At 36.2% G+C, this 144,179-nt stretch overlaps 1 long non-coding RNA gene across 2 annotated transcripts; it reads right to left on the reverse strand.

Moving 5' to 3' along the window:
• Positions 1–44,955: 44,955 nt before the first annotated feature.
• Positions 44,956–96,281, reverse strand: LOC149157227 (uncharacterized). 2 transcript variants are annotated; one of them, XR_016261984.1, is made up of 4 exons: positions 95,200–96,281; positions 95,029–95,098; positions 93,491–94,177; positions 44,956–45,388 (listed from the first exon to the last, which is right to left on the reverse strand). It is a non-coding gene; the product is annotated as an uncharacterized LOC149157227 (long non-coding RNA). The 2 variants fall into 2 exon arrangements; XR_016261983.1 differs by lacking the exon at positions 44,956–45,388 and adding an exon at positions 92,689–93,055.
• Positions 96,282–144,179: the final 47,898 nt, after the last annotated feature.

Consider the following 144,179-nt stretch of genomic DNA (forward strand, 5'->3'; position numbering starts at 1 on the left):
CCATAATCCAAGGGATCCAAAGTCCCTAAACATGTTGTTCCTACCCCTAGAGGAACAAGGCTAACAAACCACAGCAATTCACAGTAGTTCTCCACCAGAAACTGCTCAAAAACAAGTCAATTCAGGATCAATTCAGAGGCTCCACTAGCTGTCTGTGCTGAAATGCAGAGATTACACTGGCTAGGTGCACTGCAACGCAGGTATAAGCACTACCAGGGTGCGGTCAACGGGAAGTGACAAATGGCAAGTTCATTCAACGAGGTGGAAAGACCCTGGAAGCTTCGAGAATCTTCTCCAATGACACTTGCCTCAAGGAATTCGACTAGTGATGAGTAAGAGGCTCTTAGTCTCCAAGTGGAAGCAAGAACTGACAAAGGGAGAGGACACTAGTCAGATCTCAAGCTGACTCATCCTCTCTCCAAACATCTATATATGGATCTCTCCTCCATGAGATCTAGGGGCTGGAATTTTGTTATTGCAAAGAATTGCTGTTGGTTTGAGATTGGAATCATTGGGTGCTTAGTGCTTTGAAGGAAGGTGAAGATAGGAATTTCATTTGCTGGGAAGGAGACGCTGGATTGGAGCCCTCTGGGTTGTATCTCTTCCTGAACCTTGTTATTCATCAATAAAGCTATCTTGGTTTCTCCTATATACTGATGTATCTTTGATGTATGATTGCATTAGTATGTTTAGTTTATTTCTAATCCTGAACTAGTTATGAATATGAATCTATGTCTTTGTGTAGTGTTCTCTTCTTGTGATCTTGCAGGAACCTGTTGAAGTTGGGCGAGCGAGAAGGCAAGTGGCTGGGAACTCTCAAAGAGAAGAGAAACTGGATCGAGGGACAAACAGAAGACACCGGTTAGTCCATCCATCTCTCTTCATTCTTAATTCATAAAGGAAGAATACTAGAATAGTTGTTTCTGTTTTTTTCTAAGGCACTGTCACACCTTAGGTGGATAGGATCGTCCTGCATAGGCATTTTTCCCCACAACAATATGTCTGTTTCATAGCCACACTTGAACCAGGATGATTTGAACGTAGAACCTCCTCGCACATAACACTTAATTTTTATGGCCATAACCAATTGAGCTAGTCTCAAGGGGATAAATGTGTCCGCTACTAATTATTATTCAACTCCCATTTTTATTTCCTCCATGGTTGCTAATATTTCGCCATCACTGTTTTCTTTGACATAGAGCTCATATAGTTTTATATTCTCCACATTCACTACCATGTAAATGTGCATATAAAAATGTAGACTATTTATATGAACTATCACCTACCTACTCCAACACCTCAAACATAACATATTATAAATACTTCATCCTTTACTAGGACCCTCTAAACTTTGCTTGCTCAAATGCATATAGACTTCGTCTTTTATCTTGAACCACTTTTTCTTGATTTTATGTTCCATTCATACCAAGTGTTATAATTTTCATAGGATTTATTTAATGTCTCATATATTCACAAATGGATATTTGTAATGTACCCCAAATTCAAACACCAAAAGTAAACTCTTTTTTGTTTTACTATAACAAAGTTCTTGTTAGATTGGTATCATGAAAAACTGTATTAAATAACTTCATCCTTTTATATTTATAGTTCAAGCTATGGCATGTTTGTTTACTCTAATTTCATAAGGTTACTTCATGGTTAATTTTTCCACCTTATGCGAATATGAATTTTAGTTTAGTGTCTTCTCTTAATTTTGTTAAGGACAATACTCATAATTATGTAAAAAGATAAGACTCAAAAACAAAAATGTGGATTCATCACCATACTGTTGGAAATAATACTGAGAGGGGGGGTGAATTAGTATTATCAGATCAATAAAACCTTTTCAATTTCATACTCAGAAACATATACGCGACTTCAGTTAAGTGAACCCGCGTGTACACGCGACTGTGTCTAAAGCAACTAGCGTATATGAAGATATCTTATGATTCAGTTAATCTTATCTTCAGTAAATGCATCAGAACATTATTAAGCAATTTAGCAGTAAACAGGTGCAGTATAACAGAACAGAACATCACACAAGAGCCACACACATGAACACCATGATATAAGGTGGAAACCCAATGTGGGTGAAAACCACCTGCTGCGGCACCAGAGTTCAGGAGATGGAGATGAAGATGAAGTTGGCCAACTTCACTGCGGCACCAGAGTTCAGGGCACCGGAACTCTGCAACCTCATTTCTGAAGAAACCACCACGACTCTCTATGGTTTTAACATCCCCAGATTTAACACTACTCTGTCCTTTCTGAGATTGGACTCCGATGGAAATCTGAGAATGTATAATTACTCGCCCGATATCGAATTGAATACCTGGGATATTACATACCAGCGATTTGGCTGTTGGCGAGGAGTGCCTCAGTGTGGTCTTCCGAGGAAATGTGGAGGATTTGGGGTTTGTGAGAAGGGTCAATGCGTGGCCTGTCCTCAAATCGATGGCTTGAAAGGCTGGTCTACTAGCTGCTCGCTCCCTTCCCTTCCAAACTGCAAAGATACTTCTTTAAAAGAGATATCACAAGAGATACATGACATAGAGACGAAATATCTAGACCAAGACTTATGAAAGCCACCAACAACATCATGATATAAGCATCAGCCTGCAATACCATTCCTAAACAGTAAGATGTATCACTTATCTTCATAGACTTTATCAACAACTTCTAACCATAATGCCAACAATGCATTATTTGAAGAATATTCTCCCCTGAGTGTGAGCCAACCATGTCTGAACCATTTCCTGAGTCTGTTCTGCTGCCCTTTCTCCATATAACCATCTGTTCTGCTGCCCTTTCTCCATATACGCGACTTTGCAGCATGTAACTCGCGTATATACGCGACTTGTCTTCATTATCTCAGCGTATGCAGGATGGAATACTGAATCTCATCACTTTCAGATTCCCCTGTGTCTGTTATGTCAGCTGACTGAGTTGTCCCACACCTTTCTGTCTCTGTCTTCTTCAATTCCTGCAACTGTGATGATGTATGGTCCCCTTGTCTTGAATTTTGAAATCTGCTTCTGCATTCCCTTGCTTTATGCCCATAGTTGTTGCATGTATAACACCTTATATTTTTCATGTTCCTTCTATCACAATCAATTGCTTTGTGTCCATATGCATTACAGGCAAAGCAATACCCTCTGAAATACCTGGGATGAGATGATCTTTCTTGAACCATTCTACTTCTGCATCTGGCTGCAACATGTCCAAGATTATGACATACATAACATTCGACTTTATTCAGCGGAGGAGATAATCGTCTATCACGTCCATAGTTAGGAGTAAAGGATCTTCCTTGAGGAATTTCTTTTCTTGGTTGTTCCTTGAGCATTTCAGATTTCTCATTAGAGTTTCTTGTCTCACCTTGTGAACTAGATTCACCTTCAACATATTCATGAAAACCAAGACCAGTCTTGATAGCAGGAGATCTTTGACTATTAAGAATATCATCCAAGTGCTGTTCATGCTCCCCTTGACTGTAGGCAAGATCTGCAAAAGATGTTCTTCAAGAAGAACATGACTCTATACATCATAAAAGACCTTCCTATCACCAAAGACTCATACATACATCCATTTCTCAACTAAGTGAGGATATACAAAAAAAATGACTCATCCACCCAACCAAGTGGGGATACATCAATATTGACTCATCCACCTAACCATGATAATACATGAACATTTCATCATTCATCCCAGGCATAGTGGGGAAACCAACAAAGGCCGTTACATGACCTTGACACCATAAAAGAGACAAGAGAGATACATGACATAGAGACAACAGATCTAGACCAAGACTTAGGAAAGACATCAGCAGCATCTGATAAACATCTTGTTAGATCAGCAACTAGAATTTCTTTCTGAGCTCCTTCTCCTGAAACCAACAACCAAAAACATCTGAATGCCAACAATGCTTTATGAGACTTTTGAGCTGCTCCCCCTGAACCTGTGCCTGTTGCACTCCCTGAAACTGTGCCTGAATAATTCTGACATTCCTATTGCTGTTCAGAACTTCAGAGTTTTCCCTTGTTGTTCAGAACTTTATATACGCGTTTTCTCCTGTATAAAAAAGCGTATGTACGCGGATATTCTTTCTGCAACAAGCGTCCAGCATACACGCGACTTTCCCACCATGAATCCGCGTGTATACGCTCATATTACTTCCGTAACCTGCGTATACCAACTTTTCTGTAGAACAAACAAATTTCAACAACAGGATGAAGCATTAACTACTCCCAGCTTTTGTCTGAGATATTCAAAAGTTTCCCTGGGCAGTGGTTTTGTGAGAATATCAGCAACTTGCTCCTTAGAAGGAACATACTCCAACTTGACCTTCTGTTCAAGCACTTGTTCCCGAAGAAAATGGTACTTGATTGGTATGTGCTTGGTCTTTGAGTGCATGACTGGATTCTTTGAAATGCTGATTGCACTTGTATTATCACATAAGATAGAGACAGGTGGAGTGCAAGTGATTTGAAAGTCCTGCAAGGTCTGCATCATCCAAAGAAGTTGTGTACAACAAGATGCTGCAGCTACATATTCTGCTTTAGCTGTAGATAAGGCAATCGAACTTTGTTTCTTGCTGAACCAAGATACTAATCTGGAACCCATGAAGAAAGCACCTCCACTTGTGCTTTTCCTATCATCCACACTTCCAGCCCAATCTGCATCTGTGTAAGCATGAAGAGTGAGATCAGTATTTCTAGGATACCATAAGCCATAGTTTTGGGTCCCTTGAAGATATTTGAAGATTCTTTTGACTGCCTGAAGATGAGTTTCCTTTGGGTTGGCTTGAAATCTTCCAACCATTCCTACTGCATGTGTAATATCTGGTCGAGTACCTGTCAAATAAAGCAAACTCCCAATCATGGATCTATAAGTGGGTTGGTGGACTGCTGCTGATTCATCATTTGCACTGAGGCTGCATCCTGTAACCATGGGTGTACATACTGGTTTTGACTCTTCCATGCCATACTTCTTCAAGATCTGCTTGAGGTATTTGGTTTGAGACAAGAAGATACCTCCTTCATTTTGTTGGATTTGCAATCCAAGAAAATATGTCAATTCTCCAAGAAGTGACATTTCGAATTCTTTCTGCATAACCAAGGCAAAGTTTTGACTCATAGTCTCTTCATTGCTGCCAAAAATAATATCATCTACATAAACAACAAGAATTAGCAATTTGTTATTTTCAACTTTTATATAGAGATTGCTATTTGCTGATCCTTTTGAAAAGCCTTGTTGGTGAAGATATTTGTCCAACCGATAGTACCAAGCCCTTGGAGCTTGTTTGAGCCCATAGAGAGCCTTTTTCAATCTGCATACAAGGTTTGGATCATTCCCAAGAATGAACCCATCTGGCTGCTCAATATATACTTCTTCTTCTAAGTCTCCATTCAGGAAGGCTGATTTCACGTCCATTTGAAATACCTTGAAGTTTTGAAAGCTTGAGAGAGCAAGGAACATTCGGATGGCCTCTAGTCTTGCCACAGGAGCAAAGGTCTCTTCAAAGTCTATTCCTTCTTGCTGTGCATACCCTTTACAAACAAGTCTGGCCTTGTTTCTAATTACTTCTCCATTTTCATTTAACTTATTCTTGAAGACCCATTTTGTTCCTATTACATTCTTATCTTTTGGTCTAGGAACTAATTCCCAAGTGTTGTTCCTTTCGATTTGCTCAAGTTCTTCATCCATTGCTTTGACCCAACATTCATCTTTGCATGCTTCTTTCACATTTTGTGGTTCAATGGAGGAGAGTAGAGCCAAGTAGCTTGAAGCTTCTGCAAGTGTCCTTCTTGTTTGTACTCCTGCTTCTTTCTGCCCCACAATCTGAGTTTCTGGATGATTCTTTTGGACATATCTGGATGGAGTCTTCTCTTCTATTCTTGTCTGCTCCTCTGGTTCTTCTTGAGATTCTTCTTCTTCTTGAGGTTCTTCTTCTTCATCATTTCGCCTTTGAGAGTAACCTTCATCTTCTTCATGATGAACTTGCCTAGGAATATATCCCTTCTCATCAACCACTATATCAATACTGTCAACAATTCTGCCAAGTCTTTTATTGTAGCACTTGTATGCTTTGCTATGTGGAGAATAACCAAGAAGAATGCCCTCATCTGCTCTAGGTTCAAGTTTGCCAAGTTGCTCATCAGTATTCTTAATATAACATTTGCTCCCAAAGATTTTGAAATGCTTCACGGAAGGAGTTTTACCACTCCAAAGCTCATGAGGTGTTTGAGTGCTGTTTACTCGAACATTTGTTTTGTTAAGAATGATAACAGCAGCATGTGCGGCTTCTCCCCAGAAGGTTGCAGGAGTACCTGATTCATCGAGCATAGCACGAGCCATTTGTTGGATAGTTCTGTTCATTCTTTCCACAACCCCATTTTGCTGAGGAGTTCTAGCTGTAGAGAATTCTCTTCTTATCCCATGTTCATCGCAGAAATCAAAAAATTCATTTGATGTGAACTCCCCACCTCTGTCAGATCTGAGGCACTTGATTTTGTGTCCTGATTCATTTTCAGCCAATGCTTTGAAGGATTTGAATTTTTCGAATGCTTCATCTTTGTGCTTCATAAGCCCTAACCAAACAAACCTTGAGAAATCATCAATGAATAATATCAGATATTCTTCCCTCGAGGTGTCCTTTTCCTAAATGGACCACATACATCTGTATGGACTAGCTCAAGAGGCAAGCTAGCTGATCCTTCCTTCTCTGGAAAGTTAGTTCTGGTCTGCTTTCCAAACTGACAAGATTTGCATATGGTGTTGTCTGGAATTTTGATATCTGGAAGATCGCGAACTGCCTGATATTTGCATGCTTTCCTTATTTGTGAGAAGCTTAGATGTCCCAACCTTCGATGCCATAACCAGTGCTCTTCATCCTTGCTAAGATAGCATTGTTGTTGTCCTTCTTCAAATATGTACAGATTATTTGGAGTTCTTTATGCTTGTCTCTTCCTTTGCCATCTCGAGCAAGAAGTCTTCCGTAGATTCCCTGCTCCAGAGATTCAGCTTTTCAGACGATTTATTGATGATGGTTGCATGGTCTGGAATGGCTCCAGAGAGAGATTGGTCCAATTCTTGGATTGCTACCAGTCCATTTATCCTGAGCACATCCGCATTACTTCTTGCATTTCATCATCCAGCATCAACATTCTGGACATAGTGCTTTTCAAAGGTGATGACTTTCACACCTCTGGAAAGCTTTCCACCAGATGCTTCCAGAAACCACTGAATGCATACCAGTATATTCCATTTACTTCCTGGCACCCCAAACACCAGAAAGTTGCATTCGTGGTTAATGAGCTGCAGAGATATCTTCTTCGAGAGAGCACCGAGCCGGGTTTCCTTGAACTCAGACGGGCTTTCTACAGCAGGCTTCGGTCGAGGGGCTATCCACCGGATTTCCTCCAGGCATGTTTTGCCAAGGTCCATTGGGATCAAAGGGTTGCTCTATTGCAGCGGGTCTATGCGCGAGGTCCTCTTCACTCTCTTGGCCTCAAAAGGGCCCCCTTGGTGTTGAAGCTGGACTATTGTGAAGCCACTCGTGCTTTGAACCTTGGGGGTTCCCTAAACCCTAAACTGCATGGAGAATTCCAGCGTCACCCTTTGCTTCAGCATATTCCCAGGCCCTTGATTTGTTGGCGGAATCCGCGCAAGATCGGCACCTTCTACATGAGCAGTTCCGACCCCCGGCCTTGATTTTCTACAGGAGCAGTGCATTCTTCTTCCAGGAGCAGTACATGTTTTTTCAGATTTTTTGCATAAGCAGAGCTATTTTTTAGCTATTTTTTAGCTACTTGTTACGTATCTGCGTATACGCGAGTTAGTCACTGCAAAGTCGCGTGTATACGCTAGTCAGACTCTGCGAAGTCGCGTATCTGTTTATTCATATTTTTTAATATTTAAAATATTTTTTTTAAATATTTTAATATTAAAAAATTATTAAAAAACTCCATGTACATGCACTTGCCCTGTCCGCTTTTGCTATATAAGGACAGCAAGTAGCTCATTCTCTTTGTATCACTGATGAGTCCCATTGAGGACGAAACTAGTTTGATGTTAATACAGAGTTTCTGTTCTACTTATGTATTTTGCATAATCGCTTGTCCTTAAGCATTTTTTATTCAGTTTTGTATCGGTTCATCTGTCTCGGTTATCTTTGGGCGTCTTTTCGTTACGGCTTCCGCCTTACTATCCTTTCTGCTGAATCTCAGATCCAAGTTACGTATCTGCGTATACGCGAGTTCGTCACTGCAAAGTCGCGTGTATACGCTAGTCAGACACTGCAAAGTCGCGTATCTGTTTTTTCAGATTTTTTCGCGTATCTGCAAAGTCACGTATCTGTCTCGGTTTTCTTTGGGTGTATTTTCGTTACGGTTTCCGCCTTACTCTCTTTTCTGCTTTAAGCCGGTGAGTAGCATAACGTTCCTGAGCGATCCAGAAGCCGAGAATGGGTTTCGTCAGGAGATGGAGATGAAGTTGGCCAACTTCACTGCGGCACCAGAGTTCAGGGCACCGGAACTCTGCAACCTCATTTCTGAAGAAACCACCACGACTCTCTATGGTTTTAACATCCCCAGATTTAACACTACTCTGTCCTTTCTGAGATTGGACTCCGATGGAGATCTGAGAATGTATACTTACTCGCCCGATATCGAATTGAATACCTGGGATATTACATACCAGCGATTTGGCTGTTGGCGAGGAGTGCCTCAGTGTGGTCTTCCGAGGAAATGTGGAGGATTTGGGGTTTGTGAGAAGGGTCAATGCGTGGCCTGCCCTCAAATCGATGGCTTGAAAGGCTGGTCTACTAGCTGCTCGCCCCCTTCCCTTCCAAACTGCAAAGATGCTTCTTTAAAAGAGATATCACAAGAGATACATGACATAGAGACGAAATATCTAGACCAAGACTTATGAAAGCCACCAACAGCATCATGATATAAGCATCAGCCTGCAATACCATTCCTAAACAGTAAGATGTATCACTTATCTTCATAGACTTTATCAACAACTTCTAACCATAATGCCAACAATGCATTATTTGAAGAATATTCTCCCCCTGAGTGTGAGCCAACCATGTCTGAACCATTTCCTGAGTCTGTTCTGCTGCCCTTTCTCCATATAACCATCTGTTCTGCTGCCCTTTCTCCATATACGCGACTTTGCAGCATGTAACTCGCGTATATACGCGACTTGTCTTCATTATCTCAGCGTATGCAGGATGGAATACTGAATCTCATCACTTTCAGATTCCCCTGTGTCTGTTATGTCAGCTGACTGAGTTGTCCCACACCTTTCTGTCTCTGTCTTCTTCAATTCCTGCAACTGTGATGATGTATGGTCCCCTTGTCTTGAATTTTGAAATCTGCTTCTGCATTCCCTTGCTTTATGCCCATAGTTGTTGCATGTATAACACCTTATATTTTTCATGTTCCTTCTATCACAATCAATTGCTTTGTGTCCATATGCATTACAGGCAAAGCAATACCCTCTGAAATACCTGGGATGAGATGATCTTTCTTGAACCATTCTACTTCTGCATCTGGCTGCAACATGTCCAAGATTATGACATACATAACATTCAACTTTATTCAGCGGAGGAGATAATCGTCTATCACGTCCATAGTTAGGAGTAAAGGATCTTCCTTGAGGAATTTCTTTTCTTGGTTGTTCCTTGAGCATTTCAGATTTCTCATTAGAGTTTCTTGTCTCACCTTGTGAACTAGATTCACCTTCAACATATTCATGAAAACCAAGACCAGTCTTGATAGCAGGAGATCTTTGACTATTAAGAATATCATCCAAGACTTTAGAACTTTCTTGAAATCGTAAAAGCTTATCCTTTTCTTCTAGTTTACCTTTCAAGATATTTACCTCAACTTGATGTTGTTCTTCCTTTTTCAGATACTGCTTCCTTAGGTCTTCTTCAACTTTTCTCCCTTCTTCTACTTGTCGCTTTAGTTTGATCACTTCATGTTCTTGATCTTCAAGATCTTCTTTTAGAGAGAGGATCTTTGATTCAAGTCTCTGAATAGTTGTGCTCTGATCTTTTGCTATATCCTGCAATTTCTCCCTTACCCTGGTTTCTGTTTCCAATAGTTCTTTTAATTTGGCAGCTTCTTCAGTTTCTGCATTCTTCTCTTCATGTGCCATGAGGCTTTTAATATCCTCGCTATCATTGGATGAAGCATTCTTCTTCTTGTGCGCCATGAGACTTCTAATATCTTTACTATCATTAAATGAACTTTTAATATGGGAATAATAGCTTCTACCATCTTCTTCATATATCCTTTCTTTGTTATGAGGACATCTAGCAGCATAGTGACCAACTCTACCACATAGAAAACATTTGAAAGGCAGCTTATCTTTGAACCGTCCAGTTCCCCGTTCAAGATTCTTGACAAAATTTACCTCATCTTCTTCCTCTGACACTTCGAATGCGGCCTCTGGTGGTACCTCTAGTCGCATTTCAAAAGCAGTTAAGATCCCGTGAAGCTGTGACATGGTAATTTTTCGCACATTCTCCTTTTCTTCTATGGCAGATACTTTAGAATCAAATTTAGTAGACAAAGATCTCAAAACCTTTTGAACTAAGACAACTTCCTCAAATTCTTCACCCAGATCCCTCATACAATTCACAATCTCATCCATACGCAGGAAATAATTAGCTACGCTTTCATTACTTCGCATCTTAAGAGTTTCATACCGGATTCTGAGAGTTTGAAGCTTCGCTATTTTTACCTGATCATCTCCTTCGTAGCTTGTAACGATTTTGTCCCATATTTCCTTAGCTGATTTGAGATGCATGATCTTCATAAATTCTGATTGAGTCAAAGTACTCAATAGGACATTAACTACTTTGGCATTGAGCTCATATTGCTTTTTCTCTGCTGGATCTGTAGGAGTTGCTGATGGGAATTTGTATCCTCCTTCTATGAGTCCCCAAACTTCTGCTCCAAGAGACTGTAGATATGCAGTGGTTCTTATCTTCCAGTGAGTAAAATTGTTCCCGTCAAAGACTGGTGGCCTGATGTGTGCCTCTCTTTCTGGATTAGCCATTTTGATGGATCTTTTCCTTCAAGCGATCAAGCTTCCTCTGAAGGACCTGCTCCGATACCAATTGTTGGAAATAATACTGAGAGGGGGGGTGAATTAGTATTATCAGATCAATAAAACCTTTTCAATTTCATACTCAGAAACATATACGCGACTTCAGTTAAGTGAACCTGCGTGTACACGCGACTTGGGCTTAACAAACCTGCGTGTATGAACTTCCTTGACAAGCTGTACTAGGATCTGTCTTCTGAGTAAGTTGCCATCACCTGAACCAATCTTCTGAGTATCTGTACCAACCTCTGAGTGAGTTGCCATCAAGGACAACACTTGAATCATAATGCCAACACATACCACCATACCATTTCTTACATTATGGTTTAGTCCTTGTATATATCCATTGGGACTATTTATTTACTATGTGGTTATATTGAACCCAAGGTCGCTTGATTAGAAATGTCTAAAACAATATTTTGAACCCATGAACTTACATTTTAAATTTAATATAACTTGTGATTGCATTATCCTTTGACCTTATACTTTGACACTACTGCGCATTCCCCACGCAACATTGTGTCATATGAAATTTGCCTATGTGGTTCCTCCTATAGGGCTTGACCTTCAACCATCCACGTGAAGTGTTAGCAAGGGACATATCAGATCACTTGGAGTGATATGGTGTGGAATGTTATAGTCCTAATTGGGTAAGGTAACCTAACTCTCTATTGATTCATTTTTCATGTTTAATTTGCTATTGACTTCTCTACAATTATGGGTGAAATTTTGGATTCTGTGGTTCCTCTAATAATACTAATTCAATGCATTATACCCTATTCAACTTTTCAGAGACTATTTATTAAGTAGTTTTGTCACTTTGCAAGGGTTGTTTTGGCTTCGTGCTCTAGGAATGCTTGATGGTGTAAGTACTAGTAAGCAAACATAATTCATTTAGTATTTGTTTTCCTTTCCAATAACTAGACTATAGAATATTTCTTATAAGTTTTAGTCTATTTTGTAGTTGTGGAAGGTTGCATGGGAAAAATTGTTGAATAACTTTGATAGTTTGACATTTATTTTAGGGTTTTCACCTCTCCAACATTTTTTATTCCTTGGTATATTTTCTTATATCAAAAGTTTTTCAAGAGATTCTATCCGACTCAAGGCTTCTTGGTATCGCTAAGCATATTTCCTCCTAAGGGTATCATTGTAGGTCATTAAAAGGATTTCATCTGTTTTAATTTTTCATCTTATTTTGTTTTGCAATTCTTCTCTACTCGTCACTTGAAATTCGTTGGAAGGCTCTAGGTTTTCCAAACATTTCTAGGTTTATTACTCATTTTCCTAGGGTTCCTTTCTAAGAACTCATTTTCATGGTTTTTCTTTAAAAGATAGATTCAATTTCCAATCCCCTATAAGTTTGAATTAGAATCCTTCTAGCCAAATATAATTTCGTTGATACTAGTTGTTTTGGGGGATTTCTTGTTTCCCTAATTTTACTAACAAACTCTTGTAGGTAATAGTTTGTTTTTGAATTTTTATTCCTCTGATTCATTTTTTTCATTCTTACTCCATCATTATTAGGGTGAACCCCCTACGTTTCTTAATTTTCTAGGGTGATAATATCATATATTTATGGTCACAAAAACCTTTCTTCATTGTTAGCATGTTTTTATTCATTTTCTAGAGGATGCCTTATGGCTACCTCTACGAAAACACGACCTCGAAATTTCCCTGAGACATAACTAATAACTTGATTCACTCTTTTCTAGTTCACACTCAATTTTTATTTATGAAGAAGGGTTTATTATTAAAAACCTTCTCCTTGGTACCCTCTTGATGGTAAATCTCTTCCAACAGATGTTGGAGGTCATGATGGTCAAGGATAATCTCACCAAGTAATAACAAGGAGTAAATTTATTAACTCACTTTTACGGACTGTAAAAATTTAGTATGGCCTACTAATAGAAGCTTCATCCTTGATTTTATTCCACGTTATACTTACTTATGTTTCAAGTTAACAATAATTTAACATATTGTTGTACTTACTCAAAGTGCATTCAAGGTAATAAGATGCCTGTTAAATTTTTTTCTTTCTTCTATAGGATTTGTCTAGTCTAGAGATTATCACTCGCATATTACAACCATAGCCATAGTTCAGTATATATTGATGTTTTCTTATATAATAGCTTTTAAAGTCAAACTATTGACACTTAGCCCCACTAATGTATGCAAGGGTCTTTATATTGTGTCATTAATATTCATTTTTGATATATATATATATATATATATATATATATATATATATATATATATATATATATATATATATATATATATATATATATATATATATATATATATAGATATATATATATATATATTGTACTTACATTGAGTTTCCTCATATTCAACATGTCATGTTACTTGTATTTTATATCACTTACAAACTTTCTTTGACTAACTCAATTGTGTTAATTGGGTAGCTTAGGGACAATTTCTCTTCTTTGGACATCCTTCCTCATCAGGAGATGACCCTCATTTCTGTTGGAAAACTTTAATTTCGTCAAGGAAAAATATATTTTTGATATGAAAACCCACATGTGTAAAAAAGTACAGGTAGACCTAAAGGACAAATTGGGTCTCCAAATAAGAATATAAATACAAGACAAGTAAACATCATTTACACATCACATCACAAGCATCTTCTTCTCTCTTTTCTTTGGATTGGTTCAGAGAGGTCTGCAATTGAGAGGCCTAAGCCCACTCATGCAAAGGGAAAGAGAAAATTTTGAAATTTTGTGTTCTCTTTGATTGGATTACCATTGACCAACTTGGGCGTGAAGTTTTGACCTACTTTTTTTTTTTTCTGAATTAAGACTAAATCTATTAAGGAAAGAAATATGGTACAAACAGAGCTTTCAAAGAAGCGAATCTAAGGAGCAAGGGAGCCAGAAATGATATGATATCAACCTCGGTCCCAAAAACAACCATGGCACAAGAAGAAGAAAATAGAGAGGAACAGAAAGAACGAGCTGGTCTAGGGAGTCTACCCAGCATGGGCAGAATCTTCCAATCTACATTTTTTTCCTTTCTTTTTGCTGACTTTGACCCAACCAGATGGATCTGGCTGGACCGAAACTATTTTCAGACTGATCTGAGCTAAAGGAGGAGACTCCTTGTCTGAATCAGAAGGCGAAGACTCATGAGGATGTTTTTGCGAGAACAGAGGCGCAGAAGGATCCATGGCACGAGCTGAGGGCGGGTCCTTCGGTTGCTCCAAATTCTCTTCGTCCACTTCCAAGTCCTCCTCATCAGAGCTAGAGGACTCTATGTCATCCATAGGGGGTCTGTCACAAGGTTTCCAACTCTTGGATTTCGATTTGCGAGTGAAAATCTTCTTTTTGTCGAGGAACGTTGCACATGTGTTCTGGAGATGCCCTGTCTGATGGAAATGGCGACACTTGAAGGCTGTATTCTCATAATCCAAAGTTTGTGTCCAATGGAAGTCCCCAACTTTGAGGATGATCTGATCTGGTAGCCCTTTACTGATGTCTATTTCTGCACAAATTCTGCCATAGGTGTATATTCCTTTCTCCCCCCTTGAGGTATCTATTGCCCGGAAGCAGCCAAGGGTGTCTCCGATTCCTTGAAAGACAACAAAATGCCATAGATGTGCAGGGAGATTTGGAAGCCTGACCCAGATAGGAAGCTTGGATATGACTGCAGTGGAGGGGTCAAAGTCTGGGAACCATGGGGAGAGGAAAAGTCCAGCTGATCCCCAGAACCAGGGGCCCCCCGTTAAGGCTTTCTGTTAATCTTCGTTGAAGGCAATGACGACAATAAAGAATCCTTCTGAGTAGAAGAAGACTTTGCAATTGTTGGTCCAATTAGAATGGATCCACTGGTATAGATCAGTAGTGCGGGGCCATAGGCCATTAAATCTGTAGATGAGGGCTATTTCTGCAAATCTCTGGTATTGATCATCCAAAGATGTATGAGTGATTTCAATGGCAGGGGTTTCCTCCATTTTGTCCACCAAGAAGGGTTTGGGAGCCTCGACAGATTGGGCAGGCTTCTTGGCAGGCTGTGCATGTACTGCATCTTTGTAGGAGAAACCTTTGGAGGCAGAGGATTGCCCGACTGCCCCTCCCCTTAGTCAAAGTGATAGGATCACTGTGGCATTTCTTTCAATATTATAAAGGGAAAGAGGCAGATTGTTATCAAGCTTCTTACCAACAAAGAGGAGCCGCAGAAGGGAGGAAGGGATCCCCAACCTCAGTTCGAGAATCTTTGAGAGATGGCGCACTGTGAAAGACGGCTGGACTTCTAGGAGCAGGGTTTTGCTAGTCAGAAGAATTATCTGAATATGGAAACTCACTTGCTGGAAATGAGTAAGATCTCGGCTGCCTGAATGAGGAATCGAGGTTGAAATATTCAGATCCCAGATGCTCCTTCTAGGCAGATCTAGGAAGCTTGGAAAGTTCTGAAAATGAGATGCAGAGTATCGACTATTCCGGGGAGGCAGAGCATGGATTTTGTTAACCCTGGTTGGGTTTACTTCTTCTTCTGAGTGGATCTGATGCGAAATGCTGGATAATCTTCGGCATCTGTGTCTGACGACCACCACAGCCTCGGCCTTTCCTGTGGCTTTCGATTTCCCCTGTTGTTAAATCTTCGCAGCGCGAGCAATATCGGGGCCATTCCTGTGGCCTTTCCTATTATGGCGCCATTGGAGGGAGCAGGGGCTCGGCTTCAGACACCCCATTCCCAGAACCCTAGCACCAGAAACCCTACTCGATGCATTTCGTTCCGCCATCGCTTCAGGGATTCGTGATCGATCAACAAGAAAAAATTGAGTTTTGACCTACTTTGAATTGAAAAGTTTTGAGCTTTTAAGGCCAAGTTTTTATGTGGGGGAACCAAGATTCTCTAGGCACTTTTGATTATTGTTGACTATTGAATCTGACCACTAAAATATGAAGTTCGACTACATAAAATATCTCTCTCTTTTCACCAGGATCGACTGAGTTGTTTGAGAATATTTTGAATTCATTTTTACCAACATCCAAGGCCACATTTTTGTGCAGTTGACCAAGGTATTTTGGATAAGTTCATCTATTGACTTGTGGACTACTTAGGGACTATTTGAATGTTGATTCATTGTGACAAAATTTCAGAGTTTGAATTGTTGGTGAGATTTGAATTTGAGGCTGATCTATTGGATATTGGTTTGTTGATATCTTGGATAGTCAAATATTTGACTTTGACTATGTTTTATGAATTAAATCATTTTATCTTTCTACTGAACATTCTATGACAATCTAATCAGAAGAATAATTTCAAAGGTTTTTCCCACTTGTGGGTTTTTTCCTTGGTCTTTAGCCAAATTTGACATCTCTTATTATTACTCTAGATTGTATTCTATTGTACATTCCATTTATTGTTCTATATATAATTTCTATTTATCATTGGAAGATTAAATTAGATTCTTAATTGAAAAAAATATTGGGTTAGAGTGATTGTAATATCATAGAACAATGGAAAGTTAACATGGTGTGAGAGATAAGGTTAAGATAACCCCAATGAATCAAGCCTCAAGAGAAATAATGTTTGGGAAAAACTAAATGAGCCTATTTGACTTGGTTAAGATGTCTACCTCTTTCTTCAAGTATAGTGAGAAGTTGGATGATTTGTCTAACCTAGCTTCTTGGAAGGTTGGGTTGGAAATCCTACTGGGTGATAATGATCATTTGGAATATGTACTAGAAGGAAAAGTACTTGAGCCTACAGATAATGCTTATGCTGGATCAAGGCCAAATATAAGAATTGTGAGCTTAAATCTAAGAAAATTCTTATTGATACATTAAAATATCATTTTCTTACTTATGCTAGAAAGATGAAGAAGTTTAAGGATTTCTATGATAAGCATGTTGGGATGTATGAGGTCAACAATTTGAATCACATCCTCTCCTTGAAAAATCAATTTAGGGACATGAAGATGAACAAGGGAGAATCTATGCAGTCTTATGTCATGAGTATATCCCAACTAAGGGATAAATTTCAATCTTCAGGTTAGCCTATATCTGACAGAATTGGTGTTTTTCACTTTGGAAGGTCTTCCTCCTATTTGGGAAAATTTCATTACTAATATTAGCAATAATGACAAGTTCACGACATTTGATGAACTCATTGGAAAGTGTACTCAAGAAGAAACCATCATGATCTCTAGAGGGATGATTCAAAGGCATGAAGAAGGAGAGACATCTACATTTGCTACAAAATACAAGACGAGAAAAGGAAGAGGGAGACCATCTAGTTCAGGAAATCCTGCTCATGAATCAAGGGACTCTAATAGAATATTAAGGGATAGTGAAAGCTACAGTTGTCACAAGTATGGTCATAGTTCCCGAGACTATCGAAATAAGAGACACTGCAATGTCCAATTACAACAACAATCATGGCTTCAACAAAATAAATTTCAACATTAGAACAGAAGGAGATGATAGAAGAAAAAGAGATGCCCCTGATGATTGAGAAGAAGTCTATCATCATCAAAAGAGGTCAAGGAACTTGAGGTATGAAAATGATGTTGCTGCTAGTAAACCTGAAGATATTTTTATTTCCACTCTTTTTATCTCTTCTCCTGTAGATTCTTGTGACAATTGTTTGGTAGATAGTGGGGTTCCTAGACATTTATTTGGGTATAAGAAAGTCCTCTCCAATATTGTTGAGGGGGATTATAGTTTAAAGATAACCCTTAGGGACAAATCTACATATCTTGTGAAGGGCTTTGATTATATTAAATTTCATTTGGACTTTGGTGAATCCATTCGTATTCATGATGTAATGTATGTTTTAGGACTTAAGAAGGACGTAGTATTAATATCTACCTTGGAAGATAAAGGGATGAGAGTTTCCTTCATAAAAGGAAATGTCATCACCTTACCATTGGAATATCTCATAAGAGATTATTTGACCTTGTGATATAGAATTGAGGGAATCTATAGATTCAATGGAAGACCACTGCAATCATTGGTTTGTGATTCCAATCATCAAAATGAGTTATGGCACCGAAGATTGGCACACCTACATTCTAAAGCCCTACCTAAAATTTACCTAATTCGTTTATGGGATTCCTAATTGTTGACACCGGATCACTGGGATTCCATGAATATATGTAAAATAGTGTAAATAGAAAATCAGGAGAATATGAATATGAAATACACTGGGAGATGAAGCCCAAGAATCTCTCCGTTGATATATATATATATATGATCAAGCTTAATGGAAACACATAATTCATTTGAGGAGTGACCTCCTGGTCGGACACTAATATTCCATCTAGTTATGACGGTGTATGTCGGGGATGTGTTAGTGGAAATAAGACAAGGGGACCATTGCCTCCAGTAAGAATAATATTAACACTATTCTATAAGTCATCCACTCAGATCTATGTGGACCCATGCTTGCGCACTACCTTGGTGGCTTCCTCTATTATATCATATTTAATGATGACATCACGAGGAAAACATGGATATTTTATTTGAAGAATAAGGACTAATCATTTTACATGTGCACAGAAATCAAGGTGTTGATAAAGAATCAAATAGGGAAGATAATAAAAAAATTAGGTTTGACAGTGGTGGATAATATACATCAAATGAGTTTGTTGACTTTTGCAAGGAGGCTAGAATCAAGAAAGGGACTATTGTACCATATAATCATGAGAAAAATGGTGTCGATGAAAGAAATAATAGTTTTATCATGGAAGATGCCTAAGCCACGTTACATGATCAAAAAATTTCGAATTTCCTTTGAGGAGAAGCCAAAAATACAACAATCTATGTTCAAAATAGGGTTCAACATCAAGCCCTGAATAAAAAAACTCTTGAAGAAGTGTTTATAGGTGTGAAGCATGATATTGGTAATCTAAGGATATTTGGCTGACCCATGCATTTCATGTGTATAAGGACAAAAGGAACAAGTTGGAATCCACCAAAAAGAAAGGTACATTCGTTGGATATTGTGAAAATTCTAAAGACTTTCAAATATATATATATATATATATATATATATATGGTCAAAGGAAAATCGAGTTTAGTAGGAATGTAACCTTTGATGAAGATGTTTCCCTTAGAAAAGAAAGGTACCTTCCTCCGCCTCCTCCTATTGATAAGAAATACGATGAAATGGATCTATTAGAAGGTCCTTCTATGCCAAAATTTGAGAAAGATATTGTTGATGATCCCATAGATTCTATGGACCCCTTGAATCCCCTCCAAGTGATCCCACTACCAAGAAGAGGCCTCTTTGGCTTCATGATACATTATAGGATGTCAAGATACATGTTCCTGCAAAAGGAACCTTTAGCAAACCAAGAAGCCATGTTGGTACCAGTGTTACATTATAGCTACGAGCTCCATCATATAGGTTGAGCCTCCCACATTTGAAGTAGTGAAAGATAATGTTTGGAAGGATGCCCTGACTGGAGAGTGTGAGTCTATTATGAATAATGATTAATAGTATGGTTTTCCAAGACCTAAAGGAAAGTCTATTGTGACCTTAAAATGACTATACAAGATCAAACATGGAGTTGATGAAATAATTGCAAAGTATAAAGCAAGGTTCATAGCTAGAGGTTTATCCCAGAAAGATGGACAAGACTATGATGACATATTTTCATTGCTTTCATGATACAACACTATCCATTCTATTGTTTCCATTGTTTCTAGTCAAGGATGGATGCTTCACCAAATGGATGTCAAGGTTTCATTTCTTCATGGAAAGATACATGAATAAGTATATTTTGAACATCATCAAGGATTTGAAGTGGAGGATAAAAGGACTCATGTTTGTAGGTTGAATAAATCTCTATATTGATTGAATCAATACCCATGAGCCTGGTATGTCCACATTGAAAGTTACCTGGTGAAGCTTGGATTCATAAGAAACAGTGGTAACCTGAACCTCCACTTCAAAGTGGTCCAATGTATTCCTTTGATTCTATTTTTATATTTTGACAATTTATTCTTAATAGGTAGTGATTCTATGATGCTCAATTGTAAGAGGGAGTTGGCCTTTGAGTTTGAAGTGAAGGATCTTGATTTGATGCATTAATTCATGCGATTATAAGTGTGGAAAATTCCTAGTGATATTTTCTTTTCTCAAGGAAAATATCTCATGAAAATATTGGAAATATTTGCAATGATAGAATGAAATTCCCTGGAAACTTTGACGGAAATGAACTTCAAGAATTTATGTGGAGATGTTATTGGACTTGATTTAGTGAACCCATATAAGTATCGACAGTTGATTGGGGCATTGATTTTCCTTATGAAAATTCATCAATACATATATTTTGTAGTTAACTTGTTGAGTTGATTCATGATTGAGCCTCTTCATGCACACTCATTTGCTACTAAGCGCATGTTGATATATTTACATGGGACAACCAATGCTAGTCTAAGATATACTTTTGGGGATGTGTGGCTACATGGATACAATGATGTTGACTGGGAAAAAAATTTTATTGATTGGAAGAGAAAATTACGGTGATTATTTAGTTTGGGTTCTGCCATGATATCTTGGATGAGTAGGAATCGGAAGTGTGTAGATTTGAGTGTGGAAGAGGCAGAGTATACGTTTGCTAGCATTCTAGTTTCATAGTAGTTTGGTTGAGGAAGCTCCTTGAAGACCTGTTTGAGCAAGTCTTGGATATGACAATGATATATTAGAAAAAAATAGTGGGATCTGATTAGAAAATAATGGCACAGTCCATGACAAATCCAAGCATATTGAGATCAAATATCACTATATTCGAGATATGGTGCAGAGAGGAACAATGGGACTTCATCACATTTCGATTTAAGAGCAGATAGTAGATATACTCACCAAGGATTTCCTAAAAGGGAAGTTCTTGGTCTTCAGAGAGCATATTCGACTGATGGATGTGACCCTCCTAGGTAAGCGTCTTGGTTGATTGAGGAAACTAAGTTATTTTATTCCCCCTATTTGAGTTCATAGGGAGAATAATTGAGTTGAAGATCTCTTGGGTTAAGGGAAATCTAGACAATAGGATAGTCCATGATCCTTACTTGGTGAGTTGTTAGTGCCTATTCTTGAGAAATAGCATAGTCTATGATTCTTACCTTCCATGGTAAGTTTTATCCTTCCCATTGTCTCTCTTTGGTCTTGATAGGACATACCCTAGCAGGTATACTACTCACATGTTGGGCTTGTTGGGATTTTTTCCCACCCATTTAGCTAATGGGTGCTACCTACTTTAGTCAGACGTGATCCCTACGATTTATGGTAAGTAGTATCCCACTCAAGCTATGGAATGAAAGTGTTCTACCACTAACTCTTGAGGGTTAAGTTGGGAAGATCAATAGGCAATGGAATAGAGTGTGATCCTTACCTCGAGTAAGTGGTATCATGCCTATTGTCATAGGCCAATAGGACAAAGTGTGATCCTTAACTCATGGTATGTCATATATTTCCTATTATCCTTAGATAAAGAGTGGTAGTTTGAGCTCCCATATGATGTCAAATTCTTCTTCTTTTGGATTTGAGAGTGTTCAAAAAAGATGAGCAGAGATGCACAGAGATGATTAGAGATGAAATTTGACTTGATGATGACGGTACATTTGAGATATGATATATGTTGCAGTGATAAATTTCTACCTAGCTAAGAGGGAGCATTAATTTGGTAGATCAAGGAAAAATTCCCTCCTTTGGACCCTCTTTTCCATTCGAAACAATTGATTTTTTCAAGGAAAAATATATTTTTCATATGAAAACATGTGTATAAAAGTTTAGCTCGACCTAAAGAGAAAATTGGGTCTCTAAGGAAGCATATAAATATAGGACAAGTAAACCTCATTCAGAATCACATCACAATCATCTTCTTATCTCTTATCTTTGGATTGTTTCATACAGGTATGTAATTGAGAGGTTTGAGCTCATACATGCAAAGGGAAAGAGGCAATTCTGAAATTTTGCATTGAATCTCTAATTTGGTGACCATTTACCAAGTTTGTCCTCAGTTTTAACCTCATTTGACTTGTAAATTTTTTATCTTATGAGGTTGAGTTTTTATGTGGAGTAGCCAAGATATTATAGGAACTTTTAAATACTGTTGAACATTGACTTTGACCTTTGAAATTTAATGTTTGACAATAGAAATTACCTCTCTCCTTTGACTAGGTTTGACCAAGTTTTTTGGGACTATTTTAACTTTGCTTTGACTAGCATTGAAGATTGCATATTTTCGCAGTTATCTGAGGTCTTTTGGAGGAGGATGATTGTTGAGTTGTGGACTGGTTAGGGCATCTTGATTTCTAATTGACTATGACATAATTTCATAATTAAATTGTTGACCATATTTGACTTTGAGACTCATTTATTGGATATTGGTTGGTTGATCTCTTCGATAGTCAAAGAGTTGACTCTGACTCTTTTGCTAATTAATTGAATCATTATATGTTTCTATTGAACATTTTATGAAAATCAAATAAGAAGGAGAATTTGGAAGGGTTTTCCACCTTGTGAGGTTTTTCCTTTGTCTTTGACAAAATTTGGTGTCACTTGTTATTGCTCCTGATTGTCTTCTATTGTACATTACACTTTTAGTATTCTATCTATAATTTCTATCTAGCATTGGAAGATTAAATTTGATTGTTAATTGAAGAAAATATAGGGAAAAAGTAATTGTAATAACATCAAACATTGGAAAAATAATAGATTATAGCTATTTTTAACATAATTGTGGACTTGGTATTTTTCTAAGTTTTATACTCTTTGACTTCCATAAGTACATTGGTTTAATTTCCAGAAAGTAATTTAAATACAATTATTTTCAACTGCTCGTAGAACTTAATTCTTTCTTTCTGTTGAGTATGCCTTACTTTGTTGTAACCATCGTTCCTTAAGTATTGGGTCTATTTTCATACTTGGTTATTTAATTTTTCTTATATAGATTCTTATCTTTTCTCTCATACAAATCACCTAGTCATAATTATTACCTACTCCATTTCATTTTGTGGGCTACACGAATTATAAATTGTGGATTGTTTATGCTTGTCATTTATAAGATACTTCCTATGATTAACTTTACTAATTAATAATTCATTGATAGTAGTAAAAATATCACATGTGATTCTCTATTTTGATTAATTTTCCAGGAACACTTAGTTCAGTTTAAATCTTAGAACCTTCTTTTCAACATCTCATAATTAATACCAATTTATTAGAATACAAGTATTTTTTAACTTCACCAATAAAAATATTTCATGAAATTGTATTCAAATTTTCTCTATAATATTACATAACTATGCTTTGTCCTTTACCTAATCATCATATTATTATTCTAATATAGTATAACAAAAGGAAACTTATATTGTTCTTACTAATTAGTATACAAACATATGAAAAGTTCCACCTAACCTCTAGTGCATGCTAGTTATTCTCCATTGTAATATACGAGGTTTCCTCCGCCACGACTCCCCCATTGACTTGTTTGGTGAAGATAGTGGGGCTAAAAATCCAAAACTACATTTGTTATTAAGGTTTCCACTTCCATCCAAATAGCCTTCCTTGACCCTCCTTACTTTTTAGGTGTAACGTATTGAAAGTGAGTATGTAACTCCATTGTGTATAGGCATAACCCCCTTTATTTCCAATAATCTAATTAAGAATATGCGAAACAAACACACATTTTTATTGACGAGTTGCACATATTGTTGTTTCACCGAGTGGGTGAGCTTGCCTATTTATATTGATATCTAGATCAATATTTATATTTATAAGTACAGACCCCTATTTTCATTAATCTATTCTACACATATACTATATACCCTTTTGTCTAATCATTATGCTGACATTCATATGGTAAAACTAATTAATTATAACATTTATTTAGTCCAATTTATTTATTAAAAAATTCACATGCAATCCTACATATCTTTAGATTACCTATTCATAAGGATAGATATACCCATCCTAGGTATCACACAACCATCTTAAAAAATAAAAATTATGAACAAATAGACTATAAAATATGTTTGATAAAATGCCATCTTAATTACTAATTTAAAACCTTGGAAATGAAGTAGAGAACAACACATTCCATCTACACAACATGTTGTGCTCCCAACAACTACCCTCAAGCTCAGGCTTCCTCCTTCGTAGTTTTCTGAACTTTCCTCAATTGTTTTAACTTACTAGTATTTATTATTTATCTTCCCTTTAGATGTTGCATAGTAGTGTCCTCCTTTTAAGGTCAACCCACATTTTTTCTTTACCAAGTATTTTCGAAATGAGGAAAAAATCTTTTTTTTTTTTTCCTTCATAAGCATGTCTTTCTATCCATATATTCTTATTCTTATATTTTCACCCAACGTAAAATTTCTCTCTAACTATGCTTATTTTCCACCTAGCATGACATTTCCCCATAATTATAGTTTTCCTAGTGGCAGTCTTTCTCCTAGGAATTTTTGGAGAATTTGGGACGGTTACAATTCTGGCCTCTATCATTTTCCTCTTTTACATTCATTACCTAGAATTAACCATTTTAATATTTTTTCGAGATAGGAAGCAGACGAGTTTACTCAAGGATTCTTCCCCATATTATTCCAAGAGAAAAGAAACAATTTTTATTATTTTAAAATTTATGTACACAAATCAATCATCATAGTCTTGGTCCCACAACACAAATTTCTAATTCAATATTTTCAAGTAAATTTAAAATAATAAAGTATACAAATATAATGGTAGTAGGGATTTTACATCTTCCTCCCTTAGATTAAACATTGTCCTCATTTTTCCTTACACTTACATCACTTTTGGGAAAGTGCAAGAAATGCCTCCCACATTTTGTCTTCTATTTCCCAAGTAGCCTCCTCAAGGTTGAATTGATTCCATGGCACTTTAACTTAGGTGATGACTCAATTCTAGAGTGAAGTTTATCTCTTATCTAAAATTTGTAGAGGTTCGAGCTAGAACTCACCTTCCAGTTCAACCTACACCACATTCCAATCAATAACATGAGTAGGATCATGAGCATATTTCTTCATAAGTGATACATGATATATATTATGTACATTAATGTGGTTTGTTAATGCTAGATTGTTGGCCACTAGTCCTACTATAGCTAGTACATCCAATGACCCATAAAAGATGAGTGCTAATTAAGCACAACTTTCGAATTAGAATGTCCTCTTAGTGGGTCTCCTTTTAATCCAAACATGTTCACTGACATTATATTCTTTGCGATTTCTTTTCTGATCTGCATTTAACTGTTATGTTTGTCTTGATTTGTCTTTGGATTCCACCTTACCTGACTGATTTCTTCCATCTCTTTCAAGGGATTAAGTCCCAAAAGCAATGTGTATTCTGGTTTACTCTAGCTCAATGGATTATAGAATTTTCATCCGTAAAGGATTTCAAAGTGACTCATTTTAGGATATGCTTGATAACTAATGTTACAGGAAAATTAAACTAGATGTAAGTATCCTTCCCAGTTGGTGGGTTCATCCATCACGTACATGTAAGGCATATCTTTTGTAATTTGGTTAGCTCTTTCAATCCATACATCCGCTTTTTAATGGTAGGTAGTGTTGAAAATCAGTTGTGTACTCATCCCTACGAAAAGTTCTTTGTAGTAAATTGGAAGTTAATTTTGCATCCTTGCGAGATATTACAATTTTTGGTACCCCGTGTAGTCTAAAAATATCTTTTGTAAATTTTCAACTATTTGAACACCTTTATTTGTTGATTGAACATGTATAAAGTGGAACTCTTTGCACATTTTATCCATTAGAACCATGATTAAATCATATTGTCTTCTAGTTCTAGGTAACCCTGTAATAAAATATAAGGAGATGATTTCCCATTTCCATTCAGGAATGGGAAAGGTGTTCAATAATCTAGGAGGATGATGGTGATCCATTTTAACGTTTGGCATTTCAAACACTTTTCAAAATGTTCAACTACCTCGCCTTTCATTCCTCTCTAGCAAAATCCATTACTAACTATTGTAATAACTTTTTGGTATCCTAGATGAGTTGAAAAAAGATTTTTATGATGCTCATCTAGGATCAATTCCTTGAGTTTGGGCATATTAGGAATGTAAATTCTATTTTTGAATGTTAATGGATAATCCTTTTTTATTTCATGTTCTAACTCTTCTATTTAGCCATCTTAACTTATCAATTATTCCTATATTTTTTATATATTTGATCCTCTAAATTTTTTATCTATTTTAACACAACTTACAAAAATTCCACAAACCTAAATTTAGACTTCCACTTAAAGCATCTACAACTTTAATTTGTTTTCCGTTTACAATTTTGACTTCAAAATCAAACTCACTTTGGAATGCCATCCATCTCTCCTGCCTTATATTTAGATATGGATATATTAAAAAATACTTTAAGGTGATAACGTGAGTTATTAATGTAAATTTATTTCCTAACAAATAATAACACCACATTTTTAAAGCAAGCAACACAAAAACCAACTCTCAATCATACATAGCATAATTATTTTCATGATATTTCAATTTTATAGAATCATAGGCTATCACATGGTTATCTTGCATCACCACCCCACCTACCCTTTCTAGGAAAACATATCTAAAAATTTTGTAGTACTTATTCGAATTAGAAATTTTAAGTATATGAGCTACAATTAATAGATATTTCAACCATTCAAAACTTTCTTGGCACTTTTAATTCTAGACAAATTTGACTCCTTTTTTCTATAGTGATGTAATAAGTAAGGCTATCTTAGAGAATCGTTCAATGAGCCTACACTAATAACCTATAATCCCCATAAAATATCCAATTTATGTTACATATTTAGGGACATGCCACTTAATGATTTATTTCACCATTTTAGGGTCTATTGCAATTCCTTCTTTTGAAATTACATGTCCGAAATATTGAACTTGATCTTGATAGAACTCACCCTTACTGAATTTTCCATAAAGCTAATGTTCTCTAAGTACTTGTAAAACTACTTTTAGGTGTCTTTGATGTTCCTGAGGCATTTTGGAATAAACCAAGATGTCATCAATGAAAATCAACACAAAATTATCCAAAGAATGACCGAAAGCATTGTTCATTAGACACATGAATGTGTTTGAAGCATTTGTGAGGCAAAATAGAAGCACAATAAACTCATGATGGTCAGAAAGAGTTCTAAAGGAACTTTTAGTTCTTTCATAATATTTAATTATCAATTGACGATTACCATATCTTAAATCTATCTAGGAAAAGATAATGGCTCCCCTAACGTGATCAAACATTGTCATCTTATTTAGGTGACTATAATAAATACACATTATAAAAGTGTCATCTTTCCTCCTCACAAATAGTACTGGTGCTCCCCAATGTGAGATACTTGGCCTAATATATCCCCTTATCCAATTGTTCTTGTAGTTGCATTTAAAATTTAATCAACTATGGAATTACCCATTCTAGAGTGTGCCCTTGACAACACTATGGCCCCAGGTACCAATTCAATAGTAAAATCAATATCCATTTTTGGGGTAGCCTTATAATTTCATTTGGAAACATGTCCTTTACCTCCCATACCACCTTCAAATCATTCGAATTCCTTGCCTTCCTTTCGTGTGAGAAGTCTTCTACCCGTGCAAAAAATAATTTACAACCTTTTCTAGAACATCATTTAAGGTATAAGGTTGATAATTTCTTAGTATAAATTGGTCTCTGTATGCCTCTAATACTATATGCCTCTCCCTCATCTATAGCACAAGTGATAATCTTACCAAAACAATTAATAATCAATCTATCATTTTCTAGCCAGTTTGTTCCTACTAATATATCGTATGATCCTTGGGGTAATAATTTAATTTTGTTGTTTCTTTACATCCATTCAAATTAATAGGAAAGTATTTAACCAAGTTGGTAGTTTTTTATTTTTGTACTAGTTTCTAACTGCATGAGGAAAATTCTTTATATATTTCAATGTTCATCTTACTTTTGTATATAATTTGTGGGCTAGCATAGCTTAAAGTGGTCCTTGGATCTATTAAAAGGGACATAGGTTGGTTCAAGAGATTACCTTCTATGTCAATCATAGTAGATTAATGTTTAGCTTGACATTCTTCTAGGGCTGCATTGATTTTACAAATGTTTCTAGCCATGTCAATCAACACAAAGGCTTCTTAGCCATTGTGCAAGGGTTGAGTTAATTAGACATTGTATGAGAAATTTCGAATTGGGTTAGGCTCTTCATAGCCCCAACACTTCAATGGTTCCTTTTCTTTTCTGTAATATCCTTTACTGTGAAAAGCAAGTGTTTGAGATTGAGTCTTCTACTACTAATTATTATTCTTTTCAAATTTATGTTCTAGTGTTTTTAATATAATTTTTGAAGGATGAAAATTTAGGTTGTTCACTTCCTTGAATAAATATGTTCTTCTTCTTATTTGGGAAATATTTCAAATTTTCACTCATTTCATTAAATTTTTGGTAACAAATTCTAGCTTTCTTGATAACTTCATCCCTAGATTTTTGGTAGTCATATCCAATTTTCGCCTTCAGTGAAAGGGGAAGAAAACTAATAAAATGTTGAATTGTAGCTTTCTCCTCATGAATGTACAGTACATATAGTAGGAAATGGGTAAATGTTTCCACAAGTTCATCCATAATTATTTGACTAAGTTTTAGTTCATGAATTTCCCTCCATTTGTTTCCATAATATCTTTGTATTTAATACTTTTCTTTGAAATATTTTTGAAACTCTCGTCAACTTACAATTTTATCCTTTATATTATGAACAATCCTAATCTACTTTCACCACAAGGATGCTTTTCCTTCCAACTAATAAGTGTCTAGTTTACCTTTTATATTTCTAGGGTACTCATACACCTTAAAATATTTATTCATTTTCAGTAGCCATGCATTCTTTACTTTTTTTATTCACCATCAAAGATTGCATGTCTAATATTTTTTAACTCCACTTGTAGTTATAAATTTTGTTTTTTCCCTTTGCTAGGCATTGTTGGGAGTGTTTTGACTAAACTATGTTCATTTTTCTCTTCATCTCTAGGTCTAACAGCCTCTTGCATAATATCTATATTTTCTTGTTTGTAGGAATTCTCCCCATCCTCCTCCTCTATATTTGGCCTTATTTTTTTCATATTTTGCATACCAATTAAATAAAATATGATCCTTTCTTACTCAACACTAGCTTTCAGAAAATTTTCATTATTTCCTTTAATACTACTTAATTCTAGTTTCAACCCTTCCACTATATCTAACAGTGCCACCACATGAGGTGGCACTTCATCTTTTATCTTTATTGAGATTTATTCTTCTCCATCAAGAGGTCTTGTAAATAGTTTTTCCATCACTATTCCTTTCTTTGCTTCTTACTTTGTGTGAAAAAGATATTTATTTTGTTAAAATAAAGGTTTGATCTAGGTCATAGGCATGTTTCAAATATGGACTTCAACATTCTCACGCAAGTGTTCCACTCCCCATAGATGGTGATCAGGAGTGTAACAAGATACTTACCAAACAAAACGGTTATTCTTTCCTCCCAAGAAGGTAGGGAAATAATTAGGACAATGATGGAGGCTATTTCACATATGCTAGAACTTCCTTATAAAATAGGATAGTAAAGGTTGATTAAGGAATAAATTAAATAAAATTGTTACAATCTTTCCAGGGAGGCCCAATAGCAAATGATTGCTAGTTTTGTCAAAGGAGTAGTTCCTTCTTCTCATCGCCCTCCTTATCATATCACAACATTTGGTTCCATGTCTAATTTGAGGTTTTGGGTCTTGAGCTTGATATCTATATAATTGATATTATACTAGGTCTCTTGGTATCCTTGCATCATCTCCCTGCTAAGGCCTACACCCTATTTTATTTCACATAATTCTTGTTAGATGAAATTCAATCTCAAATGGTATAGTTTGGGAGGGAGTGTGTTTTTTCTTCCAAGTCTATCTAGTCCACGTGTTCATTCATCAACAATACTCCTACTTGGAGCCCTAAAACCCAGAATGGTAGATGAGAACAATTCCTTATTAACGGCTTGTGAGTGGCTACCATTGGTATGAAAGCCCGAAAATAACTAGGGTTTCTTTGGCTACATTTTCTCTTTTATATCAGTTTTGTATACTCTTTTTCATGGTCAACCAATGACCAAAGTCCTCACTTTCCTCAGGGAAAAGCTCTAAGTTGCCCCAACTACTACAGTTAGTGATTTGTACGTTTTCAATGACTACAGAGTCATCAAAATTTATGGGTTTAATGGTTAACAATACCAACTGCTAGTATTCTTGACTCCTTATATTTTTACATTGAAGTACATCTCGCATAGACTCGAAACTGAAGTACATTTTTCCTCAAGGAAAGAAGAAGTCAATTTCCACCTTCCTCATAAGGTGGGATCATTTTTGTGCGAATTCAAGGAATGTTTTGTAACTTGTGGCGAATATAATGGATGGATTTAACTTCCCACAAGATGGAGCATGGAAATATGGTCCACATAATATCATCAATGAATTGATGAAGGAAAACGATCGAAAAAACCACAAGAGCAATCTGAATCACATAGTAGAAGATTGTGTGAAAAAATCTACTTGGGAAGAAGTCAAATCCATCCTTCATCCATTTGGTTGGTACTTTTGTCACCTCTCTGAAAAGAAATGAGGCAATCCAGAACCTATTGAGGTTGTTGAGGGAGAGGATCCTAGCACAAACAGGGTTAGGATAGGGAAAGAAACAAGATATGAGGATGATGAAGATGACGAAGAGACAAAGTAACAAGCTCTTATATTATACAATAGTCAGTTGATTACTCCATCAAAACAAGAATTCACCTTGGATACCTTGCCCTCTTCCATGGCAGGATCAGCGAAAATTGAGTGAGGAGAGGTTTTTAGGCCTAACCAAGTGTCAATTATAGAAAAGTTCATGGAAATATCCGATGATTCCTCTAAGGAGAGGAATAGAGACATCAAAATAGAAGAGAATGAACCACTTCCTTCCATGCAGCTTAAAATCACAATGGATTGTGAAAAATACATTTTGAAGGTTGCAGTATCACAATCCAACGTGGAGACAACAAGTTCCATGATGGATTACCAATTGCATCAAATGTATTTACATGAGGATAATATTTTTTATGTTGACCTCATGGACTTGAACTTACAAGTGACCCACACAGTGCATAGACAGATGCACCAAACAAATGTTATAGCTAGATAGCTACAAGATCTCTATACTAAGGCCATCAATCAATTGAATTATGAGAGGATGTTCTGCGGGACCAAGAAGATGAGGATTAAAGACCTAGAGGATAAGGTCACACACCTGACCAATTACGCTAGGTACTTTAAGAAATATAAGGAAGTATTAGAGGAAAAAGACATGGATATATACTTAATGAAGCAACAACTCAATATTCTAGATGCAAATCCTATGTAAAAATTGAGCCAGTAGTAGTAGAAAAATAAAATCAATGTCTGAAGGTTAAGTTGCATGAAGCACTCACAACGAAAAAATAGATGAAGGGTCAAATTTTGCTATTGAAGGAACAACTCGAAGGGATGAAAGAGAAGATAAATGGGACAATACAATCCCAACAAATCTTGGATGTATTGATCGGGTACCTAAAATCTTTGATGGTGTTAGAAAATGTAAATAAGGTACAAGATCTTCTCTCAAGTGGAGAGCAAGAACTAAAAGCTAACGAAGAAGAGATTGACATCACTAAGATAGAGATGTAGTGAGCATCATAAAACAATGAATTGGAAATCCTAAAGAGGAAACCACCTACCAAATCCTCTTTCAAGTAAGTTAAAATAATGATTTGTGACAAGATCATGAAGTTAGTGGACAAGCATTCAGGTCACCTAGAGTTGGTTTAGGAAAATATAAAATTCGTGAGAGTGGCTCACAAGGAAATAAATGCACTTAAGGACATTATTGGAGAATCTCAACGAAGGGAAGATTTATCATAAATTTCCTTAACCATATGCCTAAAATGGAGGTAGTTAAAGTAAATGTCAATAGATCCCAATTGGTGGCTAGGGCTAACAAGATGAAGAGGAAGCATAATTTTTTTTTTAAAGGAAAAAGTAGTCATTATATTAAGAAACCTAGTTTGAAGAGCAGACAAGTTTATAGTGTAAGTCATATAATTCATATAATTCATTACATATATCCAAAATCTCCACAAATATACTATATTTTCTATCCCTTAATATGGACTTAACTATACTAAAGTGGTGGATTCCATATGTCATCCAAACTGTACTGCCAAAAAAACCATACTTGCATAACATAGGATGATAATAAGAAAAGGAAGACTATACATATTCCATGAATTCAGATTCCTAAACACCATTCTCTACATCTATTTCCTCTTCTGGACTAATTTCCTAAGCACTTGAAAGATCGTTATTGTTGACTTTGCAGTTGTTTTCGATGTCTCCATCAAGCATTGCATTTTCAATTTGCTCCACTTTATTGCCTGCGAGGTGATGCTTGTCAACTTTGCCTCTTTATACTTCCATCCTTGTATTATCCAACAATAATTCTACCATCTCCATTTCTAGTTGGATTTAGGCAAACTTAACTTAAATAATAAGCCTAGGCGATGAGCCATTAGTTCATTTTAGGCTCTCGCTTAAGTCAAAATCGTCTTTGCATGACGTGATATCAAGGTAATTATGAATAAAATTGCTCTTGCCATTTTTGAAAGAGCTAAGCCAAATTCCTCCTCACCATCCCTCATATTACACTCCATTATTTAGATAATAGACGAGAGACGAAGGAAAAATTGATAGACGTTGTTCTGTTATTCCCGTTCACAACAACTTTCCTTCCCCATATTACCTATATATATTATTTCCCCTTCCAATTATTCTTTTATGTTTTTCCATTATGCATTAAAGATGGCATCAATCTCCACAACACCATTTACAAGAGGCATAACAAGAATCAGAGTTACCTGACAAGAATCAATAAGGTTTACTCCTTCACACTGAGAATTGTTTTTCCTTGAATGAGGGTTCACACATTGTTTCTGCTCTAAATATATTGTTCACCTTAATCCATCTATCCACCATCCATATCAAGGTGGAGACGCCATCCCACTTTTGTTTTTTGTTGCAACTCTCCATGCTCTCCCATATCCTTTGCTTCCTTTAATTTACGATGATAGCATGATTATTACTAATGGATATCGATACCTGAGTTGAACACTTTATCCTTTGCATAATACACCTAACCATCATAAACATATTGATTAGACTTTGATGTATCATGGGATAATTTTAATTAAAATTATCCCATTGTCAAACCTTAGTACTCCTTGGTTTAACTGTGTGCCTTGGTTGGCCAAGGAATTTGCAGCCTCATTAAGGTTTCTTCTAATATGATAAAATTCGATCCAATCAAATTTATCCACCAACAAGTTCATTCAATGTAAGATTATGGATAAAAATTTATCATGATTCTTTTGACATTTTACCACCTAAGAGGAAGCATAAGTTGATAGCAATATTAGAAAAGCAAGCAATAGCAAAAAAGAGAGCAGTAGCACTCGTTAATGAAGTGAAAATATTTAAAGACAAATGTAAGTGTTATATAAAAGAAAAATCCCACCATTCTTTGATATGCACGAGGACTTATATTCCAAAGAATACCTTATGAAAAACCTAAATGATATAAATGAAGATATGAAAGGATTTGGGGAAGATAACCACCCATTACAGGGGAGGGACATTATACATTTGTATGAAGACTATTTTGAAATTGTGTTCATGTTGAAGAGTATATTTAAGGAATAAGGTAAGATAGATTATGTACTAGTGATGAATTTAGAAGGAACATTTTTGGTTGCACTATCGTGTTATATCCCCTTAGGCAAGGAATGGAAAAAAATGTTTGGATCTCTACAAGTTGGAAATTCAAAGTGGATATGCACCATTCTCATAGGTGGCATTGATAGAGGCAACTTCTAGCTCAAGGCCTACACCACAGTAGCACGCCGGACCTCAACTGTTGGCACTAGCATCAGCACGACCAATATTGTCAACATCCTAGGCAAGGTAGTTCCTAGTTTACTTATCGCCTAAGAAAAAGATAGAAGAAACTCATCACACAACAAATAGAGAAATATAATCCATTACAACAAAATTAAGAGGGGCCCACCCTAGAGATGGTAGATTATTCACGAAACTTCTAGAGGAAGTTTGTTATAAAATAATTGTCATTTTGTAAATATTCTTAGTGGTTTTCTTGATATAAATGGTGTTTTAGGGCTAGGGTCTTGGGTCTTGAGTTCCTATATATAGGCCTCATTTGGATGTAATTAGGAGAGAATTTTTTTGGTGTAGGGGAAGCCCTATCAATTTTTTCCCAGAATTTGTTGGCAGCTTTGAAGTTGTCTAAGGAGGAATTATGAAGTGAGTTTTGGGATGTTAATTCTTCTCAAGCAAGTGATTCTAAAAACCCACCTTGTATTTTGATTTTTTTACAACATTCATACAATTTTTAGGATTTTTCATGGGAAATTATATTCAATAAGCATGGTTTGTTATGATGTTGAAATGGGGTTGTTACTTAATGTAAATTATGTAATGAGTATGATTGCTTGGTTTAGTTTCTGCAAAAATTATCAACGTTTTTGAAGAGTATCTTGGCTATTCAATGAGTTTTACATTGGTTTTTAATCTAATTATAAAATTAAAAATAGTATGTTTTTTTGTGGCCGAATTCTTAATTGCTTAGTTACCCATATGATTGTAACATGTTTAAAGGAATTCTTAATCTTTCTTTTGAATATGTTAAGTTATGTTATATATTTTCCCCTTCTCCCAACCCATTTTAGTTCTTTATATGAAACCCAAAGCTCATGAATTCTCCAAATGAAAACTATTCGAAATCCTGCCGAATACAATTATTTTAATGGTTGATAGTTTTCCTTTATCCAAATTCTTAGAAAAAAATATTGTATTTTGTACTTTCTTGAAGAAACGCATGATGAATATTAAAATTCATCTCATGTTCATATTTTAAATGTGCAATAGATCTTAGTTGATTAAGAGTAATCTGCATTGCATTTCTACATAAACAAAGATTTATCAACAACGATTAAGAATTGGAATTAGATGGTTGAAAATGGTTCTTCAGTTTCCTTTATTTTATTGTGACAACTTTATGGAGAAAGTAAAGTGCATGATACCTAAATCTGGAATAAGCACAAAAAATAACAACAAAATTTAAGGAAAAATTATAGAGTCATTTTGCAAAAGGAAATTTACAGAAGACATGCATTAACCTATGATTTAAGGTGCTATAATTTTTTCATCATCTTTATTTTTTTGTTGAAGCTTGAAACCAAGAGGAAACATGCATAAACATTTAAACCTAAGGAGCAAATAGATACCTTCAACAAGAGTAAATAAACATAGATGATTTCATGCACAAAAATTCAATAGAGAAATCAAGCAACAATAACAAATTAAATGTAACTTAGTTGTTCCAAGGTTCTGCACTATAGCGTGATGTAATGTGACTTTGGGGCCCCAACAATATCATGTGAACTTTATCTATGTGGCTCTTCCTACATGATTTGATCATAAGCCCCCAATTGAAGTGTCAACAAGAGACGAACTAGATCACTAGGAGTGATCCAATGGCGGGGAAGCTTCTTGCACCATTTTGGTAGGGTAACCAAGGAAAGTTTTAAGCATACAAATTTGTTTTAAAGTATGGAAACCTTGGCGAATCTTACTAGTCACTAACATGGAAAGTATAAAATGTTTGAAGATGCTTCTGTAAAAATATTCAAATTTATAATGATTTTATATAGTGTTTGTAAAATTTTGGCAATTTTTAAGGTACAATAATTTTATACTATAAAATTTGGGCGAATCAGTTTTAGGAAAAAATGGAAATTGGAAAGTCTTTTTTGGAAAAACCATGGAAAATTAGCCCACCTATGAATATTAGCCCCTAAAAATTTCCATCTAGCAAGCCTACCTCTCTATTGATTCATTTGCTCTATTTTTTTTCTTGTAAACGTCTTTGAGATTAGGGGTGAGGGTTTTGACCTCATGTTGTATAGTTCCTCTAATAAAACTCTTTCATGCACTTTACCATATTGACCTTTTTGCAAACAATTTATCGGACAATTTGGTCACTTCCAAAGGGTTCTTTCTACTTCGTGCACTAGCAATTCTTGACGATATAGCTTTTGGTATGTGACTGTAACTAATTTAGTATTCTTTTTTCATTTCAAATTAGTAGAGTATACAATATTTTTTACAACTATTAGTGTGTCTCGTAGTTGTGACAGCTTCCATGGGAAAACCGATGAGCAAAATTTTCAACCTTTCAAGGTTTTCCCTTGTCGCACATTTATTATTCCTTAGTATACTTATTTATCTCAGAGTTCTTTTAAAGAGTCTAATTGACTCAATGTTCTCTAGTATGGCCATGCGAATGGTGGCTTAAAGGTATAATCATAGGTAATTAGAAGGTTTTCATGCATTTTAATGTGGCATCTGATTTTGTTTGGCACTTCTCCTATACTAAACACATGAAATTTTTTACAAGCTTCCATGTTGTCCCGGGATTTTTGGGTTGCTGACATATTTATTTGGGGTTCCTTGCCCAAAACTTCTCAATTTCTTGGTTTTTCTATAAAGAGGCAATTCAGATTCAAATACCCTCTAAGTCTTAAGTACAACACTTATGGCCCCAATTCGCATCAGTAACACTAGTGGTTTTGAGGGATTTCTTGTTTCCACTATTTTATTAAGAAATTGTCATAGTTAATAGTTAGTTTTGAGGGGGGAAGAAAATACTAGCCAACACAGTTGGGTTTATCTACCTTTTAACTCGTTTTTTTTCAATTGTAACTATAATTAAATTCAAATTCTATATAGTTGTAAGACATATCTAATTCCAATTTTTCACCATTAAATATGCTATTTATCTCCATTAACTTTTGTTTACTTTCAAAAAGTGTCATTTCTTAGTAACCATAAAATTTGTTAAAGTCATAGATATGTCCTTGGGGAGTATGTTTATGCATTTGCAATAATAGACCAGCCTCCATTAAAATCACACAAAATAAAAGGTAACATGCTCTACATATTGATCCTATAACTTAACTTTTTGATTGATTATCCTATGTGATCCATGATTCACATAATAATACTCTTAATCTAGGGTTATGTATTTCAATTCTTATCATCTTGAGTTTGTATCTTGTAAACCATATTTATCTTATTTATCACACCTATTGCAAATATTTGTGATTGCAATTGTTTCCTAATTTTTTCACAGATGAGTTAAAATGTCATTTATTTGTTATGAAACCGGCTCAAGAAAAAGATAGAAAAGATAGATCAATGCCTTAGAATTTAGCCTCTTCGAGGGGGCAACCTCCTTTACATTACATAAATGAACAATTCTTGGATGATACAAATGACAAGACCTCCTTTCTATATATAGGAGTCTAAAGGGTCATAATATAATCACAGCCGACATAACAATAATAATGTAAGGGCACAATAATAACAATAGTGGGCTTCTATGGGGACTACATGGGTACAACCATATAATAAGGGGGTTGTACTAATAACAATAAGTGTTTACACTAGTAGTATAGGGGCCTAACATGCCCCTCTCCTTGAAAAAGTGTTGTCCTCAACGCTTGAGTAGTTCTTGATGCTTCTATATAAAATTATTGTTCTTCCATGTGAAATATTCAACAGGTAAGTTCTTCCACTTGATGAGATGCTTTGAAATTTATCTATTTCATAGCTGTCAACTACTCCATTCTATAAATGCTTTAGGTTCTAATATGCTTTTTCCTTCCTTGTCAAGTTCTGGCAATATTGTTGGAACTGGGATATTCGGCAACTTTTGAATGAGTTCCCACCCTACTTCACCATTCTTCCATTCATACCTTCTTTTGTTTATCAAGTTTGGTTGGATAATTGTACCAACCTCTACCATTTCTGCAACCATATGTTTAATTTCACTCCTTTGGGCATATGGATATCTATAAGGCTTGACATTTGGAGGAACACATCCTGGAATAAAATGAATAGCATGATCATGATCATGAATATGTGGGAGACCTTTGGGAGTCTCAAAGACCTTGGAATGATTGTCCAAGACCTTTTGGAGATCTGTAGAAATACATGATTTCGATGTGTGAACAGTTAGCGAACATAATTGTGTAATTACGCCTCGTTGTTCTTTCTTTAGAAGCTTTGTCATTCTGTTAGAGTTGATTATCTTTCCTACTTTCTCTGTGATACCCCTTAATTCAACTTCCTTTCCTTCCAAAGAAAATTTCATAAAAAGTTCCTGAAAATTAAAAGCTATTGTACCCAAGGATTGTAGCCATTCGACTCCTAGTACAACATCAGGACCACCCATTGGAACGAAAAACATTGGGCTATTCAATAAATATTCTCCCATGGATAGCTTGCTATTATGGCACTTTCGAGAGCAATTTATGGTTCCTCCACTTACAACCGTCACTTGACACTCTCGTGTTGGATCTAGGAAGCAATTCAAGTCCTTGGCTATCTTACAATTAATAAAATTATGGGTACTACTTGAATCAATCAACACTATTACCTTTTTCTTCTTGATATGTCCTTCTATCTTCATAGTTTGAGGAGTGGTAATTTCGATGAATGCATTACAAGATATGGTCCAATTCATTTCTTCTTTCTCTGGGGTTGGTTCTTGGTGAGTATCCTTTTCTTTTGATGTTTCTTGATACTTTTCTTCGTGATATTTCATTGTTTGAACCTTCTTCTTCTTGATATGTCCTTCTATATTGAGAGTTTGGGGAGTGGTAATTTCTTCCAATGATTTACAAGATATGGTTGGATTCATTTCTTGATGCTTGAGGTGACCTTTCACTTATTGAACATTTTTCTTCTGGATATTTCCTTCTATATTGATAGTTTGAGGAGTGGTAATTCCAACCAATGCATTACAAGATATGGTTGGATTCATTTCTACTTTCTCGATATGATCTTTCACTTCTTGAACCTTTTTCTTCTTGATATGTGCTTCTATCTTGAGAGTTTGAGGAGTGGTAATTCTTGTCAATTCTTTACAAGATATGGTGAGATTCATTTCTTCTTTCTCTGGGGTTTGTTCCTGGCATATATCCTCTTCTTTTAATTTTTCCTGATCCTTTTCTTCCTCCTCTTCATACTCTATGTAAAATAATTTCTTCTCAGAACACTTATGACCTTTAGTGAATTTTCTATCACAATTGTAACAAATCACTTTTTCTCTTTTTTCTTCCAATTGTTGTCGTGTAACCCTTGTAGGTTGTGGAAGGCTAGGAGAAACAACACTTCCATCTTTATAGTTGTGAGGGGTAGACTTCCTTGTTGCCATAATTTTACTTTCCACTATGTAACAAAGCCCTTTTATTCTTTCCAATTGTTGTGGTGTTGCTCTAAAGAAGGTGTTGCTCTTTGTATCCTCATAATTTGTTATCATTTCCTCTGTGAAAATTGACCATGTAACAAGTTGTTTAGGAGAACAAAACCCTTTATACCATAAAAATTGATCCGGTTCTAAATATGAAGATGCAATACATACCTTTTGTAACAGTGGTACACCATGTAGATCAAAATATTGCTCCATCTGAAGTATCCAATTTACTGGATCCTTGCCATCAAACTTCCTCATATCGCCTTTCCTTGATTTTAGGAGCTCGATCTTGAAATGTCTATAACTCTGTAATTTCAGTTCCTCCAGTTCTGAAATTGTGACCTACAGTAGCCCTATGTGTCCTGTTTCCAATGCCACTAGTCTGATCCAAATTGGATTCTCCAAGGAAGAGTTATGCCAAATCTCCAATAGTGACCTCATTATAGACTAGTTGAGTATAGCGAACTTGTACGACATGCCACATGCCACTATTTCAACCTTTGGCTCTGAAAGATATATACAAGAGACTGCAGTCCGTTCTCTTTCTGTACCTTCTTACGAAATTTCAGTCTGATGCTCAGAGATAAAGTTATGGATATTTTCCCCAGGTCACCTGTTTGGAATGTAATTCACGAGTCTGCAAAAAGACCAACTTCCTGAGATCATATCTCCGCAAATATAGCGCGAAAATCTCTGGAATTTGGACCCGAGGTTCAATGTGATTTCATATCAAATGGTTTTTTTTCACTTCTGAAACACCACAGAAAAAAAAGTTATAGGGAAATGCCACGATGACCTATTTTGAGCAGTGAAATCCTAGAATCCAAAGCTCTAATACCAAATGTTGTGAAACCAGCTCAAGAAAAAGATAGGAAAGACAGATCAACGCCTTAGAATTTAGCCTCTTCGAGGGGGAAACCTCCTTTACATTACATAAATGAACAATTCTTGGATGATACAAATGACAAGACCTCCTTTCTATATATAGGAGTCTAAGGGGTCATAATATAATCAGAGACGACGTAACAATAATAATGTAAGGGCACAATAATAACAATAGTGGGCTTCTATGGGACACAATAATAAAAATAGTGGGCTTCTATGGGGACTACATGGGTACAACCATATAATAAGGGGGTTGTACCAATAACAATAAGGGGTTACACTAGTAGTATAGGGGCATAACATTATTTCTCTTGTTTTTTTCATATTCATTGATTCAATAATCCCCTTATTTAATTTTTTTAATTACTTTGCAGTATTCATCCTAATAACCATTATGATATTTTTAACTAATATTTTTTCATCTTGAAATCACCCCTTACTCACTTGTAACAATGTTTCTGTTAAAAGCCTACTTTTGTTTTGTCAACTAGATTTCTTCTATTATATCATCAAACTAGCGTAGAAATCTCAAAGCTTTTCTTTCTCAATATCATGGCATATTGTAAGGGAAACTTGCCTAGTGCCAATGGAGGGATCTTACCAATCTTTTCTCCATAAAAATAACCAAAATCATAGCTATAGTTTTAGCTATCCTATATCTAACATTTGTTTGGAACATTGAAAAAATGTTAGGTACAATCTGCTACATGCAACTGGCCATCTTTATATCTAAGAAAATAAAAAATATTTTCTCAATCCAAAAGATAAAACAAAGGAGATTTTAATGCTGCATTAGTTGGGGAGGTTACTAGTGTTGGATACTATGTGCCTGAGCTTGTTGGAGATTGATGCTTGCACTAGAGATGTCCCTTGATATGTGATAGATGGAAAGCTACACTAAGAAGGGAAGAGTTCATGGGGAATTGAACCCTTTACATTTCATTAAGGAATGTAATTATCTCGGTGTGGTGGTCATCTTTTTCTTTGAGGACTCGACCTAGTAGATTCCTCATTTTCTAGTGAAGGGTGATGGTGTTAAAATATTGTTTGCACCAACCCCTAGTGTGGCTAGGGTCACGGACACAACCAACTACTTGAGATTGAATTTCAATAAGCCTCACACTTAGTTGTGGACAAGGCTTCTCACTTTTTAATTTCTTCTTGAATATTCAGAGGAGTAGAAAAGTTGAAGATTGTATCATTGAGGTAGGCTTTGGATTGGGCTCTAGATCTACTCAAGAAGCCATGACCCCCATACTCTCATTGTGAGCACATCATTTTCCTTGGCATCATGTCCAAATGAGGATCTAACATAGAGCTCATAAAAACTAGAGAGTGGTGAGGGTCTCGGACCCGATGAGAGGTTAACCGAAATAGGGTAGAATGGAGTATGGAGAGTAGAGCCAAAAATAACCAAAGGAATTAACAATGGAGTATATGGATAGAGAAAATTAATGGGTGGTGTCTTTTGGAGTGGAAGGAGATGAAAAACATCTTAATTATATTAAGAAAATTGACTTCAATACGAACCCCCTATATTGTTGGTGGTGTGTTTTCTCCCATCATTGCTTAATAGTAGTTTTTCCCTCCATGCCATTGGAAAGCACATTCTCATCATATTCTCCCTTGAGATTGCACTAGAGCTATAGAATCATGTAATTTTTGTAGAATAAGGGCTATGGAGGCCAAAATCTATAGGTCCTATAACTTTTATCATTTAATTACCGGAAGACTAGGGTCCACAAGCGAAAAACCCACCTACATTATAGAGTAGATATATGTATAGCATAAAATGGAGAGTCAAGAACAGGTTGGGTAGGAAAATGTCGAGAATGTAGAGGTTCTAGTATTAATTTTCTTGCAAATTGAGGCTTGTAACATGTGCAAATACATGGTGGTAAATGGTCATGCAATCCCCCCCTTTAATGCTAAGAGAGGTGGTGGGGTGGCAATCCTTCACTCCCTAGTCCCAACCCCTCCACCATGCTCTCTTGTTTTTCCACATGCCTATCAAGGTTTTCTAAAGCCTACTTTTATAATTCAAGCATATGGGCCATTTCACAATCTTCCTTCATGTTTTTACTTATTGGTAAAAGACATATATGTTACCTATCACTGTAATGTCCTCTTTATGAGCGAAAATTGCAAAGTAATGCTTCCTTCTTATGTCATGTTTAGAAATTTATACAATCAATAGATGATGTCTTCCCTTTACAACCTTATTTTTTTGCAAATATTTTGTCCTTGAATTGAAATATCAAACCATAATTTCCTTTCCCACTAGTAAACTTTTAGAAATATCCTTTAGTAGCTATATATAAGCATCATAGAGAGATATGTTTTCTATTTTATATAGTGGTCGTTAAAATGGAGGAAAGGAATAATAGTTATGAAAATACTTTTCCTATATTGTATTCATTTAATTCATAAAAATAAAATATTATTGAGTTTAAATAGAAAACTCTTAAATTAGAACAATCCATGGCCTTCTTCCATTATCATCCCTAGGAATCCACAAAAACTATATATAAAACTATTGTATTTTATGTATAAATTTCCATTCAATTTGACTTTTAATGAAAGAGAAAGTGTTTACATATTTATCTAATGGTTTCCAAGATATAAACCCTATGAATTTTTAGCCTTGGAGCTATTATGAAAAAAATGACAATATACAATATTTTTTTTCTTAATAAGTGATATCATCTAGGTAATATCAAAGAAAATATAGCAATGTGGTCTAATAAGTTTCAATCCTCTAGAAAAAATTTACAATGTATACAATATATATCAAGACTACTTATGATCATTTAAAAATAATAATCAAATCTACCCATATATTTTGTAATTGCAATGTTTAATCACCTAGCCATTCACCATAAGCTTATGTTGAATTAGAAAAATGTATTTGGATGGACATTACTACACCTCAAGAACACAAATAATTTAAAATAAAATCTAGAATTCACATACATATTCTAATATGAAAATTTAGTTACTAGGTGTAAAATTAGATTCCATGAACAAACTATAATCTTATCACAAGACTTGTACAATTCCGAGCTACCCAAAAACCTATCTAGGGAAGACAAAGAAAGTCCTTGCTCAATTATGAAGATCTAATAAGCATGTTCTTCAAGGAAATGCATCTCCTCTTCTTCTCTTCATCAAGAAAATCTTAGGATTTCATTCAAAAACTCTAATCTCAAAATTTGCAAAGTATGGCACTATAACTTACTCTTCAACATATTGTTGGAATATAAAGAAACCCTATAAATTCTAAGAGATGGAAATATCAAGGACAATAGAAGACCCAAAAAAGATATGGGAAGTGCTGCATTACACTTGATCACATACCTAACATAAGATGGATAAGGATGGTAAGTGAGTGAAATACTTTCTCCTTTATCTATTTATATCAGAGGTGAAGGAGGAAAGTAATACATATGTGGGCTAGTGCACTTACAAGAAACAAATAATAAAATGTATCAACTCACATGTTAAGTGCTACACTACCACCCTACACATGTCAAGTTCTAAGGCTGTGTGGTCAACAAGCAATTCTCCAATTGAAATGTTGCTTCATAAAATGTTTCCAATGCTCCTACAACTTCCAAAAACGTGAGGAATCTTTATAAACCATGTAATCCTATGGCTCCTTTCACTCTACACAAATCATGTCACAAATTAGAAACTAGTGAGTGAACTAGGAGCCACCAACCATGAACGAGTATGTCTTGCTCTATCTAGATCATTATATCCTCCTCCAATATGTGTAATGTTCCTCATCCTAATAAAGTTTCTTTTCAAAAAGGAACTCTCTCCATGTGGCCATAGTGAAGGATGTCACCCAAGCTATTAAATGAACTATAATATCCTAGAGAAAAATGGGAAGAAATAACACAATTAAGTTCAAGAAACCACTAAGTAAAACATCTCTAGTATGCAAGTCCATCATGGACCATCTTCCATGCCCAATTCTATTGCAAACCACTCTTGAGTTGATCATACACCATGGACCCTAAATTTCATTAAGCACCACTCAAACATGGGGCAAACACTTTCAAGGTAACCCAAAAGATAAAATTGTCTCTTGATAAGGAAAATTCTTACAAGATCACTTGTTGTCTACCTCTACAAATATGCCATACCTACCAATTGTAAATTCATACATCTTATGGTCCTAGAATTAACCATTGTAACTTAGAAAGAAATTGTTTTCCATTCTATTACAACATGCAGATCCTCCAAAGAACATTAGCAACTTAAAAATACTAAAAAACATATCCCTCAATTATAAATGTGATATATAATATAATTCCTACTTATTTTTGGTGTGATGCTCTTTAAGTAAAGGGACTTATTCATAATTTTTATGAGTCTTTTAAATATAAGTGATTAAAAGATATTATCCCACTAAATGTTTCTTATAACTGGCTGAGAGATATTATCCCACTAATTGCTTCTTAGAATAGTGTGTGGTCAAGAGATTTGTTCCACCTAGCTGATTATGTAATCAAGTAGTTTCTCCATCTTCAAAACTCATTCCTATATTCCTTTTGTATCATTATTTGATGTGAAAGACACTTAGGTGTGCCTCTCAAAAATTAATTTGGTAACAGAGCTGAAGCGAGAGCTTTGGTGAGAGGTGTAGCCAGAGAGTTATGTTTGCAATGGGAGCTGCATTCCGGTAGCATAAAGGGAATGGTTTGGCATCTAGCCTATCAGAACGAGTTCTGATTCATATTGTGGAGCCAATAGCGATCTATTAGACAAATCTCTTTGAAGCCTCTGTGGCTTAATCTACTAAGGAGTGAAGCTTGTGTTTAGCATGTGTTACTCATGGTACATAGTTCTCCATTCTTTGCCGTGACGGAGGCCGCCACTCGCCAGATATACTTGATCAGGAGTATGCCGAAAAGAGAAGTTAGAACCAAGCATAAGTTCCCAGGCACAAACTTTGGAAGCTGGAAAAAAAAGCAGTGTCTGTTAATGCTTTTGGAACTGTTCGACTGTTTTAGTAATTTTACGTTTCAGAGGCTGCAATAAATGCGATTGTAGAAGATGTGGTTTTTTATGTCAAATTAAATTTTGGTTGTTTTTAACATGTAATATTTCTTTTAGGAGTAGTCTAATCAGGTGGAGGAATGGCAGGGGACACCAAAAGTGGCTGGAATTAACTAAAACAAATTCAAAAGATCTTGTAGACGTAGTGTTTGAATAGTGTTTTTGATGGTGGAAATGGATTCATCACCATCAAAAATGTCCAAAATACCTAAAATTTTGAAGTAAACTACTATAATTTGGATTTACATTGGATTTACAAAAATTCTAGCAGGATTTTCTCTAAATATGACTGGAATTTCCATAACTTTCTAGGCAAACATTGTTAGACTACACATTTTTTTTATTAAAGAAGGATTTGTTGAGAGTTTTGTTGTGGTTCGATGAAGGGTAGATTCTTTGTGCTGGCTATTGCAGTATAGCCAAAAGCGTTATGCTAATGTGGAGAGTACCATGTGGCGTAATTGTTGTGTGGATAACTGATGTCCAAGGTTGTGGATTGAATGCTGCGTGGGATGCCCCACACGGGTGCCTGCTGTGTGGGGCATGTGAGCATGTGAGCCCTGCAACACTGTGGTTGAGGAGTTACATGAAGCCTGTCCATTATAAATTTGGTGCGGTAGATGAGCTCTCAAGATAATCCAGTGAGAACGTTGGTTAGAGGAGGCACAAAATCCTCTGCGACCTGTGTCCTGACTGTTTGCATTTTCGTTTGTATCAAACCGCTGTGTGTGTGTTGGGCACTGACCTGACGTGTAACCAGTGGCTTTGTGGAGGACATAAAGCGTTTTTGAGCATGCAATTATTACTGAGCTGAGAGCCGTTGGAGCTATTGTTACATGTTGACGAGGCGCAAACCTTGTTGTGTGTTGAGTGCTAGAGGAAGCACTAATGTGAGGTGTATCAGCACTGTTTACTGCTTTGTGGGACCTGAGCTAATAAGGAAGTGCGCAAATAAAGTTTGGTGTGGCATATGGCACATTTCTATCAAGTTTCTTTGACCGTGGTTTTATTGACGACCAAGAGTATGAAGAACCAAAGAATATTCAATGGTATCCTGCAATTGAAGAGTTATTTAATTGTTCATGAGGAAGGTTGTATTCGGTTGAGTCACAAATATATTGTTGAAGATTTAGATGACTAAGAAGGCAATAAAGACAAATTTATTGTTGAAGATTTAGATGATTGAGAAGGTAACGAAGGATTAAGAACATAACAGAGAAAAAGAAACCAGAGTGGGTTTAAGGGAACTAATAATTCTTATTTAACCAAGTCATCATCTCACGTTTTCATCTCAATGTTTCAAGAACATAATAGAGAAAAAGAAACCAGAGTGGGTTTTTTAACCAAGTCATCATCTCACGTTTTCATCTCAATGTTTCAAGAACATAATAGAGAAAAAGAAACCAGAGTGGGTTTAAGGGAACTAATATTTCTTATTTAAGCAAGTGATCATCTCACATTTTCTTCATCTCAATGTTTCAAAATAAATTACTAAAGGCAAAATAGATCATATTATAGATATTTAGGACATAGAAATAGATAAAACCATGCATGGGCAGATATGGGAAGTAATGAGAGGAAAAATATTTCAAGTAAGAATGCACTCCCTTGATTGATATCTACCACGAGTGAGAAGGAATGGCTTATGGTGAGTCAAGAAATTAAAATAGATTTTTTGTTGAATGATAAATAATTCATTTCTCCATTAAAAGAGCATTATTATTCTTATGGTGAACCAAGAAATTAAAATAGAATTTTGGTTGAATGATAAATAATTCATCTCTACATTAAAAAAAAGCATGTTAGAATAATAATGAAGAAATGTTAGAAAATCTGTATTTAAGGTTTAGTACGCTTTAATTAGGTTTTAGATCCTATTTCTTAAGAGAATGTTTATATTTTTTGAAAAGTAATATGTTATTACATATGTAATCCAACCTTGGCCTCGCCGGGATAAAAGAGGAGTCTCCGAAGCTTCCAAGAGGGACGACTGTTTCACTATAGAGAGTTGCATTTCACCATTGTCTTCCATTAACTTTGTTCTAATTGCCTCATTGATCAATTCAACATTATAAGTAAAAAAAGGGTTAAGGCTTAACATTTTTCAACGCTCATAGAGTTACTTTATCCCCTTGAATTAAATTTTTGCTCCTCATTTTCAGCTAACCACAAGAATTTTTTGATACTATGTACAATTTTTTGAAATGTTTAAATACTATGTGGAATCTTTTTTCTCAATTTCATTTTAAATGAAAAATAGAAGTTTCATCTCATTAATTAGAGTTCCTCTAGATATTAAACTTGTGATATTTTCTCCTTAGGTCTCTTATAAAATAAAAACAAAGTAAGAATAATAGTCCATGGTATCTCAACTCCTAGCAAGCTTAATTATCAAGGAAAGTTGAGAGAAAATATGCCTATTCATTAATCTTATGGTTACATAACATAGATTTGAAAAAAAATTATGACATATTTGAAAGAAAATTCAAATCTACTTTTATGTTCTTCAATTTGAATATATTTAATTAGCTCACCATTAGTTCTTAACATATGTCTAAACAACTAAACATATAAATCTCAAAATTATAAACCTAGAAAAGTATAAATATATGAAAGAAAATATGTAACTTAAACAATTATTGGATATCTCAAAAAGCTATTAATATGTATAAATATGATGTTCATGTACATGTAAATGTTTTATCAAAGGACTAAGTATAATATTCTAGGTCTCCAAAACCAAAGGTCAAGCAAGGAGCTCCAACAATCATGAATCTCTCTAAGCATGTGCTCTAAGCTAAGACATCCTCATATTATTCTCTTCACAAGTACAACATATGGTTTTACTTCAAAACCCTAATCTCCAAACCACCTAAGGATGAATACCTAACACTACTCTTTAAGATACTCTAAGAAGCTCAAGAAACCCTACCAACATAGAAAGAAAGATAAAACAAAAAAAAGGATAAGAGAGAGAGGGGGAAGGGGGGGACAGTGCGTGAGGGTGGGCTCAAGTGATACAGTCTACTTGTTCACATCCCTAATAAGAATCATAAGAAATACAAGCTAGTGAAATGCTCGTTCCTTCCCATATATATATATATATATATATATATATATATATATATATGTTCAAGTAGCCACTAAGTAATGCATCTCAAATTAACAAGTCCATCGTGGGAATCCTCTAATGCACAAACTCATCACTAGACATTTATGGTATGATCATGCACTCTAAAACTCATGAAGCGCGCCAAAGTGTCATGTAGAGATGTTTAATGTAATATCAAATCTAACAACTTAGATATTGATACTCCCAAGTTTCTAAAGGTACACAAGAACATGATGAGAAAGTGACTTTGAGTTTCTATTTCATAAGCCTATTCATGTGTCTCGTACACTCATTTGCCATTTCTCCTTTTATGAGTTATCACACATTTCACCTATCTTAATAACTTAATTTTATAGGTTTTGAATATTTCTCTTCTTTCTTCCACTTGTCCTCTATTTTAATACATTACTCTTAGTTGAGGCTTCATTAATCCAAAAAATAAATTATTGAGATTCTTTCCAAGGTTTAATATTTTTTCTTGTGACATCATCTCATTCCCTCTAAACATGAAACTTCCTTCTTAACCAAATTCTTGGATCATGCAACATGTTGTAAATACACCAAAGAAAATTTATCATGTATGAATATTATCTATAAACTATTGTGGATATTCCATTGGAGTAATTCATAATTAAAGATATTGTCTTATATTGAAATATTTTACTATACAAGTTTGTTTCCTCCGTCTCAAATTTATTGTGGCTAGCTTGTTGCTTGAATTTAAGAAAATAATTTGAGATATGAAAATGAAAGAATATGAAATTGAGCAAACCATCCACACAAATGAACAAAATAACATGAGGACTATGCTTCTCTTTATTAATTATGAAAATGGATATAAAATGAAATGTTATCACTTTGGATTGTCTCGTGATGTTATGGCATAAATAACTACAACGCGATATTATTCTTCCTCTACTATGCTTTCAAATATGACTCCTAGATGCTCTTTGTTGAGAAATCTAGGGCATCAAGGTTAGATGATTTCTCTATAATGGTAACTGCTGGTAAATACTTTTTACTTCTTTAAATTGGGATCTTCTCTTTTCTTACATTATTATTATCATGTTATTTATCAAACAACTACAAATGCGTAAACAATAAAGGGACAAGAGTCACAGAATGTAGGTGATTGGCAAGGGCCAAAACCTATCCAACTTCAGAGGAAAAACCAAACGCTTTATTCTTCTTATAGAGGATTTAATTAATGAATACCAAGACCAAAACCCTTGACCTATTCACTTCTCCAAGACCAAGTCACAAGGCTTCTTAGCTTGACCTTTCCTTCCTTGAGTCAACAATGGTCAAACAATTGACTTTCCTTTCCTTCTCAGCTACTCTTCAGATTTTGGCCTCCTGCAATTCTCGGCCTCTTTCAGAAGCCCTAGTTGCAACACATGGGAAGTCTCATCTCCTAGTTTTTCCCCTTATTTCCTTCGCTTTATATGTAGACTCCCTTTTCTTTAACTTGCCTTCTTTCTTGAATTGTCTTCTCCCCTAATTTGGTGACCTAAGATAACTACAATATTATTGGCTTCTCCTACAACAAATGATTCCTCTCTTCTTAGCATGTGTGAGAATAAATAGCCCTAAAACATATCCAAAATTGAATCGACTTCTAGTCTCTTCTTCTTTTCTTGGATGGAGGATCATCTTGTGAGATTATCGAACTTCTTCTTGCTTCAGACCATGACCAAAAATCTATCTTTCAAATGAGGCTGAACTGCCCTATTTATAGTGGTTTGTACATCCATAACAAGCTGACTTGAATTGGAACCTAAGCCAACATGTCATTCTGGAAACATCCTTAGGCCGACATGATGAATAATTTCTAACAAGGTCTTGGAGGGTTATTCACATATTCAAATTTACTTCTTATAATATGTAACATGTCTTCAACACATGTCATTGACTCCCTAGACTTTATGACTTGATGAAGAAACCTAAAGGCTCACAATGGGAGGCTTAACTAAAATAAAATTCCTTTCTCATGAAACCCATGAGACAAGCCTTACAAAAATAATTTTATTTTTCTTCTTTACATCAAATCACAATTGCATATGTTATTATGAAGACCGAACATAGTTACACTTTTCAACAGACTCTCTTAACTAGGGAGGTATTAATAATCCATACAAGGTACTTGGACATTTTCAATATCAAGAATTATCATAAGGAGAGTCACATTAGTAACTCGTCTATTTAGTATCATATCAACCAGCATTGTCACATAAGAAGGACTTGACTAATAGCTCTATCTCTCCACAAGATCAGAGCTCAATGCGAGCGATACAAATGATTTATAGACACCCTCATCACTGCCTCTCTCGGAACATACCCCGTTGGGGTTCTGTTAGAGTGTGTTCCACCGTGACTATTCTTACCTTGGATTCTGAGTCCTCAAAGAATATTGGTGCTCTATGACTACTCTTATCATGGATGCACTAACTCATCCTCAAAGAGCATCAGATTCCACATGTTTACCCAATCTTCCATTCTGTCTTCCCTAGTGAAGACAAGAATGATGTGTCTATCTCTCCCTCTCAACTTAGGGAGGACATACCCATTCCAATGAAGGAATGTACCTAAGGTCGTTCTTGGCTTAGGAGTTTGCTTCCAAGTTTCTACCAAGTTAGAAACTTGTTTCCAGGATCCCTTTTGATTAGGGACCTACAACAACCCTTTAGGTGGAGATGATGGGACAACCAACTGATTGAAGAACTCCTTCTCACGATGTCATGAAATTATTTTCTTTATTCAGGAGTCTTCATGTTTTGGGACTTCTTCATAGGGAATATACCATCCATCACTTTCATCCATGAGTCAGTCATCTCTTTTATTACTTTCATCAAAAATTGATCCATCATTTCATATATGATCTTCATTCATGCAATGATCCCTTCTTCATGCGATGTTTCCTTAAGGATCTTTCATCGTACTTCCTACATGGACATCAATGGTGGAAGATATACATCACTCCTCCCTTAGAAACCCTGCATTAGCCTTTCTAGATATCATTCAAAAATAAGGAATGAAAGATTAAACTAAAATTACCTTTGTGATGGTATTTCATCATGACATCTTCTAGTTTGCATTGGCATCCTGTATACACATTGGCTCATCTCCAAAATATATATACCATCAAGGCTATCATTCCTTTTCAGACTTCATGACATTATTCATATCGTTCATGGAGATATCCTGGTCCAATCTCTCAGTCCTCAGATTTTTATTTCATTTTCCATAGTTTCATATTTCATGATCTCTTCATATCTTTCGTCACACATTTCCTTCTAGGAACTTTGAGTCATAGCTCCTCCAAATTTTTCAACCACCTCATATTTCATATGAGGAAATATTATGTTGATTTCATTTATATAATGCGTTACCCATGCCTTCCTCCATCCTTTCAAGGGAGGAGGTCCCTTCTTTTGATCATGCTCTTAAGATATAGAATTGATCCATGTTACATGTGACCATATGACATGACTCAACAATATCGAATACAAGCATGCATACCTCATTTTCCTTTATGTAATCCAAACTTCCTTTAGCAGCTTCCTTGATTGAAAGAATTTCAATCCCTTGATCTTCTTTACCTCTTTTGTCATCATACCATCATCCCATTAATTACCATAATTGGAAATTCTTGATGAAACCCTTGCTTCTTTTGATTGGTGAACCTTCTGATGAAGACTCCAATAGAGGATCCATAGTATCCTCATCCAGTAGATGCTTCCTATTGACTAATGTATGATGAGCTTTGTATTAAATGATTGTTTCCTTTTACCATAAGTACCACTTATGCTTATAGTAGGGTTACTAATAGCTATATCTTTCCATAGGTGACTTCCATAGATTTCTATTTCAGCTACTTTTCTCTATTATCATGAGCTCTTACTTTTAATGCTTATATGATGCCATGATACATCCTATCCTTTTCCTTAGTGACTCACGATAGCAATATCTTACAACTGAAAACTTGAAAACATGTACTTGAAAAGAACTAGGTGAGGAAGGCTATCTTAATCATAGTACAAATCTTTTATTTCCTCTTTCATGGACTTCTTCCTTTCAACTTCCTCCACTTCTTCGGTGATATAGGATTCTTCTCTACCTCTTTTGTTATTGTCCTTCTTGAGTTTAGGACAATGTCTTTTGTAATTCCATTATTCTTGACATCTATAACATTGAACCCTAACTAGGTTCTTCTCCTTTTTCTGAGGATAAAATTTCCCATACTTTCCTCCTCTTTGTGATAACAATATATGCTTGATTTTTCTCACTTGATCCCACATTTGTTTCATCCTTCAGCCTAGTTTCTTCAATATTGCATAAAGACCATAGATCCTAGAATGGAGTAGTTTATTTCTTCCCATAAATACTTGAAGTAAAGTTGATGTTAGAAAATTAGAAAGGAAAAAATATTTTGTTATACTTGATAATTACTTCTTTAATTCTTATTTTCTTATTATCTTTTATGTTCTTCTTTACTTCATCAAGAAATTATCAAAATCATACAAATATTAGGGACACCATATGTAGGCGAACAACTGGGGAAAACCCAATCAACAACTCTTCCTTCAATAGTTTCACGAGACAATCCAAGACTTATTTAACTAGACAGAGACTTACTCGAATCACCTGGTCAACCCTTTCTTTCTTATGCAAATGACAATCTTCCAACACTGTCTTTGACCTATAGTAGCAACAACAACAATAGCACTTCGATGCAATAGAAATTTCAACCTCAAAACTTTGATCTTGGTGCAACAATGTCAACCTAGTAACTTTGACTTTGATGTAGCACTTCGACCTAGATGCAACACTTAGACCTAGAAGCAACAATTTGACTTGAAGCAACACCTCGACTTAGAAGCAAGAAAATAATTTTTGACTTGATTCAATACTTTGATCTAGTTGCAGTAGCCCAGAAAATTCCACACATGTGAGAGAGAGATGACCCAAAAACCTTCGATCTTGCAATTCCTTGTCTTCTTCTACAACTTTGCACTTTTTCGTTGCTTCTTCTTGGAGATTGAAGTTTTGTGATTGATAATCTCTAAAATAAATTGAAATACTCTTATATATACCCTTTTCTAGAGTTTGAAATCCCTTCTTGTAGGTCAACTTGAACTAGTAAGGGCTGACCTACTGTGGAGGTGACAAAATTCATTTCTGACTCAAAAATGATTCTTTTTAGATGAGTCAAAAGCCCAAGAAGTGTCTTATTAAATGTACAATGACTGTAATGACTCAATATAAGTCATAGAAGTCATAAATGGGGATCGTGGCATGAAACATGATGACTCAAGCATGAAATCCATGCTTTAATATGTCGTAATAATAATATTTTGTATAAGTACATTTCATTTTGACTCAAATACAATTGTGAAAATCAAACCTAGTTACATTGTTGAACACTCCCTCTTAACTAGGGAGATATTCCCAATAAAGGATACAAGGAATATCTCAAAACATATGAATTACAAAGAGTTTAGGCACCACAATTCCATGGACTAGATTCCTCACCAAGACAATCTATTGAAGGTCCCCCAACAATTTAGGTACTCATAGTGCCACAGAATATATTCGTGATGAGAAAAACCTATCCAGGTCAAACTAAGGTGGAATAAAGCTTTCAGTGTCTCCAGGTACAATTAGGCTTACTTGGTAACCATCAACCTAGGATCAAGGTGTGTATCTGGCGTCAGAGCTCTATGACCAATGCCAACCTCCCTACTTTGGGATCCTTACATCAACACATATATTTCTTCCCACATAGTGTGTATCACGCACAAAGTATCAACACTCTCGATTATACCAATCAGTAGCAAATACTTCCCAATCAAACATATCTGTAATAAATTTCTTGGGATCAAACTGACTGATAACAAAAAGCTTCTAAAACATGTTATCAAACCTTGGAGAGATTTACGTGTACAAAGAAAACCCTAACTAGCAGCAAACCTTCAAATGCACATAAGTAAGAACAAAACTTCGGGGTCTTTTAGACAAATTTATGTTGCTTTTCAATTTATCACACTAGCAATTTCAAATGAATCTAGAAGATTCCTCAACCATACATCTTCCTTTTGTGCTTCACATGTAGCCACATATTCTACAACCATATCTCGCTTTCCTTCTTTCAAAAATACCTCAAAGTGAATTCTCCATTTCTTCTTTCAAGTTATGACAATAATATGCCCTCCCTCTCAAGTTGGGAAGATTTGTTCTATCTAGTCTCCCTCTTAACTTAGGGAAATCAATTTTTGTCTATAATATGAGAGATATTTCATGCCTTCCACCCTTCTTATCACATTTATCATGGCCACCATCATTCATATAATTTTGTTCTTCATGCTTATAAACCTTACAAACATCCTCATTATCTTCGATATTATGTACCTGCACAACTTAGATAGAAAGTAAAACCAAATCGATAGAAGCGTGAAGTTAACCATATCAGAATCATATAATAATGGAAGCACTAGACTTTAGACACTAGATATCTAACCTTAGTTGGGTTCATAATTAGCAAGAGACACATACTTCAAATTCTTTCCTTGGTTTTGCTACAAACCCTAAATCACATTAGTAATTTAGACATGATATCAATCTCATTATATCTAGGGCTGTGACATCTCTTTCAACAATTTGATAATTTATTTTATGACGTATAGAAAACCCTAGAAACAATTCAAACAAGTATAATTCAACAATGCATCTAACAACTTTTTGAATTCATATGTTATCATTTCTAATTGTATTTAGTGCAAGATCCTAGATTTGATACATGAGCCATTAAGCTTCAACAATCGAAACCAATCATAGCTCAATTTTCAGATTTCAACAATATTTCATAAATCTTAAATTATCACACTGTCATCATATATTAGAGAATTTAACTTCAACTAAGGTTTAGTTACAAAACCCTAGAATTCACAAACACTATCATTCCATAGTATCAAACTTCAACTAGGGCTTAGTTCCAAACCCTAGGACATATGAACACCAACAATTAGGTCAACACATATATCTGGGATTCCATCATCATGCACAAGCATATCATAACAACATATGTTAGTCAAACCCAATACACCTACTGTTTCATTCCTATGATATTATCTAAAATACGGGTCTTGCTCATAAACCATACAAAACCTTAAATATCTAGGGTTGAAACAAAAACCCTTAATTTATCATTATTTCAAATGTTTTGAGATTTCAGACATCACCATTCAACTCTAACAAGTTATGTTTTTCATAACCATACTAAAACCCAAAACATGACATCATAAAAGCATAAATTTTTTTCTTTAAAGATCATCAATAACACTAAGTAGGCGAGGGTTTCATATATTATCATGGACATGCCCTTAAGAACCGTTTTAGGGCTTCACAACAATAATCAAAGATATGAGGAGGGTACATTTATCTAATTATGAATCACCCAATCAAGAATCTTTATGATTCAAGAGAGTTAGACACAATAATGTTAGTAATGTATAATAGTTTATCAAGAATGAATATACCTTTATCATGAAGAGAGAAAAACTTATAATCTAAGGCATACCTTTTGTTTCTTAACAAACCTTGTAATTCCAATGCTTTGTCTTCTGAGACATCCTTCCATAATCCTTGAGTATTCAACAATACTTTCCTGAACAAGGAAAATATGAATAGAAATGTCATTATTATTTAATACAAACAAAGTTAGATAAGTAAGGGAAACAAAAAATGAAAAGGTAATACAAGGAGTAAGATACTTATCTTTGGAAGTTAGTGAGGGATCCCTCCAAACTTGAGGGACACCTACAACCTTATAAATCCAATTCAAAAATGTTTTTCCAAAATATGTTAAACCTACAAATACGAGAAATAAAAAATGAAACAACTAAAGCTTAGAGCAAAGGAATTACTAGTGTAAGTCTCGTATATGTGATTCTTCAGTTGTATTCTTCTTTGGAGATCCTCCTTGAGCAACACTAGCTTGATCCATGTTCCCTTCGGATTGTCAAGACAGTCACTTTTATAGTGACCCATTTTATGGCATTCATAGCATTCTATTTTGGACATGTCTACCTTCTTTCTTGGCCCTTTTGAATTCTTGAAGTTTCCTTTCTTATGATGAGCAGAGTAGGAATTTGAAACTTTCTTTTTTTCATTGTTGGTTACTAATGATATTCTCATCTCTTCTTGGCTACAGGCATTCCATAATTCTTCAAATGAAGGAGTTCCTTTCCAACTATTGATTCTTGAAGCAAAAGAACTCCAAGTAGGTGGCAATACCAATAATGTAATAATCATTAGCTCCTTCTCTAGTACAATCTCATCTATGTCTTGAAGGTCATATCTAATTCTATATATCCTTACAAAGACGGAAGCCATAGTGTCATTTTTTTTCATTTTTGTGGTTCTTAGTTCATTCTCAAGACTTTCTACTTGACCAATTTTCTTGATAATGAACAATTTTGTTAAGGCTTCATACATTTCTTAAGCAGAATCTATGTTGGAAATGTATGGGACAAGATTGTCATTTATACCTTATACTATCATTGTCATAGCCAATATTTCTGACTCTCTAAAGTTCACATTGTCTATATCATAAGATCCTTCGGTAGGTTTCTTCACTTTTCCTTTGACCAAATTTAAGACTTGATTCTTTTCAAGAATGAGATCAATTATTTTCTTCCATGACTTGTAATTTGATGATCCTTCTAAGTCATTCTCTCCCTTTATTGTGTTAGACCTTGTCATTGAAGGTAGTACACTTCTTTCTTTATATGAACCCTTGCTCAAATTTTTGAGGTTTCTTAGACTCCTTTAATTAGATCCGAAAACTCTATTTTTCCTTCTTCACTTTAGCTCTAATACCATGTTAGAAAATAAGAAAGGAAAAAATATCGTCTTATACTTGATAATTACCTGTGTAATTGTTATTTACTTATTATCTTTTGTGTTCTTCTTTATTTCATCAAGCAATTATCAGAACCATATCAATATTAGGGACACGAGATATAGGCAGAAAGCGAGGAAAAAACCATAGTTTGGGGGAAAACCCATTCAACAACTCTTCCTTCAATACTTTCACGAGACAATCTAAGACTTCTTGAACTAGAAACAGACTTCCTCCAATCACTAGGTAAACCCTTTCCTTCTTCTACAAATGACAACCTTCCCGCACTATCTTCAACCCAGAATAGTAGTAGCAACAAGAGCACTTTGATGCAGCAAAAATTTTGACCTTGCAACTTCGATCTTGATGCAACAACTTCAACCCAATAACTTTGACATTAATTTATCACTTCAACCTATAATCAACACTTCAACTTTTAAGCACTTCAACTTTGAAGCACTTCAACCTAGAAACAACTCTTTGACCTTAAAGAAACACTTCGAATTAGAAGCTTTAGTAGAATTTTGGCCCTGATGTATTCCTTTGATCTAGTTGCATTTCCCTAGAAAATTTGACATGTGTGAGAGAGAGAGATGACCCCAAAACTTTGATCCTGCAATTCCTTGTCTTCTTCTACAATTTCGTACCTTTTCGCTGCATCTTCTCGGAGATCAAACTTGTGTGAGTGATATTCTCTCAAATGAATTGAACGACTCTTATATATACCCTTTTCTTGAGTTTGAATTCCCTTCTTGTAGGTTGACTTGAACTAGTAAGGGCCAACCTGGTGTAGAGGTGACAAAATTCATTTTTGACTCAAAAATAATTCTTTTTACATGATTCAAAAGCCCAAGAAGGGTCTTATTAAATGTACAATGACTCTAATGACTCAGTATAAACCCTAGAAGTCCTCAATGGGGAGTTTAGCCTAAAACATAATGACCCAAGCATGAAACCCATGCTTTAGTAAGTCATAATAATAATAAAATTACTTTTTTATAAGCACATTTCATTGTGACTCAAATACAATTATGAAGACCCAACCTAGTTACATTCTTCAAAAGTTTCCCCAATTCTCTCACAGTGCATTTAATATTGCATTGGTCATCTCCTTGTCTAACATTGTTTCACACAGATCTTGAAGTTGATCCATTATTTCAGATATCCTCATAAAGTATGAGCCTATTCCTTATTATTTTGATATCCTTAGCTTGTAGAGTTCTTTCCTTAGAGAGATTACTTCTCCTGCAGTTCTTACAGAAAATTACCTTACCAATTTGTCATATATTCCTTTTGATTTGTCAAGTTTATATACATATGGAATGAGGGGATCCCTCATGGATTATATCAAAATCCTTTGAGCCCTCACTTCCTCTTTCATGAACTTTACAAGTGCTTGAGAATATTCTTTTGTTGGTGAGTGATAGATCCTTTTACATGATCGATAACCTCATTTTCAATGAGATTCAAATATGTCATCTTCTTCCATGCAAGATTTTTTGAAGCCCTAATCAATATGTTGTTTTCCTTGCAAGAATATATTTTGACAGATTCTGACATAAATATACTCACTTGTGAAGATGCTTCTTTCACTTGTTGTGTCCTTAAATTTTGATGATGATATAGTTAATAGATATATCCTCCTTGATGAAGGTATTTCTCTTCAAGAATGATCCTTGACCCCACAAAGACGGAGATCACTTCATATCCTTTGATGTTGTTATCCTTGTTGATGATGATCAATGATGACTTATTGATGATGTCTTGATGCTTATTAGATTATATTCTTTAAAGGTAAGGTCTTGTTGATGGTGTTGGACCCTCCAACATTCAAGGGATCTCCCCGATATGAAATCCTAATCAGACTTCACATTGTTTAGTGTAGGAGCCCCATCTGGTATAAAGGCCTAGTTGCCAAATCCTTAGATATTTTCCTTGACTCTAACTGTTACCACAAGAGAGTGAAGAAACAGTGTCTTCAAAAAGCAAGGGAAGTCTACCTGGTGAGTGTACAATGCAACTGTGTCTAGTTTCTTCTACTGCACAGGGAGAGACAAAAGTAAGCGTCTAAGTGAGAGGTAATAGTACCACCTAGGAAGAGACACACAAGAACTAGAAGAGCCTATCCAACGTCCACTGAAATAGTCCATAGTGGATGCGACAGTAGTTAGAACCAACAAACAAGGGGATGTTTGTCTAACATCCAACGGAATATTCCGCAGCAGATGTGATGCTCATTATAACTAATAAGAAAAGAAAGATATGCCTAGTATCATGTGAAATAATCCACAAGGATGAGATGACAATAACAACCATTACAACACATTCTCAACAACATCAGCACTAAAATGACCGAAATAGTTCAACTCTCTTAGTACATGTGAAAGAAAACATGAAATACAAATGTTCACAGAACAATCTTACAAACATCCATAGTTCATGCATGAAAAACATGTTGGCCTAAAAAGGCTTCTGTTATTAAGCAAAAGTTCCAAGACAAATATTTACATTCTACCTAACTAACCCCAGTAGTGGGACATTAGGGCCACTCCTTGCTCCTTAGAGAACTAGCTAATCTCTCTAATGCCTTACGGGAGGATCCAAGGTGAAAACTCCCTTGCTCATACAATCAGGGGTATATATAACCAAGGGGTGATGCTTACCCCTTGTGACTCTTTGACTAGCCTCATGATTGTTCAACTTACATGACTCTTCATATTCATGTGTGTCCATTGGACTTCCACTTTACAATACGTTTGATTTACAATATACATGGCCCACAATAGTGATATGTCATATGATAACTCATGACAAGACTTGACATGACAATACTGACATGGCATGACTTGATGATGTGGTAATGTCAAGCCACTATTGATTCTGAATGATAGATGTGTTCTTTGATATACCTTCTCTTCTCCTCCGCATAGCTTGATGATGTGGGGTCTTTAATGATCTTTGGTCTTGGAAGGTGATTGCACACTTTTGTTCCTTTTGCTTTCTCTTGGTAGGTCCACTCGCATGTTCCAGTACAAGTGATTCTTTAGGCATGCATCCCTCCTTCTTCTACTTCTTCATCATCTCATCGTGACTTGATAGTATACCTATTCCTAAAATTCACTTATGATAGGATGACATCAATCTGAAAAATCCCTATGCTAATATGATGCATCATTATGCATATATTGAGCCCGATACAAGTGACAAGTTGGGAGATAGGGCCGAGTAACAATGCATTGTGCATATCTAGGTGACAGGGAGAGAGCTTGATCACTGAGACTATGCAAAGTGCATCTCAGGCTTGACTGAGGAACTTTTCAGCACAGTCCCCTCTGGGGAGAAGAACTACGCAGAGGCCACTAAGAGTTAGGATTGTACAGTTCAAGAAAGTAGTGAATAGTGCAAGACGAGGCCCAGAGAGGTCATATTTGTGCTTATTTTAGGGTAAGGGTGACTGGGGAGCAAAAATGAATGGAGGGAAAATTTGTAAAGTTCTTGAGGATAGTGAGCTCTAACTAAGGGAAGGACACTAGAGGACTCATTTGTATAGTTCTGGAGGCCAAGAGAGGTCGGGCTCTCTACACATTCTAAAGTTGGGATCTCTACACATTCTGAAAGTTCAAAGTGTGTAGTTCAAGGAAATCTCAGATGCATAACAACTACACAATTCAGGGGGTCAAGGAAGGTTGTTGGGCTATGGGATTACATAATACAATATCCCTAGAGGAGAGGAAGTGAACACTGCGTAGCTCCAGGAAACAAGGTCACATTAATGACAGATGAGACTACACGGTGCACAACTTAGCTATGGCTAAGTGAAGCTAAGTTGCCTGGCCGGAAATATTTTCCGAAAATGGGTAACTGTGAGAGGAAGATAGACTTGTGATAAACTTGAACTGTGATCACACACTTAACATAGCTTGATGACACGACAACATAGACCAATGGAACAAAAAGACAAAGCATTACCCTATATGTAATTGTCTCATGACAAGAAGTGACAAGTGTGACACTTGAGATAGACCTTCGGAAGACCATGACGACACTTGTGCGAAAGTTCTCAAGACTTTGTGTATAGTGGGGCAAGTGTTTAAATGACTAGGAAAACTCGTATACACAAACACCGCCTTTTAAAACTACTAGAAAAAGTTCGAAAATATGAAATATCAGTCAAACATTCCAAAAGAATACAATTAATACAAAAAGAAAAAGGGGCCAAAGAACTTGGGGAAATCTCGTGAAATGAGGTTAAGTGTTCGCAACAATCAAGGGAAAGAGAAGGAAAGGCTCCAAAATTTGCATACAAGAAAACATTTTGGAGGGTGTTGTAGTAGCTACAGCAGGTCCTTGCTTCAATGAGAGGAATTTTCCTTAGAACTATTGAATATTATAACAACGTCCTAGATCTTGCTTCTCTAGGATGAATAGTCTTCAATATTTGTAGGTCTTGGGACGATGACTTGAGGATCCCAAGACTTTTTCAGTGTAGACTTCTTCTTCAATATAGGTTTATTATACTTCTTTGTAGATCTTGACTCCAAGATTATCTTCTTAGATTTTATATGAAGTATTTCTCGAGATTTTTCTCCTTGAGTGTCCCTTGATAACATTTTGTTCCTTGACTTCATCACCTTAGCTCTAATACCATGTTGAGAAATCAAGGGGATGAAGATTAGGTGATTTTTCTATATTGATAACTACTTGTGAATGCTTTTTATCTTTTATATTAGGATCTTCTTTTTTCTTAGATTATTATTATCACATTCTTCATCAAATAGCTACCAATGCATAAACAATAAAGAGAAAAGAGACAAAGAATGTAGGCAATCAACCAAGGCCATAACCTCTCCAACTTGAAAGGAAAATCCAAACTAATTCTCCTTCTTATAGAGACTTCAAATTATGAATACCAAGATCAAGACCCTTAACCTATTCCCTCTCCAAGACCAAGTGACAAGGCTTCTTAGCTTGACCTTTCCTTCCTTGAGTCAATGATGCTCAAACAAATGACTTTTATTTCCTTCTTGCATACTCCTCAGATTTCAACCTCCTGCAATTCTCGGCCTCTTTTAGAAGCCCTAGTTGCAGCACATGGAAAGTGTCATATCCTAGTTTGTGGCCTTGTTTTCTTTACCTTATAAGTAGACTCCATTTTCTCCAAATCGACTTCCTTGTTGAATTTTCTTCTGCCTAATTTGGTTACATGAGATGACTGCAATATTCTCGATTTCTCCTACAGTAGATTGTGCCTCTCTTCTTAGCACATGTGATAGTAAATACCCTAAAATAGATCCAAATTTGACTAAGCTTCTATTCTCTTCTTCTTCACTTGGATTGAGGCTCCTCTCGTGATATTTTTCACACTTCTTCTTGCTTCAAACCTTGACCAAAAATCTATCTTTCAAATGAGGCCAAGTTGACCTATAAATAGTGGTTTTTGAATCCATATAAGCTAACTTGAAATCGATGCTAGGCTGACATGTAATTCAGGAAACATCCTTAGGCTGACATGATTAATAGCTTGTGACATGGCCTTCGAGGGTTATTGAAACATTCAAAATTACTTCTTACAATATGTAACATGTCTTCAACACATGACATTGACTCCCTAGACTTTATGATTCTATGAAAAAACCTAAAGGCTCAAAATGGGAGCCTTAACTAAAATAAAATTCCTTGCTCATGAAACGCATGAGACAAGCATTACAAAAATAATTATATTTTTCTTCTTTACATCAATTACATAAAATCATAATTACATATTTCATTTTGAAGACCGAAGCTAGTTACCTTTTTCAGCACTCTTCTCAACTCTTGAGCAAGTACATTGCTACAAGAATGCAAGTGTCTCTCTTTCTATTGGACTGATATGAAAGATAGGGTGATTATTTTTAATATTAGGGTTCCTGGATTCTGCAACCGTAAATTATTGTTAGGTTTTCAACCATGTATAATATTTTCAAAATTTGAGATGGGTCTAGCCACACATGTGTGAGAAATTATGGTTAACATGGAATTTATTCAGTTCCATGGTGATCAATAAGGTAATTAAACAAGTAGGGGAGTTAAATTCTACATATGAGGTTCAATAAAGGTGACATTTACACCATCATTGGAAATGTATCTGTGTGTACAACAACATCAAGCATCTAGAAGCTATGATGACAATGTTTGGAATAAAAAGTTACATTTGATGCCTCAAAAAGGACATGGAAGGCTCTAAATCCCATATTTCTAATCTGCTTCCTACCACGAAAATCGGTTGTACAAACCAATTACTAGAATTTTTCCTCCGAAAGAATATCAAGGTAGATGAGAAATTAGATAGTGATTTGTCCCATATTAGATCTCTCCATATAGGGAGGCCTTCTTCCACAAAGGCCTTTTATTTAATAAGGCAAGAAAATTCTCCATGTATCTCACCATCACGGAAAATTTTAGGGTCTAAGATTTGCAGATGGGCTAAGTTTTCATGCTTTTTCCAAAAAAAAGGTTCGTTGATTACCTTTTTTTCCTAAAAATGGTTCCCCCAAATTTTATAAGAAAAAACTATTTTAACTTAAAAATCGAAAAAAAATAATAAAGACTATATAAAATCATTAAAAGTTTGAATACTTTTACTAAGATATAACCAAGCATTTTAAAGTTTTCATATTAAGATTTGCCAAGGTTTCTAATCCTTAAGATAAATTTCCATCCTTAAAATTTTCTCTGCTCACCATTGCGTTCCCATTTTTCCTTGCTTGGAAGTTCTTCTTTCAACCCAATATACGAATGTTCATGCTACCCTTTTATGTTAGTTCTATACCTATATACAATTTTATCTTTTTCTAATTATTCTAGAGCTTATTATCTTAAGTCCTCATTGGTAGCTAGGACCTACAACTCAGTATCCTAATCCAACATGGTAAGGTCATAAAGTTTTTTATTTTTCACATTCACTACTAAGAAAATGGACATATATGGAACTATAATGATTTTATAGCCATTATAACCCACCTCATTTGATCCATTAATTGGAATATATGTGTGTTCCTTGATATTATAACCAAAACCTGCAACCTTTCTTTAATCCGTTCCAATCAAGTTCTATCCTTGACCTTGAATATATTTTGAGTACTATGTTAATCATGTTAGTATTCATAATTTTCTCATAACTTATTTAGCATATAATATGCTTGCAAATAGATTTTCCTTGTATTGTTAACAAATTTCTTAGTTTTCAATGATTTTCATATTAGCCCTTTCCTTGATCTACCTCATTGCCCATAGCCACATGAAATGGTGAGGAAAAGAAATAAAATTCATGTTTTAAAAAGGGACTCCTAAGTACAAGTATGTAGCATTTTCCTAGAGAAATGTTGAATAAAGATCAAATTTTCATAATAGATATTTATATTCATATAATTGTAAACCTTGAAATGGTGCATTAATGACTTACTGACCATTTGACCTATTGACTATTTTTGTTTTCACATTTATTTATGGATCGAATGTTGTATATCACTTCACCTTGTTGTCCATATTTTCCCAAAGTCTAATCCAAAAGAAACCAAGTAATCTAGTGTCTATGTTTGTCATAATACTCGTTCATATCTAAAAGTACAGATATACGTGTTCAAAGAATATGTTTGCTACTAATTTTCCTATGAAGGTATTTATAGAAGGAATAAAAATGCACATCTTACTAAACATATCAATTGACACAAAAAAGAATGAGTGTCACTTTTTGGTTGTTGGAAAACAACCCACCAAGTCAATGGAAAGTCCTTCCTAGGGTTAAATGGGCATAGTTAAGGGGTGGTATAAACCTTGACTTCCATTACTAGGATTCTTGATATAAAAAAATATACATCTTGCAATACATTGAGGCATGTCTTACTGCATCTTGGTCTAATAAGTATACCATCGTAACTTGTAAAATACCTTTCCAACCACAAATTTTTCTTGAAATCTATGAAATTTGATGCTCTATGATAAACCACAATATTTCACCTCTTGGGAAGAAGGCCTTCACTAGCTCCCTATGAAATGTGATCCTCATGAATAGGATACAATATTTCACCTTTTGTGAAACATTTCTTGTCTAACTTGCATAACAACAACCCATTTTAGATGTCATAGTCACCCTTACTATGTCCTTATTCTACATGAATTTGACTTGTGGCTACTAAACACCTCCTTGAAGTCCTAATCTTCTCTTTTGCCTCTTTATATGTGTCATGGGAAAACAAACCATGTGCATAAGAGTTCATAAGGATGTCATCTTAGATTCGGGTGGTATTCAAATCACGTCTACCAAGTTATTATTGTTTCCCTTCTTGTATTCGATTACTTGATGAAATTGCTACAAATCCTCCATTCACCTATAATTTATTCTTTGTTAAAGTTCACTATATTCCTATAAGTACTAGAGTATCTCATGATCAATGTCGATGAAGGTTTCCTTACTCATTAGATATGTTTATATTTATTCACATTCAAAAACCATGTTATAGAGTTCCATATCATAAGTAGAGTAGTTTAACGCTCCATTATGAAACATATCTAAATAGTACCATAATAGGTCACCTCCCTACACCAATAGAACTTTTGTAACATATCCACCTGCATCTATATCCAACATGGAATAGTATTGTAGGTTAAATAATAAGAGAACTACTGCTTCACTATTCTCTCATTTATCTCATTAAAATATTTTTGTTCAAAACTCTCATATTTCTTAAGTGTTCGCTAATATATGATAAGTTTTTAAAGTCTCTAACACCTACATAAGAAGTGATATGTGCTCTTGATACATTTAACTATAAATATACATGTCATCTAAGTATAACATTTCAATCAAATGTAAATAATGATGCAATATATCTCATTATTTATATAAATGTACCTATTCCATTACAAAAAAAAAATGCATGACTATCCTTTAATATAAGCCCTTCCTTTTCTTTGAAATCGGTCTTCAAGGTATCATTCTCTTTAATCTATACTTGGTGGCATCTATGTTTGAGCTGAATTAGTTGATATATATCAACTAATTTCACAAATTATTCATCTTTTGCAAACCACACCAAGTCTTGAGTGTAATCTTCTTGAAGTCCTTGTACTTAATACACATTATCCAAGTCACATTGTTCTTGTGTACTATGATGAGAGATAATGAAAAAGGTGATTTGATTGGTTGGATTACTTCCTTCTCTAGAAGTTGTTGCAAATATTTCTTCCACTTTTCTACTTCTCAAATTAATTGTCTACAAAACCTAATACTTTGTAATCGGGAGTGAGAAAACAACAATATATAATGATATAATACCCTATTAGGTGTTATCCCTTTAGGCCCCTAAAGAAATCATCTATATTCCTACAAAAATTTGTCCAACTCTCATTTCTTACCTTCAGTACATCCCTCCAATTAGTACATCCCTCCAAGTATTAATTTACTCTTACCAATTCATCACACTATTGATTCTCTGTTAAGAAAACCAATACATACCTATTACTAGACTTGATCAATATTAGAGTTTGGTTGGCACTTACTAGAGAGATATTTGACATAAATTTGTGTCGAATGATGATGTATGATTTCCTATTTTAAATCAAGTGGTAATTATTTCCTCTCCTGCTAAACATTGAATGTTTCATAAACATGTAGGATTTTCCAAACCTAATACTCTACATGTGAAGGGGTGCTATAGTTAACTCCACATTATTAATAAAATATGCACATATCAGTAATTTAGTCTCACACTTTTTTCGACTTTGAGCTTTGCACCTTCATTTCCCCATCCTAATCGATATGATATATGATTGTCATGAAATTCCAACCCAAGCTTTCTTAGAAGATTGGATCATGAATTGGAATTTAATAGAGTTCATGTTATCCCTTTTGTCTTATTCATAATGTGGATGTTTTAGTAATTTCATTTTTTTCATTGTAATGAAGGTTACTCATGTATTTTTTGTTGGAATATTAAAGGAGATAATTTATATTATTGCATGAAAAAAATTGATTACAACATATATGGACTTGCTTGGCCTAATATTAGGGAGGCCATTCTAATAATAGAGTAACAAGACATCTATATCTCCCTCATTGTGTTTGAAATATAGAACTGAGAGTTTAAACGAGAGATAGGTCCCAGTACAAACGCAAATGCATGTACAGAGAGACAAAAAATAAATTTTGTGACCTGTTGAAAAACAAAAAGTAGGATCATTGTGTTGAAATGATATTAGCTATTGAGATTCAGTTGGAGGAGATTCCTCGCTTGTCAAACAAAAAATTTCTTGGAGATTTGATTGAGCATTTCATCCATATTGTCCATTTTTTTCTCCGTGTTGTTAAATGTTTCCATGAATTTTGAGATAGAAATGAGGAGCTCCTTTTGGGTATCAACTAATAAGTGTTTTGGAATGCCACTACATATTGAATACTTGTATGTAGGAGAAAATCCTTACTTTGGTGAAGTTTCTATTGTTGGGAATCTTGCCTCAGAATTCTATCTGTACATCTTGATCTAGGAGAAATCATATTGCTCTAAAAACTTACATTTCAATGTTAGTTATCTCTCATTACATAGCTTTTGAGATGATACATTAGTACCTTTCCATTGTTTCTCTAGAAAAGGCCTGTGCATGGGTGGCATTCAGGGAGGAGTAGGTAAGAGAGATATGTTGACTAGGTATACCACTAGAAGGAGCCACAAGAGAGTTGACTGAGCGACGAAGAGCCATGTTACAGAGTGTAAGGTTAAGCATAGGAGGGAAGAATAGAGAGTTGGTAGACTAATACCAATGGGGAGTAATCTTCTCGAGTTGATAGAAGTAGGAGATAATTAGAATGTTAAGGAGTTTGAAGTGAGGAATCCTAATACAAAAATTGAACCAAAGAAGGGAATAGAGAAGTGGAAACTAAACTTTTAGAATGGAAATATTAGAGTTACAATGAAAAGAAGCCAATATTGGAATGATTGGTAGATTGTGTGAGTTATAGATCCAAACTTGAGTTACAAAGTGCCTTGCAAGGGAGTGATGACAATAATAATTGAGAGTAGAGATCCTAGAGGGTTGATGGAATGTGTGAATGCCAAGAACTACATTGTGCTTGATTCCTAGAGGTTGTGGCTCTATATTTCTAGCCCACTAAATATGTCTCTATGTTTTAAAGGAAATAATATTTTTTCGTAAATTTCCACAAGTGATCATTTAAACTAGCCCCCTCTATGTGAAGTAATGGTGAATTCATCGACCTCACAAAGCCATAAATGCCTGCATGATTCTTATGAATTGAAATCTACCTATTATTAGGAAATCCATCCTCCTTCACATGATTTAGTTTGATTTCATTATGTCAATAGCTTATTGGAATTGAGACACTTTCATATAATGATGGAACATCCTTATCGATTGGACTGCCCATTGATGTGCACCCTCTGTGGGGTATCCTATCTGGCTAAGAAGTTTCCTAACATTCAATCTTTGATAAGGCTGAGGATATATTATCCCATCGAGAATATAAGACCTCTGAAGTATAATTGGGCCCCTCATTTTCAACCATGTCTACCAACATGTTTCCTTTCCTTAATATGTGTTAGAGGATTAGGACATTAAAACATAGGAGTTGCTTTGCAATTTTTTCTAGACTTTCTAGAAGTCTCGAACTTGTTGTCACCTTGGTCGAAGTGGAGCCATCTTAGATTATATTGAGCATCTTGATAATAACCATTGAATCCTTTGCGATAATGGGCATTTCAACGCCTAATAGTTTTTACCTTCCCTTGTTCTACTACTTAGAGATTTGTTATAGTTTTGTTCTCATGGCCTATGACTTTGACATACACATGTTGAATATCCCCTACCTCATTTCTCAACACTCCACTTTGTAGGACGTGGATTGGCCTTCGATGCTCCATCAAAATTAAGTTTTATGAAACCTTTTGGATGATGCTATTAGTGGTTCGGACGTGTTTGGGTGAGGCTAGTGGTAGTGGGATCTATCATCTTTTCCTAATGCAGATCTAATAGGTTAGGGATATAGGCTTCAAGTGGGTCACAATCCCACTGTTTCACATGCCATGGAGAGATGAAGATGGTTTCTTCATCTTTATCCAATATTTTTTCCAAACCATATTTAGAGTCTTTGTGGATTCCTTGAATATCCTCTGAAAATACTTCTTCCAAATTTCTCATACTCTAAACCCTCAAATGAGCTATCAAGCCCTCCTGATTGTTAAATTCTTGAAGGGAGTAGAATTCCTATCCCTTAGAGTTTTATTTATGTTGGTTTTACTTCTATGACTTTGTCGGAAGATGATTTCTATTCAATCCTATATTTTAAAGGAAAATTGCGAGTCATTCAATAATTGTTCTTCTCCCTCATTATCTAAGTAACATAAATGGAATTTCATGGGGCAATGAAAGTGTATTTTTAAAAACTAGTCCTAGGTTATATTTTTGTTGTTAAGAAGCATCAAAATAAGGAATAATATTTTGGGCTACTGCTACAACTTCCATAGCTTTCTCTAGAGATTTTGGTCCATCTAATTTGTTGTTCCTTCCATTATGTTGTCAACTTCTTTGAGGTTGTAATCTCCATTACAGTTTTATCCCCATCTTGGATTTTCATTTCCATTTTCATTCTTCTTTTTCCTAAGCTCCAACTTCTTAAGCATCTAAGATGATATTGGAGTCCTCTTTGTTGTCCTTGAATCATAGTCTCCATTAGGGTTTCTCAGTGGTTTTTTTGTAGCAAACCTTGGCTTTTATTTTGTTATGTTGTTGCATTTTATGTTTGAGGGTGATTGTGTATACATTTTGTTCCAATATGAACCATTTTTTCCATGAGTCTCCTGTGAATAAGGGTAGATCGTGGCTACAAAATTCCTATAAGCTATCGTTTTGTATACGATTCTTGTTTTTCAATGATTGATTCAGGAGGTATGGTACTTTGTCTAACCCTATACCCTATTGATTTAATTGTTGTTTATATTAAGAACATATTTTATTTTCCATATTTTTCTCCATAGAGCATCTAGGCTTTTTATCCACCTCCATCGGATCCTTACTCTCAATACATTGCTTAGGATTTCTGAGCCCTAGAGGCCTGCTCCACCTAGTATTTTTGCCTTACATAATTTTTTTCAAGTCACTAAGGCCCATTCTTTTCCTTCATAGCTCCCCACCATTAAAAGGTTCTTTTAATGGAGTAGATTTTGTTAGTAAATTTTTAGGAGAAACTAGGGAAAATATGCGATATAGAGAAATATCTTCAAGAACACACTTGAGGAGGAATGTTCAACCAAATAGAATGAGGGTTTTTGAATTTCTAAATAGATAGTTTGTTTTATAATTTGATGAGAAATTCTTCCCAAACAATCATGCATAGGGATTTTTTTACAAAATGGATCCCTAAATATTTCTTTGCAAGGGAGCTCCATTGAAAACCAAGGAATCTAGAGTTTTGGGATAGGGTGGGCATAGGGGTGTTGAAGAAAAATAAATATATATTTGATTATATTTATGTCTACTCCCAAGGCACCAGTGAAATTAGAAAGAATGGTTTTGTAAGTCAAGGATTATTTGATGATTGGTTTTTCCATGAGAAGGCCATCATCAATGGATTACTAGTGAGAGGAAGGTGGATAGTTGGGACTATTTGATAGGCCTTTTAGGGATCCCATGGAAATGGAATTATTTATGTGGCTACATAGGCCTTTAACCATGATTAGGAATATATGTGGTGAAAGAGGATATCTCTATCAAATTCCATTGGATGGGAAGAAAGTGGATTAGGGTGATCCATTTACAGGGATGGAGAACAAGTCTTCTGGAATGATATCTCTTATCTAGCTGATCTAGGAGTCTGGAAAGTAAAATATTTTAGCATTTTAGATACATACTACTAGCTGAGCTTGTCAAAATCCTTCGACATGTCGATTTTGATAATCATGCCTGGGAATTTTTTGCAAAGACAAAATGAATTTGTTCCTAGGAAATGATTATGCTATCCAAAATCTTCCCTCCTTCGACATAAATTGATTATTCATGAGAGATAATAAGGATAAGACGAGGATTTAGCTAGTTTGCTTTGAATTTATATATTATTTTATAGGTAATGTTGTAGAGGGAGATGGGTTTAAAGCTTATAGGGGAATTTCATTGGGCGTTCATGGAGATGAGAGTTAAGAAAGTTGTGTTCAAGGTAGCAGGCACATTTATAGTTTTTCGAGAGTCTTCTACTAGTTGACTAACATCCTTGCCCACAATATACCAACATTATTGAAAGAATTTGATTATGAACTCAAAAGGGTCGGGGGAATTATTTATGGGCATTCTCTAAATCGCTTCTTCGAGTCCATTAATAGTAATTTCCCTCATCAACATTTCTTTTCGATCCTGAGTGATTATATTCGGAATGTGGGTTGTGATTTTCATGATAGTTGGATTATTGTCGTCAATGTATTCCATCTTTATACTGTGGAAGTAGGTATGAAGTTCATGGGTTATATTATCATGCCCTTCTGATAGTGTATGTTGGTTTCCTTTGAGGTAGATGATTCAACTTCTATGCTTATGTCCTATCAAAGACCTATGAAAGAAGTTGATGTGCTTTTTTCCTTCTTTAAGCCATTGGATCTTGGATTTTTCTTCCATAAAATTTTTTCCTACTACAGTCTTTTATTCAACTGAATTTTTAGGATCGTATTTTTTATGGTAATGTGCTCTATTTTTCCTTTGTTCATAATACCTTGTTGGACTCCTTTTATTTCAATGTCCGGTTGTTTTTTATTTCATGGATGTTAAATTCCTATGCATTACATTTGTTAAGGCATTACTTGATGGTTTTTAGTCGTTGATAGAACTTGTACATAGATTTTCCCTCTAGGGAGGTGGCTTCCTGCCACCAATGTTTTGTATGGCTCTTGAAATATAGGTGTCTGAGCAAGAAGGCCTGAAAGTGAAAGGGCTAGTTTTGGGGAGTACATCCCTAATATATGAATATATATATTGGCTAATGGTATGAGGCATAGTTAGAAAGGATGTTAGCATGGATATTTAAACCAATAAGGAGGATACTCATTAAGAATTTGTCTAGGTGACAAGCTATAAAAACCAGACGGCTTGTTTTATTGTTCCAAGTGCATATGCCATTGTTGGTTTCTATGTCGATAATGTTAGAGGATTTTATAAGATTTGAAAATTGTTGGGGGTATATCTTGAGTTTTCTTATTCCTCCTTTTTTTTCCCTACAATGATTCAATTATGTTGAAGTCTCGATTGGTAAGACAGTGGTCATTGATAAAAAGCTTCTCTAGATTTTTTAAATCGTCTAAGAATGGGTTTTTTTCTCTAGGTGGGTTGGACCATAGACATTGGTGATGTGGCCTTTATTGGGAAGGCCAATAGTTTCCAATTGATTAGTGAGGGTGTGTTAGGTGAACATGAACTTTTTCATAGTTATGGATTCAAGGTTCCCGAGAATTTCCATTCCTCTAGGGCACCTAAGGCACCATTGGTTATGGATTAGCAATTTCTCCAAAATTGGTGGGGGAGTTTCTATAGAGTATTGGTGGATCATTTCCTTTCCTATGACGTGATGATATCAGGGTATTCATCCTTGGTCTTATCTTTTAGGGGCCTTTTCTTAGTTCTATAGTAAAACCCCTAGATATTCCACAATGTGATTTTCATTCATAAAGATGTTGAGTGGGGGGGTAGGTCTTTGTCATGGGTTTAACTTGGCTTAAGTTGACAAGATATCTCCTTCTGTCCTTGACTGATTATTGGGTAGTTTTTCTGCTGATTTTTTTCCTTTGCTACCATTTTTCGCATGCTCCTTACTAATGTTACTCTAAGTTTTTAGGGAAGAAGAATGAGCATGTTTAGAACTATTACTTAGTGTTTCTTGACTCCTTTCTTTTCCTAGTTGAAGTGGATTTTTGTGATTAGTTGGGCTTTCTCATTAGGAATGTCAACTGTATATTAGGTTTTCCACTCTTGGGTGAGATTTAAGAGATCAACATTTATTAAGTTAATGTCCTCTAGGTCGTCATTCTCAAATTCATCAAGTTCATTTTCAAACATTTCCACATCATCCTCTATGCTTTTATGTGTTGGTTGTAGGTGTTTCCTCACATCTTGTCTACGCCTTGGAATAGATCCCAATAAATATATTTTTTTGTGTGCTCAGGTTTTCTCTAGGTCATTTAGTGTTTCCTCTTCTATGCTTAGAGTTAATAATTTGTTGTTAGTTTCTTCTTTGGATGGGGAGGAGTTTGTATTTAGTTTCTTTGTGGATTTTCTTCTGCTTGGAACTTTTATGAAGTTGTCTTTATTTTCTTGTTGATTGACCTGGGCATTTTTAGAGATTTGACTCAAACGAAATTCTCCAATAAGTGCCTATTTTCATGGAATTTCCAGCAATGGAAAGGGATATTTTCATAGTTTATGGATTTCTCCCAGATGTCACTAGGATAGATCATGTTGATACCAACTATAAGAGGTTTGGTAGGGTCCATATAAACATAGATTCTATAGGAAGCATATCATCCATATTTAGTATGCTCAAAGAGCATCATGAAGGAGTTGATGGTGTTTCCGATGCCCTCTAGGATGTCTGGCAACCAAAATTCCTGGGGAAACGAGTAAATATGCAACTAGATGAGAGTTGAGGTAAATTTTTCCTTGTTAGGGTTAAATCATTCTACCCATGTTCTCATGTATAACCATGTCGAGTTGAGAAAATATGGACCCCCTAGAATATATTGTCCATGTCTTCAACATGTTGAAAATAGTTGTGAGAAATCCTTTTGAGATGAGTTTAATTTCCATGTCTTCTCTGGTCCATTAGTTTCTCTGGATCCAAGCTATGAGGATATTCTCTAATGGCCAATCACCCATGAACTTGCAAATTAATTCTTTTTCTTTCATATGGTGAGTTATTTCCCTAATTTTCTTTGATATAATCTCATAGGTTAGGACTTCCTTAGATTGTGGATGGCATGTGTTCATTACAGCATTGGTTGTCCCCTTTGAAGTGACTGGATTGGTCCCTTTTTCATTGTGGACTCCTTATGCTTTGGAATAATCAAGGGTTGGTTGGTTTCTTTCTGTTTACAATGGAGCATTAGTTCTTTGCATTCTGTGATGGAGGTTCTTGATGGAAACAATGTTGTGGAAGGAAGCCCTTCCTCCTTCCCCCACAAGCGTGCCATTGACCTTTAAGAGAGAGATTAGGTAATGAATCCCTAATGCATGTTGCAGGTTCGATTGTTGCTATATGAAATTTCCTCGTAACACTTTCTCAATGTAAAAAATATGCTCATCCATATATAACCTAGTTTTTACTAGTTTGTTTGAATTTGTGCTTAATATGTTGTTCTTCTTGGCATACTTCTTATGGTTATCGAGATATATTTTTGGATGCAGTTTCCAACAATTATTTCTAGTGTGACCATTGGTAATGTAATGGTTTCCATGGTTGTTTGCATCCTTATACATGTAGTAGTTGTCACTCTATTAGATATTATATTTTCCACTTCTTCTTCCCTTCCTTATAAGCATATCGACAATATTTCTATTCAAATTCACTTTCTTATCCTTTCGTATGGCTTATGTTTTAGAGATTTTTCTTGCACACATACCTCATCAATGCTCTGAGCTTTGAAGATTAGTCTTTCACACCCAACCATACTCTTTCCCTTTCCTAAAGTGATTCCAATAGATCCATTCAATGTCTACATACCCACTAAGGTAGAACTAAGAATTGATGAGGATTTTGAAAACCTTTCACATAGTTATTAGTCGATCACCCTCTATTCCAAGTGTCACAATGTGGAATTTCCACCAATTTAGCGTATGGTTCTTTATAATCAATTGCGGAAAATAAATTTTCTACTCTTCATATAAATTATGGACATTAAGTCAAACTCCTATGTATCACAAACAATGATTCTCCTTAAAAAGATAGATATGGCATTGACATGGCACCAAGACATAGTTTCTGAATGAGTGATGGCACCAAGACATGGTTTCCCTTTCTTGGGATCTTTCTTCAAATCCTCTCTTGGGCCCTTTTGGGGTGGAAACCTAAAATGCAAGAGAAATTATCTAGAATGTGAGGTTTTTATTGTTCTATCTTTTCCTTAGATATGAAAGTTAAATTGCAAGGAACTGAGTAGGAGTTGTAGAATTTCCATTGACATTGTGCCTCAGTAGGTACTAAAAATTATTCATTCTCCTTTGTTATGACCTTAAATCCCAAACTTAGAAGCTCCACTCAACTATGGAATAAGTAAAAATGCAAATTATTAAAAAAAATTCTTTTCTTAGTAGTTTACTGTTTAAAATAGAACAAGGGTTAAGGTTTATGCATGCTTCAACTCCACATTGGTGTAATATTTTCAACCTTTTAGTGTCTTCCTAAACATGCCCAAACCACTAGGTCCCATGTGTGAATAATGGGAACTAAAATACCATTGAGTATAAGTAGATGGTAAAAAAAGTAGTTCAATTTGAGTGAAAAAGGTTGACCCACTACGAGCTATGGTTACAAAGCACCACCTCATATATAAAATAACTCTAAAATAGTGTAGAATCAAAATTTCCAAACTGGAAATTGCCAGGAAAATGAACTTTGCAAACCAATTCCTTAACTTAATTATCAATTTTTTATTTACCAAAAAAAATAGACATTGCAAACCAATTCCTCGTCCTAATTCTCAATTTTTATTTTTTTTAATTGGTTTTTTTTTCTTTTCTTCGCTCGTGATGTTGTCTTATGTTTATTGTTCTTTTTTAATGATGTAAGTGATACAATTCAAGTGCATATAGGCTTCCTCTAAGAGAATTTTGTCCATTATTGAAAGATGAGGTAAGGAGATCTGTTTGTGTATAACAGTGACAAAGATTAATTCATGCAGTTGACTCTGCAACCAAAACAAAACTAAAACTCAAGCAAATTTATGCACATCAAAACATAGTAAAACATAGTAAAAATGGGAGAAACACAATAAAACATTGGATTATAATTCTAATAAATCAAATACATTCATATGGAAGTTGTGTCTCCTTCGCTAAGTGAAAACAAGAGTTCTTACTAAGATTTACACTCCACTAGTTGTTGAACAGTAACAAAATATAAAACCTAGTAACTATTTGTTTTCATGCACCCACCAAAACATGATCTACAATTTTCTCACCTAGACCTCTTAGACATACATCCGCCACTCAACAAAAATTTTTCCACTTACTTGTATATTCAAAAATACATTTTAACACATTAATACATGAGAAAACAAAACATTTTAAACTTAGCGTGGACGATTGCACTAAAACATAATTTTCTGAACTTACAAATGTTGTTGAGTGTAAACACCAGTTGCGGAGTAAACGGATTGAACTTACATTTTACCAACCCTACATTAAATTCATATTTTTCTCTATAACTTGATGTGTTTAGGAATGGGGAATTTGTACTCCTTCTTAAAACTTCATTTGATTCATTTCCTTCTATAAACAAAATTTGTAATTTATAGTAAAAGCCTATGTGGTTGATTTACTCATGTACCACAAGTATGGTTGTTGTCAGTCTAATAACTGTGGTGGTTGGGATTAACTTCCCAATGCTCCCCCTTAATCATAATTGTCTCCACTGACAATTGCCAAACAACCTCTAAGGTAAACAAAATTTTCATGTGCCAATGGCTTTGTGAAGATGTTAGTAAATTGTTCATGTGACCTACAGTGCTGCAACACAATTTCACCATTGTTAATCAATTCTCTATTAAAATGATATTTAGTGTCAATGTGCTTGGTCCTCTTGTGAAGAACAGAATTATGTGATATTGCAATGTTGGAAATAACACTGAGAGGGAGGTGAATCAGTATTATCAGATCAATAATTTTATTTCCCAAACAAATTTATATATGCTACTTCAGTGAAGTGAACTAGCGTGTACACGTAACTAGGAATAGAGAAACCAACGTATATCTAGAGAAATTGTGGTTTAGACAATTTATCATGTGTCGATCTTAAACCAGTAAATCAGTAACTTATTAGACAGTGCAGTAAAAGCAGAATAAAGCATCACACATAAGAAACACACATGAACACCAAGATTTAAAGTGGAAACCTAATGTGGGTGAAAACCAAATGTTGTTGTTGTCTATGTCTTCTTTTAATAAGAAGAAAATATGTTTACAATCTTGTACTTGTGCAAACTCATACCAATATGCAGGCTTCTACTTACAGAAGGTCATAACTTTCCCTCCTTCTCCGGCTTCTACTGGAAGGAAGCTACAACCCCCTAGCTCTTGTAATAGCCAATATGTTTAGTAGTACATAGGTTCGAGCCTACAAAAAACTCCACTCTTCCACCAAGGACCATGTTTCATGAATTTTCAGATTGGGTGCTCCTGGCACATATCACGACATATGAAGACCTTGACTCATCAATAACCCATCAGAAATTTAGAAACTAAAAATTCATCAATTAACATGCATTTAATCTGAAACAATCAGATCAATGTCACCAGAACACTTTGTTGAACCCAGAAACCTACATCATCATTCAGAACCAATTGTAACCTCAGAAACCATGCATCACACTATATACGTTACTTGGCTGAACCCAAACTGCATGTATACGCTACTTTTGTTAATCAAACCTGTGTATACCTCCAAAGCCACTGCAAACATAAACTTTTGAATCAAGTCTGTACCAACCAAAAATATACTGAACATCTACTGTCAACTTACAGAGCTTTACACAGCCAACAACAGATATCACTTCTTCCCACCTATACAATCAATCTATCAAATATCAAACTCTTTATTCATTCAGTTTTACATTCAGATGTAAGAAGACTTCATTGACAGACAACAATAAAATAGTAGCACTGATCTAATAAATCAGTCATCCTTGAACATCAAGATTTTCTTTTGCATATGATACTTGGAAGAGCCAAACCAATGTGTATACGCACCTTGACCAAAGCGAACCTATGTACACATCTACAAATTCTTACATCATAACTTCTCTACACCTCCGGACATTAGACATATTCAGATTCGAACATTTACACTGTAAATCATGTGTTAGCATTCAGATCTATATTATCCATGATCATACCATATAATAATAATTCACTTTAGGTCTCATCATCTTGATCCATCATTAAATCTTATCCCCATCAACCATTAAGGTTCAGCCTTATTTCATATCAATAAAAGCACCATAAACCCATAACATGCATATTTTCTTTTGATCTCACTCTTCATAAGATATTCATTACTTGCACTCTTGGCCTAATGATCTTCTCCTCCTTATATAGTTTTAGGCCTTTCTCAATACCTTGGACCAAAACCACTTAGGACCAATACCTTGGACCAATACCTCAGACTAATACCTTGGACCAAATAGCTCGAGTGATGGGGCCAGCCCACGTGGTCCCGTCGTCAATGCAATGATAATGTTATGTACCAGCAATGAATATAATAATAATAAGGTTTTCGGATATTTGTGTTGGTTTATTTGTAATCTGCGTTGTATTGATTTTGGGTTACAGTGATTTGTACCCTGATTGCTTGCCCGTTGAACACCTGTCCCTCCTCGGGATTCTACGAACCCACCCTGGTTTGGGGTTTTTACTCCTTCGCGCTCATTTGATTCTCGTTGTTTCTCCCGGTCATTTGCTCTGCGAGCTCTGCAGCTTCGGTGGTTTTGGTTGTGGTTTTCTGAGGCTTGTCTGCCCGGTTTGCTGGTTGTGAGCTCCTGGTTGCCTTCTCGACTTCGGTCGTTTAGCTCTCGGCCTGGAATGCTTATGTTCTTCCCATGATTTATTAAGGCTCTGGTAAGTTTTGCAATCATCCTTTCCCTGTATCTGATGTCTCAGCTCCTTCGTGAAGAGGAGGGTCACTTCGTGGTAGAATGGTGGCTATGGTTCTCCAGACAGGTATTGTGACATTATGGTTCGCTTCTCGTTCTCTTCAGTTCCTTTTCGCTTTGTTGATACTGTTACTTGGAACCTAACCACTCTTGGTCGCTCTCTTGCAGGTGAAACCGTTCGAGGGTTTCAGTGTTTGAGCTCTCAGTTGTTCAGGCAAACACGGGTAGCTTCTTTGTTGTTTGGTAGCTTGCTTGTATGCGTGTTTCGATTTTTATTGGTTGAACTTTGTTTGCTGGCCTTAGGATGCTCTCTGTCTATACTTAACTCTCTTTGGTTGTTGGGCACGATGTTGGCTATGGTTTTGGGTCTTACGGGAATTGGCTTCTGTTTGCTGTTAGAGTTGATTACCCACGACTGTGAATTGAGTCCAGTCTTCTACTTTGGAGAGTATGTAAATGTATGATGAATTTGGATGACTGTATTATTGTAACCATATGAACTTAATGATGGAATAGATTAGACTTGCGTTTGTAATTTCACATACCTGTTACGAGGTCTTTTAATTATCTGGTTATATTGATTCGTGCTGTTACTTGTCGTCCAACTGGTTTATCTTCTTCTCTTGGTCCAGAACCTGTAGTAGTAAATTCGACAGTATTCATATAATAAATTATTAGCAAAGTTATACAACCATTGAGGACGCTGTAGGATTGTGTGTGCACAGAATAATTATATTACTCCCTTTGTTTCTTTTCATACACAGTCAAACCCTATAATGGGCCTATTTCTCTCCTTTAGTAACACTGTTTTCAAACAGTTTTGTAACTGCTGTTGGTTTGTTTTGTTGGTTACATCAGTTGTGTCTTATGTGGAACTTTTTCATAGCTGGCTAGCACACTTTCTTTTCATGCTTTTACAACAATAATATAACTGTCTGGAAACAAACGATTCTAACTAATTACTATTACTCCTAATTTAAAGTCATTACATTATTCTTAGGCAACTTTAATAATAAAAAAAAAAGTAAAATAAAATAAAGACAGATATACTATCCATCCAGCGAATGGTGTTCTCTATCATTTTCAGAAACCATGTCAACCTTGCTTCTGTCTTTTCCCTGTTAGCCAGATGCTCCTTCATCAGGCTCCTGGGGTAAAAGAAATTCATGGCTCCGTTCCATGAGTTCCTCCACCGAATAGCCAACCTTCTGTATCTGCGTCGCGTCGAGCCATGAGCTATCCTCCATTGGACGGTCTCTCCACTCAACGAGGTATCGTAGATATTCTTTCCTACATGTCTTCTTGGCTACCTGGGTACTGAGTATCCCTTCAATCTCATGGGACTGAGCCGAAGGCAATTGCTTCTTCCAAGAACTGTCTCCAAATTGGGTGTCCCGTTCTGGCCGTACCACACTGTGATCCTCTGCTTGGGCATTATATGGGAACAGATCCGCCACATTGAAAATAGGTGATATGCCTATATCAGGTGGCAACTAAATCTCGTAAGCGTTGGCTGAAAATTTACGTAAGATCTTGCATGGGCCAATTTTCTTATATTTTAGTTTATTATACGTGCCCTTAGGAAACCGTTCCCTGCGCAGGTGTGCAAGAACCTCATCCCCAACACTAAATTGCACTTCTCTTCGCTTTGAATCTGCTTGTTGCTTATATTTCTATACGTTGTCCTGCAATATTAATTTGACCCTTTCATGAAGTTCACTCATTACTTCGGCTAAGTCTTCCCCATCCGCGCTTCTCCGTTCCAACTTTCCCAAATCTCGCAGTTCATGTATTCCCCGAGGATGCATGCCATACAAAATCTAGAATGGGTTGTGTCCGGTGCTACGATTGGGTGAATCGTTATAAGCGAATTCCGCCTGAGCGAGAGCTCGATCCCATAACCGTGAATTTTCTCCAGTTAGACTCCGTAATAAATTTCCCAAGCTCCTGTTCACCACCTCCGTTTGTCCATCAGTCTATGGATGATACGCAGAGCTGAAATTCGATTGTGTGCCCAACTTTTTCCACAGGGTGCGCCAAAAGTGTCCTGTGAATTTTACATCCCTATCTAAAATGATAGATCTCGGTAGGCCATGTAGTCTAACAACTTCTGTGAAAAATAGGTGTGCCACATACGTGGCGTCACTAGTTTTCCGGCAAGGAATAAAATGAGCCATTTTCGAAAATCTATCTACCACCACCATTACTGAATCATATCCCCACTGCATTCTAGGCAGTCCTAGGACAAAGTCAATGCTGACTAAGTCCCATGGTCTGCTTGGAACAGGTAGTGGTGTGTAAAGTCCAGTATTCTGACTGTGTCCTTTCGCCAGTTGGCAGACTTTACACCTGTTTACATATCTTTGTACATCCCTGCTCATTTTAGGCCAATAATAAAAATGTCTGAGTTGCTCCAAAGTTTTGTTGATGCCAAAATGTCCCGCTAATCCACCACTATGCTTCTCCCGTACAATATTCTCCCTCATTGAACAGTCCGGGATACATAACTGCCCACCTCTGAACAATAATCCTTCCTGTAAATTATAGTCTAACCATGGGCTTGCATTCCTCAATACGGGATTTTGGCAGGCTTCAAAAGCTTCCTTGAAATCTGTGTCAGTTTGGTACAAATCGTTCAGATGTTCGAACCCCATCACCTGTATGCTACTTTCCTGTAAGAGCAAAGCTCTTCTGCTCAAGGCATCTGCCACTTTATTGGCTTGCCCACCTATGTGTTTTAACACGAAAGTGAAACTCTGCAAGTATTCTACCCATTTGGCATGCTTATGGTTTAACTTGTGTTGCTGCATTACATATTGTAATGCCGAATTATCGGAAAATAATACGAACTCATTGCCGAGCAGGTAGTGCCTCCAATGTTTTAAAGCTTGGACCATGGCATAAAATTCCTTGTCATACGAGGAGTATTTCTACCGGCTCTCATTTAGTTTTTCACTAAAGAATGCCACTGGTCTATCTTCCTGACTGAGCACAACGCCAATAGTTGTTCCACTTGCGTCACATCGAACCTGAAAGAGTTTATTAAAATCGGGCAGCCTCAAGATTGGCCTCTCCGTAATCTTCCGCTTCAAAAGCTGAAAACTATCTTCTGCCGCCTTGGTCCAACAAAAAGGATGACTGGCCTTTTTTATGGTCTCTAGCATCGGCGTGCAGATTTCACTGAAATTCCTAATAAATTTCTGATAAAAACTTGCCAGTCCGTGAAAACTACGTACGTCAAATAAGCTCTTCGGTGACAGCCAATTTATGATTGCTGCAATCTTTTCTGGGTCCATTTTCAATTAATTTTCTGCAACTAAAAATCCCAAATAGACCAGCTCCTTCTGCAGGAAAGTGCATTTCTTTAAGTTTATCAGCAGTTTGTCCTGCTGTAACTTCTCTAACACGCTTCGAACATGTTGAAGATGTTCTCCTTTCGTTCTGCTGAAAATCAAGATATCATCAAGGTAAACTATCACGAACTTGCCAATAAATTCCTTTAACATCTCATTCATCAATCTCATAAAAGTACTAGGAGCATTGCTTAATCCAAATGGCATGACCAACCATTCGTACAGCCCTTCATTGGTCTTGAAAGCTATCTTCCACTCATCTCCTTCTCTAATCTTGATCTGATGATAACCACTCTTCAGGTCAATCTTCGTAAAATAAGCTGCTCCGCTAAGACAATCCATCATGTCGTCCATTCTGGGTAAGGGAAATCTATACCGAATAGTGATTTTATTAATAGCCTGCGAATCTGTACACATTCGCCATCCTCCACCCTTCTTAGGTGCGAGTACTGTTGGTACCGCACAAGGGCTCAAACTTTCTCTGATCAGTCCCTTGTCCAGAAACTCCTGCACTTGTTTACAATTCTCTTCGTTGTCTTTCGGACTCATTCTATACATTGCCTTGTTCGGTAGGCTTGCTCCAGGTATAAAATCGTATGATGGCTAATACTCCTCTTGGGAGGCAACTTATCTGGTAGATCGTCAACTACAATGTCTTTAAATTCTTTTAACAGCTCCTGAATCTCTGCAGGCAATTCTGACTTTTCTGTGTTCAGCAACATCATTTTTGTCCTCCTTATAATCACATAATTGACCTCATTTTCCTCAATCTGCTTCACAAACAATTTTCCTCCTATTAACAATGCTTTTGTTCCACTTGGTTCTGTTACATCCTCCTCTTTGATGGGTACAAGTGTACGTTTGATCCCATCTTTCACAAATTTATAACAATTCGTCTTCCCATCGTGCGTCACCTTCCGATCATACTGCCACGGTCTTCCTAGCAGTATATGGCATACGTCCATTGGCATAATATCGCAGACCACCGTGTCTTGGTATTTTCCAATGTGAAATTCAACCTCGCACTGTTCATCAACTAATAGTTGGTGGCCTTTCTATAGCCACGACACCTTGTAAGGTGTGGGATGCTTAAGCCACTTCAATCCCAGCTTTTCCGCCATTTCGGTGGCAACTAAATTGTCTGTACTTCCGCTGTCTATGATCAATTTACAGCACTTCTCATGTGATTTGCAAATTGTTCGAAACAGCGCCTTTCGCTAGGTCCGTTCAGCCATCTCCTTGGCTGGCTTCAACAACCCTTTGTTCAAAACTAGAGCCTCTCCTGTTTCTGCCACGTTTTCTATCTCTCGGGGTTGTGCTTCAACTTCTTCAGGCTGCGCAACAAATGCTCCCCTCTGGCCAACGTGCTCAGCTTCCGGGCATTCGAAGGATCTATGCCCCCACTTATGGCACCTGTAGCACTGGACATTAGTCCCTCTTCCGCGACCATTTCCTCTTCCCCGCGGATATGGCCGACCTCCTCTAGTGCTATCTCCCTTCTCTGCTGTCCCTGAAGCTCTAGAACTGCTGCCTTCTTCGCTGTTAGTGGCAGTTCTCCCTCTACCGTAGGACTGTCCTCACCCTCTGCCATTTCCTCGCCCTCTCCTGTTATTCTGTTTCCTGTTAATTTTCTCTTCAGCCTTTATAGCACTCTGAAAGGGCTCTTCTATATTTCGTGGAGAGAGAATACTGATCTCATCTAGTATTTCCAATCTCAAGCCATTCACGTACCTCGCTGTTTTTTTTGGAGTATCATCCGTATAACCAGCACGTAAATTTACACGATAGAACTCCTTTGTGTACTCCTTTACAGTCATACCTTTCTGCCTTAAATTTTGCACTCATCGATAAAGTTCAACCTGGTAGTCTTTAGGCAAAAATCTTCCCTTCAGTTTTGCCACCATCCTTGGCCACTTTCTTATTGGTAACTTGTTCATTCGTCTCCTGTCCGCTTGGACATTATCCCACCATAAGGCAGCGTGTCCTTTTAACTTAGTCGCAGCAAATCTAACTCTTTTGTCCTCACTGATCTCCTCATTTTCAAAATACTTGTCTAATTCACTTACCCAATCCAGGAAAACATCTACGGACAGACTGCCATCATAGTTAGGGATCTGAGGTTTGGGTTTGTTGCTAGCTAACAGTATCGATCTCAACAGTCTTAACTCCGGGGCTTCTTCCTCTGACCCATCTGTAGCAGTTGCTGCCTCGTCTTCACTATCATCCCCAAGTTCCGGATCTCTTCGCCTACCTGCCTCTACTGCTTCCAAATGAGCAGTAAGGATTCTCAACTGTTCTCTCAAGCCCTCATCTGCTACTCTGAGTGCACCTCTTCCTCGTCCTCGTCTTTGTACTTCCATCTTCCCCTGTTTCCTTAAAACGCTGCTCTGATACCACTTGATGGGGCCAGCCCACGTGGTCCCATCGTCAATGCACTGATAATGTTATGTACCAGCAATGAATATAATAATAATAAGGTTTTCAGATATTTGTGTTGGTTGATTTGTAATCTATGCTGTATTGATTTTGGGTTACGATGATTTGTACCCTGTTTTCTTTCCCGTTGAACACCTGTCCCTCCTCGGGATTCTACGAACCCTCCCTGGTTTGGGGTTTTTACTCCTTCGCTCATTTGATTCTCGTTGTCTCTCCCAGTCATTTGCTCTATGAGCTCTGCAGCTTCGGTGGTTTTGGTTATGGTTTTCTAAGGCTTGTCTACCCGATTTGCTGGTTGTGAGCTCCTGGTTGCCTTCTCGACTTCGGTCGTTTAGCTCTCGGCCTGGAATGCTTCTGTTCTTCCGGCGATTTATTAAGGCTCTGGTAAGTTTTGCATAACTCTATTCTTCGGCTTGCATGTTGGCTGTTACTGTGAATTGGGGTTTTACTTTTAAGGGTCCCCGCCTCTGTGTGTTGCTGTCTGTGTCTCGTGAGCGGTTACAGTTGCTCTGTTAATGGTTCCCGCCTCTGTGCGTTGCTGTCTGTATCTCGTGAGGGTTTAAGTTATATGATAGTTGTGTAATTCTTGATATTTCTTTCAGTATTGGTTCAGCTTCTCCACAGACTTCGGCAGTCCGATAGCGGCGTTCTCCATTGGGTTCTCTGCCAAGTCGTCGGGTAAGTCTCTGTTCTATGCCGGATATTTGCAATCCTCCTTTACCTGTAAATGATGTCTCAGCTCCTTCATGAGCAGGAGGGTCACTTCGTGGTAGAATGGTTGCTATGGTTCTCCGGACAGGTATTGTGATATTATGGTTCGCTTCTCGTTCTCTTTAGTTCCTTTTCACTTTGTTGATACTATTATTTGGAACCTAATCACTCTTGGTCGCTCTCTTGCAGCTGAAACGATTCGAGGGTTTCAGTGTTTGAGCTCTCAGCTGTTTGGGCAAACACTGGTAGCTTCTCTGTTGTTTGGTAACTTGCTTGTATGGGTGTTTCAATTTTTATTGGTTGAACTTTGTTTGCTGGCCTTAGGCTGCTCTCTGTCTGTACTTAACTCTCTTTGGTCGTTGGGCACGACGTTGGCTATGGTTTTGGGTCCTACGGGAATTGGCTTCTGTTTGCTGTTAGGGTTGATTACCCATGACTGTGAATTGAGTCCATTCTTCTACTTTGGACAGTATGTAAATGTATGATGAATTTGGGCGACTGTATTATTGTAACCATATGAATTTAATGATGGAATAGATTAGACTTGCGTTTGTAATTTCACATACCTGTTACGAGGTCTTTTAATTATCTGGTTATATTGATTCGTGCTGTTACTTGTCGTCCAACTGGTTTATCTTCTTCTCTTGGTCCAGAACCTGTAGCAGTACATTCAACAATATTCATATAATAAATTATTAGCAAAGTTATACAACCATTGAGGACGCTGTAGGATTGTGTGTGCACAGAATAATTATATTACTCTCTCTGTTTCTTTTCATACACAGTCGAACCCTGTAATGGGTCTGTTTCTCTCCTTTAGTAGCACTGTTTTCGAACGGTTTTGTAACTGCTATTGGTTTGTTTTGTTGGTTACATCAGTTGTGTCTTATGTGGAACATTTTCATAGCTGGCTAGCACACTTTCTTTTCATGCTTTTACAACAGTAATATAATTGTCTAGAAACAAACGATTCTAACTAATTACCACTACTCCTAATTTAAAGTCATTACATTATTCTTAGGCAACTTTAATAATAATAAAAAAAAAGTAAAATAAAATAAATACATATATACTATGCATCGAGCGAACGATGTTCTCTGTCCTTTTCAGAAACCATGTCAACCTTGCTTCTGTCTTTTCCCTGTTAGCCAAATGCTCCTGCATCATCGAGCCATATACCTTGGACCAAAACCTTGATTTTCCATCCATACGCGCTTTTCCTTCTATGAAAGTGTGTGTATATGTATACGCGCGTTTTGTTCTGTGGACCAGCGTGTATACATTTTTTTAACTAAGTGGACCTGTGTATACTTATTAAACTGCTTTACATCAACCTTTTCCTTTACCTTCTTTATTCTGATCAATAGACCTTAGTTCCATCTTCCTATTCTTTTGTACTAGTGCCCTGTTACCTCTAAATAGACCTGTTACACTGTAATTTTCCATATTACTTCTAAAATGATGCCTTTGAACTGCCTTGCATTTTGTCACATCTGTAAACACAACTTCCATGCATTCTATTACATATGATATCTCTCCTCTGGATTCATCTAGTTACCATATACAAGTGAGTTGTTCTGCTACAAGTGGGTTGCCATCAAGTACAGCACATACATCATAATGCCAACAATCTCCCCCTTTGGACTTGATGGCAACCATGTTGGTGTTGATTACTGCAAGTTGTAGAAACTGTTAAAGATAACAACCAATACCAAAATACTCTCCCCCTTTGACATCAAGGGTAAAGGGCAGACCAAGATATTCACCCCCTTTGATATCAAAGGAAAAAGGGGTGACCAAAGTGAAGGCTTTCATATATGAACATATGAATATGAAAATTGATCATGCTCCCCCTAGGCATATGTTGAATTCGCTGATGTTGTGATGCACTAAACCATCCATGCCCCCCCTGAGCACATGGAGAGTCTGCAAAAGTATTTTCCAAAAGAATAACATGACTCTATAATTCAGCTATGTGAGTTTGACCTTCCTATCACTAATGACTCATACATACATTAATCTCCCAACCAAGTGGGGATATACCAAATTTGACTCATCCACCCAACCAAGTGGGGACATACCAATTGTTTATACATGACAAAAATACAATAAATATTACATCATCCATCCCATGCAAAGTGGGGATACAAATTACATCATTTGTCTAATAGGATTCATTCAAATGTATGAGAAGCGATATCACACCCTAGAACTTTCCATGACTTAAGCGACAAATGGTATAAATATCTAAAGCCATAGCTAGACTCAACAACCATAATGCCAAAAATGCAGAATGCGTGTGAAGGCTAATGCTCCCCCTAAACTTGTGCTATTTGTGCATTGTTAACAAGTCATTAATCAAGGCATCTTTGTGAGTGTGATAAAAATTAATGAACAAAACATATCGTTAGACTGTAATCGTCAACATCAGACAGAGCACCCATATCAGAGTCTAACCCACTGTTTTTCTTGCCAGGAAAACATATAGGCTTCTTTAACCACAGAAACCCACGTGTACACGCGAATAAGCTTCTTTTGAAGGACCTGCTCTAATACCAATTGTTGGGAAAAACGCTGAGAGGGGGTTTGAATCAGTATTTTAAAAAATTGCAATAATAATTTTCTTTCCTGAAATATGTACGCGACTTTACTGAACCCAACTCACGTATGCACATGACTATTGTAAAGGAAACTAGTGTATGCTTAGTAAACTTGTAAAACAACTAATTCTTTATCTGTTAAACTTAAACCAGAATGTAAGGGATTTACCATGCATTTGATAGTGGTAAGCTATTGCAGTAAGAATAGAATAAAGTATCACACATAAGAAACACACATGAACACCAATATCTAAGGTGGAAACCCAATGTTGGAGAAAACCACTATTGTTGTCGTCTCGGTCTTCAAACTTATTAATATCAAAAATCATTTACATTCTTGTACTAGTGCAAATTCATGCCAGTATGCAGGCACCCACCTACTAAAGGCTACAACCTTCACTTGTTCTCGAGCTCCTACTGGAAGGGAGCTCCAACCCCCTTATCTAATTACCAGCTACTACTGGCAGGAAGCTTCGACATCCTCACCGAAGGCCCCAACCCTCAGCAACATCAATGGACCACATTTCATAAATTTTCGCACTCGATCCACATGCTTTAATACATCACAAATTTTAGATCAAATGAAGCAAACAACAACTTAATTTAAACAGAACAATGAGATCATTGTAGCTAAAACACAGAACTAAACTCAAAATACTCCTTCAACACACAGAATCAATTGCAACCATAATCATTTTTATGCCAACACGTATACACTACTTAACATAAGGCAACCCGCACATATACGCGCTTTTTTGTAGAGCAACCTATGTACCAATATCAATATACTAAAAACTTGTAATTCTAAATTAGACACAGAGTTGACAAGAGTTATTCTAAAATATTATGTTAGCTTGCAGAACCCTCATATAGTTAGCAACATCAATAATCTTTTCAACCAATTAACAAGTAACCAAAATCAACTTCATCATTCAATTAGTTCTACTTCACACATTATCAGTCAAGCCAAATCAACATGAGAACATCATTGATAGAAAGGAGAGATATAGCAGCATTGATCATGTTGATCAGTCATTTATGAATATAAACCCTTCCTTTATGTACGTGAATTTGAAGAAACGAACCCGTGTGTATACTCGACTTAATCGAGATCAACATGCATACATATCTGCAAATTTTGACCTGAAATTGCGTAACTCTTCAAAACTTCAGAAAGACCATGATCATAATATTCATAAATAAAAACATGCGTCACTACTTAGATCCAGTCAATCCATGAGTAGATCACACAATTGAAAGTCATTTCAAGTCTCATGATCCTAATCCATCATTCTATTCATTGGTGCATAATTATTTTAGATCTATGTGTCAACTATGGCCCTTACAATGCAATTATACTTTAGGTTGAAGTATTCATCAAAAGTGCTTTCACATTCACACTTAGAAATTTGATCTTGAACTCCTTATATAGTTAGAGCCTTAGCCAATACCATTAGTCAAAACTACACTAGTGTCGATAGTAATCTTGGACGAGATCAAGTAACCTTTACTGCGCTCAATATTGTGGTCTAATACCATGGGAGGGAACCTTAGAATTCTTAAATTAGTGCGTCATCATGCACATAACTTTTCTTCTTTGTACCTGTGTGTACAGGCAACTTGGAATTAACAAATAGGCGTATAGATCTTCAAATATTCACCTTTGTCAAACTTTTGATTTTGATTTGTAAACCTTTGTCCCATCATTCTGTTATTATGTTCCATCACTTTGTCACCTCTAAAGTGACGTGTGGATTCATCTAGTTACCATATACTTGTTTTGTTACAAGTGAGTTTCCATCAAGGACAACACATGCATCATAATGCCAACATGTAATACCATTTTGCTAAGGTATATACCTCATTGTAATTTTTTTGTGAATTCCATGCTCCCTACAAAATCGAAGGAAGTCATTTTAGTTGTATTTTCCACTTCGGCCAGTCATCAAGGATTTTATGTATTATGCACTTTACTTCTCAGCGAAAGTGCTCAAACACTTCACTTTTCTTTTTTAGGAAGTAGACCCATGTTTTCCTTGTATAATCATCTATCAAAGTCAAAAAATAATAGTTTCCACCAATTGATGGTGTTTGCATTGGTCCACATAAATCTTAATGGACAATCTCCAAGGGTGGCTTTGCCCTTATTGACTTTCCTGCTGGAAATGTCTCTCTATGGTGTTTGCCCAAGATGCACCATTCACATAGGATGTCGAGTTTTTCTATGAGTGGTAATCCCTTCACCATGCCTTTCCTGTTCAACAAATTCAAGCCTCCAAAATTAAGGTGATCAAATCTCGAATGCCATAATAAATTTTCATCTTTGACCTCTACTTGAAAGTTTACTTATGTGAGAAGTGCAACTTTTCTTTCATCCTCTTGTGAATTCATTCAGAGTTGTGCTTTTGCACATTCTTCCTTCAAATTTGGTTTTATCTTTATGCGAAAGATTCTATTGCGTGTTATATAAACTTTTGCAATCATTTTTTTCCTTGGAGTCTTATCCAAAAATTGTGCACTTTCCATTCTTGAAAAAGATATTGTAGCCCTTTTGCATGAGTTATCCAATTCTTACGAGGTTATGCTGCAAACTCGGAACAAAATAGATATCTAAAATGTATTTTTTGCCCCCCTTCTTTGTTAGAATGTTGACAATTCCTTTTATGAGGACAAAGACTTTTTTATTAGTCCCCAACGGGTTTCACACTTTCATCTATATTGGAAAGCATTTCTTTGTTTACTGTCATGTGGTACATCCCTTTGTTTTTCTTGTGCTACATTACAAGCTAAAATCATGTTATCTTGGTAGTGATTTTCCTCTTTGAAACTTGCACTTGGTTTGTTAGTTATATCATGTTGCTTCCTTCTACATTCATTTGCATAATGATCATACTTCTTACAATAATAACATTGAACTTGAGATTTATCATACCTCTAACCTTGTGTTTGATTCTCCTTGAGCCTTGAATTGAATTTTGATTGTTGCCCCTTTCATTTGAGCTTGAAGGGATGGCTCTTCCATCTCTATGTGGGATTCTTCCTCTTCCTCTAGCATTTAATCTTTAGGTGCCTCTACCTTGACCAAATGAAACTTGTGTCTTGAATGCATACTCAAGTGAGGAAATTGTTGCTGCATTGAGTCTATGTTGTTGAGAAAACAATGATGCATGAAGCTGATCCATTGAAATTTGTGATAGATATTTTGTCTCTTCTATGGCCACAACAATGGAATCAAATCTTGTTGTCAAACTTGTCAATTTTTTCTCAAATATTCTCCTTTCCTTGAGTGTGTCACCATTTGATTTGAGTAACCAAACTAATTACTTGTGTAAAAAATGAGTCTACATTCTAAGACTCTTTTATACAAATTGTCTCAAAATATATCCTTAGCATTTGTAGTTTTTGTGTCTTCGCTTTTGCCATGCCTTGGTATGATGTCTAGAGTGTATCCCATGCTTGTTTGGAATTTCTTGGTGCTGCAATCCTTGAAAAAATACTTTCATGAACTTCTTGAAAGATTTAGAAGAGAGAATTTGAATCCTTCTTCTTCTTGTTGTCCCTCAACAAATCCTTTTATGGTTGTGACAAGGCATTATATGTTATTGCATCTCCTGGTTCTTGGAACCCATTCTCCACCATATCCAAATATCCTTGAAAGAAAAAAGAGTCTTCATTTTTATAGCCCATTAGTCATAATTTTTTTCCATTAAACTTAAGCATCAAGCTTGTGCTTGATGCTATCATTTTAAACTATATATAAAAATAAATTCTATCTGCAAGTAAAAGCACTTCTTACACTAATAAAATGTCACCCGCTCTCATATCACATGAATATGAGTGAAAGATGTGGCACAGAGATCCCTCTTGTACAATAGTGGCTGAGATTAATTCACAAAGTTGCGCACAACAAAAGAGAGTAAAAATGGGAGCAACACAATAAAACTTTGGATTATAATTCTAATACATGAAATACATTCATATGGAAGTTTTGTAGGATAATGGCGGATTTCAATTCACAAAGTTGAATTCAAGCTAAAACTCAAGCATATTTATCTCCAACAAAATAGAATAAAAATGGGAGCAACACAATAAAACTTTGGATTATAATTCTAATGCAATAAATACATTGATATCAAAATTTCAGCTCTTTCACTGAGTAAAAACAAAAGTTCTTTAAGGAAATTTAAACTCCACTATTTGTTGAGCAAACCCAATAATTGTTTGCTAGCACCTTGACCTCTACATCCCCCCAAACTAAAGGTTTTCCACTTGTATATTTAAATATACATTTTAGCACATGACAAAACAAAACATTTAAAACTTAGGATGGACGATTGAAACTTAGGATGGAGTTTAGGATGCACGATTGTGCAACATTTAAAATTTAGGATGGACAATGGTAGATGTTTCAGTGTTAACGCCTGTTGCTGACTAAAAAACTGCAACTTCCGTTTCACCAATCCTTCATTAAATTCCCATGCATTAAATTCTCATTTCTTATTAATTATTGATGTGTTGCTGAACGTGGAATTTGTACTTTTGCTGATAAATATTTGCTTCATGCCCTTCCTGCAAACAAAATCCACAAAATCCTTTACTTCCAGTAAGACTCTACCCAAGTAAGGCTGCTGTCAGTTTAAAAACTGCGGTCGATGGGATTGACTTTCCAACAATTAGTTCGGTATTTCCCTTGGGTTTCAATATAGTTTTCGCTACCATGTTTGGTCGTTATGGCTCGGATGAGGGCACAGATGGTTTTTGAATGGGGCAAGTATATCTTTGCTGAAACCATAGATCTGCAGCTGGTAGAGCATCGTGGTCTGACCGAATGAAAAATCGGATTGTCAAGTAGATTCGCTTCTTTAATGATTAGCAATGATGGTAGCGGGTGAGTCTTTTTAATTAATTGATGATCCAAAGAATGTCAGAGAACAAAACGTCATTAACTCATAGAACAAAACGTCATTAACTCATTGAACTAGATGGAAAAAAGTATATAAATACCATATTTGTTAGTAGAAGCGGATCAGATGACCACGTTCAGGCCTTCAGCCTATGCTCAGAGATGTTCTCCAGAGTTGTCCGAAATAGGGTTTGGAAATTAAAAGATCGACACTCAGGCTCCTCCTTCTCTGCTATCCTACGCAGCCCGACCCAACCGGTCATCCAGCAGCGAAAGAGCCCGCTACTCTTCCTCCTCCCCCGCTCGGCGCTGTCTGCAACACAACTTGCCCACTGAAGAAATAGAGGTGTCAACCTGCGGAAATTAGGGAAGATCCTCCAAAACGATAATACCTTTTCGACCAAATATGTGATCAATCTTAAATATACGAAGGCGACCCTATCAATCATGCATAGCGTCTCCGACATTAGACATCGGAGAGCGAACCGACTAAATCCTAAATCGTCACTTTTAATCAACTTAGTCGCAATCAATGATCACTCCACTCGGCTCGCTGGACAATAAATTCCTGTAAATTGTGCAGCTTTGAAAACCCTAGTCTGCGGAGAAAATTTCCTAAACCCTAAAAGTAGTAAACTTTAGATTGCGCGCATAACTAAACCCTAGGATTTGGGGAAAAGCAACCCTCCAATAAACCAAATAAATATTCAAAGGGGCCTAAAAGATTCTCGGTTATACCTGTTCATTTGCAATCTGTACATTTGTAGGCCCTGCGTTGTCTCCATAAGCTGCACAAATAGATAAGAATGATTGTAGTGAATCGTCGAAGCTACAGCAGTCCATCGATAGTTTCAAATTTGAAATATCATTGAGAAGATCATAGAAAATACATAATCTCATCTCAATGTTATCCATGATAATGAACCAAGCTGTAGAGTAGGAGAGGGTATAAAAGAGTGTGACCCGAAAACTTGAACTAGATTTTTAATATCCATTCACAATATATACACATCTAAGAATGACTGTTCCCGTTTAGCATTATCGATTTACTCATCATAATAACCTTACTATCGTGGTGTGATACCATTATCTGAAGTCATCAAGAAGCCGTTCGACATATCATAGGACCTATAATATATTAGGATAAAAGGGCGTAACCCGTGAAGGACAACGGTATAGCACCTGAAGATTCAAGATCCCTCCACATATGGGTTTGATCGTATAATGGAATACTGTATCCACATCTACAGCTAGACTGGTGCTCCAATGACCAAAATCATATATTCACAGAATTTTGTTACAGTCGATGGGCAAAGAACCGTGGAAGTCTGAAAGTAAACAACATATCTAGCCTGTTTCGTTTACTATTTTAACATTTTTGAACTTTTGGTGGTTATGTAAGGGGCATATCACTGTGATAAAATTTAAAGTAAATTATAGTAAGTAGCAAATCGTTCTATGTTACATGGCTCATCATAAATAGCAGAGGTAAAGATGTTGTGCACATAAACAATATCAACTAGAAGAGAGGATATTTAGTTGTGTCAAAGGAAAATCATGAGATGTTGCATAGGGTCTCTTCGCCACTTTAACCTAAACATAAAATAGTGATCAAAAGGAGTTTGAAAGATATCCTAACCTTCAATGCTTTCATTTCTGACATTAATCAACCAAAGAAATGGCTCCGTGGTCTTCTCTGACCAATCAATCTGTATCATCATAGAAAACCAACATAAGAATCCAAGAAAGGCGAAAAAGGTTTTCAATCAAATGCAAATTTACAGTTAACAAAGAGACTTATGAGCAAAACCTGAAATGGACATTATCATTCAGATCCTCACGTCTATCCATTTGTTCAAACACAGTTTATAATTATAAATTAACGTCGTCATTTATGGCATTCGTTGGACTCGTCAGTGAGAGATCTTCAATCGGAAGAGGTTATCCAGGGACTGCTCTGCATCAAAACAAGTAATTATAAAAACAATAGGAAGGCACACAAGGCGTTCAATAGCATCCCAGGACGTATCTGTGGCAACACCTCTTCAAAATCCTGAAAATACCCGAAAGACAGCACGAATTTGGTTTGGTTGACTAGTGCCGGATCGGTTGCAAAGGAACATACATCCTGAACACATCCACCTCCCATGTTACCGGGCATGTCAACCATACACGCCTTTTAATGCGACCATTCCCAACTTCATTCCTTAATTTGGGATTAAATTTTGAAAAGGACAATGAACTCGAGTATGCTTTTTCATTTGCAACGAAAATGGAACCATTTATAAACAAATTTTAAGAAATCGATGAAGACCAGAAAGAACCCTTCTGTCAGAGTTAGTATCTTCGCCGAAACACAGATCTAGCTCTTCCTGAATCCTTATTCCACAGTCAAACTTGTCAAATAAAACAGAAAAGACAAATGACTAAAAACAGGAAAAAGCAGGAAAATCTCCGCGGCTAGAAATAAGAGGAAATTTAGCGGCACTCCGACAAATATTGAGGTTTAAGGTCGTTATGATTTTACAAGGTATCCGCCTTGAAAACAACGACAACAAAAGAAAGTTTACAAAATAAATGAAATGGAGGACCCAGGTACAAGTTACTATCACCGTACTACTGGGGTTCGTCCCCGTGACCGTCCTTCCGATGATGAGAGCTGACAGATAGAGACGGTGGGCACGCATCGCTCCAAACATAAGCAATATTAGGGCTATCTGTGCCCACTCTCTTCTGTCAGCACCTTATCCAACAGGGCCGTTCTTCCGTAATCAACAAAAATACCACGGAAAGCCGGAACGTGTCGAGCAAATATGCGCAATACTCATAGGTATAACTAGCAGAGGGACAGGAGTGGAGTGCAGTGCAGAGGGCAACATGTTACTAGGAGGGATCAGGTACGACTGAAGGGTAGAGACGGTACGAATAAATACTCTGATGAAAAAAGTATCGGTTTGAGTGGTGTTTAATCAGTGCAGAAACGGTGGACCTGCAACTTTTTCATAAACTTTGGACAGCTTGTTTCGATGATAACGCCGGCCTGGGTCTCCAATTTATTATTATTATTATTTATCTTTTAATTTCGAGAGTCTTTTGGAGTGGCCCACGTTCACATTCCGATGCGAAAACAACATCTGCCCTCGCTTTTTGACTTCCATACTCACTTCGAATTTCGCTCAGTCGGCACGTATCTACGAGGAGATGCTCTGCAACAAAGATCAAATTTTTGGTATGCACTGCTATTATTCAACAAGCGTTGCATGAACTGAGAATACAAGTTAAATTGCCTCCCTGAAATTTTAGTTTCTTCGCCACAACCGAGCTGCAGCAGGCCACAATAACTCATTCTTCTTCGTAGTATTACAATTTTTGGTGTTTGAAATAGTTGTGCACGATTGTCATTGGGAGAGTTCTTAGCTCTCTCGGAAATGACAAAGTGTATATTATTAGTTTCGCAAAGACAACGACCGTTGCATTCTTTGATGCGCTAGCCATAAAAAAAAATAAAAATAAAAATCTTTTATAGAGACTCACAAGAATAGGAATCTAATTATTAGATGAGACACATCACTTTTAATAATGTAAAACACGGGCTTAATCTACTTCCAATGACAAGCCACACTTCTGTTTGGTACAATTTGGACATAAAACCAATTAAGGGAATAGTGTTAATGATCTATTAGACAAGCTTCTGTAGGGGACATTATAATGTGGAATTTGTCTGCATTACATAATAGAGGGAGGCATATGTGTGGAATTTGTTAGAGAATGTCTCCATTCCATAATAGAGGGAGGCATATATGTATTCGTATGGTTGAAAATCCGTTAAGGACTAGTCCCATCTTCAATAAAGCATAAGAGACTCTCCTCTCAGTTTCTCGAAGACAAGCTTATTTATAAAATCTTCCTTTATTCATGAAATCTTCGTTTTCGATTCTCTCTTTCGGAGGACGAAATAACATAAATAAATATTTGTTTACAAAATATTCATTTTTCAAATGTGGAAAGATTAACTTTAATATATTTAAAAACAAATGTGAATAAACATATCTTTAATTCCCAAATGGTTTTTAAGTAAATATTTGGATGGAAAAAAATTACCTATCTTATATATATAGATAAAAAAATTACCTATCTTATATATATAGATTTGAAGGGATTATTTTTTATATCAAAGATGTTGAGAGAATTGATCATGTGACTTTTTATTAATAAATGTGTTTTAAAGTGGACTCAACCCTTTTCCCAAAAATGGCAAATTCAACATGTGATTTTTCACTAAAAAAGATTTAAGGTGGATTCAACAATTTAACCTAACCCTATATATGTTTTACTTTAAATATTCTTAAATCTTTAATCATTTCCATCTTTATAAAAGACATTTATTATATTTTAAATTATAATTTCACAATTCCCATGATATTATACGAAGTTTCACTTCTAAATTTTTTATTTTTTATTTTTAGTTATTCAACAATGTAATTATTCACTCCTAACAATCTGCTACTTTAACAAAGCATTTAAGAATTGAGAATTAAATAATCAACTTTTTCTATTATACTTTGGAGAGAAGAATAGAATTGAAAAATCTTATATATTTATTTCATAATATTTATAGTGTATTATCATTATATGTTTCTTTCATAATATTTATAGTGTATAATGATTATTTTTTTTAGGAAAATGTTAGCATTGTTGTATTATTCATTTTATTTACTGCACATTCTAAGTCACTTTTAATCCAACATCATTTCTTATTCCATTTAATGAATATAGTTGAAAACCATAAAAATATATCTATTCATTCTTTTATTTTCAAGGAGGGGATAGTTTGTTATTGTTAAGTCATTTTTCTAGCAGTGAGCTTGATTATATGACTATGTAGGAAAGTATTTTGTTTGTATTTTTATTTTGTATAATTTTGATCTTGTTTTATAATTTTCACTATAATTTTACATCATATTTTGGATTGTATAAAATTTTGTTGAATTGGTTGACCTTGTTTTATGTAAAATTCACAAATTTCCTTGTTGATTTCCAACTTTTATTCCTAGAATCATGAGCACCTATTCACATTCTAACTCAAATATAATTTACAAATACATAAAAGTTCAATTTTCATCCAAAAATGTTCAGAACTAAAGCTAGTGAAGTGGAACAATGCTATGTAAGGTTAGTAAAGATGACTCAATATTGATAGGAAATTAATAATAATTGCAATAGTGATGCATAATGCTAATAATGATGTTCAATTCCACTCAGTCATAGTATAATTAATAATGCATTGAACTATTAAATAAAAAATATAGTACTATTAATCAACATAAAATATGTTATTGTCGGTCACATCTTTAGGATTGCATCTAGTTTGAGGAATATTCTAAAATATTTTTGAAGTTCAATTTTATATTTATTATTTGGGGATGAAACCTTATCCACCTCAACATTATTTACAATATAATTACACTCATTCAATGTTGCTGAAATATACACTTTTATTTTAGTTTATATAGATGATGTTGAGGCATTGATTTTGATGTGTTAAACAGCTGTATATTTTAATGTTTATTTTTATTGTTTTCTTTTAATTATCAAAAATTATTTTAAAAAAATTATATATGTTAAATTTTGGTTATAAATACATTTGTATTTATATTTTTAATAATTTTTAGTCAAAACATAAATGCATTATACCAATTATTATCTATAATATATTCAATTTTGTTTAATATATCAATCTTGATTTTGTATGGATTATACATTATCGGACACTTTTTCTAACATCTTTATGAACAACATCATTTTTTGTGTATGATAACATACCTTATAAATTTGGGAGTTTTATTTTTTTCATGATAACATTATTGATAACAACAAAATTCTCATATTATTGGGACTCTGCAACCTATGCTTATAGGTTTTATTCATCAGTGGTCAATGCCTCACCCTCCAATGGTGCCCAAGTGGGGGTGTCAAGAAGGTCCCTCCTATAGAAACATAGTAGCCTCAAAATCCAATCATGTTACTTCATGAAAATTCAACAATTCCTTAGCTCACAAACCATTGTCCAACTTGAATGCATCTAGTATAACCACTAATGAAGTTGTAGCTACTAGCTCTACTACTCCAACAAAAAACAATACAAACTCTAATGATTACTAAAAATCCCTTGCTGGAAATGCCATAAAAATATAGGGGAAAAAAATTAATATATGAGAGAGCATGAGGTAATATGGAACTTTGTAGGTAAAATATTCTTAGTTGGATCCAAAAGAAATGAACACTCTGAAGGGGATCTCCACCACAATGATATCACACATTTCATGGAGTATCATATTTCATTAAATCATTCATCTTATTCATGAATCCATGGATTCATAGAATCACCTCCACAAATAAGACCTTTTCGTGAACCTAGTTTGGATCCATCTTTATCGTCTCTCTTAGGAGTTTTCGGAACCTGAAATCTTGTAATTCCATAAGGAATTTTGTTATGATCTCGAACCCTAAAGTGAGGTCAATAGACTTCCTCTTCCTAACTTTATGCTCTAAAATTATTCAAGCTTGTCTCAACAAGCATTTGGTTCAGCCCTTAAGAAGAGATATGGGAACAACCAATAGATAATGAGAAAATCCCCTTTATATGCCTAAAATGTAACGAATATGAGCATCTATTTTGATAGTTCCCAACAAATAAAGCCCAACAAAATTCAAAAGAAAAAATTTCCTTAGATGAAGATGGGTTTACCCAAGTCACCATTAAAAGGAGGACAATAGAAAAGCGAACATAGAATCAAACCTCTCGAAGGGACGCATGCCATAATTAATACATGATACTCTTATATTTGGAGGAAAATGATACAACTAATGGAGTAAAACAAAAAATGGAAATAATCAAGAAAGCCAATGAGGAACCAAGAACCAATGAAGAACCAACCCAACTAACAAAAGATGTTCATGGGCAGTTAATTTATAAAGATTACTAGGGTGATGTAGGAATGGAGAATAACACCCAAGTCTTATCTAATGTAGAATATTTTGAGGAAATGGAACTACAAAAAAACTTATATGCAATCTCTTGTAGTGGAATGGAGAAACAAAGGCATGGGGACCATTTCCAAGGAGCAAGTTCAAATAATGAGCAAATCATAGATCCACAATCAAGACCTAATTCTCCATGAAGCTCAGAAGCCAAGTAATACCCTTAATTATATCTCTTCATTTTCTTCCAGTAGAATCACATGAAATGCTCCCATTGATCAATTGAGTATATCGTGAATGAAGCAAAGAAAAAAAGGTGGAACGGAAATAATCAATTAGTATGGGACCTAGGGGATTACTTGGTGAATATTGTTAGAGTGTCACCAATGGATCCAACCTTCCAAACCGCCCCTCACGATCATTAATGAAAATAATTTCATGGAATGGTATAAGTCTTAATTGGAAATCAAAGAAAAGACTTCTAAAAAACAAAATCTAACAAGAACAACCTGGAATCATATTGATTTCATAAGTTATATTCTATTTTGAGTCCTTGAACAAGATTTTAAAGAATGTTTGGAGAAACTATGTTTATCTAGCCCAAGATGCCCAAGAAGCATAAGGACTTATTATTATCCCATGGAATCATTCTTCGCTCACTCTTTAGGATTCCTTTTCTCTTCCCATAAACCTAACTGCTAACTTCCAACCCACTTTTTCAACTGGTTCAACTTTCATAACCAATGTTTATGGTCCTAACTTTCCTATTGACAAGAAATCCTTCCTTCAAAACCTCCAAAGAGCCTCAAATCTTATAGGGGAGAAATTCTGGAATATAGGTGGGGATTTTAACATGACAATAAATATCTCAAGGAAAAGAAAGATGGGATTTGTAGACTCCATTATGAAATCCCATTTTTTATGGAATTTATCAATACCTCCAAACTTGTATATCTCATCACACATAGTGGACTATACACCCGGGATAATAAGTGTGCAGGGACATACCAACTATCTTCAAGAATCAATATTATTCATAATACCATCTATATATATTTCAAGCACCAATTTTAATGTTTCTACTCTCCCTTTCCATGGTTCATATCACTGGCCCATAGAACTCTTTGTCCTGGATTCATATAGTCCTGGGAACAAACCCTTCAGATTCAAATTTTTTTGGTTATGACATCTTGATTTTCTCTCTAATATAAAAAATGGTGGAAAGAGTAAGCTCATTTTTCTTGGACCCATATGCATTACATCCAAGAACAGTTGAATCTGCTAAGATGAAAATAAAGAACTCTAATATTGAAGATTTGGTAACATCCACAAAGAAAAACCAAAGCTCAAAGAAGAAATGACCACCATCCAAAAAGAAATAATATCAAATAGCATATTTGAGGAATTGGAACATTAAGAATCAATCGCTCATCTCTAGTTGGAGGAAATATTGAAGAAAGAGGAAATCCTCTAAAGAGAAAAATACCAAGTATAGTAGCATAAGGAGGGAGAAAAAAACACTATATTATTATACACATCCATGTTCAACTACACTATGGGTAATATAATATCAAGCATCATAACACCCAACCACCAAAAATTGGAAATTCATGATGTATTAGCCTTGAAAATCATGAATCATTTCCAGGCCACACTCATAGAAATGTTTTTGACTACAAGGCTTTCTATCATGAAAATAATATAGCACATTCAAAAAGTTGTAGTAGAGGAAAATATTGATCTTGTTTTGAAGGAAATCACCATCCACTTAGTAGAAGAATCTATTATAAAAAAAATTAAATGAAAGTTCACAAGTCTTCATGGTTTTACTCCCAATTTCTACCAAGATTGCTAGAAAATTCTTGAGTATGATGTTTAGGAAGTAGTAGAATATTCTCATCGTTCCTCCCTTATCTTAACATCGCTTGATGCTATCTTTATATACCTTATTCATAAATATGTCTCTATTCATTCTCCTTCAATTTTGAGGCTTATTTCCCTTTATAATATTATTTATATAATCATCTCCAAAAGTTATTTGAAATTGACCAAAACCCATTTTCCTCTCACTTATTTCTCCTGAAAAAACTAGTTATGTGAAAGCAAGAAAATTTATAAACAATATAATAGTAGCCCATGAATACAACAACTCACTTAATTCTAACTAGTCTCTAGAAGTTCTTATCAGACTTGATACATAAAAATCATTTGATAAATTCATCTAGCAATTTATTTTTGGCATGCTTAGTGCTCTTGGTTTTGTAGAAATATGGATTCATTGGATTCTTTCCCTCATTTCCAAATTTGTCTTCTCCATACTTATCAATGGTTATGGCTCTCCAAATTTTGTTCACTCTAGGGGTATTACGAAGGGAGACCCCATTTCCCCTTACATCTTTCTTATCGTAGTTAAATGACTAGGAAAATCTATCAACTCGTCCCTATAACTTGGCCATCTAAAATGCCTTCCTCTTGGATCCCATGATCTATGTTATTCGCACCAACAATTTGTGGGTGATACTATTATCTTGGTAATTTACATTGTCAAAGAAACCATTACGATTATAAACATTCTTCAAGATTTCCCTTATACTTCAAGAACCTCCAATCAATATGGGAAAATACTAAATCTTCTTTTCCAATACCTAACTAATTGTCAAAATTCGCATATCTCATTTGCTTCATTTTTAAAGGAGATTTATTCCATCCAAATACCTCGGTGACCCTCTAAATATCAATCCTTTTAGACAAAAGGTATGGTAAAACATTATTCTTAAATTTGAAGCCAAAGTTTTTTGTTGGACTTATAGATCACTTAATCTAGTTAGCCCCTTGATTTTTCTCAAATATATCCTTTAATTGCTCAAACCCTATATTATGTGAGTAATGGAAGCCCCTAAATATATCCTCTACAAGAACATAAGTATTAAGTGCAACTTCCTCTACTATGGTGCCAAGTGAGAGGAAAATGGGCTCTAGTTGCATGGGAAAAAACCCGTTGTATGAAAAAATAAGGAGGCCTTGTTCTCTATGATCTAGATGTACTAAGTAGAGGCTTCACTACCAAAAACCTCGACAACATGGATAAATAACCTAGAGGTTTTATGGAGAGAAATGTGGAAATGTAAGTATTCCCCCAATACCTAGGAACCTGAGCTCATTAGAATGAGAATCAAAATTGGGTATTCTCATATCTAGAATGTTGCTTGGAGCGATAAAATTCTTGTTTAAGAGCATAGTTTTTGGGAGATTAGAAACTGGAATAGTGCATTGTTTCGGGATGCCTCATGGCATCAATGACCAAAATTAGTAGAGTTAATAACTTCCCTCAACAAGGGACTCACTCATCTAAGGGCGAGATGTTAGTTGCATATTACTAGGAGTCATTCCCCTGCACTTCCTAATTGTATAATTTGAAGTCATGTGACCACTCAATTGAGCCACCCACGAAAAATGAAAACATAATTATCAAGAAAGAATTAGAAAATAGAAGAATAAAATTTCTAGAGAGAAATGTTATAATTTGTTGGGGTTGTCAACCTTCAAGAAATTTTAGCATATATGATGTTTGCAACCTTCTCACGAGAAATAACAGTAAGGATTATCAAGGAAAATGACATAAAATATGGAATCTTAAACACAAGCCCAAATCACTATTTTTTCTGGCTTCCATTATGGATTAAAATTTTGACATAGCATAATCTTCAAACTTGCGGTTTTAAGGGCTCCTCCATTTGTCATCTTTATTTCTCCAATTTAGAGAATGTCAATCATCATTCAGCAACAACAATGTCTCTTATTCTATCTATGACAACCTTGTTTTTCTCTTTTGAAAGACTCATAAAATATAAAATAATATCCTCTTTGTATAAATGTCTCCCCTCATATCTACCCACTTTCATAGGCTTACCAGGGGTAAGCATGAGATGAGGGGCTACTAAGACAAGACTCAACCTCCTAAGTGACCTTAAAGAAGTGGAATCGATGGAAACCCACAACACTACATGACTCCTAGAAGCCTTTCTAATCATCCGCATGACCAGTCCCTAGATCCCACTAAGTTTTATACCATTAAACCCCTGGATGCTCCCTTGATATGGATAAGGGTGCATCTCGGAAGCTCCAATCACTCCAACAACAAGGCATGGGTTCATCTAGGGACTTTCCTCCTCAAACATATGTTTATGAATCTGGGATTTGTGCCAATTTTCAAGCCCATAATTCAGGTCACTTCCCGTAAACCCCTATAGCTTTCAAAATCCATAATTTAGATGACAACAAGGTTTTCAAGCCAAAAAATGGCTTCAGGACTAGGCCTCATCATCCCCAACCCGGACTGAAATTTTGTCAAACACTTGGTGTTGAGTTCCAAAACTGCCTCTTCCTTAAGCAACTTCTTCATCCTTATTCCTTTGCTCTTCAATGAAAATGCATCCTAAGTCATCAAAAGCCATCGAATATTATCTCAAGGAGTATGTTTCAAGTGATTTTCAAGTTATATTGTTATGTTTGTTATTTGGATAGGTTATTGTTTTTCAGGTATGGAACATAGCCACATTCCACAGCCATCTCCATACTTTTGTGGGTTATAGGTGTCGAGAAAAGAAATGAAACATATGGGTAGCTGGGAAAATGTCAGGACATGGATTGTGTCCTATCCATTTGATCAAAGTCGATGAGAAAGACCTCGGTCAAAGGGGAGTCAACGGAAGAAACCTACAACAACTAGAACTTTGTTTTTGTTGAAGTTTCAGAGCATATGCAATAGAAGAAGGGTGTTACAATGTTCTAGCTGAAGTTTTAGAGCAGATGCAATTGAAGAAGGGTGTTACAATTTTGGTTGCATGAGGACATGCAACAGTTTCACAGTGGGGATTTGTTGAGTTCCAAAACTGCCTCTTCCTTAAGCAACTTCTTCATCCTTCTTCCTTTTCTCTTCCATGAAAATGCATCCTAAATCATCAAAAGCCATTGCATATTGTCTCAAGTAGTATATTTCAAGTGATTTTCAAGTTATATTGTTATGTTTGTTATTTAGATAGGTTTTTGTTTTTCAGCTACAGAACGTAGCCACATTCTGCAGCTAATCGGTTGTTCCACAGCCATCTCCATACTTTTGTAGGTTACAGGTGTCGAGAGAAGAAACGAACCATATGGGTAGCTGGGAAAATGTCAGAACATGGATGGTGTCCTATCCATTTGATCAAAGTCGATGAGAAAGACCCCGGTCAAAGGGGAGTCAACAGAAGAAACCTATAGCAGCTACAACTCTATTTTTGCACGTTTCTTAGTAAATGAATCCGAGGTAGTCTCCTAAAGCCAAGGATGTCATTTACCACCTACATAACTAGTATCCAACAGCCACTATTCTGAGATTTATGTTTCAAGCCAACCAAGAAAAAATTTCCAGATACACTACCTGTCTACGTGTTTGTTGTAGATGACTTCTTTCTTCAAACAGTTGTGTATTTTTCCTATTAATATCAGCATTTGGAACGCAGAACTAGTTCATGTTTTTTCTGATGTAGTAGTGCAATTTCCGTTTGTAGCTTGAGACACTCAGTGCTCTATTTTTAAATATAAAAACTTTGTTTTTTTTCAAGGATACCTGAAGCGTGTGAAGTGATTCAGCATTTCTAGTCCTAGACCTTGCAGAGGGCCCCTGCGTGGTCAAGTGTATATTTCGTTTTTGTATATTTTTCATTTGTTGTTTTTCTTTGTTTAGTTGTACATTTACTATGTCTTTATCATGTTCATAATTGTTTCTTAACATTGTGTTTATTGCAGCTTGTGCCATTTGTTTCCACTAACTCAGGATAGGTGCATTCCAGCGTAGAAGTAGTTCTTTAGTTTCCATTATTTTCTAGCTTCTTAACTGTAGTTTCTGAATTGATGACAGTAGCATAATTACATTTATTTCATCTGTTGTTCCTTAGTTCTAAGTTTTTAAATTCAATTTGTTTACTACCTTTTTCTCATTAGTGTAGCCACTCATGATATAAACCAATGTTTCCAAAGCCTTTCATTGATGGACAATCCTCAAACTAATTGGTGAAATGTTGAGTTTATGAATGAGATTTCTTATTGTTAATTAGTTTTAGAATCAAGATGCTTAATGTCTTTTCCTTATTAGTGTAGTCACTAATGATATAAATGAATGTTTCCAGAGCCTTTCGTTGATGATTAATCCTCAAAATAAATGGCAAAATGTTGTATTTATAAATGACTCTTTCATTATAGTTGCTGCTCATTAGTTCTTAGGTTAAGTAGTTCAATGTCATTTTCTTGTCAATTTAGTAACTCATGATTTAAATGGATATCTCCCAAAGCCCTTCGTTGATGGTTGAACCTAAGACTAAGTGGTGAAATGTTTATTTTATGACTGAGTTTTTACTTGCATTCTCATGTTTACTTCTTTTAGAATGATGACGAATGAAATCTCTCAAATGTTGCTATCATAAGGAGTTAACTCTCCCTAAATTATATATCAAAGTGATAAAAATACTTCATTTAGTTTTTCTTTCACAAATATAATAGTTGTAGTTTCATTTTTGTTTCTTTCCTTTAGTTTAATTGCAGTAGTTCTTTAAGCTTTAATTTTGCAAGTAGACTAGACAGCAGAAGTAGTTTTGTTTCCAGTATTTCATTTTCATAGATAGCTGCAATTCCATTTTCTCATTTAAGTTTTGATTTTGTAATTAAGTAGACAATAGTTTAAGAGTCCTTTCAGCTCATGATTTGGGAACCATTACAATAGCAAGAAGAGAATCTTTATTTTTCCAAATTTGGCCTAAAATCACTTTTAGACTCTCACTTCATTCTTTTAGGTTCTTAGTAGCAATAGACTAAGATTTCAGTTACATTGTAGAATTTTAGGAATCAAAAGGACAAAACTCCAAAACAAACATAAACTTGAAAATAGTGAGGCAAGGAAGGTTTATCTAGCACATATAGTGCACTACACTTCATTAGTTTACGACACCCAGATTGATAATTTATGTAGCAATTTAGGACACTATATTGACTAAACATTTTGGCATCGTTGCCGTTGAAGTGTAACTAGGTAGCCTTACTTCTTACATTCATAGAAGAAAATCAAAAACAACAAAACAAAAAAATGACATGCATAGAGAAAGAGATTCTAGGGGTAGATTTATAGCTAGGGGTAGAAGTTCGATTTTCACAACTCCAACTACTCCACCAAGGGTTAGAAAGGACACACGTCCATCCCAAACTCATACTCCCAGCCTTAGGATTCCTAGAATTCAAGGCGCAATAACTTAGTTAGAAGATTCTCCCACTTCATCTACTAAACTAGATCTAGGAGAAGGAACCTTCTTCACCTCTCTAGGGGAGCCTATTGTAGTTGAAGAAGTAGGAATACCTAGAGAAGAAGTAGAAGTAGAAACTCTCTCTCATCAGCTATTTATAGAGGAACCATAAAATTTTGAGGAAACTATCATGGCAGAAGAAGAACAAGATGGAGAATTTTCACTATTTGGAGGAGGGGGTAGAGGAAGAGGTAGAGGAAACAATGGAGGAGGTAGAGGTAACAATGGAGGAGGTAGAGGAAATAGGGAAGGAGATAACTCATTTGGATTCCATATAGTAGATGAAGAAACACATTCAAAAATGAAAAACATTTCACCATTTGTCCTTCCAAACTTTTATGGGTTGAGAAGTGAGGATCCTGAAACATTTTGTTTGAGTTTGAAGTCTTGTGCCGAACCTATGAATATCTAGAAGACTCTCAAAAACTCAAATTGTTCCTTTCAACACTAAAAGGGGCTGCTTTGGAATGGTTTATGGGATTAGTCACTCAGTCCATTAGAACTTGGAATTATATGAGGCAAGCATTTTTGGATAGATACTTGGATTCTTGTATGCCTACCAATCATAAGGATGAGGTGTTAAAAATGATCCAAAAGGAAGATGAAAACTTAGAAGATTTTCTTGAGAGGTTTAACTACAATTTGAAAAGAGAAAAATGAACCATTTAGATGAAGAAACCTTGAAAGCTCTTTTGTTGAAGGCCATTAGAGATGAATGGATAGATATTCCTAACATGATGGGGAAGGGAGAAATCTCTCAACTTCCATTGAATGATATAGCAGAGCTATGTGTCCATCTCTCAAGAGGGAAATCTAAAACTGGGAAAGGACCAAGAGATCCTTCTCTTGTTAGAGCAAACAAATCTGCAACTAGATCTGTAAGTAGGGCAGAAATTGGCAATATGCTTGATGAGTTCAAAACTGATATTTTAGGGAGCCTTAGTGAACAGCTAGACACCCTCAAAATCCAAAACAAGCAGAAAATAGAAGCTGATGCTTTAGCCATCTTTTGTCCAAAATTCAGAAAGAAACATGCTCTAAGGGAATGCCCTTTAGATGCAAAAATTGTAGAAACCTGTATGATTTTAGAGAAAGTCATGAGACCAAGGGTTGTCCTTCAATCCCAGATCTTAAGGTTGTCTTTCAAGAGGAAGTAGTCCCAAATTCTGTAGAACCTCTTTGTTTTGTTGCAAGAATACCTTGGCAAGGGCCACAAAATCAAGGATTTAACAATCCAATGAACTTTTAGCCCCCACGAAACTGGAATTCTTGGCAGCAACCTTAGCCTCAACCTCAAAATCAGTATTAATCTCAACCATGGGCATAAGGGGTACAAAATCCTTATGGGATATTTGCTCAATATTATCAATATCCTCCATTTTATCAGATCTATCCTCCCCCACAAAATCAACAGAAAAATCAACAATCATAACTTCCAAATCAAAGCCCTCACCTTTCATTGCCATTTCCACAACAACCTCCACAACAAGGTCAAAATCCTCAACTCTTACTTCCATTTCAAAAAAAGCCAAATCAACTACTAGCCCAACCATTACCAAACCCCAATAATAAAAACCCTCAGAATACTTATATGGTAGAAGGACAACAATTTCCTACTTACATGATTGTTCCTCTAGATCTTAATGATGTTCAACTTAGATCTGGTAGGATTTTAGAAAAGGAAAAACCTTCTATAGATATTCAAGAACAAGATGCTTATGAGGAGGATTCTTTAAAATTCAATAAAAGTTTTAAGGGAACATCCCTTCAAAACCAAAACATTCAAAAAGAGAAACAAAAAGAGTCAATAAACACAACTCCTATGTTTGAGCAACTTGCATCTACTTCTACACCTCCTTTTCCTGAGAGATTACAAATTGATATAGAAGTGGAAAAACAGATCTTGTTGCCCAATTATGACTTCCTAGATGAATTAAAGAATGTTTGTATCAAGATTCCTTTGTTACAAGCCATTCGATAAATTCCTATTCTAGCAAAGACAATAAAGGAGTTGAGCATCAAAAGGGCAGGAAGAAAACCAAGAGACACAAAAAGAATTCACCTAGTAGGAAAAACAGCAAATATCATGATGGGAAAGATTGCCATGTAGAAATATGTGGATCGAGGAAGTCCAATTATCAAGACACACATAAATGGGATTAAAATTCCAAACAGATTGATTGACTTAGGGGCAGCAATAAACATTATGAGTAGACAGACTATGAAATAGCTTAAACTTCCTAATATTCTTTACACACCTACCTTACTGCAACTTGTAGATAGATCAGTAATCGAACCAGATGGTGTGCTAGAAGACATTTCAGTTTCCTTAGATTCTTGGGAATATCCTGTTGATTTCATGATTTTAACTCCCAAGAATAATCTAGGAGGACAACCACTTATCTTAGGAAGACCTTGGTTGGCCACAGCTGATGCTTTTATTAGTTGTAGATCTAGTGACATGTACATTTATGACGGTAGTTCAAAAAAGAAATTTACTTTGCATCCTCCAGCAAAAGCAATCACAGAAATAGATGACATGGAATGGATTGATGATGAAGATGTTATACAACCTATCTTTACTATATCAGAAATTAGTGAGGGTTGTCAATTTTTGAACACATTAGAAAATTTCGAAACATCTTCAGAATGTGATCTTGCACCATTTCAGGTAAAATCTAATGTTGAATAATTGTCATCTACGTAGATGTCTCTCTATTCTATGGAAGAATTTGGTAGCTCTACAATTGAAATTTTTCCAGGTAGAACATTGAACATAAACAAAAACTTGGAGAAATTACAACAAGAGGAGCTAACTAAGATCCTACAAAAGCATTCTACTGCATTTGCATGGGAGTATACTAGCATGAAAGGTATTGACCCTAAGACTTTTATCCATCATATCTATATTGAGGAAAATAGTAGACCAATCAGACAACCTCAAAGAAGGATGAATCCAAGCTCCAAAAAATACTCAATGCAAACTTCATCTACCCAATCTTAGATAGCCAATGGGTTTCTCCTTTGGTAATTGTCCCTAAAAGGAATGGTAAATGGAGGGTGTGCATTGATTACAGAGAATTGAATAAAGCAACCTTGAAGGATCACTTTCCTTTGACCTTTATAGATGAGGTATTAGATACATTGGCAGGTAAAAATTACTTTTCATTTTTGGATGGTTCTAGTGGTTATAATCAAATTCAGGTAGCACCTGAGGATCAGGATAAGACGACATTTACTTGTCCATGGGGAACTTTTGCCTATTAAGTGCTTCCTTTTGGACTATGTAATGCACCCGTAACATTCCAAAGAGCAGTACTAGGAAATTTTTCTGATTAAGACATGATTGTGTAGACGTATATATGGATGATTTTACAGTCTATGGTAACACATTTGAAGAAGCCTTGGAAAATTTGGAAAAAGTCGTTAAAATATGTAAAGACACAAACCTTTCACAAAGCCATGAAAATTGCTTTATGATGTTTACGGAAGGTATTGTTTTAGGACATCACATTTCAGGAGATGGGATTAAAGTAGACAAATCAAAAGTTGAAGTCATCTCTAAGTTACCAATTCCAAATTGCCAAAAATATGTTAGGAGTTTTCTAGGATTTACAGGATATTATAGAAGGTTCATAGAAAACTTTACCAAATTAGCATCTCCACTCTTCAAATTTGTTACAAAAGATTGTGAATTCAAGTGGAACCGTGATTGCCAACTAGCATTTGAAACCTTGAAAACAAAAATATCTGAAGCACCTATCCTAAGATGACCAAATTGGAAACTTCCTTTCCATATTCCTACAGATGCTTTAGATAGAGTGCTAGGAGCTGTACTGGGACAAAAAATTTTGATTCCTTATGCCATTTACTATACAAGTAAGAATTTGACTCCCACTAAGTTGAATTATACTGTGACTGAAAAAGAGTTCTTAGTTGTTGTTCATGCAATTAACAAGTTTAGACATTATATAACAGGGTATGAAACTTTTTTTCATACATGTCACTCTGCAAGTAGATATTTGATGAATAAACCTATTACTAATGGCAGAGTTACAAGATGGATTTTACTTTTGCAAGAATTCAATATTACTGTGCTAGATAGACCTGGAAAAAAAACATAGTTGCCGATTTCTTGTCCAGGATTCAGAATATCAAAGAAGACTTTCTGGTTGAGTATAAGTTCCCTGATGAATATCTATTTGTAGTAACTACTCAAACTCCTTGGTTTGCAGATGTTTCTAACTATTTGGTTACAGGGAAGTTACCTTCACATTTATTTCCTAGAGAGAAAAGAAATATTATTCAAAATAGTTCAAGATATTCATGGATCTCTAACGAATTGTATAAAACACGGCCAGATCTTATGATCAGAAGATGTGTCAGGGAAGATGAAATGCCTGATATTATCAAAGCATGTCATGATGAGCTGTGTGGTGGACACTTTGCTGACAAGAGGAAAATCTATAAAATCCTTTCTTTATGATATTATTGCCCATCCATCTTCAGAGATGCTAAAGAATATGTCAGAAGATGTGACAACTACCAAAGGGTAGGGAAACCTGCTCCCTCAAATGAGATGCCATTACAACCTCAGGTACTTATCGAACCCTTTGAAAAATTGGCTTTAGACTTTATTGGACCTATTAATCCTCCATCCAAGCAGAAAAAGTATATATTGGTATGTACTCATTATGTCATCAAATGGGTAGAAGCCAGAGCATTACTTTTTGTTAACAAAAATTCAGTAGTTAGTTCTTTTTGAGGATATTTTTACTCACTTTGGTGTTCCAAGAGAAATTGTGACAAATCAGGGATCTCAATTCACATCCAAAATGATGGAGAGGCCTATGGAAGAGTACAAGATCAATCATAGGAAATCCACTCCCTATCATCCACAAGAAAATGGTCAAGTGGAGTCTACAAATAAAGTAATTGAAGGAATCCTCACCAAGATTGTTCATCTACATAGAAGAGATTGGGCGGAAAGGCTTCCTAAAGCCTTGTGGGCCTATAGAACTACATGGAGGAACAAAACAAGGCATACACATTATGAACTTGTTTATGGAAAGAAAGTCTTGTTTTCCATTGAGTTCCAAGTCAAAAATTTCAAGAGGGAAGTCAAGTTGGGGATGGATTTGTCAGAAGCTCAAAAGCATAGACTGGAGTAGTTAAATGAACATGATGAAATCAGACAAGAAGTTGTTCAAAGGACTAGTCTAGTTCAGCAATAGAGAGATAAGTGGCATGACAAATACATCAAGGACAAAAGGTTTCGAGAGGGAGAGTGGGCATTGCTATTTGATTCAAAGTTCAAGGATTTTCAAGGAAAATTTCAAACTCATTGGCTTGGGCCATATGAGATTGAAAAAGTTTTCAGTAATTGTTATAGACATTTTTGTGCCTTACAGCATGAAGCATGAAATGTCAATAATCTAAGGGATCCAAAGTCCCTAAACATGTTGTTCCTACCCCTAGAGGAACAAGGTCAGCAAACCACAGCACTGAATATCAGTTCTCCACCTGAAAACACTCAAAAACAAGCTAATTCCGGATCATGTCAACTGCTCCACTGAGCATCTGCGCTGAATGTCAACTGCTCCACTGTGTACCTGCGCTGAATGTCAACTGCAAAGAAGGCTACCTGCGCTGGGCGAGTTTGGCCAAGTGGCACAGTCATTCCTCAAGGTGTCAATGCCCAGGAAGCTTCCAAAATGACACTTGGATCAGAGAATTCGACTGGTGATGAGTAAGAGGCTCTAGATCTCCAAGTGGAAGCAAGAACCTCCAAGTGGACTCAAGAACTGAAGAATAACTGAAGTGGGAGAGGACACTAGTCAGCTTCATGCCAGCCTCAAGCTGACTCATCCTTTCTCCAAAACTCCTATATATAGAGCTCTCTCATGAGGTCTAGGGAGGCTGGAATCTTGTGAATGTAAGGAAGTGCTGTTGGTTTGAGTTTAGAACTATTGGGTGATTTGCTTTGAAGGAGGTGAAGAGGAGATTTCTTTCTGCTGGGAGGTGATGCTGGATTGGGCCTTTATGGTTGTATCACTTCCTGAACTTTACTTCTTCCATTAATAAAGCATTTGAGGTTCTTCTATATGCATGTATCTCAATGGTGTATTGTTATGCTTGTGTATTTGATTTATTCTAATCCTTGAATCAATTATGAATGTATGCTTCTTGTAGTTTCCCTCTCTTGCCATTTTGCAGGATCTTGGTGTAGCTGGGCCAGTGAAAGAGCAAGGAGCTGGGAGCAAGCAGCAAGGAGAGAAGATTGAATCAACCATTAGCGGAAGACATCGGTTAGTGGATCTCTTTCTCTCCTATTTTACTTTCATAAAGAAGAAATCTTAGATAGCTTTGCTTCGATTGTTGCTGAGGTACTATCACCCTTAGAGTGGGATATGGTCGTTCCGTATTGGATACTTTTCCCAACAACAAATTGGCGACTCCACTGGGGATCATATCTTGTTGGTTGTTTGTGTTTTTGCTATTCATTTCATAAACACAGGGAGTACCGAATCGAACTGCATTTGGAGCTTTCAAATGCAAAGTAGAGGGCAGCTACTCTAGCTCAGTTTCTGGGCATGTTTATGATTTGAAGAGCTGATCCACAAGGACTCTGAATAGCTCTTAGTGATAGCTTTTCATCCTCCTTTTCATCCCTTAGTGTGTACTTGATTGATAGCTTCTGATTTGGCCAAAAACTGTGAATTTTTGAGCAATCTGTGACCCAGAAACTGAGAAAAACGAAAGTTTATCTCTTCAGTGCAGGCACTGTGAAGGCAGTCTGCATTTCAGCGCAGATCCCGAAGCGGCTACCTGCGCTGAATGTCAAACTGACAGTGTACCACCTGCGCTGAACCAATTTTGCCTTGTGCTACTGGGGTTCCTTGCTGTTCATTGCCCTGTTTTCATCCTTGTTTTGCAGCCTGTTATCAGTCAATGTACCTATCTGAAACCAACTTTCCTTGCCACTATTCCGCCTCGGTTGTATAAAGAAACTGTATTTGTTCTTTGTGTATTTCTTATATCATTTGCAGTTTCCCATAACGAAAAGTGAACTAGTCTTGCTGTGGCCTCTTAGATCTAGACCTGTGATAAGTGTCGTTTTGATCTTGAGAGTTAGTTTGTTTGCTGTTCATAGCTGATTGAGCTTTTGCTTTCATCATATGGTTTGAATTTATATATTTCTAGTGTCGAAACAAGTAAATCTTAAGGTGTCTTTTGATTTTGGACAAAAGCTTGTTTACTTTCACTTGAAATTGAATTCAAAATTATACAACAGCTTTCTTTTTGTAATACATCAACATTAAGAAAGAGAAAAGAAATACCTGCATTTTGCATTTGATAAGTTTGCATGTTGATTTAGGGAAAAAGTGCATTAGTGCGTGCTCTTTGATCTGTGTGAAAAGATGACGTCTTTCTTTTCCCTCAGTAGTTAAGATTTTCATAAGTCGAAAAGATTGAAAATGCTTGCTTCTCATCTTAGACTGCATTTAGGAATTTGCATCATACATCTCGTGGTGAACCTTGAAAGGCAAATTTTAAAAAGATCAACTTAAAATATATTGAATGAACCTAACAATGCTTTGAAACATAACGCAAACACATAGAGGTCTAAGCTAGAGACGTGTTCCGGCGTCGTTAAACGTGATATCTTAGCGTTGAGTGGTTGGGTGATTCCTCCACGGTGAAGCGATAAGTATCAATACGGACTTGTGCTCCCACGTACCGTCGCGTATATATTAGGAGACCCCTATAGGAACAAAGCCTTTATCCATAGGAAACCGTGTCAGCCGCCCTACTGATCGCAATGCAGTGAACACAGCATTCACGAAGATCGACCACTCGTACCGTAAAACGTATTCTGTGGTTTTGCGAAAAGTTTGGCACACCCTCTGCCTAGAACTCCAGAGTAGTTTCTTTTGGCCTTTTTCAAACTCTATAACTGAAAAAGTCCATCTGAGCATTTGTCACTTCGGGCTCGTTAAAACATCGAAGGATACTAGAGTCATCTTTAGCTTTTTCTCGACTCTTAAAAAGTGAAAAAGCAAGTTGTGTCTAAAGCGTCGTTATAAAATTTATTTTAAACAGAACATAATCACCTCCTATTCCTGCGTTGATCTGTAGGTTGAGAACATGGAACGCACCAACCAAGGAATTCCACATGATGGAAATCCTAGTCCTTTCTCCTCTTGGGGAGAAGTTGGTGCGCCCCACATGGCCACATTGTCGCTTCCAGGACTGACAATTGGCCTGCCAATTTGGCTGTTCTCAACCAATGTAGTTCAGAACACCATGGTTCCTGAACAGTCGAGTCAACAGTTAGATCAGTCCAGAGCTGCCCACCAGCCTTCTACTTCCTATAACTCTTCCTCCAATCCTTCATCTTCGCAAGGTAGAGCCGGCAAAAGCCAAGCTCCCATGGAGAAGAAGGAGAAGAAGAAGAGAGAGAAGAAGAAGAAGGAGCCTAAGGCGACTGGGGGCAAGCAAAAGACATCTGACAAAAATCCACACACAGCACAGACCGGGCCTAAATCGCCATGTGTCATATGTAGAGGAGACCACTTCCATAGAGATTGTCCCTGTATTCCCCGGATACTAAGGGACTGGTCCCCTCGTTTGCACAATTCGGGAGCATCAACCTCTGATAGCCATGTTGAATGCTTACCGTCAACCAGCGAAAGTGAAGGTTCAAGACAAAAAGGGGGAGCAAGATCCCCCTGCAGACTGTGTGAAGGCGATCACGCCATCCACCGTTGTCCCTTCTTAGACGAAGCGAAGAGAGTTTTGGAAGATAGCCCGGTTTCACCGCTGAGACTTCCTCCTGGATACAAAAAACTCGTGCCAAGTCCTTCATTGGTTGAAAATACAGCTGGCCCACTCAAGTGGTCGGCTGAAGCGTCAGTCATTGAAAATGAACCTACTGAATCCAGACCGGACGAAAGTCCAAAAGTCGAAACGGCAGTTGACCCAGTTCTGCCCTCAGAGGTTTCATCTTCAAATGACACCGTCAATGAAGATTCATCTTCAAATGACACCCTCACTGAAGAGAATAAGGATGACACCATCCAGATTATTTTCATCAACACCAACTCTGATGAGCATCAGGGCAATGCGCCCATTCCTTTATCGCAGGAAGGAACATCGTCAGGGTCATATCCGGCCGTGTATTCGGTCCCACCACCAAGCAACCTGGTTGTGTCCTTTGATTGGAACCAACTAGGCAGACCTCGGTTGCCAGCCAGTATACCATTCAGAATCGTAGTCCAAATTTACAGAATGGTAATGGCTGGCACTATCATTGATGAAGGGGCATCTGTAAGTATCCTTTCCTCTATTGCTTGGAAAGCACTGGGTTCCCCGACGCTTTTGCCTGAGATAAGAAATCTCTCGGGTTTTGATAAAGGAACCAGTCGACCATTAGGGATCCTCCCCAATGTGCCTGTTACATTGAAAGGGAAGACCGTTCAAATGAACGTGATGGTCATTCAAGGACCCTTGGATTATAACCTACTCCTTGGACGAGACTATATATATTGCATGGGAGCAATAGTCTCCTCACTCTTTAGAGTAATGTGTTTTCCACACGAAGGAAGGATGGTCAAGCTCGTAGACCAACTTTCATTTCCGGGATCACGCATCGCAAATAGTCACATACCTACCCTAAATGGTCTATTCAATCAAGAAATGTCTCCACCCCCAGTCCTCCTTCCCGATGAGTGCGAGTGATTCGGAAAGATGGGACTGGAACCCAGGGGGCATGCATCCTGGTATGCTTCGGGCAGAGGAAACCTTGGGTATATGGTAGAATTTCCGCGAGAGAATATGACTAGTCCGTACCCCGTCCGTGGATGGAAGAGGGGTTGTTCTAGAATAGGATTCTTTTGTCAAGGTTACTTGTTTGACAAAGGTCATTCACCATTGTCTACTTCGGTAGACAGTGCCGAGGAAATGTTTTTGTTTGAAGAAGTTAACAAAACAATCTTTGGGTAACCAGAAAGAGGCAAGCCTCACCCTTTAAAACAAATGTTTTGATGGATAAGTAGGGGCAGCCTTGAAATTGTACTTTATACCCGGGGGCATGCAAACCTTTTGGAGTGCAAGCTAAGAGCGGTTATTTATCTGTTTTTGGGATTAGCCGTTTCCGAACTTGCATAAAGAAAGGATGAGAGGGAGCATAGCTTTGGTAAGGCGCGAGCTCTATAAAAAATGGGATCTTACAGGAGACATTCTTATCTTATGACTGGTATATCGAGCAGTTTTACCGCGGAATTTATGCTCGTTAAAAAATAGAAAAGCGAGATCCGAGCAGTTTTAGCACATAGTTTATGCTCGTTAAAAAATAAACAAGAGATCAAGCAGTGTTTTGGTGCATTCAAGCTCGTTAAATAAAAAATGAGCCTACCCTGGTAAATAACCATTGTGATCGTAAATTTACTAGCCATAAAAAGCCTTGGTCGTGTTTGCACCTGCCACCTCCATTTCATTTGGCCGATCGTTCACCTCCATATGATTGTTTACCCATTTTGAGGAACAGTTGCGAAGAGTGATTTCACCTAGCCATCCTTGTGACACTGTCGTGATTGGAAAATTCCAACCTGTACCTGGAATCTGCTGCTATCCCTGTTTATCACTCGTTCCTCAAAAGACGAGTCTTCTTTGAGCTCTTTTCTCTTGACTCGTAAAATATGAAAAGTTTGCCGAGTTTTGGCCTTCCAGCTCGTTAAAATGACCGGAAGAGCTATCCCTCCTCTAGATTTTAATCTTTTTGGACCTGAGGGATTATTGCACAAAAAGGTCGAGCGCTTGTTTTATTCGGCTCGTTAAAGTTATCGAAAACTCATCCCTTCTGTATTGTTTTATACTTTTTCGGACTTAAGGGATTAGATGACGAAAAAGGAATTTTGGAGTTAACTTTCTGTATCTTTTCAGACTCTCTAAAAATGAAAAGGACCGAGTTTTCCTTGTCGTTAGACTCGTTAAAATGATTAAATAGCGACAAACTTGTCTTTAGACGAGAACGAGTTTCCCTATCGCTAGGCTCGTTAAAACATAGCGATGGGCTTGCCCGAAGGGCAGGTTATAGAACAAGCATATGTTATCCTCCTCAAGCTTGACAAACATAAAGAGGTACTGGTCAGAAATGACTGGGGAAAAATTGGGAGAACCTCAAAGCTTTAATGGTAGCAAGTCGCTCTTGAACATGACACTTTTCCTCCGTATCACATCGGGTTGGGTTGTTTCATTCACCGGTCTCATCACCATGGTCTCGCCAAACCATCCACATTTGGGGTAATGCTACCGATCCATCACATCAGTGTCGTTATATGTTCAAGAGATGTTGTTCAGAAAGAGTCAATCGTGTCCCATCCACTGCCATACATTATCCTTCATCCATCCATGATCGCCACCCTGAATCATATGTCACAGATTGGTTTCACCTCCATTAAAGTCATTAGCTCTGTTCCGTGTCACTGATGTGGGATTCATTAAGGCCCTCCTTTGACGGATCGCTTCTTGTCGACTTCAGCTCATTATCCAAGGAGTTGATCTAGGAACACCCCCCTCAGTACTTTGAAGCTTGCATGCCTCAATGGCAAGTTTCTCACTTTCGGCGACAGGTATACATCAATGACCTTCGACCAGAAGATTTTGTGTGGTGTTCGACGCCAAGTCCTATATTCACACCACGTGAATTGTACTGCAGTACCTTGAGGGTCATTATCATTATCGGTGATTCCTCTTGCGCTTGTTAACGGTTTACCTCATTGACCGGTAATCAAGTGATGTCTTTCCATGTTCGACTTCAGCGCAATTCTCACATGGATCGACTTGTACTTAGAGTGAAGATCGAACGAGTTTGAAGACCCCGGATCTAGTTTCATCCATCCGAGCTGCGATATATATTCAGGAAATATAAATACATTTGACATGTACATCATTTCAGCAGATGATCATCCTACTCAAAGGATGATAATTTCAGCAGAGAATTATTAGTCTACCATCAGACGATCGTCTGTTCTATGTACCAAAATGAATTTATAAAGCTGAGCATGGGAATGCCCGCCTCAGCTAGATCATGAAAGCATAATGAAAAATAATGTATTGTATTGTATTTTATTACAGGTCACCTCTCAGCGATTGAATGAACTTCGGATCCTCCTAATAAAGCATTTCACCCGATAAACGACCTCATACTTTAGGGGGCAACTGTTATAGACATTTTTGTGCCTTACAGCATGAAGCATGAAATGTCAATAATCTAAGGGATCTAAAGTCCCTAAACATGTTGTTCCTACCCCTAGAGGAACAAGGTCAGCAAACCACAGCACTGAATATCAGTTCTCCACCTTAAAACACTCAAAAACAAGCTAATTCCGGATCATGTCAACTGCTCCACTGAGCATCTGCGCTGAATGTCAATTGCTCCACTGTGTACCTGCGCTGAATGTCAACTGCAAAGAAGGCCACCTGCGCTGGGCGAGTTTGGCCAAGTGGCACAGTCATTCCTCAAGGTGTCAATGCCCAGGAAGCTTCCAAAATGACACTTGGATCAGAGAATTCGACTGGTGATGAGTAAGAGGCTCTAGATCTCCAAGTGGAAGCAAGAACCTCCAAGTGGACTCAAGAACTGAAGAATAACTGAAGTGGGAGAGGGCACTAGTCAGCTTCATGCCAGCCTCAAGCTGACTCATCCTTTCTCCAAAACTCCTATATATAGAGCTCTCTCATGAGGTCTAGGGAGGCTGGAATCTTGTGAATGTAAGGAAGTGCTGTTGGTTTGAGTTTAGAACTATTGGGTGATTTGCTTTGAAGGAGGTGAAGAGGAGATTTCTTTCTGCTGGGAGGTGATGCTGGATTGGGCCTTTATGGTTGTATCACTTCCTGAACTTTACTTCTTCCATTAATAAAGCATTTGAGGTTCTTCTATATGCATGTATCTCAATGGTGTATTGTTATGCTTGTGTATTTGATTTATTCCAATCCTTGAATCAATTATGAATGTATGCTTCTTGTAGTTTCCCTCTCTTGCCATTTTGCAGGATCTTGGTGTAGCTGGGCCAGTGAAAGAGCAAGGAGCTGGGAGCAAGCAGCAAGGAGAGAAGATTGAATCAACCATTAGCGGAAGACATCGGTTAGTGGATCTCTTTCTCTCCTATTTTACTTTCATAAAGAAGAAATCTTGGATAGCTTTGCTTCGATTGTTGCTGAGGTACTATCACCCTTAGAGTGGGATAGGGTCATTCCGTATTGGATACTTTTCCCAACAACAGTAATGGAGCAGTAAGAATCAGAACCATAAATAAGCATCAAACTCCTCTCCTTGTGAATGGCCATAGGCTGAAGATTTATCAAAATCCAATCTCAAAGGAGGAGTTTATCAAGATCTTTCAAAATAATTTTGAAATGAAGCTGGTGAAGAAGAATCCTTCTTCTCTACCAACTTAGTCTTTGTTCATTCTCATCATCAATTTAAAAAAAAAAAAAAATTAAAAAAATTAATGTGTAAGGTTGAAAACCTATCATTGATTGACATCCTTATATAGAAAATACAGGGTGAAAATCAGAAGACTCTGACACCCTATATTTTCTAAAAATGGTGACTCATTATGCATTTTGAAAATTCATGGGTTACTTCATTTCATTCCATTTTATTTCTGCAACTTTCACTCCACTTCACCAGCATTTCTTCCATGTCCATTTTGCAATTCCACTCTGCCATATTTCATCCACACAATCACTGCCATTTTTCATTCATTTCATAAAGTCAAATTTTATTCAATGTTTTACATTCCGCAGCTGTTCCAGTTCCGCAGTTGTTCCAGTTCCGCAGCTAATCCTGTTCTGTAGCCAATCTGACTTTGCAGTAACAGTTTGATCATTAGCTCAAAAAAATAAAAAAAGACCAGTTTATAATAGATTTCATATGCAGGTATTGAAGGAGAAATCAACTTTTGAAGACACATCAGCACCTAAGCACCTGAACAAGCAAACAATCAAAGGTTAGAAAATGGAAAGGTATGGTTCTAAAGGTGAGAATAAAAACCTATTTCAAATAGCAATATAAAGCATAAGTTGTATAATTTGAATAATCACACTACTCCTTGACTTGTCATCATGCGATTTGATTGTTGTAATTACTCCACCATGCCTTCCGACTTAATGCTTAACGGTCTCATGATTTGATCTCCAACTTTAACTCGTACTTAACTGTACTTTTTCGTTACACCTGTTTAAATGGCTAATCATGTGACTTAACCCAGTTGGATACGACTCTTTACATCCCTATTGTTCCCTCATTATACCGAGCTTCTCGTTTTTTACTCCCATAGCCTTCTTATGTATACAAGCACTCAGATTATCCATTCAGTTTTTGGTTCTATGTATAAGCAATACTCTACCTCCATACAGTCTACATGTGTAGCACCACCAGTCCTTACATTCTCCGCACTTTTTCTCATACATATGGTTTCCCTGCTTCGTATACCCTCCATGTTCCATTCCCATATCCATCGTTTTCTTTCCACAATACTCTGATATTCCATTCCTGTCTCTGTAACTGTTTTTCTTCCATATACCACTAGTGTTTACAGAGTTTCCTACACGCAGACAGTGAAGAAAAGCAGAGAAAAGAGTAATGGGTCCCATTGTAAGAACAAAACCTATAGGGGTGAAATTTATGGAGGGATACCCTCAGTTGAAAGGGATGTTGAAGAAAGCTGGATGGCTGAGTTTTATTGAGAAATTTGATGGTCATCAAAAAGAAATCACAAAGTCATTTGCTAGATCATTTGATGGGGTGGATGTGGAGATTGGAGATATAAAGTTCTCAGTGATTGAGTCTTTCATTGCAGCTGCAACCGAACTACCAAAAGTTAGAGAGAGGTGGTTCAAGAATAAGGAATTCCATGATGAGAATTGGAAAGTCATTCTCCAAAACCCAGGTATGGATATTTCAATTTTCAAAAGAGGAATCCTCATCTCTGCACTTAAGGATAAATAGAGTAGTTTGCTATTGATTTTGTAGAAATTTATCACATGTGAGGGTAGAGATAGTTCAATCTATATGTATCACATAAGGTTGTTGACGAACTTTCTTGAAAACGGAACCATTAATCTACCATTCTTTCTATTGAATAGCTTAAGGAGGATCTCCACCACTATTCAGAAGAAAATAGAAGATATAGAACCTCACCTTTATCACCATGGTCTCATAAAAATTCTAGTTGAATATTACTTGAAGGATATAGGAGACACATGGGAAAAATTTCTGATCAGGAACTTTTTCCAAGATCCATGCGAGTTACTTGAAGGAAGTTTAGTGAAAAAGAGTAGGAGGAAAAGAACAAGTCTTACAATTCAAAACACTCCTACAAGTTCAACAAAAGAAAACAATGAGGAAGAACCTCTCTCTGAAACTCTAACAAAAATGATAAAGCAAACAAAACAGAGAGGAAAAATGAAAAGAAAAGTTGAGGAAATCTATCAAACTCTTGAACCTTCATCATAGGAGGAGAAATTACTTTCTGAAAAATTAGTCAACATCAAGGAACAGTCCAAGAAAGAGAAGGAAAAGGGGAAAAGAAGACAAGAAGAAAACATAGGCTCACAAAGTTTGAGGAGAAGCTCTAGGCTTAAGGGAAGAATGAAGAAAACAAAGTCAAAAGAGGCCCAATTTATAGATTTGGGAGAGGAAACTCCAACTCAATCCCAAGACAACATCTCATTTGAGCAAACTCCACAACATTCTCCTCAACAAAACTTTGAGAGCAGCCCAAGGAGAGTCTCTCCAGGGATTGACCCAATTCAGCAGCAAATTTATGATTATATTGAGTCATTGGAGCAGAAGAATACATCAGTAGATCAGAGGACTTCATCCAACCCACCATCTACATCACAGAAGACTCTGATTAGCTCACTGAAGCAAGAAATCTATGAGTTAGAGGTCTTAAATAGACACATTCAGAAGGAAAATGAAGCTTTAAAGGAGAAAAACAAGCTAGATAATAACATTCATGACAACACCATGCTTCATTTGGGTCTCGGGTATAAGAACAAAAAATTAAACAGGAAAAACAAGAAGCTAAGCAGGGATCTCATCAACCTTAAATATAGATTCCTCATGAGAAAGCCTAGAATGGCAGTTGCAACAAAGAGAAGTAAGAAAAGGCTAGATGTTCTAGCTGAAGTTTTAGAGAAAATGCAGTAGAAGAAGGGTGTTAAAAATTTTGGTTGCATGAGGACAGGCAACAGCTTCACAGTGCGGGTATGTTGAGTTCCAAAACTGCCTCTTTCTTAAGCAACTTCTTCATCCTTCCTCCTTTTCTCTTCCATGAAAATGCATCCTAAATCATCAAAAGCCATTGCATATTGTCTCAAGGAGTATGTTTCAATTGATTTTCAAGTTATATTGTTATGTTTGTTATCTGGATAGGTTTTTGTTTTTTAGCTACGGAATGTAGCCACATTACACAGCTAACCGGTTGTTCCGTAGCCATCTCCATACTTTTGTAGGTTACAGGTGTCGAGAAAAGAAACGAACCATATGGGTAGCTGGTAAAATGTCAAAACATGGATGGTGTCTTATCCATTTCATCAAAGTCAATGAGAAAGACCCTGGTCAAAGGGGAGTCAACGGAAGAAACCTATATCAACTAGAACTCTATTTTTGCACGTTCCTTAGTAAATGAATCCGAGGTAGTCTCGTGAAGCCAAGGATGTAATTTGCCACCTGTATAACTAGTATCCAACAGCCACTATTCGGAGATTTATGTTTCAAGCCAACCAAAGACAAAATTTCCGGATACACTACCTATCTACGTGTTTGTTGTAGATGACTTCTTTCTTCAAACAGTTGTGTATTTTTCCTATTAATATCAGCGTTTGGAACGCATAACTAGTTCATGTTTTTTCTGATGTAGTAGTGCAATTTCCGTTTGTAGCTTGAGACACTCAGTGCTCTATTTTTAAATATAAAAACTCTATTTCTTTTCAAGGATACCTGAAGTGTGTGAAGTGATTATGCATTTCTAGTCCTAAACCTTGCAAAGGGCCCCTGCGTGGTCAAGGGTATATTTCGTTTTTGTATATTTTCCTTTGTTGTTTTTCTTTGTTTAGTTGTACATTTACTATGCTTTTATCATGTTCATAATTGTTTCTTAAAACTGTGTTTATTGCAACTTGTGCCATTTGTTTCCACTAACTTAGGATAGGTGCATTCCAGTGCAGAAGTAGTTCTTTAGTTTCCATTATTTTCTAGCTTCTTAACTGTAGTTTTTGAATTGATGACAGTAGCATAATTAGATTTATTTCATCTGTTGTTCCTTAGTTCTTAGTGTTTAAATTCAAGTTGTTTATAGTAATGGGGTAATCACTAGTATTATAGGGACCCAACATTCCCCTCTCCTTCAAAAAAAATTTGTCCTCAACGCTTGAGTAGTTCCGATGCTTCTGTATAAAATTCTCATCCTCCCATGCGTAATCTTCAGTAGATAAGTTCTTCCACTTGATAATATACTCCGACATTGAATGATTTCATAGTTGTCGAGTTCTTCTTTCTGTGACTTCTTCCGGTTCCAATATAATTTTTCCTTCCTCGTCAAGTTCTGACAATATTGTTTGAACTGCTTGTTGCCTATAACCTTCTTTAAACATGAAACATGGAAAACTGGGTGCAATCAAGAAGCTATAGGAAGCTCCAATTTGTATGCTATAGTACCAATCTTTTGCAACACCTTGTATGGACCGTAATACTTTGGTGATAATTTATTATCCTTCTTAGCTTGCTTGAGGGACATTTGCTTATATGGTTGTAGCCGTAGGAATACCCAATCACCTACATCAAAACTTCTTTCACTGCAATGTTGATATGCCTGTTGTTTCATTCTATTCTATGCCAACACGAGGTTATCCTTTAAGAGTTGGAGGACTTCTTGTTGATGTTCGATGCACGATGTTCCACTGCTTGAACCTTAGAATTCTCTCTTAAATATGATGTGATGGATGGTGGCTGATATCCATAAAGTGCCATAAATGGGGTCATTTTTGTTGTTGTATGGAAGGAAGTGTTATACCACCATTCAACCAGAGGCAACCATTTGACCCATTGTGTCTGTTTATCAGATCCAAAGCAACAAAGATATCCTTCCAAACATTTGTTTACTATCTCAGTTTGCCCATCAGATTGAGGATGATAAGATGAGTTATGAGCTAACTGAGTACCAAGACAAGAAAATAATTCTATCCAGAAATTTCCAGTGAAAATGGGATCTCTATCGCTTACAATAATCTTTGGGTTTCCATGTAGCTTTTGAATTGTTTCCATAAATGCACTAGAAACTGTACTGGCTTTAAATGGATGTGATAATGCACAAAAGTGTGCATACTTGGTAAGTCTGTCAACTACCACCATGATGACACTCTTTCCCTCAGACTTGGGTAAACCTGTGATAAAATTCATTGAAACCTCCTTCCAACGTTGGCTTGGAATGGATAAAGGTTGTAATAGACCTGGTGTCTTAATTGTTTCAACATTATTTTGTCGGCAAACCAATCATTCCACCACAAATTTTTGAATATCCGATTTAAGGTCATCCCAAAAAAATTCCTTCTTAATCCTGTGGTAAGTTTTTAAAAATCTTGAGTGCCCTCCTAAGGGAGAAGTGTGCAATTCCATAAGAATCTTTTGTTTTATTTGGGAATTCTTACAGAGGTATAAGCGATCTTTGTACCATAAAGAATCATTTTGTCAACTAAATGTATCCGACATACTGGAATCTTGTTGTAACTTTCGAATAAGTGCCCACACTTCTTCATCATTCTTCCATTCCTCTCTTGCTTTGTTTACCCAATCTGGTTGGATAATAGAAATGGTGCACAACAATGCTTCCACATCCTCATCCTTTCTTGAGAGTGCATCTGCCACCACATTTTGCTTCCCTTTTTTGTAGATGATTTCAAAGTCATAACCCAACATCTTTGTGACCCACTTTTGTTGCTCTTCAGAGGATAATCTTTGTTCTAAAAAGTATTTAAGGCTATCATGATCCGTTTTTACCTTGAAGTGTCTTCCCATTAGGTAGGGTCTCCATTTCTTAAGTGCATGGAGTATTGCCAACATTTCTTTCTCATAAATAGCTTTGTGTAAAAACTTTCCCTTGATTGGACGACTTTCAAAAGCAATGGGTCTTTCATCTTGCATTAAAACAACACCAATTCCATTTCCTGAAGCATCACATTCCACAATAAAGGTTTTTGTGAAGTCCGGTGTAGCTAAGACCAGTGCTTGGCACATTGCCTCTTTAAGATGTTCGAAGGCCTTTGTTGCTTCTGGAATCCATGAAAATGCATCTTTCTTCAATAATGTTGTTAGAGGTGCTGCTATTCCCCCATAATTCTTAACAAACTTGCGATAATACCCTGTCAACCTGAGAAATCCTCGCAGATGCTTTATAGATGTGGGGATTTTCCATTCCTTAATGGCTTTCATTTTGCTAGGGTCTACCTTAACTCCTTCATGAGATACAATATGACCCATAGATTCCACCTCTTGTACTCCAAAGGAACATTTAGATCTTTTTGCATATAATTGTTTCTCCTCCAATAGTTGTAGCACCCTATCAACATGTTCAACATGATCCTTCCAAGACTTACTGTAGATTAGTACATCATAGAAAAATACTAACACAAATTTTCTAAGGAATGGTTTGAAAATGGAATTCATCAAACCTTGAAATGTTGAAGGTGCATTGGTAAGGCCAAAAGGCATGACCAAAAATTCATAATGACCCTCATGAGTTCTAAATGTTGTTTTGTGGAATGTCTTCAGTCTTCATTCTGATTTGATGATATCCTGAATGAAGATCCAACTTGGTGAAGTAAATTGATCCATGCAATTCATCCAGTAATTAATCAATGACGGTAATGGGAAACTTATCTTTAATAGTGAGCTTTTTGAGCTCCCTATAATCCGGATACATGCACCATGATCCATCCTTCTTGTGCACTAATACTACTGGAGCAGAGAAAGAACTTTGACTCGGTTTAATTATACCAGCCTCTAGCATTTCTGCAACCATATGTTCAATTTCACTCTTTTGGGCATAGGGATATCTGTACGGCCTGATGTTTGGAGGAACACTTCCTGGAATCAAATGAATAGCATGATCATGATCACGAATAGGTGGGAGACCTTTAGGAGTCTCAAATACCTTGGAATGATTGTCCAAGGCTTTTTGGAGATCTGGAGAAATAGATGATTGCAAAGTGGAAACATCTAGCGAACATAATTGTGCAATTACACCCCTTTGTTCCTTTTTTAGAAGCTTTGTCATACCATTAGAGCTAATTAGCTTTCTCAGTTTCCCTGCAATACCCCTTAATTAAACTTCCTTTCCTTCCATGGAAAATTTCATGAAAAGTTCTTGAAAATTAAAAGCTATTGTACCCAAGGATTGTAGCCATTGGACTCCTAGTACAACATCAGCACCTCCCATTGGAATGGAAAGAATTGGGCTAGTCAATACATATTCTCCCATCGATAGCTTGATATTATGGCACTTTCCAGAGAAATTTATTGTTCCTCCATTTGCAACCATCACTTGACACTCTGGTGCTAGATATAAGAAGCAATTCAATTCTTTTGCTACCTTACAATGAATAGAACTGTCGATACTTCCTGAATCAATCAACACTATTACCTTTTTCTTCTTGATTTGTCCTTCTATCTTGATGGTTTTAGGAGTGGTAATTCCCACCAATGCATTACAAGATATGGTCGGATTCATTTCTCCTTTATCTAGGCTTTGTTCCTGGAGTATATCCTCTCCTTTTGACCTTTCTTGCTCCTTTTCTTCTTCCTCTTCGCAATCTATGTAGAATAATTTCTTCTCAGCACACTTATGACCTTTAGTGTATTTGTTATCACAACTGTAACAAAGCCCTTTTGCTCTTTTTTCTTCCAATTGTTGTGGTGTCAACCTTATAGGTTGTGGAAGACTAAGGGCAACCACACTTCCATCTTTATATTTGTGAGTGGTATGCTTCATGGTTGCCATAATTTTGCTTTCCATTTTTCTTGCTAACCTGAATGCCTTCTTTAATGAATCAGGTTCCCAAAGGTGAACATCATGTTGGATATTATCCTTTAAAGTCCCTATGAACACATCAATCCTATGCTCCTCTAGAATATTTTTTACCCTTATGTTCATTTTTTGGAACTCCTCAATGTGCTCCATTATTGAACCCTTTTGTTTGAGACTTATCAATTGGCTAAAAAAAGTGTTTCTTTTTGTATCCTCATAATGTGCTATCAATTCTTCCGTAAAAATTGCCCAATTGATAATATGTTTACCAGAGCAAAGCCATTCATACCATACCAACTGATTTGGTTCCAAATATAAAGTTGCAATACATACCTTTTGTGTGTTTTGCACATTATTGAGATCGAAAATTTGCTCCATTTGTACTATCCATGTTGCGGGATCCTTGCCATCAAACTTCCTCATATCGATTTTTGGAATATGGTGGGTCTTTGATCCCACATTAGAGTCTAAGAAATCATGATTAACATTTCTTTTGTTCACATCATGAGTTTCCTTTACTACCTTTTCACCATTAGTAAGTATTTCTTGTAGAAATTTTGTCAAATCTATCTTCAAATCTACCATGCCTGTCTTCAAATTTGTGTTCAAATCTATCTTCAAGTCATCCATCTTAGCTTCCATGCCATTCATCTTAGCTTCCACGCCATTTATCTTAGCTTCTGTTAGCTTTTGTGAGAGTGACATTTGTTGCACTTGTTTTTGTAATTTTGATATGTCATGTAGCATTTCTTCCTCTTCTTCATGAGTCATGCTAGAGCTTTCAGGTTGCTTACTAGGTGTTTGAATTTTCTTTCCTCAGGGCATCAGTTACCGATAATAATTCTCTACTATGCCCTTTGAATTCCTTGAAAAAAAAATTCAAACCAAGCTTAAGCAAAAATTTTAAAAAATCTACACACCTTTTTTCACTTTGTAGGAGCTCGATATTACCTCCGATGTATCTCTGTACTTTCTGACCATCCAGTTTTGAAATTGTGACCTGCAGTATCCCTCTATGTCCTCTTTGCAATGCCACCAGTCTGACCCAAATTGGATTCTCCAAGGAAAAGTTATGTGAAATCTCCCACAGTGACTTGATTATAGACTAGTTGAGTAGAGTGAACTTGTACGACGTGCCACGAGTCACTATTTCGACCTTTGGCTCTGAAAAATATGTACAAGAAACTAAATTTCGTCCTCTTTCTGTAACTTCTGATGAAATTTTAATCCAATGCTCAGAGAGAAAGTTACGACAATTTTCCCCAAGTCACCTGTTTGGAATGTAATTCAGGAGTATGCAAAAAGACCAACTTCCTCAAATCATATCTCCGCAAATATAGCGTGAAAAGCTCTGAAATTCAGTCCAAGGTTCAGCGCAACGTCTTCTCAAATGGGTTTTTTTTAGCTTCTGAAACGTCACAGAAAAAATTTATAGCGAAAATGGCATGATGACCTATTTGGAGCAGCGAAACCATAAAATCTAAGGCTCTAATACAAAATGTTATGAAACCAGCTCAAGAAAAGATAGAAAAGATAGATGAACGCCTTAGAATTCAACCTCTTCGAGGGGGAAACCTCCTTTACATTACATAAATGAACAATTCTTGGGTGATTCAAATGAAAACACCTCCTTTCTATATATAGGAGTCTAAGGAGTCACAATATAACCCAGCCGACCTAACAATAATAATATAAAGCCACAAAAATAACAATAGAGGGATTCTATGGGGCATAGTAGTAACAATATGGGGATCATATGGGCACAACAATATAATAAGGGATGCAACTACAATAGTAATGGGGTAATCACTAGTATTATAGGGACCCAACATCCTTTCTTGACTTGTAATCTAAAAGTAAAGTTTAAATAAAACTAAAAAAATAAAAAGAACGTAAGAAAAAACTAACAGTGGGCTGAGACAACTGTTCCTAGAAATTTAAATGAAAATGAAAACTAATTAAAACTTAATCTGTTGGAAAAGACAAACTCCTAGCCATGACCTCCCTGAGCTAGATTCTCCTGCATCAAGCTCCCGGGGTAGGTGAAAATTCATGGCTCCGGTCCATGAGCTCCTCGATAGAATACCCTGCACATTGTATCTATCCTGCATCAAGCCACGAACTATCCTCAATAGGGAGGTTCTTCCAGTTGATGAGGCACTGTAGGTACTCCTTTCTTCGAGTTCGTCTGGCCACCTGTGTATCAAGGATTCCTTCGATTTCAAGTGGCTAAGTTGAAGGCATTTGTCTCATCCATGAACTACTCTCTCCCTGGGTATCCCGCTTTGGCTACACCAAACTGTCCTCTTCCGGATAGGCATTTGCAGAAAACTTACACAGAATTTTACAAGGTCCATTTTTTTTGAATTTCAGCTTATTGTATTCATCGTTAGGGAATCTTTCTTTGTGCAGACATGATAGAACTTGATCCCCTATATTAAATTGTACCTCCCGTTGTTTCAGATCTGCTTTCTGTTTGTACCTTTGACTATTGTCTTGTAATTTTGTCTTCATCTGCTCATGTAGGTCGTTAATTGCTCTGCAAAGTCTTCCCCATCAGCACTTCCTCTTTCTAACTGTCCCAAATCTCGTAACTCATGCACTTTGCGGGGATGCATTCCATACAAGATGTGGAAAGGACTACTTCTTGTGCTTCGATTTGGTGAATCATTGTAAGAAAATTCTGCTTGAGCAAGTACACGATCCCACATTCGTGAATTTTCCCCAACTAGACTCTGCAGTAGGTTTCCTAAGCTTCTGTTCACTACCTCTGTTTGCCCATTAGTCTGTGGGTGATAAGCGAAGCTGAAATTTAACTTCGTATCCAAATTTTTCCACAAGGTGCGCTAGAAATGTCTTGTGAATTTCACATCCCTGTCGGAAATAATGGGCTTGGTTAAGCCGTGCAGTCTGATGACTTCAGTGAAAAACAAGTGTGCTACATGGGTAGCGTCACTGGTTTTCCTGTAAGGGATGAATTGTGCCATCTTCAAGAATCGGTCCACCACCACCATGATGGAATCAAAACCCCACTATGTTTTGGGGAGACCCAGGATAAAGTCTAAACTGACTGAATCCCACGGTTTGTTTCGAATAGGCAAGGGTGTATACAACCCCGTGTTCTGACTGTGCCCTTTCGGCAACCAACATATCTTACACCTGGTCACATACCGCTGCACATCCCTTTGCATCTTCGGCCAGCAATAGAAATGACTGAGATGATCCAAGGTCTTATCAATGCCGAAATGTCCAGCTAGACCTCCACTATGTTTTTCCCGAATGATATTCTCCCTCATCGAACATTCTGGAATACATAGCTATCCTCCCTTGAATAGCAGCTCCTCCTGCAAGTTATAGTCCAGCCATGGACTATTGTTCCTCAACAAAGGATTCTGGCAGGCTTCATAAGCCTCCTCGAAATCTGCATCTGTTTCATACAAGTCCTTCAGGTGTTCAAATCCCAACACTTGTATCATGCTCTCCTGCAGGAGTAAAACTCTTCTGCTTAGTGCATCTGCTACCTTGTTCTCTTGACCACTGATATGCTTCAATAAGAATGTAAAACTATGCAAGTACTCCACCCATTTTGCATGCTTGTGATTCAACATATGTTGCTGCATAACATACTGTAATGCAGAATTATCAGAAAACAAGACAAACTCGTCACCCAACAGATAATATCTCCAATGCTTAAAGGCTTGGAGAATGGCATAAAACTCCTTGTCATAATGTTTGGTGTGGAGCATGATTATTTAGAGGTCTTTGTTTCAGCCGGATGTATACCCCAGGAAGCTTGTACACCCCTCCACGCGGGGGGGTACAGGGGGGACTTGTCCCCCCCGCGGGGGTTTGGGGGGGCCGATCCCCCCCAGCTGGGGGGTCTAGGGGCCAACGGTCCCCCGGCGGGGGTTTCGGGGGCAGCGCCCCTGAAGCTAAAAACATATGTAAAATTTCCTTGTAAAAGTATAGTAATTTCTAGTCAATATGGGTCGTTCATTAGGCCGATGATCTGACAGTAGAACTTATGTTTAGTTTGGGGTTTTTTGCCCTAGAAGTCAACCCCTCTCTTCATATGAGGGCATTGTATTGGGGCTGTGTAATAGATGTGTATTCTCCAAGCGAGAAACAAAGAGGTGAGACTGTGAGAGAAAACAAAGGATATTACAGCGGATCTGCTGTAGGTTGTGTTTCTTCAATTTGTTGGATAATAGAAAGGAAGGACTGGCTGTTCGGGGTGGACGTAGCCCAAACTGGGTGAACCACGTATATCTTTGTCTCTCTAGTTTTATGCATTTTATGTGTTTGTGTTTTTCCGCATATTATATGTCTTGCATTTCTTTGTCATATATAATATTTTTCTAACACATAAGACGTATTCTTTTCCCTAGTTTCATTTAATTTTTCACTGAAATAGGCTACTAGTTTGTCTTCCTCATTGAGTACGGCTCCAATGGCTGTACCACTGGCATCACAACAAACTTTGAAAAGTTTGTTGAAATCAGGCAAGCTCAAAATTGGCCTCTTAGTGATCTTCTTCCTCAATATCTGGAAGCTCTTCTCTGCAACTTTAGTCCAATGAAAAGGCTGACTTGCCTTTTTAATGGTATCCAACATAGGTGGTAGATTCCACTAAAATTCTTTATAAACTTGTGATAGAAACCTGCCAACCCATGAAAAATCCGATCTTCGAACGGACTCCTAGGGGATGGCCAGCGAAGTATAGCTGCAACTTTTTCTGGGTCCATTTTTAGCTCATTTTATGCAATCAGAAAACCAAAATAAACTAACTCCTTCTAAAAGAAAGAACATTTTTTCAAATTTATCAGCAACTTGTTTTGCTGCAACTTCTCTAAAACATATCGAACTTGTTGAAAATGTTCTTCCTTGGTCTTGCTGAAAATTAGTATACCGTCAAGATACAAAGTCACAAATTTCCCCATGAAATCTTTCAACATCTTGTTCATCAGGTGCATGAAAGTACTAGGGGCATTACTCAACCAAAATGGCATCACCAACCATTCATACAGTCCTTCATTAGTTTTGAAAGTTTTTTTTTCCGTTCGTCCCCTTCTCTGATTCTAATCTGGGGGTATCGCTCTTCAGATCTATCTTCAAAATATATGTTGCCCCACTCAAGCAGTCCATCATGTCATCCGTTCATGGCAATGGAAACGTGTACCTGATAGTAATTTTATTTACTGCCCGTGAATCTGTACACATCTGCCACTCACCTCCTTTCTTAGAAGCTAAAACTATCGGAACTTCACAGGGACTTAAACTTTCCCGTATCAAGCCTTTGTCCAACAATTCCTGTACCTGCTTCCTGATCTCTTCGTTTTCCTTGGGGCTCATCTGGTAAGCAACTTTGTTTGGTAAACTAGCTCCAGGGATGAAATTTATGTGATTACTAATACTCCGCTTTGGTGGTAATTTGTCCAGTAAATCATCCACCATAATGTCGCTGAATTTCTGCAACAAATCCTGGATTTCTTCAGGCAAGTCAAAAATTTCAGTGTGCAACAACACTGCTCTTGATCTCCTTACAACAGAATACTTGACCTCGTCATCTTCAATCTATTTTAGAAATTCTTTTCCACCCACCAACAACACTTTTTTCCCACTAGTTTCTGTTATTACTTCTTCCTTGATGGGTACTAGCATATGCTTAATCCCATCCTTCACAAACTTGTAACAGTTTGTCTTCCCATCATGAACAACTTTTTGGTCATACTTCCATGGTCTACCTAGCAGAATCTGACACACATCCATGGGCATGATGTCACATATCACTTTGTCCCTATACTTGCCAATATGGAACTCCACGTCACACTGCTCATCAACTAGCAGTTGGTGACTCTTATCTAACCAAGGCACCTTATAGGGAGTTGGGTGCTTCAACCTTTTTAAACCCAATTTCTCCACCATCTCTATTGCAACCAGATTATCAGTGCTTCCACTATTTATAATAAGTTTGCAACATTTTCCATGTGACTTGCACACAGTCTGGAATAATGCCTTTCTCTGGCTTTGTTCAGCTGTCTCCTTTGCCGATTTTAACAGTACCTTGTTCAAGACTAAGGCCTCTCTTGTCTCCGGTACATTCTCTACCTCTTGAGACAATGCCTCTGCTTCCTCTGTTTGAGCAAGATATGCTCCTCTTTGACCAGCCTGTTCTCCTTCAGGGCACTCAAAGGACCTATGCCCCCACTTGTGCCACTTGTAACACTGGTAGGCAGCTCCTCTGCCCCTGCCATTTCCCCTTCCTCTCTGGTATGGCCTTCCTCCCCTAGTGCTACCTTCCTTTTCTGTTGTCCCTGAGGTCTTTGAACTGCTGCCCTCTTCATTGTTGTTGGCAATCCTTCCTCTGCCAAAGGATTGTCCTTACCCTCTGCCATTTCCACGTCCTCTCCTGGCATTCTTCTGCCTTGTGATATTTTCTTCTGCCTTTAAGGCACTCTCATATGCTTCCTCTATGGTTTTTGGAGAAAGAATACTTATCTCGTCCAATATCTCTAACCTTAGGCTTTTCACAAACCTTGCTGTCTTTTCTGGGGTGTCTTTAGTATAACCGTCTCTCAGATTCACCCGATAAAATTCTTTGGTATATTCTTTCATTGTCATTCCTCTCTGTTTCAAATTCTGCACCTACCGATACAGAGCAATCTGGTAATCTTTGGGCAAAAACTTACCCTTCATCTTGGCGACCATTCTGGTCCACTTTTTGATGGGTAACTTATTTAATCTTCTCCGCTCTGCTTGGACACTCTCCCACCATAAGGCCACGTGCCCTTTCAACTTGGTGGAAGGGAATTTAATATTCCTATCTTCGCTGATCTCCTCACATTCAAAGTATTTGTCTAACTCACTAATCCAGTCCAACAACACTTCTATGGACAAACTACCATGATAGTTTGGAATCTCAGGCTTTGGCTTACTGCTAGCCAACAAAATTGACCTTAACAATTTGATTTCACGTCCTTCCTCATCTGATCCATCTGTCATAACTACAACTTCTTCATCACTGTCATCCCCTACTTTCGGATCCCTTATCCTTCCTGCTTCTACTGCTGCCAAACGGGAATTCAGGATCCTAATCTCTTCTCTCAATCCTTCATCTACTACTCTTCAAATAGCTCTACCACGACCTCTTCTTCTGGCTTCTAGTTTATAAAGAAAAACAATTAACTATAACCTTGCTCTGATACCAAAAATTGATGGGACTAGCCCTTTACACTTTCGTAAATAATTGAATGTTGACTGTTTTGTTGTTAACTGCGTAGCTGGTTGACTTTATGGAATTGTACTATGGTGTTAATGTTTCCAGGACAAGTGTCTTGGCCTTGGGCCTCGTTCCTTCTCGCTTCTTACCATACCCACAAAACCCTAAGCTAGGTCGTTTCATTGCCGTTTCTTTACGTTGCTTGCGAGGTGAGGTCTCTGGTTCTTTTTCTCTATTGCTCCATGTGAGGGTTCTAGCTCTGTTTTCTCTACAAGGGTTTCATTTCACTGTCCCTGGGCATGCATTTCTGTGAGGGTCTCCACCCGTATATGCTGTCAATACTTCCTGTTCTATGCTCGTTTTCATGGCTCTGGGTCTGGAACCCTTGGTCTCGGGCTTTGGTTTCAATTTTTCTCAGCTCTGGTTACGTTTTCGATTGTAGGCTTTTGTTATATGTTGTTGTTTTCAATGCACGTGCTCCACTGTTTGATTGTTCGATTAGCTCTTGCCACAAGTTGCAGTTTTGGAGTGGCTCGGCTCTCGGCTCTCATTCAACGGTTATCCAGAGTTAAGTCTTCTCTCGATGCTGGTCTTTTTTGCCTCGTTTTCTTCCGGCGCTAATAGTTCTTGCTCCTTGTGGGCAGTGAGCACTTTGGGGCCATAACCTTACTCTGTGGTTTCTCCTCTGGTTTGTAAAGGCTCGGCTCTCTCAGTGAGTTTCTTGGTGACCCCTTCCCCTATTTTCAACCCTGCATCTATGGTTTCATTTCATTGGTTCTAATGGCCTGCTTGTTGGCCCTGTAGGTGTACGAATGGGCTCCGTTTGTCGACCTCGCACCCTAACTCCTACGCTCGAACTGGGTAGGGTCACTCCTTGAAATTTCTTTGTTTGTCTGTTTGAGGGATTTTGTTGTTCAGAGGGTTTTATGGGTCTATAGTTGTGGTATGGCTTCGGCCTTGTTGTTTCTTGGCCTCACTGTGCCTACAGTTTCACTGTATATTTATGGCTCCATTATTTAACTTAATTTTGTGATGGTAACGATCCTGTGGTGACCTGATGTTTTTGTTTGGCACTGTTATGGAAGAGCTCTATTCTCGGGGCTCACCTGTGCTTGGTGTATGTTGGACTGTTGAAATTCGATACTGATATATATATGGAGTGGTTTCATTTATAATTAAATAGCAATGAAAAAGATTTTAATTCTATTGGTATCTCTGAAAGTTTGCTTATTCCTTCGAAAGTGATCTTCTAGTTTCTTCTGCAGACCCGCTCTGTTATCTTGTTGACCTGTCTGGATGCTTTTCTTTCTTCTATGTTCACTGGTCACTGTCTGTCATCTTTATGCTATGGAAAAGAAAATGAATTTAATTGTATCACGCAGAAAAATCACTTAAGCTGTAATATATGTGGGTTCAGATGTATTTGTTCTTGAGAATGTTTCTGTGATTTATCTCTATTCAATTCTATAATGGTTAAAAGATTACAATAACTATTTCCTTCTTTCATTTTGTAGAGATCACTGGATAGTTATCAAGCTACGAGTAGTTACATTTGGTTATTTTTGGATAAGTATCCTTTCTTGACTTGTAATCTAAAAGTAAAGTTTAAATAAAACTAAAAAAAATAAAAAGAAAGTAAGCAAAAACTAAGAGTGGGCTGAGACAGCCATTCCTAGAAATTTAAATGAAAATGAAAACTAATTAAAACTCAATCTATTGGAAAAGACAAACTCCCAGCCATGACCTTCGTGCACTGGATGCTCCTGCATCAAGAGGTACTTAATAGGCATGAAATCTTTGTAAAAATGATTAATAAAGCACTTTAATAAATCTTAATGTAAAATACGAAGCATATGCAGGAATAGGTAGTTATCTTGGACTAGTGCAGGAAAGAGAGGTTTAAGTTGAGATAAAACATAAGTTAATGTTTACAGAAATGGAGTAAAAATAGGGAAATTTGGGACACAAACAATTACTGGATTGCAACTCAGCTATGCAACAGAGGATGACCAGATGGTTGTAGGGACATCTCTTTGCCATGACTATCTCTTCGGGCTTACATGTATCTCTCGGAGGGCGATGAAGGTTTTTAACTCATCTGCTATCATGAATCCATTGATATTTATTAGACATTATCGTTCTCCTTACCTACCCTCATGCAACAGGTAAAACTGCCAATGGCTGGACTCTTTGCCCCGAAGGGACACGTTGAGTTCATGCTGCAACTAGAGGTAACGGTACTAGACTGAAAAGGTGAATTCTAGGAGTTTTACTCTTGAGCAACCCCTAATGATAGCGCTACTCTGACACATATACCTCGCATCTCATCGCTCGATAAGCCTCCTCTCAAGTAACTTCTTCCTTACTCAAGTGTTTCTCTACTAAAAAAGCTTCCTTCCAACTTGGGTTCCATGCTTATTCCATGGTACTCTATGCTTGTAGGTATATTCTGGCTGCGGTATGAATGTCTATATCCGGCAAGAGGTTTGGAAAAGAGGTTGCTCTATCACAATACTTGTTGTCCTCGCTTTCAGGTTGGTCACCACTGAGGTCCGTCTTGGCGATTTAATTTCTGGCGACAGACCTACATTAATTGAGGAATTGTATTAATTTTGGTTATATTAAAATCTTAAGTCTTTCATCGGTTGGATGCTACGGCTGTCATTAAATTGCAACTGTAATTATTGTATGAATGGTGCGCATTTGTGGAATTCCTTCATAGGCACGATGTTAGCTTTTCTAAACCGACGTTAAAGGTTTTGTGAAGGATTTTCATATACATAATCTTATTCGAGGGTTTATGAATATATTACGGTGGGAATTCTGTTTCACATTCTGTTTGGATCATTTTTATGAAAGTTTGTGGTAAGAGTTTGATCCCTAGAGCTTAGGTTGGCCGCCTATAACCTTGCATTTAGCTCACAGTTGTTCAATGTTTGATTTTTTATATCTAATTTATTACTATCAATGTTCTTTCCCACTATGGTTTAATATTGGCAATATTTGCATGCTAAAGCTGAAACTCATCCTGGGTAATTGGCTCATGGGGGTTCTTCCGTGAACTCGACCGAGAGCCATACAAACCCTCGCCGGTTATCTATTGTTTACTGTTTAAATTGAATTTCAATGGCTTTGTCATTATTTGTATGCTTTCCTGATATGGTTGGATAGAGAAGTACTTATGAAATTCCATAAATCAATAGATTGCATACTCTGGTTCAAGTGAGATTTTAAATTCCAATAAGACAATTTATATTCATAAAATAAAAGGGATATTTGTTCTTCTATTGTAATTCATTCATTTATTTGGTGCTTCAAATAGCTGATGTATCTGGTTATTGTGGGTGAAGGTAAAATATTGTTGTCACTCCTTTTATGCAATGATTGTATGTAAAAGTTTGAAGGTACTGAAATGTAACTGAAGACAATATGCCTATTATTATCAAGTGACAGAGCCTCATTAATAATTAACTAACATGTTAACTTATTCATTACGTAAAAAGAAGAAAAATAATCTTTTCCTATTGATGATTATGAAACATAGAAACACTACTTATCTGTTTCCCTTCTTTATTTATGAATCATGTATGTGTTTCCTTGGTTTGGATGGTCTCACCACCCAACCACGGATCTGAAAATTACGTCCAGAATACCCCTTCGAGCTCTTCCAACTTCTATAGTGAATAAAACAGTCTAGTACCTTGAGCATGAGGACTATGTCTAGCCTCAAGTCTCATACCCTATGGTTGTGATTACAGTTCTTTCCTACTAGCTAATTCTTCTAGCTCCAGGAAAATTAACCACATCATAGTCCATTCCACCTTTTTCCAACCCCCTCACGGTTTTGTCATTTTCCTTTTTGAAAGAAGAGATAGGCAACTACCTGTAACTAGTTTAGAAGTTATTTAACTGATTCTTCATTTCCTTTACAAACTGATTAAATTCTTTTAATTAATAATTAACAACATATGTTCTTGTTTTTGAGTCTAATTCTTTTAACAATCCAAATTAAAACAAAATAAAATTGACAATAATAAGTAAAACTTGATAATAAGTAAATGTTGATACATCATTAGATGTTACGACATTATGTTTTAGAAAGACTTTAAGAATTGTCATTACAATACAACATTGCAGTGTTACTAAGTAATTAAAAATTTTAAATAATCAAAATATAATAAAATGGACCATTAACGCTATTTTTTTCAATTCTTCTTATTTTTATTATTATGAGTCAAAATTTTACTTAAGACGGACCATCTCACTAAACGATAATGAAGTTTGTAATTTCATATCCACAAACTTCAACCATAGAACGGTATTCTATACAAGATTAGCTTTATTCCGTATATTTCGCTAATACGTTTTTGTGATATTAGAGGGCAATTTATATTGCTAAAACATAATGTATTGAAAACGTGAATATTCATGTTAATAAAATGGCATATCCGTGTTAATAAAATAGAAGTAACCAATTTTTCCACAAAGAGGAGGGGGGCATTTTGCTGTCAGGGGAAGGTATATTATGAAATACTCCGTTGTCATCTAATCAATGCATATAAATACCCATTTAAGGAAAGATAATGCTTATTGTATTGTATAAAATTTTCATAGGAACTAATCATTTAAGAGTTGATATCATTTCAAAAGTATAAGGAATTAGAATTTTTTAAGAAATATTTTTGGTGTTACCAGATTGAGAAAACTTCTTGAAAAGGTTTACAGTGTTAATTGTTCTAAGCCTATTTTTAATAAAATAATAGATATAAAATTACAAATAATAGATATAAAATTACAAATAAACATATTAATATATGTATTTTACAAGGGAAACTTTAATTTAAGAAAGTCATGAATATTTTTTCTCAATATATTTTTTTATAATATTACTATACTATGTATATGTTTTTATTTATTTATATGTCTTCTAGTATTTTTAATCTTCCAATTCATTTACCATGAGTTGTAATACAACCATAATTCTTTAACTAAAACTATAGAATAATGGGAAAAGCCACCATGTACAACAAAATTGCTGAAGGAAATGCGTGTGATGAAAACCATAAAAGATGCATGTAAAAACTAGCTTTGGTAATCCACTTAAAAGGGGGGAATTCAACCCCCCTATGACCCCAGATAAGGAAGAATGATAACACCCCATGGGCCCCTTGTTGTGCTCAATGCAACATAAACATCTAAAGGAAATTGTGCAAAGAATTAAATGCATAACCAACAGACATAAACTTCACCAATTGTTGTGAATACTATATAAATATCGAAATTCTTATAATTTGGAATATAATTTTGTGACAATTTACTACTTAATGTGTCTTGTGCCAGGTTACATTGATATGTCATACATGAGTATTCTTTGATACATTATCCACCTTGTTGAACATTTATGTATTCATTGATTACATATGTAATTTTATGTTAGTGTTGTTGTTATTTTTTGGGTTATTATTTGTAATTCTATATTCTGTCTTAAATCTTAATTAAGGAAATCTAATTTCAAGGACATCAAGAATTATTTGAAAACATAAGGTGTGAATAAGGTTTTACTCATTAGCCCTTTAATTTTATTTATGTGTGACATCATTCCATTGCCTTTTATATATATTTGGCTATTTTTCTTGTAAAATTTAATATATTTGGCTATTTTGCTTGTAAGATTTGTTATATTAAATGATCATTAGGTTGGCTCCTCTAAATGAATAATGTTATTATTTCGTGCCTTTTTTTCATATAATTAAAAAAATTAGAATATGATTTTCAACATTTTTAGACTTACGTGTTGTACACTTTAAGGTAAATATTGTGTAGTCCTCAAACTAGGCTTAAATAAAAAGTTTCATTAAAATAACTACATTTGAAACTTTGAGAGGTTTAATTAAATTAATACTAATAATGTTAAGTTAAAAAACTCATAAAGTCATTATAAGTTCATATTTCCATATTTAAGTACTATAATTTCAAAGATATATATTGTACATGTTTATCGTCCTAATATAGGGAAAAATTTGTTTATGTAATTATGGAATGAGTTACCAATGCAAGGTCCAAATTGATGAAATTAGTGGGAAGTTGAAGATGATATATGAAATAACATGTTATAAATATTATAAATATATATATAGTTTATAACTAGAGATTTTGGAACATGTTTATTGTTAGTTAGAGGGATTGACCCTTATTTCGATAGAGATTTATGATGCATATCATATTAAACTTATTATAACCTTTTATTGAAATCCTAGTTTCTAATGATTCAAAATGGTTTAAAAGGAAGAATCATATGAGAATACCATTTGAGGTTAAGTTATTGAAAAAAACCCATTATCATATGGTTAAATAGGATTGTTTTGTACGAGCAACAAAAGTGGAAGAACTTACCAACTAGATGAACATGATATGAGAAATTATGAAACTCCTCATTTATTTGAAGAAACTATTAACAAATATGTAACATGAGATAGATAATTCATACATATAAAATAAGAGGTGGGACATGTTAATCCATTAGAATTATATTAGTATATCATTATCATTATTAGTCAGTTCATCTTTTCAACTTTACCCTTTTCCTCCTATATATATAAAGAAGATTGAATTTTGAGGATCATTGGGAGTAATTTATAAACATTAGTTTTAAAGGAGGCTTCTCTCATGAAGTGACACTCTTATCATTCACTCTTTAACTTGATTTATGTGTCTTATTTTTTATATAGGAATTTTGTGCATATTTAGCTATTTGGCCTACAATACATACCTCTCATGTGTTATATATCTTTTCACATTAATGAAAATTAGACTATAGTCTCCTAGCATGTTATATAGTTGTGCACAATGGCACACCCAATTAGTCATAGTCAAAACATGGATATTTGGGCTATACCGATGTTCGTATTCTCTATACCAGTATACCAGTTTAGTGTTGGAATTATATTACAAAAATATAATGTATGTTTTAACATTTTCTTGTCTTAAAGAAAATTTCAATAATTTTTTTTCAAAAATATTTTTTTTTATACACTTTGTAAAATAATACATATGTGTTTCCTTACAAATCCATACCTTTTATATTTCAGTTTGTTTGAATAAATTTATTTTCAATAAAGTTTGAATAAAGCGCTTGCATAAATGTCGCTCTCTTTTCTACGACAAAGATTTCATTTAATCAATGGTCCTCATCCCAAAGTGGAGCCCCTTCACTTGTTCGACATTTAATGGCACGGGTGGGGGGCGGGGGTGTCTGCAATAAATTGTTTCCCGAAACCAATATTTGTATACATGGTGGCTTGCCATCAATTATGCACCCCCTCTACTTGAAACCTCTTACGGGCCACACCCGCCTTCAAACCCACCAACGGTTTCTAATGAAACAACCCTCCACTAAATTTTTGATATTCTTACCATTTTAGAATCGCAGTTGTCTATAATGCGACTTTTTGGAAGACTTTCTGGTGGGTTTTTCCGGTCAAAATCCGGCAGCAATTTATTGGAATCGCAAGTTTGATAGCTAGTTTCTACATAATCAAAGCGTCCCAGGGGTCTTTCAGGGTGCTGAATCCAAATATGCAGTTAAAAAACCATTTTAACTGCAACAAATCAAGATTTAACCTCAATTTCTTCCGCCGGATTCCGTCACCAGAATTTCCAAAAAGTCGCATTATAGACAGCTCCTTTTAGAATCTCTCTATTTTACTATTGTCAATTGTTATACGCCAATCCCATCAATCGTTATCCATTTATGAGATAATCATGTTATGTCTTCAATGTTAAATTCATTAAATACATTTTGCTCAGTATTTCCATCTATGACCGATATTCCTGCCATAGTTCTTTAAGTTTGTATTCAAGTTTTATCCTCTGTTCTCTTATGAGAATTGCAATGAATTCAAGAAAGCATCGTTTCATACGATTGGATGCTATCAATTACAACATATATCAGTGCCACCATTTCATAAGTATTTTTGTTCACTTTGATTTCTTTTACATTTAGCAATGAGTTCATATAAGGGAAAAGAAGCTAAAGCATAGTTAAAAATGAGACCTTCCTTTAGGTCTTCCAAATTTGATGAATTTCCATTAATTGAATTTGAACCTAAAAATATAGAAACCAAGTGCAGATGTGATCTCCATGAAATTGAAAATTGGGCATTTT

This window comes from Pinus tabuliformis, chromosome 5_2 (assembly GCF_031772625.1).
Source record: "Pinus tabuliformis cultivar Carrire ecotype Pingquan chromosome 5_2, CPIR1, whole genome shotgun sequence".
Classification (NCBI taxonomy): domain Eukaryota; kingdom Viridiplantae; phylum Streptophyta; class Pinopsida; order Pinales; family Pinaceae; genus Pinus; species Pinus tabuliformis.